This window comes from Chlorocebus sabaeus, chromosome 7 (genome assembly GCF_047675955.1).
Source record: "Chlorocebus sabaeus isolate Y175 chromosome 7, mChlSab1.0.hap1, whole genome shotgun sequence".
Lineage (NCBI taxonomy): Eukaryota > Metazoa > Chordata > Mammalia > Primates > Cercopithecidae > Chlorocebus > Chlorocebus sabaeus.
Genome location: NC_132910.1, coordinates 106581035 through 106725213, shown reverse-complemented (window position 1 = coordinate 106725213; position 144179 = coordinate 106581035). Strand labels below are relative to the sequence as shown.

Sequence of the window (144179 nt, the reverse complement as noted above, 5' to 3'; positions counted from 1 at the left end):
TTACCCTTTTTTTCCCCATCTACCCTTCACAGCTTAAAATTGCTACAGTATCTTCCTGTCTGCCAATGCAATTTTCCATTCTTTTTCTTACTCAACAGTGGTAGATTGTGGCAGACACAGAAACCCTGACTCAGAAGGGGAATTCTGAAAGAATTCTGCACCTTTCTTTAAATAGCCCAGAGCAATCCCCAGTTGCTCCTGGCATTGACCTCAATAATTTATTTATGGCTCTTTTCCTGTCTCAACTTCCTTAGTCCCTCACTACTTTCTGGAACATCTCCCAAATAAATCCCCTTCCCCCAAATCCTTATCTCAAGACTCAGGCTTTCTCATGCGGAAGCCAATCTAATACATAGAGCTCTTGTTCATCAGGAGCTATAATATATTTAAGAATTGAATAATTACTTTTTTTTTTTTTTAACAGATTTTTCCTTTCTAAGCCAAGAAGCATCTGTAAACCTAGCAGCCATTCAATAAACTTTAGTTGACAGGATAAATTGCCATTTGTTCTGTGAAGTCATTTTTTTTCTTGTCCTTGTTTTGTTGTTTTAACGTTTTCTTTGATTCCCATAGATGGGAGTCTGAACAGAGTTAAAATTCCTTAGCTAGGATTTAAATTTAGTCACACCCGTAGGAGGTTTTCAAAGTCTCTTTGATAAAACTCAGAAACAGCCATCAACAACTAACCTTTGCTCAGTTGTAATTATGGCAGACTTGAGAAAAAGCAGAAAACAAACTTAGGGCACCAATTTCAAGGGAAGAAATTATGGATCAATGAAGGGACTATTTCATTTATCTATGTGGATTTAGGATGACTAGTTTTCAAGGGAAAAATAAAGGACACTCTTGGAAGATGTATTTAAATAAGGTTACAATAAACACTCTTGTAGTTAAGGAAACTGGCCTCCCTCACACATGGAACACATCACAAAGAAACCAGGAACCAGGAGACTCTTTCTCATCCTGGGCTTTGGAGAAATGCTTACAGATAAATTTTATTTCTTTATTTATTAAAAAACATGAACATTTTAATAAAAATAATTCCATTGAGATTCTAAATAAGTTTCAACAATTTCAGACACGAGGTAATGAAAGCTGTTTTTTGTTCACTATTGATGGTATATAAACATGTTAACATTCATTTTTTCCTAGATCAACATGATATATTATCATTGATAATTTGAAAATAAATGCTTTTCATTATATAATTTAATAGTATTTTTGAAAACAAGTGTTATATTTGTAAATAAGAAGGGGTACCAATTATTTTAATAGTATAAATTATATTAAATAAACTTTATAATATAATCATAATGTATTATATAATTTTTAAAAAGTACTAAGTAGCATATTTTATTATCAATTACATAAAAAACATTAAAATGATTTAAAAAGTTTAGGTATTATTGTGATAACATACAGTTTGAACCATATGAAATTGATACTTTCGTAGATTGGAATCATTAAATAGCAATAATTTTATAGAATTCATATTATTACTATTAAAGTAAGTTCACAAGTCAGAAAAAATTGCAAAATACTCAAATAGAAATGTCTATTCTTTAAAAGGGAAGGGGGAAGCAAATTCTGATGCTAGCATGTTATATTGATTTCTTTAAATGTTCAACAAAATCTGCATACTACCCAAATTTATTAACAGAAAACTCAAGAGTTCACACACAACAGATTGTATAATTTTCAGATCTCATTTCCCATGACTTCCCACGCAAACACCTAGTGATAAATCTAGAGCATAGGAACTAAGTCCTGGAATCTTCTTTACATTTTCCATGCTTAGAGTGACCTCCCCACCTCTCCACCTCCAGAACTCTCACTCATTCTTTAAGAAACACTTCAAATAGTATTTCCTCTGGGATGCTTTCCATGATATCAAAAAGAGAAATTTCTTCCTCCGCAGTGCTTCAACAAGACTTTGTTCTTGTGTAAAATTCTTAGCTCTTAATACATTTAACTGTCTTCTTTTGGTTTTGTGCATGACATGCTTACTAGGCTATAATTTCTTATGGGTAATACTGAGTGTTTCTTCTCTTTAAATATTCTGCACCCAACATAGATAAGGTAAGTAAGAAAACGATAAACATTTCTCAACAAAATTAAATTTAATCTTTCCAACGCCCATTGTACAACCAGAGTCAAAGATGAATCCATGCAGAGTGCGGTGGCTCACGCCTGTCATCCCAGCACTTTGGGAGGCTGAAGTGGGTGGATCACCTGCGGTCGGGAGTTCGAGACCAACCTGACCATATGGAGAAACCCTATCTCTACTAAAAATACAAAATTAGCCGGGTGTGGTGGCACATGCCTGTAATCCCAGCTACTCGGGGAGGCTGAGACAGGAGAATCGCTTGAATCTGGGAGATGGAGGTTGTGATGAGCCGAGATCTCACCATCGCACTCTAGCCTGGGCAACAAGAGTGAAACTCCTTCTCAAAAAAAAAAAGTGAATCCAAATGCTTAGGTATCTAGCAGAGAAGTAGCATATTAGTGGTATTTTGAAATATGGGAAGGAATAAACATGGATAGCCAATGAAGAAAGTCAATGAGTTTTGTTTCAAAGTCATGAAGCATCAAATGTCATGAATTGTACTATATTTATATCCAAATATTTGCACACATGCATGTCAGTAAATCAAGAATTTTTGTTGAACACTCTCAAAAAACGTTCAAGTGCAGTAAATTATCTTGGACACATTTAGAATTTTCATGAATGCAAGATTAAATTGACCACTCCCAAGCAATTGACCAGTATTTATGAAATTACTTGCCCAAATGAAAAAAATAATTAATAAAGAAGAATAAAGGGCCAGGCACAGTGACTCATTCTTGTAATCCCAGCACTTTGGGAGACTAAGGTGGGCAAATCTTGAGGTCAGGAGTTCAAGACTAGCCTGGCCAACATGGTGAAACCCCATCTCTACTAAAAATACAAAAATTAGCTGGGCATGGTGGCTTGTGCCTGTAGTTTCAGCTACTCAGGAGGCTGAGGCAGGAGAATCGCTTGAACCAGGGAGGCAGAGCTTGCAGTGAGCCGAGGTTGCTCCACTCTAGCCTAGACGACAGAACAAGACTCTATCTCAAAAGAAGAAGAAGAAGAAGAAAGAACTATGTTTTCAAAATGCCTACCACATGTCACACATTTTGCTAGGGTGTTGCACATGGTCATGCATTTAGCTTTCTGAGAAAGGCTGGTAATTGACAGAGTGAGGGTACAAGCCAAGAACTCTTTCACTCTGAAGTCTTTACTGTTTCTCCTACACAGGCTGTCTTATAATTCCCAACTGTTAGACTTTAATAACATATCTTTCCTGATTATCTTCTTTATCAAAGATAAAACCCTATGTTTTACACTGCTGTAAATCTAGAAATACCTTTAATTATCCCTTGCATAATAAGGAAATTAAATTTTTACAGAAATTATGTGTTAATTTGACTTTGATTTCAAATTATATCTTGTTACACAGACAAAATTGCAATATTCAGAATCTGACCCATATGACAAATTTATTAGTGTCTATAGGAAGTAAGGTATTTGTAAAAGAATGAGTCTTGCTAGTTCCAAATTTGCTTTATGCCTGGGGCTTGTTTAAGCAGCCAAATTGGAAGAAATGCACCTGAAGTTAATAGGATAAAATCAATACGACAACTAAAGACTCATACAATAACAAGGAAGGACTTAGTGTTTCCTACATATCATTTACTCCTCAAGGATCTAGAACCAGAAATACCATTCGACCCAGCAATCCCATTACTGGATATATTCCTAAAGGATTATAAATCATTCTATTATAGACACACGCACACCTTTGTTTATTGCAGCAATGTTCACAATAGCAAAGACTTAGAACCAACCCAAATGTCCATCAATGATAGACCGGATAAAGAAAATGTGGCACATATACATCACAGAATACTATGCAGTCATAAAAAGAGATGAATTAGAATGGCGTGAACCCAGGAGGCGGAGCTTGCAGTGAGCAGAGATGGTGCCACTGCACTCCACCCTGGGCGACAGAGCGAGACTCCGCCTCAAAAAAAAAAAAAAAAGAGAGATGAATTCATGTCCTTTGCTGAAACATGGATGAAGCTGGAAAACATCATTCTCAGCAAACTAACACAGGAACAGAAAACCAAACACCGCATGTTCTCACTCATAAATGAGAGTTGAACAATGAGAACACATGGACACAGGGAGGGAAACATCACACATTGGGGCTTGTCAGTGGGTTGGGGACTAGAGGAAGGATAGCATTAGGAGAAATACCTAATGTAGATGATGGGTTGATGGATGCAGCAAACCACCATAGCGTGCATATACTTATGTAACAAATGTGCACGTTCTGCACATGTATCCCAGAACATAAAGTATAATAATTTAAAAAAATATATTTGAACAAAATTAGAAAATAAGATGATTTTTAGATCACAATTAGGGCTATGAAAAAAAAAAAAGCAGGCCGGGCGCGGTGGCTCAAGCCTGTAATCCCAGCACTTTGGGAGGCCGAGACGGGCGTATCACGAGGTCAGGAGATTGAGACCATCCTGGCTAACCCGGTGAAACCCCGTCTCTACTAAAAAAATACAAAAAACTAGCCGGGCGAGGTGGCGGGCGCCTGTAGTCCCAGCTACTCGGGAGGCTGAGGCAGGAGAATGGCGTGAACCCGGGAGGCGGAGCTTGCAGTGAGCAGAGATCCGGCCACTGCACTCCGGCCTGGGCGACAGAGCAAGACTCCGTCTCAAAAAAAAAAAAAAAAAAAAAAGAAAAAAAAAAGCAGGATTATGGAACAGGGAATAGTGAAGAAGGAAGGTGAAGGGAAAGCTCCTCTGAGAGGGAGACACCAATGGAATCCAAATGGTGAGGAATCAGCCAGGTACAGATCTGGGTGAATATAAGATCAAATATAAAGATGCTGTACCTTTTACAGAATTTTAATTCCAAAGCAAATTTATAAAAACATACAAATAAAATAATAAGTTCAATATGGTTAAATTTACAAATCTAATTTAATGTTCTATTGAAACTGAGCTATCAGCCACAGTGTGACTATTTACAACTGTTTTAACACAGGTTTTCTGAGTCTTTCTGGTCTACAATGACGGAGCCGTGTGGCCTCAATTTCTTGAACTCTTTTGTCTATTCATACAATCCTAAAACATCTGTTCCAATAGAACACAGTGATAACATCTAGCATTTGTTTGGTGTGAATAGTCATATACCTATGAAACTCACCTGTGTTTTTTTCTCATTTTCCTAGAACAGAAGTTAAAGAAGTACTGGGTGATGACAGGCATATAAACAAATGCATATCTTCTTGTATAACTGGTGAAATGTAATGGAGCTTTCTTTTGCCAACATAGAAGCATTCTCAAGGCTGGGAGGAGGGAGGAAAACTCCTCATTAGCTCTGACCTACTGCAGTAGAACATTCTGGTCATAAGCATGTGCAATGCAGTTGGCTAAAATTCTGAAACGAAATCATGCAAAAATATTTCCATTTAATGGGAACAAATTATTTTCAACATGTAGTTTTTCAACCCTTTTTTATGCTAGTTTCAGAAAAAAATGTTTAAAACAGAAGAATAATATAGATGCCATTTTTGAATTTTTTCTATCTATTCATTTCACTTCAGATATTTGGAATGAGTCTGTTTTTAAAAACAATTCTGATTAAATAAATTTTTTTTCTTCTTCTGCCAAACAAACAAATCTATAAGATAATATCTATTTAAATGACAACCAAATTGTTAGCTAACTCTAATTGCCCACATATCTTAGCCCAGCCCTGTTTCTTCCTTATGTCTGACTGAAGCTAGCCCCATCTTTTTCTACTCTTTCTATAGCTGGCAGAAGTTGCTTTATGTCTCCTGCCAAAACGACTTGGTCTGTAATCTTTAACCAAGGCTGTCTATTTCTAACTGACTCACTTCACAGATGGGAAACGGAAGTCCAGAGAATTTCAAAATATTGCCTAAGTGCATCAACTAATTAGAGGTGAAATTGGGACAAAGCCATTTAAAAGTCTCATGGTTCCAACAATGCAATGATCATTCCCTTATGTTTCAAAACTTCTTTAAAAGAAGAGTGGGCTCATTAAACAAAATGCATACAAGATAGTTTGTTAAAATATTATTATTTGTTTATAACCTTCCTGTTCCAAAAGAAAAAAAAATACTTAAAAAATTTAAAATATACCTTCAATGGACATGAAAAAATGCAGATAGAAATAGGAAGATAGGGAGAACAGGGCAAAAGAAAAATGCATGTAGTAAAATATTATTAAGCCAGGAATGAGATTATTACAACATGATCTGTAAGAATCAAGAGAGTTGTTAGACATGGGTCAAAATTTGGCCCCAAGTTTTCTAGCAGCCAACACAAAGAAGGAAATTACATAAGTACATAATCTACAGTCCCACTAAAATAAAAATAAACTAGTTTTCAGGAATATCACAAGCAGCCCTGGAAAAGAGAAAATCCCTTCATTCTAATATGAGACTACCTAGAATGTCAGTGAGTTGAGCACTAATCTCAATTGATATTTAGGCACATCAAAATTTTCAATTAATAGATTGTGCCTTAATACCTATTCTCATCAATAGATTGAGAATTTTGATGTGCCTAAATTGCCTATGAAGTTTTTTAAATACGCTTCAGTTTTAACTCAGCACTTTAGGAAGCGATCTAAAACAGAATTTCTGCCATTGATTTTATTAGAGGTAATAAAGGAAAGTTTCTGTAATCAAAGGCTGGCTGTACACAAGCCAATTTAGATCCTTCAAAGCTTCTTAAAACCTTTAAAGTTGCTAAAATGCATGGTGAATCTCAAATTTAGGTGGCATTTAAAAAATCAAAGAAATTTATCATTGAACTGGTATTATATAGAACACAACCTGAGAAGTCCTCTGCTAGATATCTGAAACACTGCCTAACTCACATTGGAATCTTGATGTCTCATCTGGAAATTACCTTTACTGTGCAAACTTGGTAAAATAAAAGAAAATACAAGAAGCATGATGATATGCAACAGATAGTGACTGGTGATTGGGTATTGTAATTTTCATGCAGGAGGCAGAAGGGAAAAGTGGGGCTAGAGTTTTCACCGGAGATGTCAGAGGTGTTTGAACCAGAGTGACCTCATCTTGAGTAGGGGCTAGGTAAAATAAGGCTGAGATCTGCTGGGCTGCATTGTCAATAGGTTAGGCATTCTTAGTAACAGGATGAGATAGGAGGCACAAGATACAGGTTATAAAGACCTCACTGATAAAACTGGTTGCAGTAAAGGAGCTGGCCCAAACCCTCCAAATCCAAGAAGGCGTTGAAAGTGACTTCTGGTGGTCCTCACTGCTCACTATAGGCTAACTATGATACATTAGCATGCTAAAAGACACTCCCATCAGCACCATGACAGTTTACAAATGCCGTGGCAACGTCAGGAAGTTACCCTAAATGGACTAAAAAGGAGAGGAACCCTTAGTTCTGGGAATTGTTCACCCTTTTCCCAGAAAATACATGAATAATCCGCTCCTTGTTTGGCATATAATCAAGAAATAACTGTAAGAATACTCAGTTGAGCAGCCCATGCCACTGCTCCGCCTATGGAGTAGCCTTTCTTTATTTCTTTATTTATTTTTATTTATTTATTTTTTTCTTTCTTTTGAGACAGAGTCTCGCTCTGTCGCCAGGCTCATGCCTGTAATCCTAGCACTTTGGGAGGCAGAGGCAGGTGGATCACCTGAAGTCAGGATTGTGAGATCGACCTGGCCAACATGGTGACACCCCATCTTTACTAAAAATACAAAAATTAGCCAGGCATGGTGGTGCACATCTGTAGTCCCAGCTACTCGGGAGGCCGAGGCAAGAGAATCTCTTGAACCCAGTAGGTGGAAGTTGCAGTGAGCCGAGATCGCACCACTGTACCCCAGCCTCCGCAACAGAGTAAAGACTCCGTCTCAAAAAAAAAAAAAATTATATTTTACTTATTTCTTCTACATTTTTACATCTACAGGAAAATCCAAAATTATATATGTGCCTCGAACTATATTTCTATTGGATGACTCTAGCCTGGAGTTTTCTACAAAAAATAACTGTCACTCTTTGTAATTTTAACTTCCTGCACACCATTTTCTGCCCACCACCTTTCTGTTTACAGCTTATTTGTTTTACCTTCCTGACCTCAGCAATCTTTCTGGGATCTCTGATGCACTGAACTAACTACCGTTTCTCTGTCCTTCACCCCTTGAGTGTGCTTGCCCCACTCTCACCTTGTTGCACTTGGTGATTAATGATTAGTGATTTCAGTCACTTCTTGCCATTTACTTTCAGTTCCCTTGTTCTGTCTCACTTGGTCACACATCTAGAGCCAAAATTCTACCCTGGCTAAATTGCATTCTCCAGTGACTCGGTGCCTGCTCTCTGGCAACTGAATGTGGCTGGAGAAAAAACAAATGAACAAAAACTCAAAACCAAACTTACTAGATTCACTTTAAAATCATAACCATGAATGTCAAGTGGACTCTCCACATTGCTAGGACATCACGTGTTACATTTCGAGACCATTCTTTTGTTTTTGTTTTTGTTTTTTGAGACAGCATCACGTCTCTCTCTGTCACACAGTCTGGAGTACAGTGGCACAATCACAGGTCACTCTAATCTCTGCTTCCCAAATTCAAGCGATTCTTGTGCCTCAGCATCCTGAGTAGCTGGAACTACAGGTGCACGCCACCACATGTGGATAATTTTTGCATTTTTATTAGAGGTGGGGTTTTGCCATGTTGGCCAGGCTGATCTCAAACTCCTGGCCTCAAGTGACCCGCCCGCCTTGGTCTCCCAAACTGTTGGGATTACAAGCGTGAACCGCTGTGCCTGACCTACCAGATCATTGATTTCATCAGTTTTCACACCCTAGCCTCTCTCTCAAAAACTGAAAGTATTTCTACTTTCAGTTGGTTACTTTGATATCTTTTTCACTAAGAAATTTCAAATAATCAGAGGAATATTACCATTTTGATATTGATAGCCTCCTAGTATGTATTCCCAAATAATCTGAGTTCCTATGTTCATATCACAAATGAAATATCTATGCCAAACTCTCTATTTGGGCATTAAATCATGATTCATTGAACTCCTCAAGAATTGTACTCTGATAAATAGGCCCTCTTCCTCCCACATATTTACTTTTTAGGGCATTTATACTTATGAATTTATAAATTTATAAATATGGTATTATGTCTCTAATTCATGAAAAAACTTTTATCGGTTACATTTTTCATGTCAGCACCATTTTATTGTTTTGCTTAGTAGTAAAACTCCTCAAGACAGTCGTCTGTTATTTGCTTCTACCACTTTTCTAAGGCAGAGCGCAGTTGTTCACGCCTGTAATCCTAGCACTTTGGGAGGCCAAGGCAGGTGGATCACGAGGTCAGGAGTTCGAGACCAGCCTGACCAACATGGTGAAACCCCATGTCTACTAAAAATACAAAAATTAGCCGGGCGTGGTGGCACATGCCTATAATCCCAGCTACTTAGGAGGCTGAGGCAGGAGAATCGTTCGAACCCGAGAGGCAGAGGTTGCAGTGAGCTGAGATGGTGCCACTGCACTCCAGCCTGGGCAACAGAATGAGACTCCATCTCAAAAAAAAAAAACAAAGTACAAATGATTAGGATATATCCATGACACATTTAATAAATGTTTCTTGATAATGATGTCACAGACATGTAATATTTTCCTATGTATATTACTCCTGTGCATATTATTTTTAAAAACAGTTGCTTCGTACATTTAAAGATCTAAGGATGAACATTTCATACTGCCACATTGCTAAAATCAATGGTCAATATTCAGGCCTCATTGTGCTTGACCCCTCAGCAGCATTTGACACAGCTGATCAATATGTTAATTACCCTTTCCAGCTTCTGGTAGCTTTTAGCCTTCCTGAGCATGTGGAAGCATTAACTTCACCTCTGCTTCACCTCCATCTTCATACAGCTTTCCTTTCTGTACGTTTCCGTGTCTAAATCTTCTTCTCTTTTTTGGTCTCTTATGAAGACACCAGTTATTTGGATTTAGGAACCACCTTAAGTCCAGGGTCTTGAGCTTCTTAAATACTTATATTTATAAAAATCTTGGCCGGGCACGGTGGCTCACGCCTGAATCCCAGCACTTTGGGAGGCCGAGGCAGGCGGATCACGAGGTCAAGAGATCAAGACCATCCTGGCCAACATGGTGAAACCCTGTCTCTCCTAAAAATACAAAAATTAGCTGGGTGTGGTGGCGTGCACCTGTAGTCCCAGCTACTCAGGAGGCTGAGGCAGGAGAATTGCTTGAATCCGGGAGGTGGAGGTTGCAATGAGCCAAGATCGTGTCGCTGTATTCCAGCCTGGCAGTAGAGTGAGACTGTCTCAAAACAAACCAAAACAAACAAACAAAAAATTATTTCCAAATAAAGTCACATTCTGAGATTCTAGATGGACATGGATTTTGGGAAATACTATTTTACTCTTTGCAGGACCTGGATATCCTTAAATAACTGTAACTATAAAGATCCTATTTCCAGATAAGTTCATAATTTAAAGTTCTGGATGGACATGAATCTTGGGAAACACTATTTTACTATAGTGTGTAAAATCTACATGAGAAAAAATTGTCAATCATTTATGTTATATTATCACCCAGGAACTGTGCCTTTTCAATGCTCTATTGTTTATTTTGCGATCTTTGAATTATTTTTCTTTTATTTTGTTCTGTTTTTTAGAAAAGGCATTTACCACACAACTAATAACCCTCTACTAGAATAGTGCCCAAAGTTATGGAAATGATGACAAATCAATATTTTTGTTCTAAATGATTGACAATCAGGTAAATGTCTCCCTGATGTTCTAGTACACAGAGATAAGAGAACAGAGTTGAGAAAACAGAAACATAAAACTGCAGGGAGAATACTTGGAGAGACCTGGTCTAAGTCACCTTGACCCATGATACAATGTACTGTGTGGACACATAATTTGGCAAGCTAATGGGTCTACAAGTTAAGCATTAATGGAGTCCTTTCCCCTCTCTTTACCAATAATAGGAATACTTTCAATATTTATGGCAAACCATGGAGTTGTTTTAAACTGAAGCTGTCTCACTAGTGGTGTGGCTGCAGCTGAGTGACAAACAGAAACCTCCCACAAACTGAACCAGTAACTGACCAAGAAACTGGAGAACTGGAATAAGAAACTCATCAACAGATTCCCAAAAGCCTTTCATTTTCAAAAGACTGAACATACCAGCTAGGTAGAGGCTTTTTAAAAAGTACAAATGAGGTCGAGCACAGTGGCTCATGCCTGTAATTCTAGCACTTTGGGAGGCCGAGGCAGGTGGATCACGAGGTCAGGAGTTCGAGATCAGCCTGACCAACATGGTGAAACCCCATGTCTACTGAAAATACAAAAATTAGCTGGGCGTGGTGGCACATGCCTATAATCCCAGCTACTTAGGAGGCTGAGGCAGGAGAATCGCTTGAACCCGGGAGGCAGAGGTTGCAGTGAGCTGAGATGGTGCTACTGCACTCCAGCCTGGGCAACAGAGTGAGATTCTATTTCAAAAAAAAAAAAAAGTACAAATGATTAGTATATATCCGTGACACATTTAATAAATGTTTCTTGATAATGATGTCACAGGCATGTAATATTTTCCTATGTATATTACTCCTGTGCATATTATTTTTAAAAACAGTTGCTTCCTACATTTAAAGATCTAAGGATGAACATTTCATGCAATCAGTACATGAAAGTAAAAATCAGAAGAATTGGACAAGTTCAACATCTTGCTAGCTACAGTCATGTACAAAAAATGGAATAATGAAATAGGAAGTATATGATTCACTTCTGTTTTGACTCAAGAAGTTTAGGGTTTTGATTTGTAGTATATATGATAGAAAAGTATAAAATAAATATAACATAAGTAAACTGTTATTTAAAAAGACCATCCAGAAATTAGTATTTCTATATGTTGCCTTAAGTTTCTCTTCAAAACCACTCAAATTATTGAGAGCTATAATGATCAGGAACTCTATCTCCTTTTCTACAGCTAAATATGCTGGTGCTTTAAATTGGGAAACCCAATTCTAAAGTATTACAAGTTTGAATTATTAAATTATCAATGTCTTTTCTTCCAAAACGTATTTTACATTACTTACTTTTAATAGATAATTGTGGAAAATGAGTGATATGGTTTTGCTTGGTCCCTACCCAAATTCCATCTTGAACTGTAGCTCCTGTGATTTCCACATGTTGTGGGAGGGACCTGGTAGCAGGTAACTGAATCATGGGAGCAGGTCTTTCCCGTGCTGTTCTCATGATAGTGAATAAATATCATGAGATCTGATGGTTTTATAAAGGGGAGTTCCCTTGCACACGTCCTCTTGCCTGCTGCCATGTAAGATGGGACTTTGTTCCTCATTCACCTTCTGCCATGATTGTAAGACCTCCCCAGCCATGTGGAACTGAGTCCATTAAATCTCTTTCCTTTATAAATGACCTAGACTCGGGTATGTCATTATTAGCAGCATGGGAACAGACTAATACAGTAAATTGGTACTGGTAGAGTGGGGTGCTGTGGTAAAGATACCCAAAAATGTGGAAGTGACTTTGGAACTAGGTAACAGGCAGAGCTTTTATTTGGAAGGCTCAGAAGAAGACAGGGAGATGTGGGAAAGTTTGGAACATTCTAGAGAATTGTTGAATAAAATGCTGATAGTGATATGAACAATAAAGTCCAAGCTGAGGTGGTCTCAGATGGGCGTGAGAAACTTGTTGGAAATTAGAGCAAAGGTGACTCTTGTTATGTTTTAGCAGAGACTGGTGGCATTTTGCCCCTGCCCTAGAGATCTGTGGAACTTTGAACCTGAGAGAATTGAATTAGGGCATCTGGTGGAAGAAAGATTTCTAAGGAGCAAAGTGTTCAAGAGGTGACTTGGGTACTGTTAAAAGTATTGAGTTTTATGTATTCACAACTATATGGTTTGGAATTGGAACTTATGTTTGAAAGGGAAGCAGAGCATAAAAGTTCAGAAAATTTGCAGCCTGATGATGCCATAGAAAAGAAAAACTCATTTTCTGAGGAGAAATTCAAGTGGGCTGTAGAAATTTGCATAAGTAATAAGGAGTCAAATTTTAATTGCCAAGACAATGGGAAAAATGTCTCCATGGCATGTCACAGATCTTCATGGCAGCCCTCCCATCACAAGCAGGGAGGCCTAGGAGGAATAAATGGTTTCATGGGCCAGGCCCAGGGCCTTGCTGCTTTGTGCTGTCTCGGGACTTGGTGCCCTGCATCCCAGCTGTAGTGAAAAGGGGATAACTTGGAGCTCAGGCTGTTACTTCTCAGGGTGCAATTCCCAAGCCTTGCCAGCTTACACATTGTGTCAAGTCGATGGGTGCAGAGAAATCAGGAATTGAGATTTGGGAACATCTGCCTAGATTTCAGATGATGTATGGAAATGCCTGGATATCCAGGAAGAGGTGTGCTGCAGGGGCAGAGCCCTCATGGAGAACCTCCGCTAGGGCAGGGCAGAAGAGAAATGAGGGGTTCCAGCTCCCACAGAGTCCCCACTGGAGCATTGCCTATTGGAGCTGTGAGAAGAGGGCCAACATTCTCCAGACCCCTGAATGGTAGATCCACTGACAGCTTGCACTGTGTACCTGAAAAAGCTGCAGACACTCAATGCCAGGCTGTAAAAGCAGCCAGGAAGGGGAATGTACCCTGCCAAGTCACAGGAGCAGAGGTGCCCCAAGACCATGGTAACCAACCTTTTGCATCAGTACAACCTGACTATGAGACATGAGTCAAAGGACAGCATTTTGGAGGTTTACAATTTGACTGCCCTGCTGGATTTTGAATTTGCATGGGGCCTGTAGCCCCTTCATTTTGACCAATTTCTCCCATTTGGAATAGTTGTATTAACCTAATGCCTGTGCCCCCATTGTATCTAGGAAGTAACTAGTTTGCTTTTGATCTACAGGCTCATAGGTGAAAGGGACTTGCCTTGTCTCAGACTGAGACTTTGGACTGTGGACTTTTGAGTTAATCCTGAAATGAGTTAAGACTTTGCGGGACTGTTGGGAAGGTGTGATTTATTTTGAAATGTGAGGACATGAGATTTAGGAGGGGCAAGGGGCAGAATAATATGGTTTGGCTGTGTCCCCACCCAAATCTCATCTTGAATTGTAGCTCCCAAATGTCATGGTGATAGAGACAGGAGGCAGCCAAGGGTCCCGCTACCCTTCGCAACCCACCCACACCCACACCCACCCGCTCCTCCCCTGTGAAACGCGACCTTCAGGCCTAAAACAGCCTAAAGGGTGAAAAACCAGACTGCCAATCTGAATGAAGCCCACCCTTTCCCAACTGACTCTGAATAATGCCCAGCTGTGCACTGGGAGGATGGGGTGTAGTCTCAGGAACTGCATGTCATTTGTTGGGGGGCAGAGCCTGGCTTCTCCTGTTCCTGGGTGTGGACCTGGGATTCAATTTGTAAGATGGGAAACCTGCTCACAGGACTCTTTACTGCTTTGCTTAGAGTTAGTTTTCCTTTTTGCTTAATAAAATAAATTTTGTTCCCCTTCCCCCTTTAAAGTGTCTATGTGCCTAACTTTTCCTGGTTGTGTGACAAGAATCCAGTTTTTTCTACAACATTTTTGGTGGCCAACATTGGTCTTGAGGAAGGAGGGTGTGTACCCTGCAAACCAACAAATCTTTTCTTTTTGCTTCTAAGCCTTTTTCTCCTTGGACCTCTTCTGAGGGGAGAGTAAATTGTGCACTACCCCACCCCGATGACTGCAGGCATGCACTGGATAGGCAAATAAATGGTGGGTTCCCCGCTCTCCTCCCTGCCAGGACTGGGCTGCATGGCTCAAGGGTACCCAACAGCAGGCTGGTCAGTGCTCCCTGCCATGCAACCATGGAGCCTTTCCCTCCCCTGGCCAAAGAATTGGACTCTGATTGACTGCAATTAAGTTTATCTCCCTTGTGGAGGAAACTATTTGCGTAAGAATAAGAGGTTCTTCCACAGGCATCTTTTCTTTTCTCCACCCTGTCAGCAGTTAACACAGCTCTGCATTTAAATAGTCTTTTCCTTTTCTCCACTGGGTCAGGAGCTGACTTAAGCAAGTTTTTTTTTTTGTTTGGTTTGGTTTTGTTTTCCTTTTGGAAGATGTTTTGCTAGACCAGGAGTGACGGGATCATTGTTTATATTTTCTGCAGAGTTTTAATTGTGACAAATTCTTTATGAGGTTGGCTTTAAGCTGTAGCCAATCTGGCATGCTTTGCATGACTTCCTTTTTTTTTTTTTTAAAGATGGAGTCTCACTCTGTCACCCAGGCTGGAGTGCAATGGCACAATCTCGGCTCATTGCAACTTCCACCTCCCTGTCTCAGGTGATCATCCTGCCTTAGCCTCTCAAATAGCTGTGATTACAGGCACGCATGCACCACCACACCCAGCTAATTTTTTTATTTTTAGTAGAGATGGGATTTCACCATGTTGGCCAGGCTGGTTGCTAACTCCTTACCTCAGGTGGTCCACCCGCCTGGGCCTCACAAAGTGCTGGGATTATAGGTGTGAGCCACCACTCCAGGCCTTTGCATGACTTTCTGTATGGTCAGCAGTGAACTTTGCTGCAGGCCTCCATCTTGGTTTATGGACTTGGGGGCATGACCTGTAACCCCACGGCAATGCTTTGTTTAGCCTTCGCACAGCCCGGGTTCAATCCTGGCTTAGCGACTGAGTCCTTTCAGGTTTGATATCTGCGTAACTTTGCTATCTGTTGATTCTCTTCTCCTCCATGAACCGCCTTGGATTTTTCTTTCTCTGAGGCTTTGGTAAAGTTTGAAAGGCGGAAATATTGGCTTCTTATTACGGCTAAAGTCGAGTAATAGGGGATTTAAAAGGATTTTCTTAAGGAGTGGTTAGCTTAATTAAAGATGAATATCTAAGTTATAGGTATATTTAAAAAGCCTTTATTTTTTTTTTTTTCTCTCTTCTGAGATCTTGCTTTGCTGGCAAACAGCTTTTTCTCAGTCGGCTGTATTATTTTTCTCCATTTTGCTTTACCAATTTTAATGCACACATGAGAGGGGAGAGACCTCTGTCTTCCTCATGGAACCCCAGGAATTAAAAGTGGATAGATCCCTCTCAAAATCTCTTTTTGCCTCCCAGTAATACCTGCCTATTAGGCTCTAAACGCTGCATGTTTTCCTAGCCCTGCCCCTTAAAGGGACCAATAATCCAAATAGGAGGTCGGCAAATGAAAAATTGTATGGCTACTGGATTTTCTTCTTCCTGTCTGTGTAGTTATATATGTGTTGTGTGTGTAATGTCTATTTAAAAAAAAAAAAAAAAAGGTCTAATTAATTGGCCTAAAAGAAGGTAAGTGCTTGGATCAAATATTTTTAAAAAGAGGAAATAAAAGCTGTGGTACCTTTCAGTTCACGTGACTTTAATCTGCAAAAAATTTAAACAGCCTAAAAGATTATTGGTAAAGTGCAGATGTCATCAAAATATAAATAGGTGAACTAAATTATGTAGGTCAAGTGCTGCTTTTTGGGTTTTGAGAACTATTTGTCTTGCCTGCTCCACAATTGGTAAGGCCTGGGGACATATAGAAGTAACCATGCCCTTAATTATGCTGGAAGGAGTCAAATCTTGTTTACACCTAGCACATAATCAAAACAACTTACCAAGTTTTAAAGTTAAAAATTGCTAGGAGTAAACATTATAACATGTAATAGAAACTACTGGAAATAGATTTACATGCAAGCTGTATAAGAACAGTAGGATGTGTTTTTAGTAAAAGAGTACAAGAAAGAGTGGAAATGTAAGTTTTTGCTTAGGTTTAAAAGATTGTTTTGAATTTGATAAGATAAAGCTAAAAGTCCAAACAAGTTGTAAAGGGATTGTACAAATTAATCTTGCAAAAATTCAATATTTGAACATATTGACTAAATTCAAAAGGATATTATATGGTTTTCTTGTGAATTGAACATTAAAATAAAAGCAAAACAAGGTTATTTTAAGGCACTAATCTGCTCTTAAGCAAAATTTGTGAGGGGTTATAAAAGGTTTTTTGTTTTTTAAATTTCTGATTCATCATTTTGGCAAAATAAATAACTTAAGGTAATCTGGAGTTCTATTTCATAATATCAAGTGTTTTAAAACTCTAACACATTTAACAGGCTTCTGAAAATCAAACTTCAGTTTCAAAACTGTCTTTCCTAATGCCTGGCTTTTGGATGCTTCAGAGAGCCACTGGAGTATCCAAAAGAGAGGAAAACAGGATTATTTGACATATTTACATATATGAGATTGCCAAAATGGTGTTCAATATTCTTTAGGTTATATTTTGGTAAATAATACTAATATATGTTTCAAATTTGTATGGGATTTTAAAAATTCTAATGTCTCAGTATATGCTATCATAATTAAGGTTTTTATGTTAAACAATTATAAATGACAGAGAAAACCATGCTTCTTTGTCAATTGTGTTTCTAACTGTAACTAACCTGGACATTTTGTTATTTACAGACAATTTTCTTATTTTAATCCTTTTCAAAAGATGGCTTATAAGAAGCTGTAGAACTCTGACAGGTGCTCTCAAATACAGGTTTCTGGTAACTTCGGAATAAAGGGAAAACGTACAGAACTCATGAAGAGCAAAAATATTCATGAATCCATAAAAACTGAGGCAATTTTTTTGACTTATGCTTGGAATATTGCTAATCCTTGTTTTTTTTTCAGATACAAGGAAACTTATTTTGAACTATTTATGACTTTTAATATTTGAGTAAGGTATACTCCTGTGAACAAAATACAGAGCATGTTTGTCTGTCTGCCTGGCTTCTCCAGAATTTGGAAACTAGTTGCCAATATTCTTAACTTATGGCAATATAGATGTTTGCATCAGTGCAATAAGAATACATTTTCTTTTGAAAGAAGGTGCAATTGGATAAACTGGTTGTTTTACTAAGGCATTGACTGGAAGGGTACGCTTCCTTTTAAGGAGTCAAGCTCATCTTGCAGATGAGCTTCTTGAAAAAACTGGCCTCATACCCTTGTCTACCCAGTCCCTCTACAGGGTTTCTGACCTGTGGTTAGTGAAGAATGTCACTTTCTTATAGACTCAGAAGCTCCAAGTTTATCTTGGGACCTTAAGAGGAGAGAATTACCCAACTCACAGCTATTTGAGCATACAAACTGATGGCTGGGCTTGGCTTTAAAAAGTCTTATCTGAGATTCCCTGTGGAACAGATTTCCATCAAAGACAATGTAAAAGGTCTATGTAGAAATAGTTATTCCTTCTGCACTTTATGCAAATAATCAGTCCAAGTGTAAGATTAAAGTCTATTTTACAAACAACTCAGTCCTATAATGATTTTTTTTAAACAAAATTGAGGATTGGAGAGAGAGAAATTATGTTTCAAAACTTATCATACACTTGTTATTAAATTCTAGACTCAGTTGTTTTTAAGTTTTTGCCTATATTTTAGAGTAACCCTGCTTCTTCCTGTGAACCAACCAGTAATCTCCGACTACAGCTCAAAAGAAATAAAAGGGATGGGTAATGTCAAAAATTTGGATCAACATTCTAGTTCTGAGCAATTAGCCTGCAAATCCTGCCAGGTGATGGGAATAAATAGGATGCCCATCACCTGTAGGTTTCCTTTTTGGGAAAGTAAGACGAAAAGGAGCTAACCAACGCCAAGCCCCATGCACCCAAATCTTAGCAAGGATAACTATAGCCACCAGTTATCTGGGCATGTCAAAGACGTCCTTTTCCTTGTTGGAGGAGGACTCAATTCCACAGCCTCACCTAAGCATTTGGCTTGTGATAAGAAATCCACACTAGCCCCTGAGACACATTTTTGTGCCAAACTCAATTCTAACCTTCAGATCAAAGCCCTAGGGGAAAACAACAACTAGATCTGAAGGACCTAGATGCAGATGATAATGGCAGTTAAAAGGCACAATGCCAAGCTTCCCATTTCATGAATAAAGGTCACACTAGTATCCATGGCAGAAATGAGGTCTGGAGAATCCAAAGGCTACTGACAGCAGGGGAGATAGGGTGTACAAGGGTAAAAGCGAATACTCCCACCCACATTACCCCCTGTTAACACAAGTGAAGACACTCACCCTGTCGCAGTCTCTGGGACTTGGGGATACAAGTAAGGAGGAATCTGCTCCCCTTTTTGTAAATGAGTAGCCATTCATCATCAGTCTGTATACCTTTCTTTTTTTCTTTTTCTGTCTTCTCCTTTTTTTTTTTTTTTTTTTTTTTGAGACAGAGTTTCACTCTTGTTGCCCAGGCTGGAGTTTAGTGGTGTGATCTTGGCTCACTACAAACTCCACCTCCTGGGTTCCAGCGATTCTCCTGCCTCAGCCTCTCAAGTAGCTGGGATTACAGGCGTGCGCCACCATGCCCAGCTAATGTTTGTATTTTTAGTAGAGATGGGGTTTCACCATGTTGGCCAGGCTGGTCTTGAACTCCTGACCTCCTGTGATCTGCTTGCCTCAACCTCCCAAAGTGCAAGATTACAGGCATAAGCCACTGCACCCAGCCGTCTGTACCACTTTCAAATGCATCCTGAGTCTCTAGGACCCCTCTGAAAAAAAAAATCCTTCTTTTTTCGTGTTTCTCTTCTATTCTGTCTTCACAGATACCTAACTGTGTTTCCATACTATGGGACACCTCCCCCAGATGCATTCTCCAAACTGGGGAGAGTTAATTTCTCAAACTTTAAACTGGTTGGCTTAGGATTGGGCTCAGGGGAAGGGAACCCAGAAGCCTGACATGCTGGCTAAAGGGTAAAAGATTTTTTTTTTACCAGTTGGGCTTTTGGCCTCCCTCTCCCTGTGCAAACTGGTAAAAGGCCTCAGAACTTTTTTAGCTGTGTTCACTCCCACCCCCATTTTGTTTTGATACATGTTTTCTATAATCCGGTTTGTTTCTCGCCTTTAGGCAATCAAACTCCAAACGTTCATGCAACCGGAGACTTGGATGAGGGCGCCTTTTGCCAGGGACCCTTTGATAGGCTTCTGAGGGAGCTCTGACTGCCGTTTTCCCCAAACAGCGCCCCCTGTCAGCAGAAAGCAGTTAAGATGAGTCTTTGTCCTTATCCTTATTCCAATGGCGGTTAGGTATACTACTTTAGAGGGGAAAATGATAGAGACAGGAGGCAGCCAAGGGTCCCCCGGTGAAACTCTACCTTCAAGCCTAAGATAGCCTGAAGGCTGAAGAACCACACTGCTGGTCCCAGATGAAGCCTACTCTTTCCTGACTGATTATTTCTAAATGACGTCCACCTGTGCACTGGGAGGATGGGATGGAGTCTTGGAAGTGCATGCTGTTTGCAGGGGAGAGGAGCCTGGCTTCTGTTCCTGGGTGGGGAGTTGAGATTCAATCTGTGAGGTGGGAAACCTGCTAACAGGACTCTATCTTGCTTTGGTGAGATTTATTTTTCCTTTTCATCCAATAAATTCCATTCCCCCTCACCACTCAAAGTGTCTGTGTGCTTAACTTTTTCTGGTCCTGTGACAAGAACGTGTTTTTGGTTTTTGTTTTTTGTTTTCTAAAACAGTGGGTGGAACCTGATGGGAGGTAATTGAATCATGGGCGTGGGTCTTTCTCACGCTGTTCTCATGATAGTGAATAAGTCTCACAAGACCTGATGATTTTATAAAGGAGAATTCCCCCGCACATGTCTTCTTGCCTGCTGTCATGTAAGATGGTACTTTGCTCCTCATTCACCTTCTGCCATGATTATGAGGCCTCCCTAGGCATGTGGAACTGTGCGTCAATTAAACCTCTTAAATTACCTAGTCTCAGGTATGTCTGTATTAGCAGTGTGAGAACAGACTAATACAATGAGTAAACTTATTTTAATTAGTCCTTCTAAAAAAGGTGCCAATTTGAAGAATTTCTTAAATGAGTAACCACAGAATAGGTTATAATGCATAAAATATTGAAATAATCCATGAGTCCACAAATACGTTTAAAAACGTTTAAAAATTAGGAACATCAGAAGATGAAGTTCTTTTGTACAGATGAGTGCCAACAAATAAATATAGAATGCTAGAATTTGAAAAATCATCATTTTGAAACACCATAAAAGTAATTATTTCAGACAGGATTCATTGATTTATGCTAATAACATTGTGTGAAAGATTGGGAACAAAATACTCTAACCTGAAATAATTGCCTCTGTAGATTACTTGTTAGTTACAAAAAGAAAAAGGTTCATTTACAAAGTAGAAATTTTGCAGACACCTCCATAATCAAGAGATCAAAGTTACTGTCACCAAATATAGGAGACCCTGAGATCACATGCTTCCTGATATGTATGTGCACTGTGAAAGATACAAAATCACCTATGTATTACTCCTACTGGAAGTATTTGACCTGAACTTAATCACGAAGAAGAAAACAACTCTTATCTGAGAGGCATTTTGCAAAGCCTCTGAGATGGATTCTTTGAAAATAGCAATGTAATGACAAGACAAAAAAATTAATTAATGTCTAGGGAACTTTTCTGGATTAAAGGAGCCTAAATAGACATGTAAACTAAATGTCAGCTATGATTCTTGATTGGGTTCTGGATTAGGAAAATTAAACATCATAAATTTAATTTGAGGAAGAATTTGGAAAATTTGAATATGAGTTGCACATTAAATAAAGTACTGTATAAAAGTTAAATTTTCTAAGTGAGATCACTGTATTGTATTTATGCAGTAGGATATCCTGCTGAAGAGATAGGAGGTTCATACATTTAATAATGAAGATACATCAAATGTGGGAAAACGTTAAAAATCATTGAATTAAAGTAAAGTATATGTGGGTATTCCTTGTATAGTTTTTGTAACTTTGCCGTAAGTTTGCACTTTTTTTTTTTGAGACGGAGTTTTGCTCTGTCACCCAGGATGGAATGCAGTGGCACAATCTTGGCTCACTGCAACCTCTGCCTCCTGGGTTCAAACAATTCTCCTGCCTCAGCCTCCTAAGTAGCTGGGATTACAGGTGTGCATCACCACGCCCGGCTAATTTTTGTATTTTTAGTAGAGATGGGGTTTCACCATGTTGGTCAGGCTGGTCTCGAACTCCTGACCTTGTGATCCAACCACCTCAGCCTCCCAAAGTGCTGGGATTACAGACGTGAGCCACCGCGCCAGGCTAAGTTTGCACTTTTTAAAATAAAATGTTTTTAAAATTACAATAATTTTCATCATAATGCATAATAAAAAAGGGCAAACTTCTTTTTTTGAATTTTTTTTTTTTTTTTTTTTTTTTTTTTTTTTTTTGAGGCAGAATCTTGCTCTGTCACTTAGACTGGAGTGCAGTGGTCTGATTCCAGCTCACTATAACCTCTGCCTCCTGGGTTCAAGTGATACTCATGCCTCAGCCTCTCGAATAGCTGGGATTACAGGTGCGCACCACAAGGCCCAGCTAATTTTTGTATTTTTGGTAGAGACAGGGTTTCCCCATGTTGGCCAGGCTGGTCTCAAACTCCTGACCTCACGTTATCTGCCCACTTTGGCCTCCCAAAGTGCTCGGATTACAAGTGTGAGCTACCACACCCAGTCCAGGGACAAACTTACTCATTCAATGAGCAGCATATTTCTTTGCAGTTGGATAGATAAACAAACAAAACAGGCAAAAAGCCCTTCCTCTGTAGAACTTACATTCTTTCTCCTTATTTCTGAGCTTCCTTTGTTAAATGGATGAGGGCGGGGAATGGTAAGAAGTATTGGATTTGATGTTCTGTAGTCTCTCTCTTCACTACATGGAATTATTTCAGATGCATGAATTTGTTTGCTTTGAATATATATACCTTGGCTAATTTCTTCCACCTAGAGCTCTATAAAAATATTGTAATAAAAACGCTAACCAACAACACTTGTGCATAGTCATAACAGAAAATGACCCTATTAGTTCTGTCTTTTGTATTATTATAGACCCAAAGCAAGACACCACTGAACCATTTATTACTCTAAAAACATTCTAAGCTGTGAGGTTGCTTTTGTTTTTCCTTCTGAGATTAAGAATAAAATATCTATTTCAGATGTTTAAAAAAGCATTCCTTAAATTGTCTTTGTTTACAGGCCTTGTAGGCTGTATCTTGTTTGTCTAAATCTAAAAAGATTAATTGTAGCATTATTAATGGTCATGTATCACCCCCAATAGAAAAAAAACTATAAAATTTTAATTTAAAGCTAAATTAAAAAATAGTAGTCAAAGTTTGTTTATACCTTTAGATACATGCCAATTTAACAGAATCAAAATTTATATTAAAACACATAAGAATTTTTTAAAAATAGAATTAACAGGAAATATTTGACTAACACACATTTATGTATCTATAAAACTGGTAATGGGTCAGAAAGAATATACTTCTCTAGACACTGCATATTGTTTTTAATGTTGCGTAGGCTCTAATTTCAATTTCAGGGTCAGATAAAAGGTTGGTTGCATTGTTTTTCTATACATGCTTTTTAATTTCATCCTTTGCATTTATTAACACTAATAGGTAGTTTTTGTTGTTGTTGTTGTTGTTGTTGTTGTTGATGCTACCTGTTCAGAGGTATTGGAAAACAGTTTTTCAGAACTCTCTAGATTTTCACTTGGTTTGGTTTTTTCATTTAATTACTTACCTTTATGTGTGTAAGTATTTGGGTGGTATGGGAGAGAGGAAGAAAATTTGAAATCTCTCTTTTTAAATTTTTTTTCTTATTACTTTTTTACAAGTCCCTCTCAATGAAAATCTACATCTGTCAAACACATTTGCTATTCAAAACAACTTTAGTGAGCAGATGAAATAGAAGGAAGGAAAGTGGGCACTTCCATATTTGTTTTCAATGAAATATCTTAGAAAGTTAAGAAACTTGAGATCACAAAGGAGAAGCAAGGCATAACTCTGAAGAGGACACTGGGTTTGATTTCAAATAAGGGAAATGAGGGAAAATGGCAGGAGATTTCTAACTCAACAGAGAATATGGAATTTAAATTCACCAAAATCAGTAATAAAGTAGAAGTGAGAATAAAGTATTTTCAAAGCTAAATAGAGAAGGAGAAAAGTGTTTAAATGCTCATTTTAAAGTAAAAGAGAGATGATGAGTTACTGGATTTGTGGGAGAAAGAGCAGATACATTTATTGTTTTTAATATCATAGAAGAGAGGAATAAATTTGAGCAAATAAGTTTAAGAAGAAGCTTTCTTTCCTTTTATTATTTGTTAATCACCAAGACAGTGGGGAAAATGTCTTTAGGACATGTCAGAGACCTTTATGGCAGCCCCTCCCATCACAGGCCCAGAGGCCTAGGAGAAAAAAATGGTTTTGTGGACCAGGACCAGGGTCCCCCTGCTATGTGCAGCCTAGGATCTTGGTGCCCTGTTTCCCAGCTGTTCCAGCCATGGCTAAAAGGGGCCAAGGTACAACTCAGACCATGGTTTCAGAGGGTGCAAGCCCAAAGCCTTGGCGGCTTCCATGTGGTGTTGAGCCTATAGGTGCACAGAAGTCAAGAATTGAGATTTGGGACGCTTCACCTAGATTTCAGATGATATATGGAAACATCTGGATGTTCAGGCAGAAGTTTGCTGCAGGGGCAGGGCCCATGGAGAACCTCTGCTAGGACAGTACAGGAGGGAAATGTGGAGTTGGAGCCCCCACATAGAGTCCTCATGGGGGCACTCACTAGTGGAGCTGTGAGAAGAGGGCCACTGTTCTCTAGACCCCAGAATGTTAGCTCCATTAACACCTTGCACCATGCACTTGGAAAAGCTGCAGACACTCAATGTCAGCCCATGAAAGCAGCCAAGAGGGGGCTATACCCTGCAAAACCACAGAGGTGGAGCTGCCAAAGGCCATGGGAGTCCACCTCTTGCATCAACATGACCTGGATGTGAGACATGGAGTCAAAAGAGATCATTTTGGAACTTTAAGGTTTAATGACTGCCCTGTTGGATTTTGGACTTGCATGGGCCTTGTAGCCCTTTGTTTTTGCTAATTTCTCTCGTTTGGAAATGGGTGTATTTACCTAATACATGTACCCCCTTGTATCTAGGAAGCAACTAACTTGCTTTTGATTTTACCCACTCATAGACAGAAGAGACTTGCTTTGTCTCAGGTAAGCCTTTGGACTGTGAAATTTTGAGTTAATGCTGAAATGAGTTAAGACGGGGCACTTTTGGGAAGGCATGATTTGTTTTGAACAATGTGGGGACATGAGTTTTGGCAGGCGCTAGGGGCAGAATGAAATGTTTTGGCTGTGTCCCCACCCAAATCCCATCTTTAGTTATAGCTTCCATAATTCCCATGTTCTGTGGGAGGGACCCTGTGGAAGTTAATTGAATCATGGGGGCAGGTCTTTCCTATGCTGTTCTCATGATAGTGAAAAAGTTTCACGAGATCTGATAGTTTTATGAAGGGAGGTTCCCCTACACAAGCTCTCTTGCCTGCCACCATGTTAGATGTAACTTTGCTCCTCTTTCACCTTCCACCATGACTGTGCAGTCTTCCCGGCTATGTGAAACTGTGAGTCAATTAAACCTCTCTCTAAATTACCCAGTTTTGAGTATGTCTTTATCAGCAGTGTGAGAACAGACTAACACATAATTTAACCCCAAAGAAGAGCTCTTTAATGGAGAAATTCATATATCATGAAATTGATCCTATTCCTGAAATCTTTACTGTGATGACTGAGGACCTCTAGCCAGGTTCCTTACTTACATCACTTGGAATTAGTTGGCCTCCATATAAGACTAGTTTGAACTGACAGTGCTGAGTTTACAAGTTTCAAATATATGCAAAATATACATAACCATATTAATGATTAATGGTGACATGCTTATAAAATGGTGACTCTAACAAGCTCTATTAGGTAGAGATACATGCAATCGCTGAGTTCTGTCAAGAGATGGTGCCATTTATGCACAATAATGCACATTTTTCAGTTTATTATTCAATATAATAAATTCTAACAATTTTCCAAAAGTGCTCATATAAAAAATAATTAGCCTTTACGTTTTAGTAAGTTGTTGTTTACAGTAATCATTTCTTCCTCAGAAGATATTTTTTGGTGTTTTATTTTGTCATATTTATTGGCTATTATTTCTGTTAGAAACAGCTTCTGATACTAAGAAAGAAACATCAACAAGAGAAGACACCTCTCCCACAAAAAAATTTATTCCAGCTGCATTTTGATTTGAAGTTGAATAAAGACAAAGGTAAAAAGAAAAGCTAAGAAGACGTTCCCAGGTGAGTCATTGGAGTTTCAACGAGCCCGGTCAGGGGCCACTGTTAAACTACAGATATTTGATAGGAATTGTCCCTTTAACTGTGAGAAAATGGTTTCCTAATGATACTTTTTGCTTTTTACTCTGGGTTAGCTTCTCTTCAGTTCATAAATGCCCATACCTGGTTCTGTCAACATTTTTGGTTCAGATTATGTGCTTTATGAGGCCAAACATAGCAACACAAACATTTAAATTGCTTCCATGTTTTACAACCTCAACTGCTGTATTTTATATAAAGGCCACAAAATGAATACTGTTATTGATGAAAATTGGGTTACCCTGAGGACTCTTGCTTAACTGAAATCACAAATGGAGAAGACAGAAAAATCAAAAGTGTATGCTGAGAATGGTGAGTAAAGAATGAACTCCTCAGAGCAGTAATAATTTTCATTTCTAGAGGCCAGAAGTAAGAAAAGAGGGATTTTTTTTTCTTATTGGGAAATTTTATTTCCAATGTTACTTGAACACAAATAATACAAATTTTAAAAAATGAATAGTTTTAGTTACTTAGAAAAAAAGTTATTTGTATGAGGGACTCAAAAATAGTTTTTAAATATTACTATATGCTAGAATCTGATTTTGTTTTTTTGTTTTGTTTTGTTTCTTTTGGTTTCTATTTATCGTAGGCCTGCAGGTTTTATTTTTAAAATGTAACAAAACTTATTTGATGTTCCTCAAAATGCTTTTATGTTGATCAGCACTCAATGCAAGGTCTACCTGTCATAATTACACTGTATATACTTCAGTCAGGAAAGTAAGAAGCTTCTGCTTTGAAAACTAGTGGACCATTTATTAAACCAATTTTAATCTTCCTGACAGTCATACATTCACCTAAAACAATAATAATAATAAAACTCTAAAACACTAGAAAATAGCTGGTATTTCTCCAGAGAAGCCAAACCAATTGTCAAGGATTAGATCTATATTAAATGGGCTGATTTTTGACAGGCAAACTTGAAAGTTAAATGTTTTTGGGTAATGCTTGCAACTAGTCATACTTTGCTTGTCAGTAGCTAGTTACTAGGTTAGTCTTCCCCTTCTAATAGCTTTGATCCCTATTGTAGGAAGGGTACAAATTATCCAGAGACTGTTGTTTTTTTATCAGAGTAAATTCTTCACATATGTTTGCAAGTCATGACTAAAGAATACACAAAAGAGCATATTTAAATATATTTTGCTAATTAGTAACGATAACTTTTTTCTTGTTTCTGATTTTTCTCTGGGATTGTGCCAGTTAGTTGATACATGTTCATTAATTTTATACTAAAAACAACATTAATGAGGGTGCTATTCTAAGATTTTAGTCCAACTTCAAGCTAATTATATTAATACAAGCTCTCCTGCTTAGTGAATAATAATCATAATATAATTTGTAAAATAATCATATAATTTGTAAGTGAATGAAATGAACTCCCTTAGAAAATGTTAATAGACACCTTTTTATAGCATATGTCCTATAACTGAATAAAAAGCTTAGCTAATTGATTGGTTGTTTATGTTGTATTAAATAATGATTTAATAATAAATGGAGCTTTAAACTTCTTGTAAGTAAATTAATGCTGGATAGTTGAATACCTATATTTCAAAAGTATTATTTTGGGCAAAGGATATAAAAGTTAATTCACATAACTATGAACATATATAAAGCCATTAAGAACTAATTTTTTTAAGACACTTTTAAAGTTTTTTAAAATTCCTGAATATTTTGCCATTTACTACATCACCACTAAATTAGCAGAATAATAAATATAGCTAATACCCTTGAGTACTTATTATGATCTAGATAATGTGCTTAGCTCTCTCCAGGTATTATCATATTTAATACAAGAAACTCATAAGGCAGATACCATTGCTGCCATTTGACAGAAAAGGTATAAGACTAAGAAACTTGGCCAAAGATGTGCAGGTTATAAGAGGCGAGGAATGGGCTGGAAGCCTGATCTTCCATTGCGAAGCCCATCTCGTGCTCTTACCTGTATTGCACCTTTCCCTCAACAGAGGGATTCTTTGCCTCTTCTCCTATGAAAAAATGGAAAGAAATTTAACCAAAAGAAAATTTTCAACATATCATATATTGCCAAAAAAATGTAGTGTTACCTTCCCTGGTTCTCACCAATGAATATCAATAAATATTATTGATTGATTCCTGATAGACTTGAAAGGATGAATTCCTTCCCTGAAGAGGTAGAAAATAGATTACTAAACTAACACTACAACTGAACACTGAACATTCTGACTAAACAACCAACAAAAAATAAAATAGTCGTACATTAAAGAATACAAGAATGAAAGCTACATTTATCATAAATTATACCATCGTAGGACAAACATTAGTTAAGAACAGATTACTTTTAGCCATACTTATGACTCTCAGAGGAATAAGCCTGATTTTGTTCATGACTTCTAAAGGACTTTCAAAGAGAAAGAACATTTAAAAAATAAGAATTAATATTTAAGTTTATGAGTTGTTGTAACCAACCTCTTGAAGGTGGATTGGTTTTAAAGCTGGAAGTCACCTATTAATTCCATACCACTAATACATTTGCATTAATAATAGCCATTCTATGAATGGCATTAGCATCTTCTCAATAAACCCATGTAGTCAACACTTATACTTCTTGTTTCCTGAATAAATCATGCAACAAAAGATGAATTTTTAGTTTCTATGAATTACACATAAAAGAGTCACCTCTTTAATTTATGTGAGTTGTGTTTTTTTACAGATAGCATTAAGGTTTCCTAACTAATTACTTTTTTTTGGTTTAATCTTTTTATGGGCAAAACCTTAAGGACTCTTAGAAAAGATAAAGCTTTGCCTTTCAAAGAAACCACTGCTATCTCCCACTGAACGAAAGAAGTTTGACCATGACTTTGCCATCTCCACTTCCTTTCATGGGATACACAATATTGTTCAGAACCGGAGCAAAATTCACAAGGTGCTGTGGTTGGTGGTGGTTCTGGGCTCAGTCTCACTCGTGACATGGCAGATCTACAGTCGCTTGCTCAACTACTTCACATGGCCAACCACAACGTCCATTGAGGTTCAGTATGTGGAAAAGATGGAGTTCCCAGCTGTGACATTTTGTAATTTGAACAGGTAAACTTAGTTTTTTAAAAATAATTAGTTCCTATAAACTTGCTAGTGTAATCTTTCTTGGATGAATGACAAAGAGTTTTCTCACGTGGAAATTATCATATGTTAAACCACTGAAGTTCTTAAATTGCACTTAAAAGTACAAATTTAAGGGAGCAAAGAATTCACTAATTTCTTCTTTCACTTATTTTCCTTCTTTTCTTCCTTCTCTCCACAATCATATTCTAGGTAACATCCCAAATCCTATCATTAAATAAATGTAAAAGAGATGGGGGTATCACTACATTGCCCAGACTATTCTCAAACTCCTAGGCTGAAGTGATCCACCTGCCTCAGCCTCCCAAAGTGCTGAACTTATAGATGTGAGCCACTGCGCCCAGCCCAATGTAAAAGTCTTGATCTCTGCATGTTAGAAGTTAATTAATTGGCAGAAAAGAGAAACATCAACAATCACAGTGCAATATGGTAATTGCACAATAAAATAAAACAATGTGCAAGGGCTCTGAAATCCCACAGAACAGATTAATAGTCTCCATCGTGGGTGTTATGGAAATCTGGGTATTAAAAGATGACTAGAGCTTTCTAAGTGGAGATGAAGAAGAACTGGAAGAGGGAACTACTTTGCAAACACATAAAGATATAAAATGTTCTGATGTACATATGATGAGCTATTTAATGTAGTAGAGGCAAGGCCAACTCCATGGGTCTGTGATCAGTGCAGCTGCAAAGAACCCTGAGCTTAGAAGAGGGTTACATTTGATTCAATGCTCTACTGCCACTGTCTTGAGTCCTTGACTGCAACTTATTCCAGAAAACTGCAGTCTGTTGACTGTACACCAAATCTGCTGAGAGGAGGGCAACTTTCCACCACTAGGCTTCCAGGCAATGTTTTGTAATTGCCTGTGGTGAAGCCTGAAATACACATAGGATTTTTGCCTGAGAAAGGAGGGCTTCTTAAGATCCACCACTTAGTTATTAGGGAAGTCACTCAGCCTTCTTAGTGTCAATTTTTATATTTATAAAATAAGATAATATCATCTACTTCACATATTTGTTGTTACATTAGATAAGGTAATAAGTATTCCATTGTGTTTCATTCCTGGGGGACTTCTAGAACTGGTACTCAATATACAGTAGATGTTACAGCTCGTTTGTATGATTGTCAATATTTCAAGAACTCAAGATACATGTCCAGGTCCTAACAAGTCAAAGCAAATCAATCCTTTCCCCCCAAAAAATGATTTTCAATACTATTGCCTCATACTATTTTAAGTAGCATGTGTTCTAACAAAAACAAAGATTGGTTGCTGTTATCCTTGACTGAATGAAAATGTAAATATTACTTCCAGAATGGCAAAGTGAGGAAGTTCATCAATTCTATCCCCTACAAAACCAACCATAACTGGTGAAAAAATATTTATCTTAAAAGGCAAACTTTTCTTTTAAAAAAGAAACATTTCAATAGTATCTCCTCAAATTCAAGTCTACTGGAACCTCAGAATGATCATATTTAAAAATTGGGTCATTACAAATATGATTAGATAAGTTGATGTTACACCACATTAGGGTGAGCTCTAAATCCAATGACTGAAGTTCTTACAGGGAGAGGAGAGAACACACAGAGATACAGCAGAGAAAAGTCATGTGAAATAGAAGCAGAGATTGTTATAGTTTTGCCACAAGTCAAGGTATATTTAGGAAAAAAGGCATAAGACAGAGAAAACAAAAAGTAAAATGGCAGATGCAAATCTAACTATATTACTAATGAAATTAAATTAGAATGGATTAGACAATCCAATAGAAAGGCAGAGGTTATCAGAATGGATTTTTTTTTAGAAAGATCCAGCTATATGCTGTGTACAGGAGAGACAATTTAGATTTGAAGATGCAAATGGGTTAAAAGTATAAGAATGGAAAAAGGTATGTCAACCATGAGAAAGCTAGAGTAGATATCCTTATCTCAGACAAAATAGACTTTAAAGTAATATATGTTACTTGATATAAAAAATTGTCATTTTATGTTGAATACATGATCAATCTATCAGGAGACATAAGTTAACCTATATAGTTAGATTTTTCAATACCCCACTTTTTGTAATCAATAGAACAACTTGACAGAGAATAAACAAGGAAACAGAAGACATAGAAGACTTGAACATCCTTATAAACCTACTAGACTTTGCAAACATCCTTAGAACAATCTACTTAACAATAGTAAAATATGCATTCTTTCCATGTGCACATGGCACATGCTCTTAGAATAGACCATATACAAGGCCATGTACAGGGTAAAGTAAGTTGAAAAGATTTTAAATTATTCAAATATGTTTATCAATCACAATATAATAAAATTAGAGGTCAATAATCAAAATAAATTTGGGATATTCACAAATATGTAAATATTAAAGAATACACACCTAAATAACAAAGAAATCAAAGAAGAAATCACAAAGAAAATTAGAAAATACTTTGAGATGAATGGGAATGAAGACACAAAATAGCAAACTAATGGGATGCAGCTAAAACAGTGCTGGCCGGGCGCAGTGGCTCAAGCCTGTAATCCCAGCACTTTGGGAGGCCGAGACGGGCGGATCACGAGGTCAGGAGATCGAGACCATCCTGGCGAACATGGTGAAACCCCGTCTCTACTAAAAATACAAAAAACTAGCCGGGCGAGGTGGCGGGCGCCTGTAGTCCCAGCTACTCCGGAGGCTGAGGCAGGAGAATGGCGTAAACCCGGGAGGCGGAGCTTGCAGTGAGCTGAGATCCGGCCACTGCACTCCAGCCTGGGCGACAGAGCCAGACTCTGTCTCAAAAAAAAAAAAAAAAAAAAACAAAAAACACAGTGCTTATAGGGAAATTTGTAACTGAAAACAGCTAAATTAAAAGAAAAAGATGTCTAAAAATATTTAATAGCCTATGATCTAAGTACTTTTATAATTTTTGGTATGAAAACCTAATCCATTTTGCATAGCTCAAATCTGAAATCAATGATTATAGCTTTTGTGTTAGACAACATTGAAAAAAATGATTGTATATCCTAGCTCAGTTAGATATAAGTATCCAGACCAACAAAAAAAGATTTAATATTTTAGAGGTTATAATGATAGAACAGGAAAATTCTTAATTATAAGAAAATTATTCTTCCTTAGGGAACAAGAAACTAAAACAACATCAGTTTACAGGCATTAAAGATATCTCCAACTCCCAAAGTACGATTTTACAGAAAGATAATTCAGATTCCCGCTTTAAACATTATACTCAGCATTGCTCAGCAATACTGAAATCTATAATTTCAGTTCTCAGAGGCAATGATCTTCCAACATTTTAGTTAATGTGCTATATAAAAAAATTTGAAAAACCGTGTATTTAACTTGCATATGCACTTGCATATGTCTACATTTTTAGCCATAACCCTAAATAACTTATTCATTATTTTTAGGAGATGAAAAATATTATATTTTATATCAAATTATATTATCACAAATGTAAGTATTATATATCATTATATTTATGAGATAAAATAGGATAAGGATTTACTGTAATAGGAATAAACATTTCATGTATTTTCATAAGATTCTAACTACTTTATTGACTAAAACACACCAGTAGAAATTATTTAAAATTTTTATCTGTGGATTATATTCAAATAACCCCAAATCTGGAAGTCTTAACAAATAGTCTAGTTGCATTAAAAATAACAACTTTCATTATTCTACTTAAGACTCTGTCAATTTAGTCTTAAGCAAGGGTCAAATACCCTGTGTCTAATGCAGAGCTTCACCCTGGCTGCAAATATGTGTATGACAAGCCAAGACAAGATTTTAGGAGCTTTGATTAATTCTTAAAGGAGTCTTTCCCTGAAGCAAAATACAATTTTCATGCCCGTATTAGGAGCCCTGAGGTTGTTATACACCAGTATGCATTCTATGTTAAGATTTCTGATGGGTGACAGGTTAACACTTTTTTATACATGGGAGATGAAACACTGTAAAAAGGGGATGGGAACTTTTATTTCCTTAAAATTCTCTGTGCAGGAGAACACTCAGACATATGCACATTCTAGTTTGAAGGCCATTGTTCTAAGTTGCATAGTCTCTAATTCTATTGAAAAAAAAGTAAAGCTTAACGCTATAATTTACTTAGAGTTTACCAAGTTAGAAGCTGGAAAAGTCTGCTGATAGATCCCAATTTCTATGCTTTTTTTGTTAAACCACCTTGTGACTAGAAAATGGACACCTGAGATGAGGAAACTTTGCCAAATGACTTTGGATTATCAGAAAGGATTTACTTTTCACAATGGGTACCAGGAGCCTGTATCAAGTGTATGTCAGAGATCACTTTATAATACTTCCCTCCTCTATGTGACAAAATCATTTTTGGTAATAGTCATGAAATCAAACAAATAATGAAAATGGCCTATGTATATTCAAGTCAATAAAAATATTTTTTAAAAAATACAAAAATAAGAAAAAGTAATTCATTAATACTTTTTGGACACTGACTTTTTTTTTTTTTTTTTTTTTTTTAAAGATTTTAAAATCTGTTCCAGTTGTGAAAGTAAAATAAAATCTCAGGACCCCCAACTCACTATGTCAAAGGGGAAAGTTAAGCTTGGGAACTGCGTCACACACAACCGCTTCCCATTTTGTTCCTAAACAGATAACCACAAAGATAGAAGGCATATACCTTCTCAGGGGCCCTCTATTACAATTTTCTCACAGGAAATATCCTGTGGGCCCCAAGATCCTTATCATAAAATGAAATTGTACTGAATTTCACCCTGAGAATGTAAATCAGCTTATCTTCACAGGTACAAGACAAAGATAGAACTAGAAGTCATCCCTCTACTCACCTGAGGCAAATGCATATTTGACTTGTTCCTCTACTCTATATTTATTTTATCCTATATAAAAATGAAGATTCACTGAGCACCAGACAAATACGTAGTTGACTATTCCACTACCCACTCCTTTCACAGGTAAAATGTAAATTCAGTGAAATTGATCAAAGCTTCAAAAGAATGCAACTGCTAGCCTCCATTATCTACCCTTCCCTTTTTGTTCTTACCTTTCTCCCCTACTGCCCACTCTTTCCGCTTTAAGTATTGTGTCCCCAAACCCTGTTTGGAAAAATCATGGATCACAGATATTTCTGTGATTTTGTTTCTTTTCCCCAGGCTCATCCTCAACCTTGCAAAATAAACCTCTAAAATGATTGGGGCTCCCCTCAGATATTTTCTTTAGTTTTACACAGAAATGAATAATAGCATTGTGTTTCCATTTTTTAGCCTTTCTTTATAAATATTTGTCAATGATTTCATCAAAATTAACTTTATCCATGTATTCATGTTCCATAGCACAGCCATATTAGTCTAGTTTTACCTGTAGTTGATTAAAGAATACTTATTAATTTTAATTTTGAAAAGTTTGTTTCACACAAAGCAATGGTTATACAGAAAGACAAACTCCTAAGAATACAATTGGCAGAAATTAATAAAAAGTCACATTTCACAAAAAATTCCAGAAATTTTAATAATATTTGTGACTTGGTTCTTTGCTATCAGTTCTAGTGCTTTTCAAATGTCCTTATGTCTGAAATTTTCACTAAAATATGTTTATCACAAAATTCATCAAAAATTTCTATTCATTTGGTAAAAACTTCAGAATTTTATTTTCTTCCACTAAAATCAGAAATAATAATTGGATGTAGTGACTACTGATGCTATTTGATCCATTGTTTATGAGAACTCATGTACTGGGTCTTCATGTTTATAATCACTGTGATTCTTTGTTTATTTCAAATTTGTTTGATGCAAGAAAAAATTGCTCAAGGATTTTTAACCAAAAGTAAAATCATTGCTTCTCATACAAATATAAAGACATATCAAAGGTTTCATTAGTTAATCAGAGAAAGGTAAGATGTTAAAATTTGCTCAAAGAAGAATACAAAAGGCAGACATTGTTCCTCATTTTCCTTCTCCATAAAATTAACTGCAAAATGTACAAGAAATGGGTCTGTTTTGGCAGGACTCAAATAAGACCTGAGTCAGGCATCAACTTGGATTTTAGATGAAAATTAATCATTTGGGTCACATAATTTGGGGAAGTACATTTAGAACCATCGATATACATAAGAAGGACAGGTTTAATAACTGGTTACCATATGTTAAATTGTTTAAACAAATTAATATATTTTTAGTGTTATTTTCTTCTACTAGGCTCTTTACCAGTTGTGTTAAATTAAAGAGTAAGGCAAATCCTAGATAAGCAAGGTTTTTGAAAGGAAAGCTTGGAAGAGTTTTGAAGTTCAAATTAAAATTGAAAATAAGCCAGATGCAGTGACTAATGCCTATAATCCCAGCACTTTGGGAGGCCAAGGTAGGCGGATTGCTTGAGCTCAGGAGTTCGAGACCAGGCTGGGCAACATGGTAAAACTCTGTCTCTAAAAAAAAAAATACAAAAATTAGCTGGGCATGGTGGTGCACACCTGTAGTCCCAACTACATGGGGGGCTAAAGTGGGAGGATTGTTTGAGCCCAGAAGGTCGAGGCTACAATGAACCATGTTCGTGCCTCTGCACTACAACCTGGGCAACCAAATTGAGACCTTGTCTCAAAAAATAAAATAAAATTGAAAATAAACTCAGTGCAAAACACTTTTGTTTTATGCAAAACAATATTTCTCACAAAAAAATTTTCTTCCTTGGCTTAATATGGTTAGGCTTTATTTATTAAATTTAATTAATCTATATAAATTACTCTCATGGTCTCAAATATTATTAGTATAATAAAAAAGCTTAAAAATATTTTAAGATGCCCTCCTATTTAACCTTTTTGTAGATTGTATTCATTCCTCCTATATGAATAGTAATTCCTTTACTTCTCTGCATAATGATTTTGAATATAATCCAATGAGTATGTATCAGGGAGTACTGGCTCTGACTGTGCAGGATTTCACAGTTGTAGGGCTTTGGAGCAGATTGCTGGGAACCTGTCCATCACTGGGAGTTGGAAACCTGTAGTAGCTTGGAGGTCCATCTCTCAATACAGGGTTTACACCATCCTTCTGCCAAATCTGTTGCTGATGTAAACTCTTAATTTCTTAATGATCCAAGAAATACTTTTGACCAAGAAAAGCAGGGTTATTAGATGTACTGTAGTTAGACAGAATACCACCATGACAGACGACCAATAGTGCCTTGGAACCAGGAAGTCTGAGGAGGATATTTACAGAGTTTTAGGACCTGGGCTAGCTTTGCAAGGATCAGAGCCAGTTTAGTAAGCTACAATATTAGATATTGACTATGAAAACAGTTTTTCATCACTTAAAGAGTATGTAATGTTGGCTTGAGGTTGTTTCTCCATTTTTGTGTTTTGTGTATGCCCTACCTTGACTGAGAAAGGATTTAATATAGCTTGAATTTGAAAGAAAAATTGTATGTATATATTGTGGGGGTCATGGGTGTTGGCCCCCTAAAGATATGCTGAAAAATCAGTGACATGAGGCAGATCGATTAATAAAAGAAAAGGCTTACAATGATATTTAATGTGTATATACATGAGCCGTCAGAATAAAGCCCAACATCCCAACCAGATACAGAGGCTTATTTATCATCATGAGATTACAGAAAGGATGTGGGCTCAGAACATTACTGAAAGCAGGTTTTAACAGCAAGACAGGTTATACAGGTTATAGTAGGGAGAAAGGAAGAGGCTTGTCTAGCAAACATGACCTTGTTATATAGATGATGACTTCTTCAGAGAGACAAGATGGCAAATGTTTCTTTTTAGACTTTTAAAGGTGTCAGAATCTCAATATTTCCTATACCTAGCAAATGCCTAGCAAGAGGAGGCCCGACTGCATTAATGGACGTTTTCTACAGATGCAAATTTTCCACATAAAAGACAGCTTTGCAACGTTACTTCCGTTAGCTGACCCTGCAGCAGCCATTTCAAAATATGTCAAAAAATATATTTTAGAGTAAATATTTTTATTTTCTTCTCTCTTTATATGTACATATATACACACATATAGATATATATATTTATATATTAAATAAGATACATAATATAAAGGAAAATAGAAATAAAATCAGGGATACAAAAGAGGTTCAGGTGTAACATACGAACCACATATCCCATATACTTACCAAGAGTGGAATATACATTCCGTTCTATGCTTTCAGCAGTCAATTTAAAGAGAGAACATTTGTTCAGTTTCAAAATTTATAATATCCAAAATATGAAAGTCCTGATCATGTTTGTAAAGGAATGGAAGGCATGCAAATAAAGAACCATATGGAATGAAAAACAAAATTGCCCCACAAGATAAGAGAATTAGAAAGTGATACAGTCGTTAAGTTAAATAGATTACTTCTGCTTTGGTGGCCAGAATGAATCATTTATTTAATAAGTGCTTACCTTACACTCACTATATTCCAGGCAGCTATCTAAAAATTTTAAGAAGAACAATTAATGTAATCATTAAAACAACACTTTGAGGTAGGTTATATTAATATATACAGATTTTACAAGAGAGGAAACTTAAGTCACAGGGAAATGAAAAAAGTTAGCTAAGTCATAGCATTAAACTACTGTAACAATTAGAACCTAGCTGGAGAAACAGGATCACCATGAATGACAGAATAAAGGGCTTTTTTCTAGGGATTAAGCCCCACTTTGTTGCAGGAGCTGGTTAAGCAGTCTTCGTACAGTCTTTCGCCTGTTCCTAGTTCTGGGGCTGAAGTAAGCAGGGCTAGCAGGAAGGGAAAATGGATATGAAGTTGGGGAAACAAATACAAGCTCAAAATGTAGGTCTCTTTTTCACTACCTCCAATCTTGATGGTGTGAATGACCTGCAGGATAGTTGTCATCTTTACCAGGTTGCACTCTTACCTAACCCAGTATTTGAAGAAGCTGAAGGAAGAGGTCACAAAGGAGCTGGAGGAGCTGTGGTCCCGGCTGCTGCCCAATACCAGCAAGTTGAGTCAGCAGATGGATTGCAGTGTGGGTGAGCTACCACAGCTCCTGCACGACAGTGAAATTCATATATATACAAGGATGGGAATGCTGGGAAATGCAGTTCTAATTTAGCTAAGCTGACACAGGACAAGGCCACACACAGGAAATCTGGCTCCTAAATGCATTTTTAACAACTATACATTCCCACCTCTTCCTTTAAATTGAATCTTGAAGATCCATTAGGTGTAATCCAGATCAAGGTCTGGGGTATATTCTAGGTAAACGAAACTACATGTGCAAATAAAAGATTAATTGCACAATGGGTCAAAGACTTCTTAGGAATCAAATTTTGCTTAAATGTCTTGCAAATGAGGGAGAGTGTAGGAGATAAGAAGAAGCTAATAGAATCCAGATGTTGGTATCTCTCTTCTAGATAATTATACGTTTTCATTATTCTAACTATGGCCTTCATTCCTGCTAATAGGTTCCAAACAGATGCTGTAGCCAAATTTGGTGTTATTTTTTTCTTATGGCACATTGTATCCAAAGTCCTCCATCTTCGAAAAATTACTGCCAATTCCACTGGCTCTACAGAGGCTACTGATTTTTCTGCAAGTCACCAAAACTTCAGCATTGCAGAGTTTATCAGGAACAAAGGTTTTTATCTTGACAACAGCACTTTGTTGGACTGTGATTTTTTTGGAAAGCCATGTAGCCCAAAGGTAACGATTTTCTATTCTTCAAATATAATCAAAGTGATAAGTTCCTTTACTACACTGTTTCACATTGAGCTCCCACGGCATTTACTCCCATGGTGAATCAATCCAAATTTCCTTACAGATTCTATTTCATTAGCTCAGCCTTATGATATTGGGGGTATGGAATACACATGAGACAAATGTCCTCTTTCAAGCAGTTAGATAAGGAAAGATAGAAAAGAGAAAACTTGATTGCCTTTCTTGTAGTATAGTCTTTCCAAAAGAAAAACAATTTAACACAAGAGGATATTTTAAGTTTTTCCATTCATCAACAAACAACCTATTCCAACATAGTATTTTTATAATCACCAAATATCCATCACTCTGCTTATATGCTTATGGTATTGCATTAGAGACTATAGAAAATAAGAGGATCCCAGCGTTTAACTATGAAAAATTTATGTATTATTATTATATATTATATATAATAATAACTATTATATATTATATAATATACACTCATAACAAATAGAAAACAAATACATAACAAATACAAAATCCTGTTATTGTTTGTAAATTTAATCTACATTTAAGATAAAGTACTAGATATATCTGCAATCTATTAATAAATAACTACATAGGCAATTTGATGCCATATTTCCTGTATCAGCAATTTCGTAGCCTGTGTTGTTAGAGGAGTCTAAGTAAACACAAATTCTTGGTTCTTGGATACAATTTCTTATGTTTTTGGTAGATCACCTTAGCACACAGTAAGCAGAAAAAAATGCCTGAGAGACATTTCACAGAGATGAGTTTCTGACCTAAACTCTTAACTTGGAAAGTAAGCTCTCTTATGCTGTTTTTATTCACCGACATGTTTAACTCACTACCAAGAAATTTCTTGTTAGAGAAATTTTTCAGTTGCATATTACAGAAACCCATTTCTGTTCTAGTAAACTGAAGACTAAAAGTAATGAGTTGGCTTAATTAAGCGGGAACTCCAACAGTAGGTCTGGCTTCAGAAAAATGCTGAACCAATAGTCTCCAAGACTATCTTTAAGATTCTGACTTTGTTTCCATCTCATAATTCTGATTGGCTTCTTTCTGTGTGAGTTCTCCCCATCTCACCAAAATGGCTGCTGACTGCCCCTAGACTTTCATTATCAGAGTTTAGCACTCCAGTATCCACTTAATAATCTCACCAAAGACTCTGATTAGCTCTACTTGGGACACATATCAATTCTTGAACCAATCACTGAGGCAAGAAGGTGAGGTTTAAGCCTGGCCCAGCTTGTGTCCCATGCACACCTCTGTAGTGGCTGGAAAAAGAGGGTCAAAGGAGCAGGGTCATATGATTGACTGCCACGCTGTGACCATACAGCTCACAGAAGGCGTAGCTCCTCCAAGAAAGGATGCTGTAGTAGTGCTCCACAGGTTAAAAACACATTTCCATACATCTTCAGGAAAATATAAAAAAAGTAATTTTTAAAAATGTTTTAAATACATGCTTAATTTTATATAAAAATATCTCCTTTAAATAATCACATGCAAGTTGACAAATGTATATTACCAAAAGAAAACTATCATTGAAAACACATATAAATCAGACTATTCTCTCTGATACTTCTGCAGTCTTGTTAGATATTTGTGCTTTTAAAAAAAAAAGTTATAGCAAACTTCAGAGGTGACAAAAATATCAAATTGATGATTTTTTTTGGTTCATTTACATATTGGAGGATTTTGGACATGTCTTCACTGAATATGGAAATTGTTTTACTTTTAATCATGGTGAAACTATCCAAGCAAAGAGAAAAGTGAGTGTCTCTGGAAGAGGCTTGAGCTTGCTCTTCAGTGTGAATCAGGTACTGAATTTTCTCCAGGTTCAAGACAAATAAGAATGGGTGGGGGTTCCAAAAATTTGATCAGACTATTGGTCCATATCAGATAGCTCCCACATATTGGATATTATTTCAGTTTTTGTTAATTTAGTCTAGACTCCTATGGATTTTATATAACTATTGGCTTAGAAATTAAACAGGCAAAATTTTGAGGCATAAACTGGAGATTTTTATTGACTTAAATTATTGACTCCAGGGAATGTTCATGCCACAAAATAATGAAACCCAGAGATTCTAAGTTGCAATGTATGTAGCTATTTTAAGAGAACTCTTTGCATTTAACAATAATTTTAGAAATATGTTATTGTAAATATGACAACATGTTTTAGAAAGAAACTTTACATACACATTTAACAAACTATATGATGTACATCTGGAAAAGTGATGGAAAACATCCTGGTTATATAAGGAATATTATGTAAATAGATTTTGTCCAAGCCCAGCTTTTGGAAAGTTGTAATTGACCTAATAAGTTCTAAGTGTTTAGCTCTGGGAGGCAGATGTTCAAACACCTAAGAAATGCAGTGGTGTTTTCTTCAAGGTTTCCTGGTATAGCTCCCACCCAAGATTAGTTAATTCTAACCTTTTGTCTTACATAACCACTTCTAGTATTACACATTTAAAGGCATTCTACTTCATTATGATGGTTTTAGAAAAGAGGATTCTAAAATGCTGATAGATTAAGTATCCAAAAATCATACAATTAATGACAAAGATGAAAAAAAACTTGGTGTTCCTGCATTCAGCTCCCAATCCAAGTGAATCATGCCATTGGCTACTTTTAAAGAATTTCCAGTAATGTACTCTTCATAGCTTCCTTTTGTATCCCATTCAAGATATTTTTCTTTATATCCAAATATAACACTGCAAACTTTAATGCATGTACCTACCTATACTTATAATGTATTTGATTAATACTTTTGAGTCATTCAAATATTAGCCATAAGGTCAGTTAGAACATTATATTATCAATTTTTACAAACTAGAATTTTCCAAGTATTTTTAGAATGCAATGAAAATCTACAAATTCAACGCAACGTTCCATAAGTAAATAACATTGAGATATTTCTCCAGACTAGATAGTTAAATGTTTCTTAGAGGGTTACAAAAGGGCCAGGAGAAATAGAGTTTTGAATTACAAATAGAATATTTAGTATGTTTATTATATGTAATTACATATGCAGTTGACTCATTCATAGACTATATTCTTTATACTCTTAAGCCTGTTCCTTCTCCTTATAACCTAAAATTACAACTAATGACAAAGTCACCAGAAGTTTAATCTTAAATTTCTTCATCTGACCTAAGATTTATTAAAAAGAACATTAGTGTTAAAGAAATAGTGTAAATCTTCACTTTTGATTTGAATTTTACATAAAGGCAGGGATTTTAATTGCAAAATGAAGAGGGCCAAATGATTTTCTAAGCAAATGAGTCAAAGAAAGCAGCCAAGAAGGAAGCAACTAAAAGGCAACTAGGTGAAGATAAGGCCAGAGGAAACAAGATCATTAACAGTAATTGTAAATACTTACCTGCACCTATCTAAGATGAAATGTGATCCGCGGAAACCTATAGAGGTCTTGAGCAATGATTATCAATCGAGAAAAACGATGAGACAAGTCTCAATCATTTTAGGAGGTTTATTTGCCAAAGCTAAGAACAGGCACCAGTGACATAGCCTCAGGAAGTTCTGAGGTAGTCCAAGGTAGTCAGGGCACAGCTTGATTTTATACATTTTAGGAAGACATGAGACATCAATTATATCTAAGATGTACATTGGTTCCATCCAGAGAGGTGGGGACAACTCGAAGCAGAGAAGAGGCTTCAAGATCATAGGTAGGTAAGAGACAAATGGTTGCATTTTTTTTTTTGAGTTTCTGATTGGCTTTTCCAAAGGAGGCAATCAGACTAAGCATCTGTCTCAGTGAGCAAAGGAATACCTTTGAATAGAATGGGAGGCAGCTCTCAGTTTCAAGGGTCCCAAGATAATCTCCTTTCCCATTCCCCCACTCCCTTTAAAAAAAATCTTCAGGAGAAAGCATTTTAGGAGAACATGAGTCACTGGTCTCAGTTTTCATCTGATTTTCTCATGGTTAGGATGGTTTATGACTAGATGGGTAGGTCTCAACAGTTTATTTTTAGAAGATTGCAAAGTCTCATGTTCTATGAAGAGAAAATAGGGGGAGGAAGGGAGAAAAACAACAACAAACAAAAGAACAATCCTGGAAAAATTCATATAGTCCACATTACTTTGAAGTCTGTACATCAGTAGATAGGTATGAAAAGTGGCTATGTATGTAAATAGATTGCTGTTACTTTCTTCTAAAGTTTAAGTTGACAGGCTTCAGTTTGCAGGATGTTAAGAAAGCACAGCTTAGTTTTCAGGGACTCCAAATTAGGAAAAATGGGGGAAAAAAAGAAAAAAATTGAAAATGCTATTTTGATGGCTTGTAGCCAAGAAAAATTATTTGGTCCAAACTGTAGAAAACAATAAAAACTGAAAAACACTGGGCAAGACTAGAATCTAACAACAGGTGTACTATAGTTTTGGAAACATAATTTTTCTCTCTTCTCTAATCCTAAAGGATTAATTAGGACATAAAGTTTCACATTTTTGCTAAAGACAAATCATGTTAGGACTAGTTTATTTTATTTTGCCAAATTATTTGTATACAGTTCAGCAAGAATAGTTATTTTTTACATAGGCTTTTAAATTGCCTTTGGTGGAAATTTGTTCCATAGAAGGAATCTCAGATAAGACTTTTCAAAAGCCGAGTCCAGCCATGGATTTTTGCCATCAAGTAACTATGAGTTGGGTGAATTTCCTCTCCACTTGAGGTTCCAAGATAAACCTGGAGCTTCTGGGCCTGTCAGAAAGTGACATTCTTTACTTACCACAGGTCAGAAACCCTGTACAGAGACTCTGTACACAAAATATGAGGTCAGTTTTTCCAAGGACATTATTGGTTTCATAAGCCAAGTTTGAGTCCTTAAAGGAAAGCACACCATTCTAGTAAAAGCCTTGGTAAAATAACCAGTTTCCCCAATTGTGTCCTGTTACAAATGAAAACAGATTCTTATTGCACTTATGCAAATAACTGTATCACCACAAGTTAAGAATACTCACAAATAGTTTCCAAATTCTGGAGAAATCAGGCAGAGAGAATTAACTATGCTCCACATTTTGTTCATAGGAGTATACTAAATTGTTAAAAGCTGTCAGTAGCTCAAAATAAAAGTTTTAAGACTCTGAAAAACAAAACAAGGGATCAGCAAACATTTTAAGTAAAAAGTCAAAAAGATTATTTGAGTCCATGCAGTTCATTCCTGTTCTGCTTAATACTCATGAACATTTTAGCTCTCCATGAGTACTGAAAGTTTTTCCTCTTTTCTAGTGTTACAACCTCCAAAGTTATCAGAAACCTGCATTTAAGGGCACCTGTTAGAGTTTTATAGCTGATTATAAAAACACCTTCTAACAAGGACCAAAACATGAGAACAATTGTCCTTGGATGAAAAAAGTTTCTAGAGCAGACATAGTCAAAGACACAATTGACAAGGAAATTTGTTACCTTGGTGGTACACAATAGTTTTAGCATAACGATTATGATTATTATTGATAATGTACACTAAGTCATATCAGAATTACAGGCCTTTCCATTAATTCTGGAACACATACCAATAACATTTGTATACAGCCCAATGAAAACTAAACACAATTTCATATTTGACAATGCTTCCTGTGTAATTTTTATACCAAGTAAGCCAAATTATGTCATTTTTGGACTTTAGGGAAACTAATATCTTAAAGGATTAATTAGGTCAGAAAAAGACATTTATTATTTGATTTTAGAAAGATCATCAAATATCAAAAGTTTAAAACACTTGATATTATGAAATAGGATTACAGGTCATTGTAAAGTCATTCATTTAACCAAAGTGGTAACTCAAGAATTTTTTTTAAAAAAAGAAAAAAGCTTCATTCTTTGAGAGAGGAGACTTAATTTTCCAAACAAGAAGCCTTAATAAAAACAACATGAAGCCATTAAATTTGTTTTTCAAAATTTTGTAAACAATCTATAAAATTTAATCTTGACCATAAAATATAACTTCCATAAGCCTTTTATAACTTTTATGATCTTTATTAAGTAGTTAGTTAATGCTTCAAGAAAACCTTGTTAATCTGACACAGGAGTCAATATGCTGATCTCGAATCATTGTGCCTTTGATGTTCATGATTAATTTATAGAGAAACTGAACTTATTTTGTCTCTTAATGTCACCCATTGCAATCTCACATGCCCACTTCTTTCTCAATAGGCACATGACCTTGAGGAGTTGAATGGCTTTAATTTCTGGCCCTATGTCTCAAAAATGCATTTTATTTATTTATTTATTTATTTATTTTTTATTGAGACAGAGTTTCACTCTGTCACCCAAACTGGAGTGCTGGAGTGCAGTGACATGATCTTGGCTCACTGCAGCTTCTGCTAAATGGGTTCAAGTGATTCTCGTGCCTCAGCCTCCCAAGTAGCTGGGACTACAGGCATGCACCACCATGCTCAGCTAATTTTTTGTGTTTTTGGTAGAGATGAGGCTTCACCATGTTGGCCAGGCTGGTCTGGAACTCCTGACCTCAGGTGAACCACCTGCTCAGCCTCCCAAGGTGCTGGAATTACAGGTGTAAGTTCCTGTGCTGGCCAGGAATGCATTTTATTTTGATTGGAGTCTGCTATGGGGCCTGAAGATGAGGCTTTAATTGCTGTTAGTGTTTAAGATTTAGTAGGGCTTGGTGTCCTTTTTAGACCCTGGAGTCAAAGCCCTGTAACTTAATGTCACAAGGACTATAAAAGCACATGCAGGAAGATACATGGATGTAATAACCTTAATTAAAAAAAAAAAATTATCTCAGTGCTTTTCCTAAGCAAACCAAAACTTAATAATAATGTGACAACTTGATCATATTAAAGTTTTTGGTTTTTTAAAAATTAAATCTTTATTGTGATTTCCACTGACTATTAATGACATGCTTGGACTTTCTGGCTTGTCCTGAACACCTCTCTTTTCTTAAACAACCGGTCATTTTATTTTAGGACTAAATTTACCATATTATTTCTCTTTAAGCTGTCTTACCACAAAAAAACCTCTTTATTTTTATAACATTTTTTACATCCCTTTTTGTTTCCTTGTTCTTTTTAAATTGTGTTATACATAACCTTTAGATAAGCTTTGAATTAGACAAGATTTGTTTATCTTTATTTAAAAAGGACACAATTTTTTTTAGCAAGACTTTTTCTATAATATATATTTATTGGAAAATACCTATGTAATGACATATCTATTATTAAATTAACATAACTTTATATTCTACACTATGATAACTTTTCTACAAGTATTTATCCCTTACCTATTTTATTTTAATTGTTCACCTAGATTATTTATGAAAACTGCAATAGTCATGATTTAAAGTTATGAAACTGCCATTGCAAAAATATAACTGAGGCAGTATAAAAGATATGACCTAACTTACTGCATCTTGCTTCTAACCTCCAAGCTGTCCTTGTTCATTCCTGGACTTTGGGAGGAACTTAGTTTATTGTTTAACTTTGAAACAAAGACAATAGCAGTTCTTTCCACAACAAACCTCCTTACTGCCTGTGGAATAGGCTGCCTAAAGTTACAAGATTGGAAGTTATGGTAATCTTAGAAAATTTAAGCTGCAGCTATTTTCATTAAACCAACATCAATATCTTATTTATTAAAAACTGCATAAGCAACAATCATTCTGTTTGGGGCTAAGTTTATAGTTTTGTAACCTCTCTGCCAAATTTTGACATTTTATAGTGTTTGGCAGGGATAAGTTGAAATTGCCTGATTAATAAATATAAACAAAAAAAGTATGCTGGCAATTCTTAAGACATTTCTGATATTACTTTACCAGTCATTTTAAAGCTAGTTTTTTTTTTAATTAAAGATTTTACTTAAGTTACATAAACTTGAAAAATAATTCGACTAGTCTTTTCTTTTTTCCTGATAAAATATTTGATTTAAACACTTTTATTTTTCTTTAAGCCAATTAATTAGAGCCGTTTTATATGTTTTCTGTAGTGAAACACTGTGTACATGACATACAAATACATAGACATGTTAGGTATGCCAATAAAGGTACATTTTATAGATTCATAAAGACCCTTTTATTATTTTTTTTCCTATCTTAGACTTTCAGATTCTTGATAACCTGTTTTGCAACCCTAGGCAGTTGTTAGCTAAATAGCCTTAAATTTGCTTATTAAATGAAACAACTCAGTTGAAAATAAAATAGCAAACTTTATATCATAAAGTACAGAAAGAAAAAGTCTGTTGGTGCTAGAGGGAGATGCTTTTAATTTTCTTTGAGCCAAATCTAACCTAAACTTATAGAACTCTACCATAGTATTGTATAAGGAGACCAGTTTTATTTAGATAGGGACTACCTATATTTTAACTGGATCTCTAAGCTCTGAGCAGAGCTCACATTGAATCCTGGGTCTCCAAAAAAAGGTAGAATTATTTTGAGGTTAGACCATGTGATGTTTTCACAGTGCACTTATTGTTTTTTAACAAAGACATTTCTGAGTGTCTAAATTACACTCTTCCTTAAAAACCCAAGAGTAGCCTCTGTTGCAATAACTATTTTAGTCAAAAGGTCAGATGAAAACAGAATTCAGTCAACTGAAGGAAAAAAAACAAAAACAAAAAAAAACTTTTGCTAAAAAAAATAGACAAAGTCTTAGGAGAGAAAAACAAAAAAACCCAAAAACCTGAAGGCCTTTTAAATACAAACATGCACCCATGCACACATACACACACACATCTTGGATGTTAACGTTTTAATTAAGTTGACTTTGAACCATTGAGTTCCTTTAAAAAAATTCTTTTTAGATCTCATTACCATATTTCAGCTAGAACAAAATGCTGCTATTTCAGAAGTACAGCCATTGCTCTTTCAGTTTGGTCTGGTTGATAAAAAGGTGACTTTGTTATGTAAATAAAGCCCCTTTAGTAGTCAAAATCAAAAATCTTTCCTTTTTTTTTTTTTTTTCCTTTTGATTACTATTTTCTTTCCACTTCAGAGGCCTTGTTCTGCATAATTTAGAGTTCCCCTTTGGATTTAACCAAGTTGGGACATGCATTGGACCCAAAATGAGGTGCTAACAGACCTAGCTTTTCAGGGCTGTTACCCCCTGAACCAGATTGGTCCTCTTGTGTTGCAGCTCCCTGGCACAGTGTGTCAGGGGCTCGAGATGCAGGAGGGGTCCGCTCCTACTATGCACCTGCCAGCTGAGATTAGACCCTAAATATATTCTTCTAAGGGGGATACTTATTTAGAGCCACTACATATTTTAGAGAGCATTCTTCCCAGACACCCCCATGTGATTCTCAGTCACCTGAGAATGCCCCAAAAGGCTTAGGGAAGCAAGGTGCTCTATTTCTTTGGAGTGGAAAATTCCATACTCATGAGTTAGGGAATTCTGAGTTGGTCAAATCCAATGAGAGAAAGAACCAAAACACATACACGAACCCAACAAGACAGAAACAAACAACAAAACAGTTAAGCAAAACTAACAATGATCACACAAATTATATGATTTCTGAGCGCTCTAAGTTTAAGCAGAAATTAATACCAGCTGGTTGTTAATGCTAACTTTAGTTCTTTAAAAAGAATTTGCAAGAAAGAATCCCAAACCAGTTTTCTCACCTAGTGATGGGGACCAAGCTGAAAACTGCTCTCTGCCGATGCAGAAGCAGACAGGTTCACCTTCCTTGATGGAAGCGAGTGGAAATTTCCACAACAAAAGGAGTTTTTTTTTTTTTTTTTTTTTTTTGAACAGCGAATGAACCTCAGACCCCCAAATGAAAAACAATGGATGATCAGGGATCCCTAGAGGAAAGAATTCCTGGACTTCAGCAATCATCCTATTGGTTTGGGCTATAAGGTGCCCAAGCTGGTATCAAGCACCCATAGGCTAGCTGCTGCGGGCCAGGTTGCCTTCACTCAGGATCCCTTTGTGGTTACCAGACGTCAATCAAGAAAAATAATGAGACAAGCCTCAATTATTTCAGGACTGCCCTGAGTAGACCCCAGCTTGAAGGGACCCAAGATATTTTCCTTTCACAGATTCAACTACTAAAGTATGTCTTAGATGTTTAATTTTCACACACTTTAGACAAAAAGAGGTTGAAATATAACATAAAATATTTAGGATTAGTCAAATGCTATCATGAGATGATAAAACGAAATCCTAAACTTGTATAGAACTGATATAGTCAATTTGCAATTTGGGCAAAAACATATTTTTGTTTCAGGAGGCATTCACTGATAACCCAGACCTTGGTTTCGTTGATGCTGGGATCATCTTTGCTATCCATTCACCAAAGACGGTGCCACAGTTTGATGGGTTAGGCTTGTTGTCACCTGTGGGAATGCACACAAGGGTAACCATCCGCCAAGTGAAGGTAAATACTGCAGAGAAGTCGAGTCTGAGGAAATTAGGTGGGGTAGTGAATGTATCAAACACATAAGTAATGCTTTTCACTAGAAATTCCTTTCTCCCATGCCTGTAAAGCACCATTAGAATTCCAAAATTTCATTTCAGATTCTTTTCCTTTATCTGAAGGTACATGATTAGTGGAAACAGAAACTATATAAGTGGGCTGGGCGTGGTGGCTCAAGCCTGTAATCCCAGCACTTTAGGAGGCCGAGACGGGCGGATCACGAGGTCAGGAGATGGAGACCATCCTGGCTAACACAGTGAAACCCCGTCTCTACTAAAAAATACAAAAAACTAACCTGGTGAGGTGGTGGGCGCCTGTAGTCCCAGCTACTTGGGAGGCTGAGGCAGGAGAATGGTGTAAACCCGGGAGGCGGAGCTTGCAGTGAGCTGAGATCCGGCCACTGCACTCCAGCCTGGGCAACAGAGCAAGATTCCGTCTCAAAAAAAAAAAAAAAAAAAAAAAAAAAAGAAAAGAAACTATATAAGTTAAAGCTGGAAAGCCTATCAAATCCAAAGTAACTTTACATTTCATTAGAAATGGAAAGGGTCGTTAAGTATAAAAAGGTACCTAAGTTGCTGAGCCATGATTCTTCAATGAGACTATCTGGGAAGGAGAAAATTAGTGGGAAAAGCAGGAATCTTGGAGTCAGGCTGGTCTGGTAGGTTTCTGTTTGCCAGCCACTTACTTGCTCAGTAACTTTCTTTAATTAGCTTCCTGAATTTGCATCTCCTTTCTGTACAAATGGGACAGGGGTAATATTTTCCTTTCATAGTAAGGAAGTTTAAGTGAAGTACTGCAAAGAAAGCACTTATCATTGATAGACACAAGAGACAGCCAACGGCCCCTGGTGAAATTCCACCTTCAAGTCTAAAACAGTCTGAAGGCTGAAAAACTAGACTGCTTGTCTCAGATGAAGTCTGCCCTTTCTCACCTGATTCTTTCTGAAAAATGCCCACCTGCACATTGGGAGGAAGGGGTGGAGCCTTGGGAAGTTTACATTGTTTGCAGTGGGGAGGAGTCTGGCCTCTCCTGTATCTGTGTGGTGACCTGAGATTCAATCTGTGAGGTGGGAAACCTACCAGCAAGACTCTCTCTCACTTAGCTGAGAGTCATTTTTTTTTTTTTTTCCTTTTTACCCAATAAATTCCATTTCCTTACCCTTCTATGTGTCTGCGAGCCTCATGTCTCCTGGTCATGTGACAAGAGCTCAGTTTTAGCTGAACTAAGGAGAAAGCTCTGCAACACCATGTTGCCTGGCACATAATAGTTGCTTCTTAAAGGATCTTTTTAAAGTGTGATTTTGGTTGCTGTTTTGTAGGTGAGCTGATTACTACACTAATATAACATTTACGTAACTGATCTTTTTTTCCTTATATGAGTTGATTTTTAGAATACTCAGTGTGTCTGACTTTATTAATTCACATTTGGGATATATGTTTAAGGATCACTATTATACTTAGCTTCAGGGAATTTCAGGTCAATAGAGTAGGCAAAATAGATAAATGTAACCAATTTTGGTTTTGGAAATCAAAGAGCTCTGAGAGTAAAGTAAAAATGTGTATCAGCTTCTTGATGGAAAATTGATGTAAATGAATCTCCTGAACCAAGTATTTATCTTATCTTAAGACAGTTCATCAAGAATACCCTTGGGGAGAATGCAATCCTAACATCAAGCTGCAGAATTTTAGCAACTACAGCACTTCCGGTTGCTTGAAGGAATGCAAAGCCCAGCACATAAAAAAGCAATGTGGATGTGTGCCTTTTCTTCTTCCTGGTAAATAAAGACTAACTGCCCCCTTACTTAACTAGACAGTTAAGTGTTTCTTACAGGGTTACAAAAGGTCTGGGAGGAATAGAGTATTGAAATACAAATGGAATATTAAGTATTATTAAATGTAATTACAGATGCTGCTAACCCATTCACAGAAAATTATTACATTCTTAAGCCTGTTCCTTCTCTTTGCAGCCTAAAATGACAACTAGTGACAAAGTCATCAGAAGTTCAGTCCTAAATTTCTTTGAATTTTATGTTTATATTTACTTAATTTGAAACATAGCAAATCAACATGTCACTAAATTGTTTTCCACTCTTATGAAATTCTACACTGGAAAATTATCCACTTGCCAAGTACAACTTCGACTGACAAGTTTTACATTATAAAATCATAGCAGAGATTTCTGGAAAAGAAAATTGTGTTATCAGGGTGGGGCCCCAATACTTACTCCCAAAGGCTAAAATTTGATGGTCTCAAATATCTAAAACAGCACACCAAGTTTTTCTAATTTTGAAAGAAAAATTAGATCATGGATATGTCTTACCAAGCCTGAAGATTTCACTGTTGCAAAGTTGTTTCCTTTGTGACTGTAAACTTACCTTCCGGGGCCTCCTTTTCATACAATTTGCAACTTTTCCAGAACCATGGGTGAGAGGCAAGCATTCAAGGAAGCAATCGAGCAGGGTGAATAAGAGCCAGATCTCAACCAGGCCGCTCATGCCAGCTCCACAATTTCTCCCCTAGGTGATCTTGAACAAGTGACCTAACCTCTCTACTCTGCTGTCAAATGGAGGAGAGGATAATAATTCCATCTTATAGGGTTGCTGTAAGAATGAAAGGGGTATGTAAGTGGTTCAAATAGTGCCTGGCACAGAATACAGTCTATATAAATGTCAGATATTTTTATTCAGGTCTCTTACATCCCCCTCCCACAGCATATCTAGAAAGATATATTGTAACACAATCTACCTGCCAAAATATTGTAACTGCCCAACAGCCTCACCTTGACTGCTGCCTAGACAGAACTGATTTATCAAGACAAAGGAATTGCAACAGAGAAAAACTAATTCATGCAGAGCTGCTGTGCGGGAGGCGTTTTATTATGACTCAAATCAGTCTCCCTGAGTATTCTGAGATCAGAGTTTTAAGGACAATTTGGTGGGAAGGGGACCAGTGAACCAGTGAATCAGGGATTCTGATTGGTCAGATCAGAGGTGAAATGATATGGAGTTGAAGCTGTCTTTTTGCGCTGAGTCAATTTCTGGGTAGGGGTCACAGAACCAGATGGGCCAGATTTTTTATCTGAGTGGTTCCAGCTGATCATTGGAGGCCGGGTCTGCAACATATCTCAAGCACTGATCTTAGCTTTTACAATAGTAATGCTATCACTAGAAGCAATTTGGGGAGGTTTAGAATCTTTCACCCTCCAGCTGCATGACCCCTAAACATAATTTCTAATCTTGTGACTAATTTGTTAGCACTACAAAGGCAGGCTAGTCCCCAGGCAGGAAGGGGGTTTGTTTTGGGAAAGCGCTGTTATTGTCTGTTTCAGAGCTAAACCATAAAAAATTAAGTTCCTCCCAAAGTTAGTTCAGCTAACGCCCAAGAATGAACAAGGGCAGGTTGGAGGTTAGAAACAAGATGGAGTCAGTTACGTCAAATCTCTTTCACTGTAATCATTGTTTGAGATATAAATTTTGCAAACGAGGTTTCATTATTTTTCAGAGGTTTCCAGAATCGTCACATCCTTCTTTCTAGTATCCAGATTATTGATCTCTGGCCCCTCCAAAAACTGCTGTTCTATGTAAAACTGCTAGCTCTGGCTTTGATTTCTCCTTCCTAATTTACTGGCAAAGTTACTGGAAAGAAGTCTGAATTGTTTCATGCAGAATAAGGTTTACAATTTTAAAATTTATTATTATTAAACAAAAGCCTACTGGCTAATGTGGACCAGAAACTAGGCAAGGTGCTATATAACACACAAAGAATGATATCTGCATGATCTTTAAGATATATATCAAATGCATTCAGGAATATGATCTTATTTGGTTAGATTCTCACACATACCTTTAAGTCTACTGATATATGAATAAATGGAAGATTCTAAACGTTAAATGAATTGACTGAGGTAATTCCACTAACAATTTGAGGAAGCAATCTCCAAAATAGCTTTTCAGATATTGGTTATTTCCAAAATTTCATTGCTCTTTTTTGTTTGTTTGTTTTTCTTTTCGTTTTCTTTTTTGTGTTCCATCTACCATCTTTTTTTTTTTTCTGAATTGTTCTTTATAATGGAAGAAATATTATTGCCAGAGCAAGAAATAATTCAGAAAAATGAGACTTTTTCCTAACTCAGTGTTGGAGGTAGATTTTTTTTACTTATTTTATTTTATTCATAAAGAGCACTTCCCTATAGTTAGTCAAACATTCCACAAATAGTCCACACATTGGGAGTGGACAATCTCGTTTGGTTATTTTCAAGATTATTGACTAAACATTGTGGCTAACTGTTGAGCCACATAGGCTATAGCAATAGACAAATATTGTGTTAAGGCTAAGTGACTAAGGCTTTAGAATCAGCCCTAGGAGTAAACCCAGCTCTGATACATAGTGATTTTACTACATATCTGACAATCTGACAATCTATAGTAGGTGCTTAACAAATGTTGGTACTTACCTGCCCCCCCATCCTACCTCTGGAATGGCAGTCTATCGGGAATGTGTGTGTGTGTGCGTGTGTGTGTGTGTGTAAATGGATAGAGGGAGCAGGATGGAAGATATACAGAATGTGCCAAGGTTCCCCTAACTGTGTGGTCTTGAGCAAGCCACTTTCTGAGGGTTAGTTTCTTTATCTGTAAAATGAAGATTCTCATATCGCAGGATTGTGAACAGCATCAAATGAGATGACAACTGTGAACATAATTTTAAATTTGGAAACTACTCACATTTTAAAATTATTATTCCCACTTGAAGATTTTAGAATGATGTAGACAGACGGAAAGATGTATGGAAAGAAACGAAAGCATTATTCTTCCTCCCAACAGATATTTTCACTGAATACTAACTTGATTCCATAGTTTTGCTTATGAAAGAATAAATGCTCATGTAGATGAATGGGTGAGTGGATGAATGGATGGACAGATGTAGGTGAGAAAGGTATTTTTGTCATTAGATCACTTATTTTACAAAATGTAAAGTCTCTATATGTTACACTTATTATTTTTAAGGAAATGGGATAGAATGTGACCTACAAAAGTACTTCAACTGTGTTTCTCCTGTACTTGGTAAGTGTTTAATTTACTTTTGTTTTCAGGATTTATATTAAAGTTGCTCAAAGTAATACAGGAGATTAAGTCAAACTATGGATAGCCCAGAAATTAAACAGAATATAGTACATACGAGAAGATCTTTTTGTAAGTGTTCTTAAATAGTAGCTAACAAACACAGGCAGTACACAAAAACAAACAAAAACCCTCTGATACTAAGACACATCTGAATTTTCAAATTTTGTTCTTTTTTATAATCAAAATATCCTAGTTGTTTTTTTATTGTTCCACAAATAAAACATGTTTATTGTGAATAGTTAAAATACTACAGAATAGAAAGGAAATCATGTAAAAATAAGTAGAAGTTTTATTACTGAGAATTCCTCTCACTGTTTGGGAGTAATCTTTCATTCGTTCATTTCATTGTATGTACATGGCATATAAAATTTTTTCATAAATGTAATTATAACTATACATGCCATATTTATTTGGGACAAGTTGTTATTAAAGAGCCCACTCTTTTTTTTTTGCTTTTACCTTAACCTGGAACAATCGCTAACACTTTAATATATCCTACCATCACTTTCTCCACATACACATCTCCATATTTATCACTTGAAGTCATGGGTTGTTTTATTAAAACAGAATCCCAGTATATACCCTTCTACACAACTTGCTTTTCTAACCCATTGTGGAAATATCTCCAGGATAGCAGGAATAGATTGAAAAGGTTCTTTTCAATGGTTGTAAAATATTTCAAGGTATGGCTATAGGTAGAAGGAATCTTTTTTTATGTAGACTACAGACTGAACATGCAAAAGCCATATTACTAACTGACAGACTTGAAATGATGTTGCTAGATTTCTTCTGATTCCTTATCGCTGTTGGAGGCTGGAGGGAGAGCTTGGAGAAAAAAACCATGCATGCAGTTCAGCAGGGACTGTTGTGGGATAAGGGGGTCAGAAGAGTGTGTGTGTTTGTGTGTGTGAGAGAGTATTATGTACATGAGAGTATATGTATGTAAGTATGTGTATGTGTGTATATGTGTGTGTGAGCTTATGTGTGTATGGGAGCGTGTGAATGCATGTGAGTGTAGGGGAAGAGTGGTGGTCTTTACCAGCAGTGCTAAAGAACTAGCAGATGCATGCAAAAGTTATCTCCCAGAGAAGTCAAAGTTAGAGTCTGATAAACAAACTCAAAGTTTGTCAGTTACCAGGAGGTCTTGGTAAACAACGGGTTCATGAGAACAAAGGGGTTCAGTATCAAAACCAAAGGAGAAACAAGAACCTGAGTATCTAGCTTGGATGAGGAGCCGTGAGAATGGGCACTGCGAGGTGGTCCAAAGGGAAGCTGGAGACAAACACTACCTGCTGCAGGGACTTTTTTCCAGTATGCGTTTGCATGGATAGCCTGGTTGCTCTGAAGGAGCCAAGAGAGAACACTGAATGGAGAACCTCGGGGGTTGATTTGGAAGTGACCGGGCCAACAGAAATAAGAGACTGCAAATACCCAGGAGCACATTTCATACCACTGTATGTTGAGAGAAATCTGAAGATGTTTAGTGTAAACCTGAGACATTGGTTTGCAGGGTTGTCTGACTGTCCCTCTCAAAGTGACATGGGGTCACACACTTTCCATCTTTCTTCTGTCCAAATATCTGATATTTTACAGAAATAGACCCAGATACTTCTTGAAAATAATTTCTTAAATCCAATAAAAATCCCAATCCAGTGACTCAATGAATTCAAAGATAAAAACTTCCAGGCCTTATATTGTATCTCTTCTGTTACATTCAGAGTAACATATAAACACCATTTGTTGTTGGTAACCACTTTTTTTTAACATTGAAAGTGAAATGATAAACTTTATAAAACTGTCCTACCCATGATGAAATATTTCTCTTCTCTGAATTCCCTGTCCTGATTTTCATTTCAGACCACATTGAACTTAAGGAGTTATGTACAGTGGGAACACATAACTCTAGCTGCCCTGTTTCTTGTGAAGAAACAGAATACCCTGCTACTATTTCTTATTCCTCTTTTCCAAGTCAAAAAGCTTTGAACTATCTTTCCAAGAAGTTGAATCAAAGCCGGAAATACATCAGGTAATCTTACTAGCCTTTAAAACTACTGATAATTAACATAGATTTTTTTTTCTTTATTGAAAACCCTCAAAGACTTAGTAAATGAAATTCTGATCAATCAAGGGAGGCAATAGCTTTTTTCACTGAACTAACAATGAACCCATAGAATTTTAAAAGTAGATAAGATCATATTGCTCAACTCCTTACTTTAATTGTGTGAAGAGGAAAATGATGCTTGTGTGAGTAATTTGCTCATGATCAAACCTTTATTGCCCACACTGGGGAAAATAATAATGTTGACTGATAACAATGGATGCCTTAAAATGTGAAAATTTCCTACTTGTACATTATACACTTTGAGTCTTCTAATAACTGTACAAGGTAGATGAAACAGAAATTAATATTCTATTTTTACAGAAGAGGAAACTGAAGGACATCGTATTTTAAGAAATGGTTCTGTGAAGGTAGTCAGGGGCCCAGAAAGAAGTTATGCCCAAGAACTTTGATGCTGGTCCCCATGTCTTTGCAACCTAGATACATGATTCCATGTTCCCTGATTAACTGAAAATTAAATTAGTCCTCTTTCTGCTATACCATACTGCCTCTTAAAAATTACAAATCAAACTTCATAAATAACTCTTTGTTTTTTAACAGGGAAGCAACTTTAGCATTTCTCTGTGTTTCTTCTTTGTATTTTTAGGACTAGGACATGAAGCAGCAATATATATAGTATAGTGGTGTTTGTAGTTATATCTATTAAAATAAAAATATGTTAACTAACTTAAGGTTGATGTACATTTTCACAGATGCGTACATAATTTGGAAAGCATGCTTTGATTACAATGTTAGCTTTGTACTTACTTTAATAAAATAAAAAAAGATATTCCTATGTAAATGCTGAGATAATAAAGTGGTCTTTACAGATCAGAAAGAAAAAGGATTTTCATCAAAACAGGGCTAATGGAGTGATTCCAAACAGCAGATAAAATGATAAACAGCTGTAAAATGTACAATTATGTTTGTTTACACTTCCAACTCCAGCACAGACATCTATTTATATATTTTGCTTTAATGTGGGAAACTGATTTGCTTTTAATATTGTTCCTGATATATTTAAATATGATTTAGAAGAACATTTCCTGTGTCTTTTGGTTGATGGAAATCTCCTGAGTTTCATAAATATTTAATATGCAGAGAAAGTAGGCATGATTTTGGAGACATACTGGTGAATCAGAAAAGAAAGCCATGTGTGAAACAAGAGGATCCTAGGGAATGCTGTTTTTTTCTTTTTTCCCCCCCAAAAACTCAGATTATTCTTGAAACAGGAGAGTTCTCTGATTTCCCCTTGCAGAATGTGCAGAAGGGGTGTGGCTTGCCTGTTCGGTGTCCTCGCAGCTCAAACTCCTATGGAGAGCATGCAGAGGGGCAGGTGCAGAGGCTGGGGGAGCGCTTTGGGCTCCTGACCCATGGTAGTGTCTAGGGGTGGGTGCCTGCAACCCTAGGGTTGCAAAGCTCTTTCAGTTTTGCTGTCTACAGATGGCTGGAGGTTTAATCAACTCAATGGACCCTCTGCCTTATCGTAAAGGCAAGGGCCAGTGTGACAGCCTTCTGTATCCCAAGTTCTTGCCCAGTGTCCCAGAAGAATCGGATTACACATGGGCTCGAAGGATGAGTGCAAGATTTTAATGTGTAGTGGAGGTGGCTCTCATTGAGATGGATCAGGAGCCAGAAGGAGGGATGGAGTGGGATTGCGATCTTTGCGTGGAAGCAGGCAGCCTATGGCTAGACTCTTCTCTGTACACCCCCGGCTGAATTCCCTTTGGTGTTCAGATGTGCCTCCTCTTCTCTCTTTCTCTGCAGCATCATTTTGCCATCACTGGTTTGTTGATCTGCTGGTCTGCTGGTATCTTCTGGAGCTTGGGGTTTGGGTTTTGTATGGAGGCAGGATAAGGGGTGTAGTAGGCCAAAAGGCAACTTTTTGGGTGCAAAAACAGAAATGCCTGTTCTCATTTAGAGCCACTTTATCCAGGCCTGAGGGTGGGCCTTTGCTAGGGAACTGCCCTCTTCTACTCAGTATTTTTCTGTTTCCTGTCCATATAATTATGAATAGTTCTCCAATTAATCCTATCACATAATGTACATGTAGGGACCTTACATGGTTTTAAATAGTGGAGGCCATTACCAGGAAGACTAAGGTGAGCAGCTGAACAAAGGTGGCTGGATTCAGGGATTGTTCAGCTCCTACATAGAGACAGTTAGAAGTCACACATATAATTAAATAACTGGTTTGTGCAAAGGTACTGGAAATCAGAGAGTGGTAAATCAGAAAACAGAAATGCAGTTTGTCAGGACGGCAAATGTGAAATGTTAGCAGCAGTCGTTTTAAAAGAAGCAACCCCTAACTTAATCATGAAGCTGCATGTGTGTCTTCCTGGGACAGAAATAAAGGCTACTTCATGGTCAATCCAGGGCCTCATGAGGCTGCTGCTGGACCTCAAAATGTTGAGAGACTTAGCTTGACCGTAGCAGGCAATGTGGAGTTTACCCTTGAAGATAAGGGTAAATTGTGTCTGAAGTTAGGCCAACCTCATCAGTAAAACAAGTGAATTTTTAAAATTGTTCTGTTTGAACTTAACAAATTTTGAAATAAAAATTGTATAAAATTGTTTCCTTTATGCCAAATTAATTAATTCCTCTAATGTAGCACTCCTGTTCAAGCATCTGGAAGCTCTTTAAAAACTATCTTGTGATAGAATTAAAAAATTTAGTTTTTATTTTATAATTGTGCCTCTCCTGACACAAATAAATATTTTTGGAGTTAAATCCTGTTAAATCCTGAACAATTTCACTATTGCCATGAGGCACAGATTCAGTGAGACACAAATGATTGGACAAAACAACTGCCTGAGAGAAGTTGAGCAAATATCACAATATTTTTGCAGGGGAATAATTTATCTTCTCTCAAAATCGCAGGTGGATAATGCTTGGAAATGATTATGAATGTTGTGCTTGGGAAATTAAACAATATTATCAGTGCACATGCAAATTAGGAGCACAATGGAGGCCAAAGAGACTGGAATATTACTAAAATTTCTGGACTTCCAAGACAACTTTATTATTTCCATTACTTTGGGAACTGGTTTATCATTTGTAAATATTACTGCAGTCCCTGATTATCTACTTAAACATAGTACATTCTCCTGTTACTCAGGGTTAAACCAGTGGAAATTAAGTAAACATATTAATGATATATTTTGAATTAAGTATATTTGTAATTATTGATTTCAAAAATTGTAAACATTAAGGAGAGTGATTTACAGCCATGTTCCTTAGGTGTGTTAAAGATCACCACATAATTTAAGAAATTCTGCTGATAGTATCCATTCTTAATGGATACTATTATTATTATTGCCATTTTAAAATCAGAAGGTGCTTGGTTTCAGATTCAGCTTATAACACTGAGAGGGTAATATTGATCCATTCATTTGTTGGTTTTCATCTTTAATTTGCTCCCTTATTTGTCCATTTTACATATAGCTAAGGAACAACCTATTATTTGTTAAGATTCAGGAGTAGTCTAAGCATTAGACTACACCTCAGTGTACAACAGACAAAAATCCTGCCTTGCTGCGCTTCTGTCCACTGGGATGGAAATGGGTGCTCACTGCATATAGTCTTGTCGGATGGTGTAAAGCACTGTGAGGCAGTGGCAGCAGAAAAGCAGCCTGGGGAAGCCAGGGTCAGGGAGGGTTGTTCTCAGGTCTGTGGATTATTGTCAGGAAAGTCCTTCCTGACAATACTTGTTGAAGTGGGGGTGCATTAAAGTTGGAAACAGAAAGACCAGTTAGCAAGCTATTGCAAAAATCCAGGTGAGAGGTCATGAAGACTTGGGCAAAGGTGGTAGCTTTGAAGGGGTGAGAGGTCGTAGGAGTCCAGATATATTTTGAAGGTAACACAAAAAATGGGATTTCCTGATGGACTGGCTACGGAGTGTGGAAATTTACACTATAAATAAGGGAAATGTGAAAGATTTGACTTGGAACTTGTTAAAGTTGGAACATCTATTGGACATCCAAGTAGAAATATAAGAATGAACTGAATATATTATTGAAGTTCAAGGTAGGGGTCTGGGCTAGAGATAGAGAAAGTGAGGGCTTCCAAGACCATGTAACGAGCTATTAATATCATTTTAAAAGATGTTTAGCCACTCCGGTCACGTATAAAGATTTCAAACAGACATTAAGAAAACAGAGTCTTTGCCTAAATATACTAATGACATATAGTTAATAATTAGTATTCATCGAACACCCAATATACTTCAGGCTCTGTGTCAATTTTGCATATACATAATTTAATTTCACCTCACTACCACTCTGAGCGCAACTCTAAAATCCTGACTACTCATGAGGAAACCATGACTCAGAAAATACAATGTGATTTCTTGAAGGTCATGTAAGTAACAAAAGACCAGAACCAAGATTTGAATGAAAATCAAACACACATTTAAATGTTTGTAAATACTTTATTCAGTAGATATCTACATTTAATGCCTTTTTCTAGTTTCTCAGGAATGAGGTACAGAAAAATTATTGGAGAAAATTATTTTTTCTTAAAAACCAACATGACAAAATGCCTTCTACATCCTGCTAATGGTGCTTAATATTAAAAACAATCCTGTGTCCAGTTTAACATTAAATAGCGTATAAAACAAAAATGAATATTACTTTTATTAGATGGGAATTAAAAGTAATGCTGACAATCTTAAGCTATTTTAACTCTATTTTTTATCCCTAGAGAGAATCTTGTAAAAATTGAAATTAACTATAGTGACCTAAACTATAAGATAACCCAGCAGCAAAAGGCAGTGAGTGTGCCTGAGTTACTTGGTAAGTGTTATTTAATTGCTCCTTATCATTATTATTATTATTATTTATTGATACAGAGTCTCGCTCTGTCACCCAGGCTGGAGTGTAGTGGCGCGATCTCGGCTCATTGCAAGCTCTGCCTCCCGGGTTCACACCAATCTCCTGCCTCAGCCTCCGGAGTAGCTGAGGCTACAGGTGCCCGCCACCAAGACCAGCTAATTTTTTGTATTTTTAGTGGAGATGGGTGTCACCATGTTAGCCAGGATGGTCTCGATCTCCTGACCTCGTGATCTGCCCACCTCGTGGTCCACCCGCCTCGGCTTCCCAAAGTGCTGGGATTACAGGCGTGAGCCACCGCGCCTGGCCTAATTACTCCTTATTTTTAAAAATTTTTATCAGTTTTTTTCTTTCATATTTAAGGTTTAGCTTATCAATGGAGGACAAGAATTCAATTAAACTTGTCATTCAGCTGCTATTTAAATCTGTCATATTTCCACTCCCTAGAAAACACTGTATAACCTCACATGGACTTTTATAAAGAAAAGGCTGGTGGTGTTTCGTCTCCACTCACACTCACATCAAACTTTACTATTAGATTCCTCATCAAGCGACTCTTGTAGAATGTTTCATCTATCCTACACCTGGGTAAATGTCAGCCACCGCATACCTCCACACAGGGCTCTATCCCAGAGTGGCTTAAAAAGAGGAACCTGAGAAAGCAAAATTAGGCATTTCCTTTACAACCACTGCCTGCTCACTTGCCTTCTCCGCACAGTCCCTAATAAATATAGTGGCTGATTTCCTAGATCTCATCGCATCTTAGAGGAAGCCATGTCGGAGACAGAAGAAGGCCTTAGACTCAGGCAAAAGTGATAGCAGTCAGACATTGCAGCTGAGCCCCTGAACATGGAGGAAATATGTCAATTCGCCAAAGCTCTTGGAGAAGCCTATATTTCATTATCGCACTTTACAAAAACAGAATGGTCCTAAGAATGGCCTAGGGCAATGAGATAATGGTTAATAATGTAATCTATTTATGAAAGCGGTGCTGGAGTAGTCAGATTCAGAGACAGAAAAGTAAAAGAGTTGTTGTCATGGGCCAATAAGAGGAAGACTGAGGAGTTAAAGTTTAATGCATACAGTTTCAGTTAGGGAAGATGAAAACATCCTGGAAATAGATAAAGATAATGGAATAGCTGCATAACAATGTGAACGTACTTAATGCCACAGTACTGTATACTGTGATTAACATGGTAGTTTTTATGTTATATATATTTAAGCACAATAAAAAAGCACAAACAGTAAATATAAGTATCAATTTAAAAATATCAAAAAAGGCAATGTTGTGTTAATATATTTTGGTTAAAACCAATATTATGAATGCATAAAAAGAAATACAGTTTTGACACTTGATGTCACAACTTGCTTAGAAATTAATTTTCTGGAAAACATCATCATCCAGTAGTGCCATCTGGATGGCACTTTTCTGCTCCTCGTTTAACACCTAGAAATGAGTTTGTAATTATCTAGAATCTCTAATGAATTTACCTAGATTTTATATCCTCCAAAGTCTTAGAGTTATATGTTTGGAATCAGATTTTATGTTTGCTTTTCTTCTCTGCTTTTTATGATGATTTGTATGAATATTGCTTTGATATTACCAATTGCTATTACCTTATTCATATCAAATGTTAAAATACAATTAACCAATCTTCATCTCAGTTATGATATTTTGCTTCAACTAATTTAACTTCTGATAATGTTTGTTTTTTTATGAAAAATAATGACATTCAATCTTTACTGTTTTTATTACAGCAGATCTTGGTGGTCAGTTGGGTCTATTTTGTGGGGCCAGTCTGATCACGATCATAGAAATTATTGAATATCTATTCACCAATTTCTACTGGATATGCATTTTCTTTTTGCTGAAGATATCTGAAATGACCCAGTGGACTCCTCCACCTCAGAATCATCTGGGAAATAAAAATAGGATAGAGGAGTGTTAATGGTAATTTAGAATAAAATAATTTGCTTTTCTCTTCATGATACCTTCAGATTTATCATGACTAATACATTGTTATGTCACTGTGCTATAATTTTAAGAATTCAATAAAAGCCATTAAAGATATGTATCTCTTTATAAATATTTCTATCCTTCTATTTGTCTTTGTCTGCATATATATGTGTGTGTGTGTGTGTGTATATATATATATATATATGAAATAAAGAAATAAGAACTATCTTTTTCACCTTTGTGTTCCCTGCACCTAGAACAGTAAAGATTATGTAAAAGACATCTCATAAATGTTTTTCAATGAAAGAATATTGGTGTAGTGAAAAAAAGACATTCTTTATGACTTAATATGTAAACTAGACCCAATAAACTATACATGAGGAAACAAAATATTTCTTTATTCAAGAAATGGTATGTATAATTTATGCTTTATAAAGTTTTAAAGAATTTTTATTTTCATTAAGATTCAACATACTTTTTTTTTTTTTCTATTTTATGTGGAGTGTTCTATTTTAAGTGACTTTTGGAGGGACAGAAATCTTTGTTTCCCATACAGGTGGTACTTAACATCAGTCTAATTGAAAATAAAGTTATATGTATACTATCTTGAAAGTACATGGCATTTTCTCATTTTTTTCTCAAGTACTTCTATTTACATACTTAGTCCAGAGAGGAAATTCAGGAGTTTCAGTGTTCTCTCTACCCCTCGGGTAACAGATCTACTTTCGGTCTCTCAGAATATTCAATTAAAGGTGACTTTTAGACGAATTCTCAAACATATTTAAGAAATGATAATCAAGTCAAAGAATCTATCCCCTAATTTATTCTCAGTGGTATTGCAATTTCTTCCAAATGTAAGAGAATAACTCCTGAAAGTCTTGATATTGTTTTCCAGCTTAATGATAAGCAAGTACTAGTTCCGTGAGAACGAGGCCAGTGCAATTTGATGGTACTAACATTAGGAATATGAATATCTCATAACTCAGAAATCCCAATCTTGGGTAAATACTCTGGAAAAATTCTCCCACCAATGTGGCATGCAGCTTCTGACCTTATTGCAAGTCTTCTACTTATCCTTTTTTTTTTTTTTTTTTTTTTTTTGAGATGGAGTCTTGCTCTTTCACCCGGGCTAGAGTGTAGTGGTGTGATCTCAGCCACTGCAACCTACGCTGTAACCTCTGCCTCCAGGGTTCAAGCGATTCTCCTACCTCAGCCTCCCAAGTAGCTGGGATTACAGGTACCTGCCACCATACCTGGTTAATTTTTGTATTTTTAGTAGAGATGGGGTTTCACCATGTTGGCTAGGCTGTTCTCGAACTCCTGACCTCAAGTAATTCACTCACCTCAGCCTCCCAGCATGTTGGGATTATAGGCATGAACCTCCAGACCCAGCCTACTTATCCAAATATTGATTCCAATTATAGCCATGTGCAACTCTTTGAATGCAATAACTTTTTTGCTTATCTGTAGTGGTAGATATCATGAAAATTATGCATGGATCTTTTTTTTCCAGCTCATCAGCTATCATTAGTGTTAGTGTATTTTATGTGTGGCCCAAGAAAATTCTATTTTCTTGAATATAGTGATGCCCAGGGAAGCCAAGAGGTTGGAGACCTCTTAATAAATTAAGCTAGAAGATACTATTCTTTCTCCTTTTTTTCAATATATTGAAAAATATTGAAACAATTTGTATTTTGAGTGATTCATAGAAGGACTCCACAAATTTTGTTGTGTCTAACATAAAATGGGTCAAGTAGCAGAATACAATTGAGAAAATGCTCCTATTTTTTGAACTTGAGGAAGTCTATGTTTTAAGAAGTGTTAAGTATCACATATGGCTCACTAATTTATCTTCCAATATTCCTGTGGTAAGAAAACGACAAATACATGTGCGGTTGACCCTTGAACAATACAAGGGTTGGGAGCACCAAGTCCCTGTGCAGTGAAAAGTCCACGTATCATTATGGACTCATCCAAAAGTTAACTACTAATAGCCTCCTGTTGACCAGAAGCCTTACCAATAACACCAACAGTCAATTAACATATATTTCATTTGCTATATGTATTATACACTGTATTCTTTTTTTTTTTTTTTTTTTTTTTTGAGACAGTGTCTCGCTCTGTCACCCAGGCTGGAGTGCAGTGGTGGGATCTTGGCTCACTGAAAGCTCCGCCTCCCGAGTTCACTCCATTCTCCTGCCTCAGCCTTCCAAGTAGTTGGGATTACAGGCGCCCGCCACAACATCCGGCTAATTTAGTCCAGACGGGATTTCACCGTGTTAGCCAGGATGGTCTCAATCTCCTGACCTGGTGATCCTCCAGCCTCGGCCTCCCAAAGTACTGGGATTACAGGTGTGAGCCACTGCACCCGGCCTATACACTGTATTCTTAAAATAAAGTGAACTAGAAAAAAGAAAATGTTATTAAGAAAATCATGAAGAAGAGAAAACACATTTACTATTCATTAAGTGGAAGTGGATCATTATGAAGCTCTCCATCCTGTCTTCTTCATGTTGAGTAGGCTGAGGAGGAGGAGACAGGACAACGGTTGGTCTTGCCATCTCAGGGGTGGCAGAGGTGGAAGAAAATCCATGTATAAGTGGACCAGTGGAGTTCAAACCCACGTTGTTCAAGGGGCAACTGTATTTTACTTGAAAGAGATAAAATGGGGTTGATGTCATGGAAGAGCTAACTAGCTGAGAACCGAGATTATTAAAATTTAAGCCTCCTTAAAGGTTTGGAAAAACAGATTGTTGATCAGTTTAGTTTCTACCAACTACATTTTATTTACAAGGTGACATGCCACTGCTATTAGTATGTACCGAAGCTTAACATTGTATCTTATTATATCCCCTACCACCCTCAAACTGGAATCAAAACACCTTACTAAAATGTGGGAAGGATGTGCAAGAGACATGAAGAGCTGAGCTGACTCCTGAGTAAATACCTTATCTGAATATGAGGGATAGTGGAGAGGAACACCTTTGAAATTGTTTCTGGGATATGGGGATGAGGATGAAGGTTCAAGGATACTCTCTGACTTTCTCACCTCAAAAACATTTTTCTTATTTTACTGCATCAAGTTGTACCAGATCTGGGATTACACTTGTGTGCCCTGCATCCTGGGAAGAATGACCATGCAAATATTATACCGATTCTTCAGAAAGTATAAATATTCCTAAGGGAACAGATAGATCGAGTGAGGACTCTACACCATGTGACTAACGGAGGGCTGACTGGAAATGCTGACCCACTGCCTCTGGTAGGGATAGTCCTATAATCTTTACCTTTCTAACAGTACTTCTTCTTGAAAATGGACAAAAGAGGATGTTCAAGGAAGGATGTTTCTGCTACTTGTCTGTAGATGGTAGAATGACTGAACGAGAAAAATCTCACCTGAAGAGGACAAGTATGAGATGAGACAGGTGAAAATGGAAAGGGAGAAACTGTGAGAGATGGGAAGAGAGCATGTCAATGACAAATGGGAAAGGATGCTATTATTCTTTTCCTGAGAGAGAGGCTCAGAGCGAGATAAGTAAGATTCTTGGTTCTCTCAAGGTGGGGTATGGGTCAGGATCTATGCTGAGACAACCCCTGGATTTGCTTTTCCCCGGAAGTGAAGAGGTGACCTGAAGGCAAACTCTGACATTAACCCAACAACTCTGTTTGAGTTATTTGAAAAAGCGTATCAGTCAGTATCCCTTCATGACCTACCTAAAAGAAGAGCAGGTTGGAATCATAATTTGGGGTTTTCTTTCCTCAAGTTATGTTGATCATATTCATACTTCTGTATATTCATTTATCACTGGTGATTCACCCACAGAATATTCATAAAGCACCTAGGGGACCTGGCATTACTGGAAGCTGCCGGAAAAGATAATGTAGAGATACAAGGGACAATAGATATTCCTACACTAATGGAGCATCCACTTCCCAAACATCCTGGGAAAGAGCACATATCCTTAGTCAGGAAGGATTTGATAAGATCTTGATTGCAATAATAGGGCAGCAACATAAAAATAAATGAGCTATCAATCCATGAAAATACATGAAAGAACATTAAAGGCATATTGCTAAGTGAAAGATACCAATCTGAAAAGGCTACATACCACAGGATTCCACTGATATAGCATGTCAGGGAAGATGAAACTATGGAAACCATAAAGAATTTTGAAATATCAGTGATTGACAGGAGCTTGAGGGAAGGAGGGAAAAATGAATAGATGGAGTACATGGGATATTTAGGGCAGTGAAACTAGTCTGTATGATACTGTAATGTTAGATACATGTCATTATGCATTTGTCAAAATCCATAGAATGTACAACACAAAGAGTGAATCCCAACGTAAACTATGGACTTCAATTAGTAATAAGGCATCGATATTGGCTCATCAATCGCAACAAAAGTACTACAATCATACAAGATGTTAATAATAGGGGAAACTGGGGGTGGTGGTTTGAGGGGGTATATGGGAGCTCTGTATTTTTCACTCAGTTGTGTGTGTGAGTGTGTGTGTGTGTGTATAAACCTAAAACTGCTTTTAGAAGTGTATTTAGGCCGGGCGCAGTGGCTCATGCCTGTAATCCCAGCACTTTGGGAGGCCAAGGTGGGTGGATCACTTGAGGTTGGGAGTTCGAGACCAGCCTCACCAATATTGTGAAACCCCATCTCTATTAAAAATAGAAAAAATTAGTTGGGTGTGGTAGCGGGCGCCTGTAATCCCAGCTACTTGGTAGGCTGAGGCAGTAGAATTGCTTGAACCTGGGAGGCGGAAGTTGCAGTGAGCCAAGATCACACCACTGCCTTCCAGCCTGGGCAACAGAGTGAGACTCCATCAAAAAAAAAAAGTGTATTTAAAAATGGGGAGGCAGTGGCTCAAGATGATAGAGATTCAGGCTACAGGAGTACATTTGTAGGAATATTATGTACAGACTAAGCCAATGTCAATGATTCTCTGGTAAGAACACTCGTGTAACACTGCCATTTCCTGGCCAGAGTGCTGTGAATGAACAAGGAATTTTCCCATTGTACATTCAATTGGTTGGGAGGTAGATGGTCAGTGCTTCATAATGACACCCGGTAATATGATTTGGCTCTGTGTCCCCACCCAAATCTCATCTTGAATTGTACTCCAATAATTTCCATGTGTTGTGGGAGGGGTCCAGTGGGAGATAATTTGAATCATGGGGGCCGTTTCCCCCATATTTTTCTCATGGTAGTGAATAAGTCTCACGAGATGTGATGGTTTTATCAGGGTTTTTTGCTTTTGCATCTCCCTCATTTTTTCTCTTGCTGACAGCATGTAAGAAGTGTCTTTTGCCTCCCGCCATGATTCTGAGCCCTCCACAGCCATGTGAAACTGTAAGCCCAATTAAATCTTTTTTTCTTCCCAGTCTTGGCTATGTCTTTATCAGCAGCGTGAAAACGGACTAATACACCTGGAATCTTAGGTTGTTGAAAAAATTTGATTCTTGAAGGTTGAGTTATGGTTATGCTCCCCCTATTGCAGATGGAACCTGAACAGATGGAACCTGAAGTTTCATGAGCCTCTGGTAAATACCATAGTAGCAGGAAATGCATCTTATATAGAAAATCTGTGCTGGAAGATTTGGGAAACAACATGATAACATCAACTGAGGTGTGGTATATAAAGCAAAAATTTAATCTCTCCACTGAAGTTATATGTTATAAGAAAAGACTTATGGTTTTACTTATAGACCTAAATATAAATGAAAGGAGTAGACAATAATCCTAGAATGGAGATGTGTTTGTGGAAGGAAGTACCTGAAAATTGTGTTGATGTCATAGACATGGAGATTGAATGCCAAGGAAAAAATAAATTTAAGTTTGGAAAAGTTGTATCTGCATTTAAATATCCCTAGCAAAACCTACTGAAAGGCAGGCAAATAACGGATAAAGGAAGGAAATATGTAGTTTAAGTGGTAAAGAATTACCAGAAAAAACCTGTGAAATTTTTGGACATAGTTAGCACTATTCAGATTTAACCAACATTATATTTTGGCATATTTCCATCCTATTTTATGTGTATGAAATCATGCTATGTACATTAGTCTGAAACATACTCTTCAATTTTACCTGTTTAAAGTGTGTTCATGTTAACAAATAAAGATCTGGTTTATTAAACTATTGCACAAAATTACATCCATATATTGTGGTTGATTGGTTGATCTTCCCCTATGAATGCATACTTACATAGTTCCAAATTTCCACTTATAACAAAGACACTGCAATGAAATTCTGTATACATTTCCTTTTGGTATGTACCTGGAAGTGAAATTGATAAAAATTTTTTGGTATATGCATCTTTACCTTGACTACATATTGTCAAATTGCTCCCTGACATAATTGTACCAATTTATACAACCAACAGTAGCACATAAAAATTCAGAAATCCACCATTATCTTGTGATAAAGATTTCTCCAAACTAATTTGTGAGCATTGATTTTTTGCTATAAGAGCTCAGTAGGCATTGAAGGGCAGATGGAATTTGAGATGTCCTAGAGAACAGGAAATCATGGACAAGTAGGAAGAAGCTGCAGCTGAAAGATGACTACGTATCTGTGTAATTTTGATTGGATTCAGAAGATAGTAAACCTGCTACAGAAATTGTGACACCAAAAGAGTCAACAGGGTGAATGAACAGTCACACTTAAATTTTATCACCTGTAACATGATGGAGGGTGTATTGCATGACTTTCAGGTAGGTATTGGCTAATCTATCTAATACAGATATTGAGCAGCTTCTTAGGTTGTTTGTTTTGTTGTGGTGTGAAAGGATAATCGCAGTAAATGTCATAGTTACTGGGGAAAGAGTGTTCTAAATACAAATAGATGAGGATTTTGAATTCTTATCCAAGATCTTCACCCTACCACAAATTTAGAAAGAGCTACTGCAGTTTCCTGAATGAGGTGGTCAGATGGTGGTTAGGGCCAGAAAGGAAAATAGGCAGTACAGTGCCAAATGTTGGCAAGGAATATAGGAATATGAGAATTCTCATGTACTGGTGATGGTAATGTCCACAGGTACAGTCATTCTGGAGATCACTGTGACAGTACTTAAGGCAAATTAAATATAAACATAATTAGGACCCAGCAATTTTACTCTTGGAGAATGTGTGCGTGTGGGTATGGGTGCACATGTGTGTGTATGTGTGTGTGTGTGTACCATGTATATATGTATATAACATTTCTCTAGCAGGAATTATCACATAAAAACATAAAGAGACACATACATCTCAAGATTGGGAGTTGGGCACATTCTGGGATCCATTAGTAAAAGGTGTTACTTTGTAGACTGTTACATTGATGACACCCACACCTCCCAGTATTCATACCCTTTGGTAATCTTCCACATTGGGCTTGGCATTGTGATTCATTTTGACCAAATGGGTCAAATGTAATGTAGAGGATCATTAAGAGCTTGCCTTTAGGGACTTGTCCCTTTGAAACTTGTCCCAGCTGCCATGTTTAGGTCACATACAGTTAAAAAGGTCCTATGGAGGAGTATTGAGATATGTAACAAATGGCTAAAGTCTCCTTGGACAGTTGCCAGCTAAATATAGCTGAATGAGTGACTCTAGCCAAGGCTATATGGAACAGAAGCAGCACTCAGATGAATATGTTATTTTAAGCCACAAAATTTATATTAAAATAACATGGAGATATGAAAATATATAGCAAACAAGGGAAAGATAACGATAAAAAAAAGAAAAAACAAGAGAAAGAGAGAGATACAAAGAGAGAGAAAGAGAGGAAGGAAGAAAACCAAGTAGCTGCCACTACACTGGAAATTGCATGATTGTTGTCTCATGAATGATTCTTTTAAAGGTGTCTATAAGCACTCATTATTAACATGATTTAGAGAAGGGAAAGATACACAGTTGCATGACGCATGGTCTTATAGGTATGATATGGACAAATGTAGGAAAAAAATCAAGCTTGGCGATCTGGGCATGCTGGGGACAAAGCATTACATGCACAAATACCTCTAATACACAGAATAGATGAGTCTGTTTGGTCAAAGGTGGTCAAAAAGTCTACAAGACAAAGAAGAAAAATCCCCTCAGGACACCATTTCATTAGTAAATGCTCAACCACAAGAAACATTACAAAAGAAATGGAAATAAAGGAATAAAAAAATACTGTGTACATTAACAGAATACTTACATATCTATTAAAAGTGTGTTTCATAGTGTTTATAAAAACAAACATCCCACCACCAGACACCAAAAAATACAAATATGCCATAAAAATCATAATATACAATGTGTTTACAATATTGTATATACAATGTGCTACCTATGAGTTTTTTCCATATGATTCAACATATAGATATATCATTAACAGTTTTTATAAGTTAAGTTTGTTTTCATTTTAAATCATTACAAATCATACTTCAATGAACATTCTTAATCACAAAATGTTTTGCCCATTTCATATTATTTTCAGAGAACAAATTTCAAGGATTTCTTGATAATGTTTTTTATGTATTTTATGTTTTTTATGTATTTTATTTATGTATTACCTGTTTTTTATGTATTTCCAAATTACTCTTCACACAGTTAAAGACAAATTTGTAGTTTAGGAGTATGTCCGTTTTCCTGTATTTTCAACTTGTCAACTGCAAAGAGAGTTTTTGGTTTTATTTAGAGATAGAGTCTCTTTCTGTCAGCCAGGCTAGAGTGCAGTGGTGTGATCATAGCTCACTGCAGCCTTGAACTTGCGGGCTCAAGCGACCCTCTGCCCCAGCCTTCCAAATTGCTAGGATTACAAGCATGAGTCATCACATCTGTCCAGTTATTATTTTTATATTCTTTAAAAATAATTTATATAAGCAAGGATATCACTGTAGCATTGCTTATAATAATTGAAAATTGGAATTAATCCAAATATCCAACAAAAGAAGAGTTATGAAAAAATTGTGGATACGCTGTATGATTAAATAATACATAGTCATCAAAAACCATTACCAGGAAGCAGGGAGCAGACAACTGCAAAAGGCATAGAAAGGTTTCATGAGTGAAAATAGCAATGCATGCAGGATATTTCAAATATCTCCCCATTCCATTGGATCGAGGGATAACTATGAACTGTCTCAGCTTCCCTGGGACATATATTTTCTTTCTCATAATTAAACTCGTAGGTACTAAAAGGCTTGGTTGCTCCTGGTACACTCTCCTTTTGGTTTCTGGAACACAAGCAACTTGAACCTGTCATGAGCCCAAATACTGGCAGTTTCTCCCTGAGCTTCTTTTCTGTCAAATAGTTGCAATACCTACCTCCCAGCATTGCAGTGTTTGCTCACTCATCACCACCCTTGCATTGAGGCCATTCCCAACTCCTAATTTCCAAATTGCAAGTAGCCTCACCGCATCCTTGCACTCCTGATCTCCCTTCCTCTGCGCTTAATTTTTTCCCCATAGAATACATCATCCTCTATCATTTAATTTACTGTTATATTATTAGGTTGGTGCAACTTACTTTTAATATCAAAAACACAATTACTTTTGACCCAACCTAATACATTTATGGTGTATTTTCTGTCCCCCTCTGCTGGAAGGTAAGCCCTCTAAGGGTAAGGAGCTTTTTTTACCATCAGTCTAACCCATGCTCTTAGACCAGAGTCTAGCACATTGTGGGAGCTCAATTAATATGTGCTGAATGAACTGGTAGGTCTTGCTCCAGTGTATTAGGGCTGTAGCATGTAGGCAACTGAAATGCACAAGAAAACTGGGCTGTGCCTCACTACCCAATCCATCCTCAACTTCTGAGTGTCGATGTCTGGCTATTCTAAAATGGTTGAGAAAATCATGGTCCAGCTACAGGATGAAATTTTATGTGAACATGATATACTCACTCTATGAAAACTCTTAAGATGTGGAAAAGTGCTTAACTATGATATTGAGTGAAAAAAGACTCAATACTGTGTAATCTTTACAAAAAATATATAAACGAGGGAAAATACTGTAACTATAAGCATGGGGTTATTTCCTAAGAATACGTTGATAGAAAAAAAAAACTTTTCTATTATATTAAGGTTGGTATAACAGAGAACCATTTTTAAGTACACAAACCAGTTTTTATGGTAAAGGGAATCTTACAAAGATATACAATAGTTTCGTTTTCGGTACCTGTTGATTAATTTCACTCCATGTTAGATCCATTACTCCAACTCTCCAAATTCTCTCCTTCCCTCACCCCAAGTACTGCTCTGTTCATAATATTTTTATTGAAATCATTCTGTAATGAAGAGTTGACCTTTTTCCCTCATTTATTTATTATTTCAGTCATTTACTTACATAATGATGAGTTCAGGAAGTATTCTTAATTATATGGGCTATAATCCAATACTGTCATTATTAATTTTACTGCTCAAATCAGATTCATATGAATCACTGAGCAAATCAGGTTCTTTCTTCTCTCATCATCTGATATAGAAAAATGGATGAACATTTTAAATTTTGGTGACATTTGATATTTGTTTTTAGCATAATTTGGCAGCATAAATAACTTATGCTTGGAAAAATGATAATTTTTGAAAACAGTATTATTCAGTGGTGTTAGTGATGGTAAAATATTGATACTTTTTTGTTGTTATTCAGCTTAATTCATGCTTTAGTTTTAAAAGGAGCAAAACTTTCTAAATGATTTTTTAATGATGTAATGATGTTTTAATGATTAACATAATATATTCATAGTAATTTAAAATCAATTTAAATCTAGTCATTAAAATGTAGACAAACACATACAATCCCATATAAATAATGTGTAATTCCTAAATTACTAAGTGAAAACCAGAGGGGCAAGGTGCTTTTTCTTTTCACTTAGAGTGGTTGTTGCTTTTGGCAAATATCTGCAAATCACGTTCTTTTTTACGGCACCATTTAGAAGAAAGTGCATACATTATGCTTGAATGCTGGGATGTCTTCACATATATCAACAATGCTTTATTATGTGATAGTAATGATAATTGCTAACAATTTAAAAATTATTCCATTAACTTCATAATAAATTGTGATAAGTTCTGGACATCAATAATGCAAGAAAGCTGACGATACCTCTAGGTAGGCCAAGAGAGATTTAGAGGCACTGGGACTTGGTGAAGAGTGAAGATAGAAAAGATTCCTCGCTGAGGCATCCTTTGGATGGCACTGGGATGCCATGGGATTGAATATAGCCAGGGGAATTTAGAAACTTGAGAAGGAAGAATAATTTTTTTTTTTTTTTTTTGAGACTGCTCTCTGTTCCCAGGCTGGAATGCAGTGGCACGATCTCAGCTCACTACAACCTCTGCCTCCCGGGTTCAAGTGATTCTCCTGCCTCAGCCTCTCAAGTAGCTGGGACTGCAGGCACCAGCCACCATGCCCAGCTAATTTTTGCATTTTTAGTAGAGATGGGGTTTCACCATGTTGGCCAGAATGGCCTCCATTTCTTGACCTTGTGATTTGCCCACCTCGGCCTCCCAAAGTGCTGGGATTACAGGCAGAAGAATTTTTAATCTTGAGTGTTTTATATTCTGAGCAACTATTCCCTTCTGATATTATCCTTCAAATGTTCAACAATGCTTTGTTAAAAACTACAACATGGTATCAGCCATGGATGTGTACTTGTATGTGATGGGAAGGCCATTCCGGTAAATAAATCTAGAGCCAATGTAAAAAACAGACCATCAAGTGGAAAACACAGATACTTTATAAATTGTACAAATGCCGTTCTTCCTCACCAGCTGTTCTCCAGTATTTGGAGGAAGGACTCCTGACAATTCTGAATCCCTACTGTGTGACAAGGCTCCGGAACTGACTCCTGGGGCTTATGAGGGGATATGCAGTCTCTGACCTGATTTCTCCCACAGTCTATTTGACAAGAAGACAGTAGTAAATCATTAAAATTGTAAGAGAGAAGAATAGCAACGGTCTTCTACTCAGATACTATGGAAGCACGGACCTAACTTAGATTGGGAAAGCTGAAAAATGTCTTCTATGTTTCTGGAAGAACCTGTTACAAGGCTTAGAAAGAGCCCTCTCCCTGTCCCAAATTTCCCTTGTCAGAAGCCCATACAAATAAGATTAAAGTGCTAGTCATGGTGGCAGAGTGAGGAAGACTAAGTCTGTCTACTTTCATGGAGGATTCCCTCCACATCCAGCAAGCCTGCTCTCTTAGCAGATGCCCTAATGGAAGGATACAGTCAATGACATTCTTTCCCTACTTTTACAGTTCATCAGGGTTTGCTGTTGGAGTTCATCAGTCCCCACATCTGTAAACTCTAGAACCGATCTGGGTTTCAGGCAGAAGAATGTAAACCTTTTATACGTAGAGGGGCAAATAAGTATCAAGATGACTTTCCTCCTGCACAGCATATGGATTCTCCTGGTCTAGCCTTTATCATTGCTGTCTTGTGATCCATCTTTAGTGGAACATGTTCGCCCTTCCTGCTTCAGTCCCCACTGCTTGTGCCCCAGCCTTCCATCTCCTGTTCTTCAGAGTTAGTCGTAAAGTTTAAGGCCAATACCACCTGCCATATCTTCTTCACACTCCTTGCCTGCTTGCCTGACTAGAACTTTGTTACCTGGCACACACTCACCTGGTGTTAAAACTCCCACCAGATGTACACCACTTGCCAGCTGCTTGTTTATTGTGTTGTGAGATGCATCAGAGCATCCTGGTTGGAAGCTTGGGTTCTGGAATCCATTTGTCTGGGTATGGATACGGGCTTTACCCACTCACTCTCTGTTTAACATTTGGGCAGTTCCCCAAACTTTATGTGCTCCTGTTTCCTCATGAGTAAAATGGAGTCGATAATAAGAGTATATACTTAATAAACTGCTACAAGGATTAAACACGTAAAACGTTCAAATCACCATTGAACTTGTAGTGACTGTGGGATTGCTCCCTGATTGCCATGATGGTAGTTGTGAGCCTGAGGGGCAGCAGGGATCTGTTCATCACTGAACTCTCGTGTCTGTTGTTTGATGGTCAGTTGTAATACAGCACAATATTTAAAGAAATATACTTTTAAAAAACAAATTTTAAAACTTTTATTATAGTATTAACACTATCTTTAAAAGAACTCTTTTTGAAAGTGCTTTACATGTCAAGAAATCCAACAAGCTGTATACAATGAGTTTTGAATTTCAAACATTCAGGAATCAGGAAGAACTTTTGGTAAATTCACAAAAGGACATATGGTCAGTGTGACAGGAACATTTGTTCCTCCTGAGGTCTGAAGGGTCCTGAACGTTCCGATACACTTCACTGAGCACGAATCAAGTAAAAATTGTTCATGTGTATTCAAGGGTACAAACTTTTTGTTAGTCACCTTTTGCATAATTCTTTTTAGTTAATACTTCGGTAATATTACTGTCAAGTGCAAAAAGAGTAAGTTGGGTTGATAGGGAAAGAACAACCTTTAACAGGAATACAAATGAAAAAAAGAAATATGATGTGGGTGGTAACTGACTGATGAACTAGATCTTTATAAAGAGCCTTAACTTTGTCAAAAGATAATAGGTACTTCTTAGTGCTTTATAATTGCTTCTTATTAAAAGACTGCAAAAGAATTGTCAGGTGAAAATGTAAGATCCTTAATCATCTTAAATCGTGAAGTTGCTAATGTTAGCAACTTATAAAATAGTACAACTTATAAAATAGTACACTTTCTTTTCTGTAAATGTTATTCGAGAAATACCTCATATAGAACTCATTTTCCTTTATTACTCTTTTTATCACCATTTATATTATGTTGTATTATATAGAATGTTAAAGTTCAAAAGAAACATCTATTCAAAACTACATCTTATAAATCAGAAGAAAAAGTATAAACCTGCCTATACTCTTTTTCCTGAATTTAATGACCACTTCAACTCCTTCGCTATTTGTTTTGTTTTTATAAATAACAAGGTTGATCCAATTTTCTGGTAAGAAGGAAACAAAACAATCAAGTATCTAAGATGATTGTTTTGGATGAAAGATCCAATCAATAACGTGCATATCTAGACCTGCACTGTCCAATATGATTGCCACTAGCTTCATGAGACCACTGGGCACTTGAAATGCGTCTGGTCTGTAAAATGTAAAATACACACTGATTTTAAAGTGTATAAATACACACTGATTTTAAAATACACACTGATTTTAAATATTAATTAATGATTTTAAATGTATTACATGTTGAAATGATAATATTTTGCTTATACTGGGTTAAATAAAACATATTATTAAAGTCAATTTCACTGGTTTCTTTCTACTTTTTGAAGTGTGGCGCCTAGAAATCTTTAAATTTAAAAATCCACATGTCATATGTGACTTATATTTGGGTCTCACATTGTATTGCCATTAGACCATGCTGTTAGACACAACCCTTGCAGTTTTTTTGTTTTTGTTTTTGTTTTTGTTTTTTGAGATGGAGTCTCGCTCTGTCGCCCAGGCTGGAATGCAGTGGCGCCATCTCACCTCACTGCAATCTCCACCTCCGGGGTTCACGTGATTCTCCTGCCTCAGTCTCCTGAGTAGCTTGGATTACAGGCGTGTGCCACCATGCTCGGCTAATTTTTGTATTTTTAGTATAGACGGGGTTTCGCTGTGTTGGTCAGGCTGGTCTCAAACTCCTGACCTTGTGATACGCCTGCCTTCGCCTCCCAAAGTGTTGGGATTACAGGCATGAGCCACCACACCTGGCAGTTTTCTTTCTTTCTTTTTCTTTTTCTTTTTTTTTTTTTTTGAGACGGAGTCTCGCTCTGTCGCCCAGGTTGGAGTGCAGTGGTGCGATCTCAGCTCACTGCAAGCTCCGCCTCCCGGGTTTACGCCATTCTCCTGCCTCAGCCTCCCGAGTACCTGGGACTACAGGCGCCCGCCACCTCGCCCGGCTAGTTTTTTGTATTTTTTAGTAGAGACGGGGTTTCACCGGGTTAGCCGGGATGGTCTCGATCTCCTGACCTCGTGCTCCGCCCGTCTCGGCCTCCCAAAGTGCTGGGATTACAGGCTTGAGCCACCGCGCCCGGCCAGTTTTCTAAACAGACTGAAAAACACCGTGCTTTAGAGGAAAAAATAGTTATACTAATATATTAAGGAACTGCAACTACGTATTATTCAATATCCTGTCCAATACTTACAATTGAGGATATACAATTATTAAATAGGTGCCAAAAGCATCACTGCACATACGAACTAGCACTGTGCAAAAGGCTTTCAATGGCAGACACAATTAACTTCAAAATGCTTCCTCCTGTAATCCTTCTTCTGGCTACTGGCTTCTTTGGATAGACCACTAGGGTTTCTTGTCAGATCAATTTGAAATCTACATATTTCCTGAGACTTGTATTTTCTTTAGGTCCTGCCTTCACCTTGTCTCGGATTCCAGGACACAAACTTCTCAGAGACTCCCCTGGCCCCTCCTCTTCAGAGCCCAGTTGTCCGGGAGCAGAGGACCCAGTGGCTGGTTTCACTCATGCCTGCCTTAGACTGTAATGATTTTTACATAAAAATAAACAAAATGTCTTTGATTTCGTTATTTGTACTAGTACATCCAAAACTATATGTAGTCACAGTGTCAGATTAAGTGCTGTTTTTGTCCAGAATGATATGATGGTATTATATTCATGGGTGTATAAAAATTGTTAATATATTGGAATTTATTCATGTGATGCAGAAAACCACAAAAGGGGCAGTATTTACAACAGTTTAAAAGCGCTTTCCAAGTTAATACTTTATTTTTATGTGACTCCTTTCCCCCAATGATCTAAAACTGTTTGGTAGGCAACTGTGGTCACTACTTTACATAATTGAGAAATATATTTCATAACAATAACATTTTAAAAACCCCAATCTGTATGTAATACTCACTGACACTTCCTATCTGTATTTTTTTTTTGGAGACAGATTCTTGCTCTGACGCCTAGGTGGGGTGCAGTGGTGATCTCGGCTCACTGCAGCTCCACCTCCCAGGGTCAACTGATTGTCCTGCCTCAGCCTCCCAAGTATCTGGGATTACAGGTGCCCACCACAACACCCAGCTAATTTTTGTATTTTCAGTAGAGACAGGTTTTCACCATGTTGGCTAGGCTGGTCTCAAACTCCCGACCTCAAGTGATTCACCTGCCTTGGCCTCCTAAAGTGCTGGTTTACAGACATGAACCACCATGGCCGGCTCCTATATTTAAGTCCTATTTGGGATAAACTGTATTACAGCAATTGTGTGAAGACATATAATTGAAATAGAGACATATATTCTCTCCTCGTTTTCAGGTCATCAAAAATGTGACTGTTTATTAAACACTTAAATTTAGCTAATATAATTAAATATTAAAGGGCACACTTTTAGAGAAATACATACATTAATACTCTCATACACTAATCAGGACCTTAGTCATTTTTATTTTAGCTTGGATTCAAAAGTCCTCACCAGGTGTTTACCTCAGATTTGTTTATTTCTTCGAAGTTAGCTTTCCAGTCTTTCAGTTGATCTACTCAACACTACTAGATCGTCAAAACTTTAGATTGTATTCCCAAAAGGTTCAGGCCAAAGTCCTAGCACGAGAGTTACTGGAAAAGGGTACTGATCCAGACCATAAGAGAGAGTTCTTGAATACTGTCCAAGAAAGAATCTGAGGCGAGTTCACAGAGTACATTGAAAACAAGTTTATTAAGAAAGTAAAGGAGTAAAAGAATGGCTACTCCATAGCAGTGGCATGACTGCTGGACTGAGTAAACTTATGGTTATTTCTTGATTAAATGCTAAACAAGGAGTGGAATAGTCATGAATTTTCCAGGAAAGGAGTGGAGAATTCCAAGGACTGAGAGTTACTCCCCCTTTCAGACAAGATAGAGTAACTTCTGATGATGCCATGGCATTTGTAAACTGCCATGGGGCTAGTGGGAGCGTCTTTTAAGCTGCTAATTTATTATAATTGGCATATAATGAGCAGTGAAGATGACCAGAGGTGGCTTTCACTGCCATCTTGGTTTTGGTGGGTTTCGGCCTGCTTCTTTACCGCATGGTGTTTTATCAGCTGAGTATTTGCTTAACTACTGTTCTACAAGAATCTGCATTATCTTTAAAGCAAAATATATTCTTAGATTAAGAATACATTTGTTCCTAAGATATTGGGACACCTGGACATTTCCTGGGTCTGTTAAGTCCTGGGTCTGTTCGGTAAACATTATTAACCTATTCCGTTCACTGTAGACATTCTGTGACTAAGAATGCCCAACGTTCTGGGAATGCAGCCCAGCAGGTCTCAGCCTCATTTTACCTACCCTGTGTAAAGATGGAGTCCCTTTGGTTAGAATGCTTCTGACACAAAAACCCTGGAATTCTTACCAACAAAATGATGGAATTTTGAGCAATAATATGCTTTGGATATCACCTTAACCAGCGCCTTTTTTTCAGATGAGGTAACTGAGTTGTAAAGTTAAGTGACTTGTAAAGGCCACAATATTTCCTTACCAGAATTGGACTCAGGCTCTTGATTCTCTGTACAGTGTTTTGTTTTTTTGTTAAATTTTGTTTTATTAATTTACACTATATTTCTCCTCTCTGATATGGTATAAGTAGCAAGGAAGAATCACAAAAGCATTTTTTATTAATGTAAAATAATTTTTTTTTCCAATTTTATCCTTGTAAGTAAATAGTATGCTATTTGTATTTAATAACTTTTAACATGAGCTACAAGCAACTTAGTTTGCTCCTAAAAATATTGTACAAAACTATTATTCCTATTATAAATTGCTTGTTTTAGCAAATGTTTTACCTTCCTGCAGAATTAGCAGGAAATACTTGGATGACATTTCAGAACAAGATATGTGTGGATAGATTTCATGCTATACGAATAGTCACAATGAGTAGAAATAATTACTTTTATTATATTCCTTTGAACTTGAGAAAGAGTAGAAGGAGTGAATTCAAGGTTGCACACAGGAAGTGACTGTTGGGAGACAAGATGAACTCTCTCCGGTGAGAGAATCTGTGTCCTTTCAATTCTTTTTCAGATTTCAATTACAAACAGCATTCTTTGCTGCCCTCTAGAGGTTCTATAAGCCATTAGTGAGGGTGGTACAAAAAAAACAAAAAACAAAAAAAAAGAAAGAAAGAAACCTATGAGGAAGGTAAGCAAATTATTTTTCCCTTCAATGACAAAGGAGATAGAACACATCATTTGGTGAATTAAATACAGATTTAAACCAAGTGAAATAGTGAATTAGTACTGAAATACATATAATATATATAATCTACAATATAATAAATATATGCTATATACATAAATATATAGTATATAACTTATATAATTAAAAATATATATGTTTAAATTGGTATTTAATTGTTAAAGTTTAAAACAGTTCAGTTCAGACTGATAAACTGTTATCGTTTCACAACATTTGGTTCTAATTTTTTCATGGTTTTCATTGGGTTTGTTTCAATAATTGGCAAAGATAAATGTGTTCATTGATTTTTCTTGTTGACCCTCCTGTTTTTTCATGACATGTGCTGTCCATGATTCAACTATAACAATATCTATTATCAATGATTTGTAAATTTGCATTTCTTAGATTACCTTTTAGTCTTCCTGAAATGGCAAGCCAAAGTTCCAACTCCTCTGATTTCTTTGTATTTCGGTTAGATCTGCCAACAACTCTAGTGAGTGGTTATTATAATCTCTGTTTTTACAATGACCTAACCAGGTTACACAAAGGTTAAATGACTTTACCAATATCATGGAGCTAGTAACAGGTTGTTTGGAAATTCAAAGCAGTTTGGCCCAACTTGAAAAAACGAAGTTCTATTCTCTCCACACATTAATGCTACTTGAAAATAATTGTTTTTTAAAAATGTGTTCGTCAGAGCGTCAAAGCCATGCCTAATATTAGACACCTTTCCTCTAAGCTCAGTTACCTTTCTATATCCTCCACCACATGTAATGGAAACATAAACTACCCACTAAGCAAGCCAGAAGCTTTCTACTTGGCCCTAACCTTCTTCTCATCCCCTTTGGCCTGTGCGTTATTATGCACTTTTAATGTGAATCTTGACTGCTCTTCAATTAGTCTCCTGTCCTGCCATCACCTTAAAGCAAGCCTATGTATGAAGTACAGTAGCCTCCTAATACCACCCTTAAACCAGGCTCTTTCCCTCTAAATCAACCCCTGCACCAACGTCAGCATGATTTTCTCTAAGCACAAATTTAGCAGTGCCATTTTTGTGCCTCCTCTTTTCTACAGTCTCGTTTATTATTCCTCATTCCCTTCAAATCTGGCTTCTAGCCCCACTGCTCAAAGAGGCTGCTCCCTCCATTCCTTTGTTCAACAAATATTTGTCAAGTGACTATTTTGTGGAAGGTTCAAGGAATATCTGGGGAAAGAGGAACTATTTTAGCCATAAGAAACTTAAAGCCTAATAAGGAATCTTATACATAAACAGATTATGTATGAACCATTGTAAAGATCCTGGGACAATAGGGGAAGCTAAACTTGCCTAACAGGGACATTTCCAATAAGAGGATATTGAGCTGAGTCTTAGCAAGAAATGAGTTTGCAGCAGGGTGTGGGTAGAGGGTATTCAGATAGAGTAAAGCATAGAATTACAAAGGTAATAATTAGCAGATAAGGCTGGTTCAATGACACATCTGAAACATCTTGAGCAGTGCTGACCAAAAATAGATGCTAAATAAATATATGTAGGATTCTGGAAAGATGTCAGTGTCATTGTAGTTTCTGAGTATTCCTAAATCTCCCCCCAAAATAGGCATAATAACTGTCCCCACTTCACCCCTTTTCTCTCAAGTTACTCTTTCTCTAAGTATTATTTCTGTATTTGAATATATTTCTTCATTATGTATATCGCATATTTTCATTACTTCTATACATGTCTATCATCCCTAAATGATTCAGAGCTCTTTAAGTAAGCTGATGACATTCCATATTTAACTGTTTCCCCTTCCATGTCCAGTCTTTACTTCCTGTCACTTTGTTGGTATTAAAAAGAAATACAGCATTTAAGAATATGCTGTCTATGAGGAGTCAGTGAAAATTTATAATGGTAGCAACTAGGCAAAATTATAAAATGTGTTTACAAAACAGTGGCATTAATAAAATGAAAAATGATGTTAATCTCATTTTTATTGAAATAAAAAGTGTATAGAGACAAGTGAAAAAAATAATTTATTACAGATTCTTTTACACATTAACATGGAACATTTATACATATATCGAGGTGCTGATATGAAATACTAAATTTAAAGGCAAACATTTTTACACAAAAGTAGTTGCACTCTATTTTATAAAGATAGATATTAATAAGTTATCAGAGACATTTAAGAACTAGAGGCCAATTATTCCAATAGTAATGCATTCTATGCTGAAATTAAACTAAAATTTTCTGAACATGATGTCCTGGATATAATCACATTCTTCTAAGCTAAGGAAAGGGAGCTCATTGCTGGGAATACAAAACCAAGAAGGGTTCTAACAGCAGTATCCCAGCAGTGTGTTTCCAGATTTATTCTTGCATGTGGTTGGAGCTCCCAACATTTAGCCTGAACTAATGTAACAGTTCAATGTGAAACAATGCAGCTTTCTGTAACAGCCGCCTGTGGTTAATGAGATTTAATACAGGGGATACAGTTACAAATGATAGCGTTTTAGAAGAATTATAATTGCCACATGATTTGAATTAGTAACCAAATACTTTAATAACAGAAACGGGTGTTCTATATTTCCAAAAGGAAAGTATACTTCAAAATAGTCACTATTTTCTTAGCATGATATATTAATTCTTACTTTGGGAGTCTGAAAATAAATTGCATTTTTCCCCTAAAACTTAGAATTCACTCCTTTAGAAAATGATTTCTATAATGATATACACCAACATGATATAAACTTTATTACATATTATAGTCATTAAAATATACATATACATATATATGGAGCACTAAACAGATTTGGTAAACCATGATATAAATATACACATGGTCAAATACTGTTCAGTTTCATTTAACTAAATTCAACAAATATTCATTGGGTGCCCACTACTTGCAGATCACCATGCTAGGTAATGCTTGTAGTAGATTTTAAGACACATGAAGCTCACATCATCCACATCAAAAGTCAAACTTTAGATAATATATTAAAGCCTAAAAAAAAAATAAAAAGCAGAGCTAAAGTTGAAGAACGGATAGTGAGAGATATACCTAGAAGAAAGGCTTGGGGTAATTGACAAGGACAAAAGAAAATCTTTATCCGTAAGGAAGAACTGCTCCTGGGCTTGGCATGTGTTAGGAGAAAACTAGAACCTAGTCTGCGCTCCTCTTCACCCCGTAATCCAAGATTCAGTCATCATCCTGCTTTGTTTCCTTAAAAAGGCAGAAGAAAAGAGGGATTGATTTACAGTGATAATGAAGTTTATAAAATCAATTAAATATATTTTTCTCTTTACGAGAGTGTGATCCACGTTCACATCTACTGTTTCTGTAAATCATTTCCCACCATAATTCTGGGGAAAACAGGACCACATGACTAAGATGACCAATGTTTGAGGTAGTTATGGTTTAGTTTATCAGAAGAACATCAATAAGCATTTCCACCTCATAGGAAAATGATTTAATGTTAAACCAGGTGAAAGAAGATAAATATTTCCAACCCTGGCATTCTATTCCCTTTAGAAGTTGCTATGCTCTAAAAGCATTTTTAGAGAATGTGTACGTACCAAAAGAGAAATATGAGCATGTAGTCTTTTTTTTTTATTTTTTATTTTTTTGAGACAGAGTCTCGCTGTGTCACCCAGGCTGGAGTGCAGTGGCGCGATCTCGGCTCACTGCAAGCTCCGCCTCCCGGGTTTTACGCCATTCTCCTGCCTCAGCCTCCGAGTAGCTGGGACTACAGGCGCCCGCCACCACGCCCGGCTAGTTTTTTGTATTTTTAGTAGAGACGGGGTTTCACGGTGTTAGCCAGGATGGTCTCGATCTCCTGACCTCGTGATCCACCCGCCTCGGCCTCCCAAAGTGCTGGGATTACAGGCTTGAGCCACCGCGCCCGGCCGAGCATGTAGTCTTATCCCCCATGAAGAAACAACACATCAACAGGGTAACAAAGTATCAAACCTCCTTCTGATGCCACACTTTACAAAAGGCTAGGAAGAGGCCAGCCATGATCTTAGTGTGCGCAAGGCCTCTATGAGAGGTGTGATTCCACTTTGGATGTGCCACTGTTCTGAAGTCCATTCCAGCACATGGGCTCTGTCTGGAGTATAACCACAGTACTAGAAAGAACTTAAATCTTCCATAAGGAAGTAACCGGATTCTAGCAAGTTAAAAATCACTCGTCCATCTAGGAGAAACACACATGAGGGACTAAGATTTCCAAAATTCCCCAATCACTCCATAGAAAGATAGCCTGGCCCTTAAAAGGATCTTAAGCTTCATGGTTAGGAAACCTCCCATGAACTACTGCCTTTATTTAATGACGCTGGTGATCTCAGAGCCAACTTAGAGAGTTGAGGAAAAGAAGGGTCAGGGGAGCCCCTCACAGCCCACTTATCTTTGAACCAGACTACAGAGGAAGAACAAAACAACCACAACAGCGAGAAAAAAGCGGCCTTCTCAATCCAGTCCGTTGGGTTCATTTCATTAGAGGACAAAAGTCACTAAAGTATCCCCTAAAAAGTACTTATCATTGTAACTGGCTCATTAATGTTCAGTTATTTCCCCTGCTTTACTTAAAAGTGAATTTCTGTTAGCAAGAATTCTTTTCAAATGAAATACATTTTCAGCGATTACACTTTAGTTTTCCATACTTACACTGTGTCTTAAGTACACAAATTACACTTTGATTATTCATACCTCTGTTCCTGTATTTTTTCTGGATAGAAACCAAACTTGCATTGGTTCTTTTTTGCCCTTCATGGACACTGGGCCTCTGTGCTCCAAATGGAATTGTGGATCTGAATTTTCTGGAGACATAAGACATCTAAAAGACAAGGGAAGGGGAGTAGAGAGAGAAGCATACAAAAGTTTTATGGAGAAGGTGACATGTACCATATTATAAACTGAGATGGCAAGAACAAATGCTGAAGTTGTACTGAAAGGTAGCTCGAAGTTTTAGAAACAATGATCATATCAGGATTTCCTAAGATGATGTGAAATCATATAAAATGGAAATAATGCACAATCTTCTCAAATAAAAAAATAAACAATTCTATAAGCGGTAGGGAAGAGTGGTGGTGATAACTCTGTTAAAGCAATGAAATCTCTTAGAGAATTAAACCACATGCAAAGACACAATTTCTTTGCAAATCAGTAAATACCAAGACATTTTCTCTCACCTGTATGTATATTCAGACACATTTATTTTTCCCTTTTCTCCTGTGGTTTCTGTTCGGCTTGTGAGGTTGACGGTATTTCCAAAAAGACAGTATCGAGGCATCCGCTGTCCTATGACACCTGTAACTACCTCTCCAGTGTGTATCCCTATTGTTATCTGTAAAAAAAGCAAGCTTTGCTTCAATCACTTTGATCACTAACACATGAATTTTTAAAAAAATTTTACTTTAAGTTCTGGCATACATGTACATAATGTGCAGGTTTGTTACACAGGTATATACGTGCCATGGTGGTTTGTCGTACCTATCAACCCATTATCTAGGTTTTAAGCCCCGCATGCATTAGGTATTTGTCCTAATGCTCTCCCTCCCCTTGCCCCCAACCCCCCAACAGGCCCCGGTGTGTGATGTTCCCCTCCCTGTGTCCATGTGTTCTCATTGTTCAGCTCCAACTTATGAGTGAGAACATGCGGTGTTTGGTTTTCTGTTCCTGTAACACATGAAGTTTTGCTTACTTTATATTACAGAATAATGTAGAGTCATCATATAACATCATAAGAGATCTCTATAAGAATTTCAAGCATATTACCGACAACTTCAAAAGTCCTCCACGAAATCTGTCTCCCCAGAGAAATATCCTGTCTCAAGAGAAACATTTGAAATCTGAAGATTTCAAAGATGCGAATCTAGTAACTTATATGAGACATGAAAGAGATTTTTTAAAAACAAACTAGAAGGTACAAGAGATTTTTTTCTCATCCCCATGATTTTCAGTACATGAAACGGACTAGACAATTTCAAACAGGTAGACAAATCTCTATGTCTATGAAATAATGTAGTACAGTGGGCTGAATGAAATACTATAGCTTTTGTTGTCAAGACACCCTTCTTTATACACATAAATGATTTTCTGGTCAGCAATATGAATCAATTGTCCGAAAAGGTTTATACACCATTATTACGATATCTACTTCATTTACTCACCTGAACAGATTCCCCATCTACTTGAACCTGGCCAGCAATTTCCATCATGTCCAAGGCCAGGTGGCAGATGGATCGTGCATGGTGAATGCATGGCTCTGGCAAACCACTCACTGTCATATACTTGTCACCAACAGTCTCCACCTAACAGTACATATATTTAGATGTTCACTCGTTAGCATAAAAAAGACTGTTTCATGTGTTACCCTAATAAAAACCATATTTTTTCAAGGCTACCAACAACTTTAAGCTTCCCTCCCTCTTTAAGTCTCTTAGAATTTCTAATACATTCAACTCCAGCAAAATGAAATCTTGAATTACTTATAATTTACACACATGACAGACACTTGGGGTCTTTGATGATGGGCAGGTACAGACATAGAATTATTTTTGCTTTAGTAAGCAATTAATTTCTCACCTCAGATCACCTTATAATTCAGAAGAATAATTTTTTACATTTCTCCCTAAAACAGCGATGGCTTGATGGCATGGAGAGCCACCATTTGAAGTTCAGTGATTTATCATGGTCATTAATCATTTATTTTTATTTTGTTTTATTTTTTTATTATTTTTTTTTTGAGACGGAGTCTCGCTCTGTCAATCATTTATTTTTATGATGTGCTCACCACATGCTACAGTGTACCTCAGAAAATGACTATAAAATAAATAGTCTTTGTGTAGTTATATTACCCCAGATACCTAGGGATGGTTTACTTAACATTCTTGCCTTTATGCAGCAATATTCCACTGACTTCTTTTTTCCAATATTATATTTATTTCTAAATGAAACAAAGGGTAAAAACGCTTTATAAATGTTTATCTTCTTCAAGTTGATGTTATCTAAACGCAAATCTAAGTCCCTCTCACGCTCCATGACTTATATATCTCAGTAAAAATGTCTCTTGCAGAGCACTAAACTGAATGCTATGTTTATACTAAATGCGATAAACAGCCTGTCCAGATTTGTTAGCCTAAGTGCAAATAAGATGGTGAACATTTCATTTTAACCAGGCAATCACCCACTCCATGAAACATTCATTGTGGTTACAAGGAAGAGACAGTTTTATAACAAAAGTCAATTATTTAAGAAAATGGTAAAGAGTGAATACACGGAGGCTCACTGTACTCAAGGCTGCAGTGCTGGAGTCAGAGAACTGTGATGGCATGGCCTCTGGAGGGGAGGCTCAGCACGCCAGCCTCCGGATAGCTCTGCAGTCAGCGATAATGAAGACTTGCCTTATAAACAAATGGGTTTTTCCGGGAATCAGTCAGTGTGTCAAATCTGGTGTAGAGGTCGTTGAGAAGGTTTACGATCTTCATGGCCCCTTCTCCAGATGCATGTTTGCTACAGAAAGCATTGAAGCCCACAATGCCACTGAAGAGGATGGTCACATTGTCATATCTTTTGGCAGGCACTGGACGCTTGTGCCGCAGCTCATTGGCAACAGATGGAGGAAGGACAGAATACAGCAATCTGTTCAGTGGAATCAGGAGAAAGCCACTGTAAGAAATGCTGGGAAAGCCCTTAGTGCTTCTGCTGTCCCTTTCACATAGCATCAATGTCATTTGTACTTTAAAGGCCTGGATTCTAGCAGGACATCCTCTAAAATTAGCATCAAATATTAGCCGTATTTATAAGCAAGGACTTACAGAAAAAAAAAATTATTTGTTCATTCTAATCACATAAAACATCCGCAAGCCCAAACTAGTTCAAACCAAATCAAAATAAGCCAAGCAAACAGACAAAACAAAAAGACTGGTAATAGAAAATCAAAGTTTTCATTTGTAGTCCTGTATTCTGACCCTGCTATTGTGATAGTCACAGTATGAAGATTGTCATTACCAGCACCTAAAACATGGTATGAATAGCACAGTGATAGAAACAGGATTGCCTCTTAGAATAAGAAATATCTCTCTATTTTTGGTAAGTAATATTAAAAGAAGCAGAATTTCTCTCCAGTCTCATTCATGCCTCACTCCTCCATAGAAGAAACTGATCAAACCAGCGGAAGTTGGTCTAGAATATAAAATATTTTATTTCTTTAGGCACAACTGAGACTACTATGGTAGCATAGTATACTACTACTACTATGCTAAGGGACAAATGTGAGCACACAGGAGGAGGATGACAGCTGATGAATTTAGAGGGAAAGAAGCAGAAACTAGACCTATGGGCTCTGGATTGGAAGACTCGAGAGGAAGAAATGAGGCCTTCCTGCCCTTTTCTTCCTGCCTTTTGCTCTAGAGCAAAAGGGCCTATGTGGGAAGTTTAAATATGCAAAATGGAGCTGAGCTCTCAATATTTTTCCTAGTCATAGTAAAATTTCTCCAGTCTTTCATTTTCAACTTTTAAACACTGAATGTTTTATAAAATATTAAAGCTATATTTGAATAGTAAGTAAGAACAGTGGAACTACTTAGCTTTAAAGAAAATCAATAGTAAATGGTTTCTAATGACATCACCTTGAAGCCCAAGTATCTACAAAAACCAAATTCTAAATCTAATAATCTAAAAAATAATATAAGGATTTTTGAAGCACAGTAACTAGAAATGGTGCAAATAGTTCCTGAATGTGAAACCCACCTTGGGGAATCCAAACAAAGAAGTAATTCTATGATAAGTTCTTATCAGCTACTCTTATTAAAGACAAGGCCACTGTTTAACTCTCAGCAACTCCCAGGTTTCGACTCCTGGTCTGGGAAGAGAAGCTAATACTCTGCTTAAGCTGACAATTTAGGAAAAACAGTGAATTAAGAGTTTTTTCAGTACAGAATATCTTGGATATGCCATAATTTAAAAGATATATTTTTATATATATATCTCTTTTTATAATCTTTATACATAGTTATATATATATAATCTATATTTATAATCTATATATGTTTATAATCTTTATAGTGACGGTTATTATCTATTTATCATGAATATAGATATTAGCAAATTGGGTCACAATACAAAAAAATGAAACCTAGATGATTTTCTAATACAAACAGCCAAAAGAGAATACTGAGTAACTCAAACCTACAAACCAATGAAACTTTGAACGTTCGTCCTAAGGTCTTAGAAGCGCCACAAAATGTTTATATAAACATTAAAAAATGAACACATAAGAACCTGGGTAAAATAGCTTATAAATGTCAGTTTAATTAGCGTATGAAAGCAAGGCCAAATAGTATGCATGCTAGGTACTTACTTAAATACATTTCTTGAAAATGAAGTATTATCTTTCATGTCCTTGCCCAATATTTCATAATTCAATCCACCACTCATAGAAATGTTTTATATTTTGATATTTTTGCGAATGTGTGTCACTATAGATGTAATTATTGTCATTACATATGATATTACAATTTGTCAGATTCATTTCTTTCTAACCCTAAATTCAAGGTCCCAGAAAAGAAATTTTTAAAAATTTAAAATTTTCAACATTTTTAAATTAATTAAAAAAAATTTTTAAATTAATTTTAAAGTTAATTTTAAAAAATTAACATGGCCAATGAAAAGTTCATTGTGCAGAGCAGCTCTCTGCATGCGGCAGCCCCCAGCATACTGAAGATGGTCAATATGTAACTCTTGTATGAAAGAATGCGTGAATAAATAATAGACTTTAATTTTTGAACTAAATTTGAATTTGAGTTATTCTCATCATTTTCCAAAAGATATTTTGGCATATATTATTTCAACTTGGCTTCTAAAAATAGAAGACATATTTCCACTACCATTAAGACTGGTTTATTTCCTTAAGCATAATTTCTTTTTAAAAGCAATGTGAAAGATTTTATTCACTACACCAGAGCTATTACAGGTCACATGGCTTTTCAGTCTGGTTCCCAATCGTAAATATAGTAGAGTCACCATATGTTATGAATAACAGTAGTGCCCTAAGCGTTACATTCTTACGTGTCTGTCTTTTTCTTTTCATCTTCCAGGGCTCTTAATGTGAGCTGTAGCCTGTCAGTGAGGATTTCCAGTTCTTGGGTGAGTTTGTATTCTTCTCTAAATTGTTCTCCCAAAAGAACGAGATCGCGCGTGGCATCATGCAGAGGGATGTCACTTAGATACAGCCCTCTCCTTGTCAAATCGTCCAGGTTCATGACACTGTCATAGGAAGAAATGAGGCAAGATCATTCTCAACATATACACACGACAATGCAACCCTGATTTCTGTCAAGGACTCTGATCCTGCCACCTCCTACCATTCAAAACATCAGGCTGAAGACAATCAAATTATGGAGAATCGAACGAAGTATGTGAGTGTATTCTCTTAGATATTTAAACATCTACCAAAAAACTGTGAACTTGAGATGCATTTTTGCCAGGCTGTACTTTTTGGTGCCATCAGTCTAAATTGAAACGATCCTGGAGAAAACATCTCTGTGATAAATGTTGAGGTATTTAATACAGTGTGTAATTTATTATTCTCAAAATTTTTCTCATTATAAGGAGAGGAAAAAAATCTATCTTTATGCACTTTCTCAAGAATAATAGTGCTTCTTTTGATTAAGTATTTCATTTTGCTTTCTGTATTCTATGAATCTTGTAACTGGTTATTTTTTCCTTCTGGAAACAATGAGTAAAAATTCCCAACCACGTTTATGACCCATCCTCAGCATGTAATTTATGTATCTAAGACTATGTGTCGTTCTTACTTCTGGCTCTCATGTCTTCTTTTCCTTTGACAAATTTTTCTCATTTATTTGAAATATTATTCAATCTTGCTGAATTGTATGCATCATCATTGTAACTTGTGTCATTTTTCCAACAATATAATAATGTTTATTATTTCAGTGATGATCTGACAAGTAAAAAGTTAACTGCTTTTTAAAAATGTACTCTTTGAGGCTGGGCACAGTGGCTCACACCTGTAATCCCAGGACTTTGGGAGGTTGAGTTGGGCAGATCACTTGAGGCCAGGAGTTCAAGATCAGCCTGGCTAACATGAGGAAACACGTCTCTACCAAAAGTACAAAAATGAGCTGGCTGTGGTGGCTCATGCCTGTAGTCCCAGCTACTCGGGAGGCTGAGGCAGGAGAATTGCTTGAACCCAGGAGCAGGAGGCTGCAGTGAGCCGAGATCATGCCACTGCATTCTAGACACAGCAACAGAGCGAGACTCCATCTCAAACAACAACAACAACAACAACAACAACAACAGCAACAACAACAACAGCAACAACAACAACAACAAAACTAATTGGTTAAAATGACATGAGGTTATATCTTTGGCTTGAAGTTTCTTAATGCAATGGCATTACTTCTGGCCACTGAGAATAATAATTACTCTAAAATGAAAAAATCTAGTTACGACTTTGGAGAATCTGGGATTAATAATTTGAAGAATTTTGAATTAATCTTATCCAAAATTCTTCAAAAGGGGTGACTTTGCAGAATTTTGGATTAATGCAATACATTCTCAGCAGCAATGTTCAAAAAGCAAAGGAAAAATTAGCATACTTATAAAGAAAATAAAAGAATGAAAGATTTTACTAATGAAATACACGATATCTTTTAATTTTGTTAAAATGGATATGTAAGTCCACTAGCAGAAAAAGATACATCTAGACAGAGGCCAGATCATCGGCCAAAGCTATACCAGACCTGCCTAGGAGCAGAGAAAAAACATGACTGTAAGTTCAAAAATGAATGGTTAAGAATGTTCATACTGAGATACAAAACTTCCATCATAAAGGTCTCATGGTTCTCAAAATGTCCTGTATCATTATGTTAATGAACCATTAAGATTTTTCTAAATTTAAACGAATCATCTTAGAATTATTTTACAAGTAAAACTACTTTTAATTGATCTTTCATTTATGTAGTGTGAGTACAAATCTTCCTACACACCTAAGCATATCTCATAGGACAATCTGCAATTTTCTCACTGGGTGATGTCTGCATATGGGAATTAACAAATAAACTCCAAATTTTCTGCTTTTATTTCTGAGGAAACCTTTCTTTGCATAAATAGAAATTACCCCTAATGAAAAGCTGACATTTTCCTAAGCTCAACCTGCAAAGCGGCAGAAGAAGAAAACACTTACTGATAGCAGATGGGACATCTTTAGATCAATGTAGTTTATTATTTTTTTAAAAAAAGGGTTTATGTTTCTTAGTTTTGTTTCTTTTATTTGCATGATATTTATTTCTCAGGGAAAGACATCCATATCCTTATATTATCTGATATATTATTCTTATATGTTATAGTTAAACAATATTTAATTAACCTTAAATATATTTGTCAATTAACTGTATATTATTCTTTTTTCTTTTCTTTTTTTTGAGACAGAGTCTTGCTCTGTTGCCCAGGAGTGCAGTGGCATGATCTCGGCTCACTGCAACCTCTGCCTCCCGGGTTCAAGCGACTCTCCTGCCTCAGTCTCCCTAGTAGCTAGAATTACAGGCGCCCACCACCACACCTGGCTAATTTTTGTATTTTTAGTAGAGACGGGATTTCACCGTGTTTGCCAGGCTGATCTCAAACTCCTGACCTTGTGATACACCCGCTTTGGCCTCCCAAAGTGCTGGGATTACAGGCGTGAGCCACTGCGCCAACGATATATTATTCTTATTTGGCCTTATATATTGTTGTTATGTAATGTGCAATACAATAGTAATAATATAAAAGGAGATTGTTACAAAGTTTATTATATTTTTCAGAAAATTTAAGACCACATTTTTAAGTGAAAAGTGATCATGGTGGAATTCAAATTAAATTTTTAACCAATAGCTCACCAAAACATGCCTTCTTGATTGTGTTATTACATAATGCACATACACTTTGTTTATACAAAATTATGAATACACAGAATATCATCTTATGATAATCCCCACAATGATCTTTTCTATTGTTCTGAAGCAAATTTAGACATAATTTTTATATTCTGAATTCCCATGTATCTCCTAGGAAAATGCTTTCCCAAACTGGAAAACAATCTATAGTTTTATTTTTCTCTGATGTTTATTTAAAATCACATTTTACATACATTTTAATTGAATATACTTGGAACAGTGTATTTGGATTAGAGTAGGTAAATATTTTAAATTTAAAATAGTTCAAACCCAGAAAGAGATCCTTTAGATTTTTTTGCTAACATACTATAGAAAAGATAATTTTTTGGTGTCAAATATACCAATGTATTTATTATGCCATCCTATTAGCTGCTTTAAAAAATCGCTTTTCTACATAATGTCTATTTTGAAGGTCCAAAAGTATAGAACAAGCTTACTGCAGATTATTTGTTCCATGGTGTAATGGCATAAACACTCCACAAATGTAGTAAGACGTGGCAAATAACATAAGAGTATGTGATTTCTTCTGAGTTTATTAGCAAATATTAAAAAAGATTATCATTGTTACAAAGTAATACATAACAAGGGTTGTAAAATCCAATTACACCTCAGAGAATATGTAAACGTCATGGAATAAAATATTGTGGCATTCCTTTGTTAGCTAAAGATAGGTACTGATAGTCATTATAATTAATCTAAAAATTATTACCTTGGTGAACACAGAAAAAGTATGCTATCTGCTTCAGGTAAGTAGATCATTTGACCCTTGAGACGTAAGCAGCTGATCTCAGTCCCAGTCAGTTCATCCTCACATTCTAATTTCTCCACATCCAATAATCCTTCCTTGAAAAGGCAAGATATAACCATTAACGAATGCCTTTCTCCCGACCTAAGAATTCAACAACAAGGACACACATATCTCATTTCCCACCAAACCATAAAGCAGAATATGTACGTCATTAGAACAGAAGAGGGTCTTTCGTCAGAGTTCTGCCTGTAAATAAGCCTAGTGGCTACCTTGCAACACTGCAGAAAAGTAACTATCTCCTTTGAATTCAGGATAGTAACTGTGCTACTCTTCGCATAATTATTTCAAGCTTTTGTGAATCTTTTTTATCCCCCTGATTTTCCGGTATGGTTACAGCATACATTACCAGACACTACCAAACAATAAGCCAAGCCTCCCCATTCCCCCACCCTGTATTCATAGAGCAGCTGGAAACAGTCAGTTCTGAATACAGAAAGGATTAAATGGGTACTCTAGGAAACTGACTTTTGCTGTATCTATCCCAAGAAAAGAAACTATGAGATCCCAGCACTATCTAAATTACCAACTGTGTGAATATTTTATCACTTTTATTCACCCACAAAAATGCTGCTAAGAACAACAGACAATTTAAGAAAGAATAAATAAGTGGTTTTGAGTGAAGTTCCAAAAACAGCAAAAAAAACTTTTTAGTTCTAATTTCTGAACTAAGGCATTGTACCTGTACAGGGAGTAAAAGATGTTGGTTTTATGATGTGAAACAAGGCCATCTCAGAAAGACAGTTTCTAAAATTTACTTCTGTTAATTTTAATCAGCTGATAGAGTTCCACGGCTTCTCAGGCAAACCAAAAACCAACAGCATTGCCTTTTAAATAGAACTTCCTTTGAGGTCTGCGTTTTATCTCTCTATATGTTCTCAGAGAATGTAATAATTTCCCCCCTCCCCCGAATACTTCTAATTTGTAACATACCTTTCTCACATTTAATGAAATAATATCTTGATTACCTTGCTTCTCAATACAAAAACCGTATTGATGTGAGAAAGGATCCCATGGAAACTAATATCAATATGAGGCCGAACCAGCGAGAAGACAGAGAGAAGGCTGCAATTCCCAGGCTGGAGCTAAAATGTAGATAGACAGCAAAGAGTATCTAATCGGTTAAAATAGTTTTTATACTTTGATATTAGTCACTTGATTAAATCAGCTCAGTTATATTTAAAAATAGAAAACTATAATTATTATAATTCACGGGAAACTTAGCTGAACTATGAACTCAAATCTCAATCTCTACAACTCGGTGATTAAATGGACATTAAATAGTTGCAAGAACATGAAATCTGATATGGATTCAGATGACTAATATTCAAATGTAAGCTAGCACAAATTTACAATGCATTTTCAGAAGAAGAAAACATGAAAATTTATCTTTTAAAATGTACAGTAATATGTTAAATATGTATGGTTTGAAATGAAATTAAAATACCAAAAACACGAGCAAACACTCTCTTAATATTTATCTAGAGGACTAAAAGCGAAAACAATAGGTAACACTGATTGATTGCTTGCAATAAACTAAGTGTTTTTCATATGCTTTCTATCCTCATGCCAGAACAAAGAGAAACAGGCTGAGAGAGGTGAAATACCAAGTTCAAGGTCATACAGTGAGGGACAGGCGGAGTCAATGCTAGAGCCAGGGCAGCACACTACTCCTCTTCCATTTCACCTGATCCAATTGGGCTAATCCTGAATTTTCAAGTCTCTTTAATTACAAGCAAAAAGTATCTCGAAACACATGCCATATACAACTCCAAAAGTTAGTATATAAGAAACAAAGAGTAAGCATAAAGGATTTTACCAATGGATCTGTCATAGAAGTTAACAGTAAGTTCTCATCATCATCCCAACTGCTTCCTTTGATACTTTTTCTACTCAATCCATGATCATCTCTATCGTTTTGTGTTTTAGTGCCTTTTAAAATCCCCCCTTTTCCCTAAACACCATCAATAGTTGATTTTTAAAGCTATTTACTGATGGTAGATATCCAATGAATATTTATTCAGTGAATAAACAAACATATGAAAGGTGACTGTTACTAAAAAGTTACCTATTTTTTTTATTGAAATAAGTATACTGTTCTTACATAACATTCCTACTGTTTCTGTATGTGATTATTATAAAAAAAAAATAGTTGTCCTAGGGAAAGCTGTGGTATGCTCAAATACATTTAGTTCACAATTAAATAATTTGTGTAACTTACAATAAACTGCATATTACCTAATACATAGTCAGAGGGTTAAATGAATGGATGACTGCCTGTAACAATAGTATTTCTATGGGCTTTAGTCTCAGGCCCCAAAGAAGTGTGCTGTTATTTTACCTGGGGGAGAACTCTGTATATAGCATTGCCACACTGAGTGACCACTAGGTCCCGGTCAAATATTATATGAAAAGGAAAAGCTTTGCAGAATGTATATGGGCTGATGCGTGATTCCTGGGTACCATTTTCTTCAAATCTGTCAAGATCTTCATAAAAATCCTCTTCTTTTGACTCTTTTTCTTCAATTAAAAATTGAGTATGATCACATTCTTCATTTCTTTGCTGAATAACCTGGATATCAAAGGGGGAAATGGCATGAATTGTCTTCATTTCAGTTTAATTAAAATACCTAAATATAAAAAATGAGTTATGAATACTGCAGTTAGAAGATTAATTACAAAAATTCAATACATGTATGCAAATACTACATATGTCTAAACTAGGAAAATATTTTTGGACTTTGATCTATAAAATTGGAAGACTGAATAATCATTGTAAAATTACAAATCTGGTATCAGTTCCCCAGTATCCTATATGGTCTCTTTGGTAGAATTAGGGGAAAAAAAGCACTGGTGGACTCTGCCTTCTCAGCCAAGCACACTTGTATAGTGAACAACCTGAAAGCCATAGAAGCTGGCACTATCAAAAAAAGATTACAATGCTGTTTTAAAACAATGGGAAACAAAATGATAGAGATTCATATTCAAAAATAAATGCAATGTCATTTTACTATCAATTGGCAAATATATAAAGTTACAATACAAGGCTAGGTGCAGTGGTTCACGCCTGTAATCCCAGCACTTTGGGAGGGTGAGGCGGGCAGGTCACCTAAGGTCAGGAGTTTGAAACCAGCCTGGCCAACATGGCGAAACCCCATAAATTAGCCAGGCGCTGTGGTGAGCGCCTATAATCCCAGCTACTCAGGAGGCTGAGGCAATAGAATTGCTTGAACCTGGGAGGCAGAGATTGTAGTGAACCGAGATCATGCCATTGCATTCCAGCCTGGGCAACAGAGCGAGACTCTGTCTCAAAAAAAGAAAAAAAAGTTACAATACCAAAATAGGTAAGGTACAGAAAAAGAGGCATCTCAAATACCACTGATGAGAGGGTATTTTGATTAATCTTTCTGAAGGATAAGTTGACAATAGGCATAAAAATTCCTTAAAATTTTGTGGATTCTTTGATTTAATTGCAAATCTAGAAATTCATTCTAAGGAAGTAATTGTAATTGTGAACTAATATCTATAATGTAAAAAAATCCTACATTTCTAAAGTATTATTCAAAGGCAAATACATTATTAAAGTATAGAATTTTCCTTTTCTTTTTAGGTTAAGAAATTGCAAGCAATGAGTCCTCTTACAAAGGGAAAACTCGATCTCAACAGCGACCACACCCAAAAGGGAAAAAATTTGGGACAACATTTCTTCAGTTACAGGTAAATAAAAACAAAATGTTGCTCATTTTTCTTTTTTTGTTTTGTTTTGTTTTCAGGAGTACACTGTCGCATTCTCTGAGATTTTAAAAAACATATCACAATAACCATAGATAGTATTGTATATATTCTTTCAGATACATTTTATAGCAAAACTAGGATGTTACTACTCTCACTGTCAGAATAACTTACTATATTGGTTAAATATTAGTATCCTTATTTATAATTTGAAAATTTTACCACATTAAGGTTGATTTCCCTAACTCATAGACAAAGCAAGAGGGTCAACCTTAAATGTCAGGCCTAATTTTGATGTTCTGCTCTGTTTCTATTTAACTAGAGAAACTGAATTTTATGTATCCTAAACTTATGAATTAATTATTCAATTCTAATTTTTTGCTTCGATCAAACTGGCAAAACAAATAGCTTTTCTAATCATATTTTTAACTTCTCATTGGTATATCACTTTATGACATGATCTAGTATTATGTGGTTCAACTTGTCTGGTATCTCTGGACCTGATAAACTCAATGTGGGAATGCCTCAAGAAGTCAAAACAGTGCCTTTGAAAAAATTAAATACACAAAATATACTTATAAAATGCAAATATTTCAGAAGTTCATATTGAAGCACTTGAATAAATGGTCAGAAGAGAATTTAAATATTTTATAAAGTGAACCATATAATTAAGTAAATACTTGAGTTTCATACAGTTTGCTAAAGCCATCAATCTCCCATGCCAAAGATTCTAATACCACAGTAATAGTAGTTTCCAAGTGTGTCCTAATTTGTGTTTATCTCTGAAGTTTCTATGAACCAACCTCTTTCTCAGTCCGGTTAAATAAAAACAAAACCAACAATGCATACAATATGCATATAGGTTCACTAAGTATAGATGCTGTGGTTTTTTTGGTTTTGTTTTGTTTTGTTTGTATTATTTTGAGAACAGAGTCTCGCTCTGTCACCCAGGCTGTAGTGCAGTAGCAGGATCTTGGCTCACTGTAACCTCCGTCTCCCGGGTTCAAGCGATTCTTCTGCCTTGGCCTCCAAGTAGCTGGGATTACAGGTGCTCACCACCATGCCTAGCTATTTTTTTTTTTTGTATTTTTAGTAGAGACAGGGTTTCACCATGTTAGACAGGATGGTCTCAATCTCCTGACCTCGTGATCCCCCTGCCTTGGCCTCCTAAAGTGCTGGGATTATAGGCATGAGCCACTGCACCCGGGCGATACTGTGTTAGTTTAATGTCAAGAACAAAAGATTGGAAATGTGAGGTATATACTTTTTTGATTGAATACCAGTGAGATTCCCAATCATGGATGAATTGTGATACTTTACCCAAGGTTTTAATTTTTAAATGTCTGCATTTGATAATGCCATGTTATATGCAGTCCTACTTTCTATTAGGTTGCTGCAAAAGTAATTGTGGTTTTTACCATTACTAATGGTTGTAGAAAAATTAATGATGCACTTGGGAATCACCAACAAGTGCCGTGTAAGAACTAACACCAACTTCTGAAAGAAAGAAACCCATGAACTCTAACATAACCTTACTAGATTAAATATGGGGAATATATTTCTAATTTAATTAAATGCTACTATTTTAATTTTGCATAGTACTCCACTTAAGGGTTTTAGACTTCCCAAGTGTGTTACAACCTATCTATGATCTATAAGAAAGAATTGTCTATTAGGTTTTCTATGAATAAAGAAAGGTTGGAAAAAGGTATCTATCTCCCCACTTTGGTCTCAAGTTTAAGGCTACTGAGAATTGATTCTTGGGAATGAATATGCTGAACACATAAAAAGCAGCCTGACTAGGAAAGACTATAAGGGCCAGAGATAAAGAGAAATAGTGATTCTCTTTGTGATACGGTTGCCCTATCAGTACCTTGAAATTAGCACTTAAAACTAAGAGTGTGTATTATCAATAACAGCACAATTTTTAAAGTACTTAGGCTTCTTTCACTAAGTAACTTGATTAAAAACAAAAACAAAAACAAACACTTTCTTTCACAAAATCAGACATTCCAACTATATTTCAGGGCAGACAAAGATCAACAAGGAGATAATGTTCTATAAAATAATACTTAATTTTAGATTGCCTTAGAATTTGACTATCCATATTATGGATATTTTACATGCTGAAACCCACAGCTCAGTCAGTCACATATCCTTCTGCTTCCCAGCTGGTGTGTGTTCACAGGGAATGCAAAGTAAATTTCTTGTAGCCTTGAACAATATATAATTAGAAAGAAAAATCTGCTGTCAGAAGGAAAAAATATCCTGTATAATGCACTCCCAGGACAAATATAGAAGACCGCTGGTCTTTCCACTGTTTTGGCTTATATATACTTCCAGGGAAGAGCACTAACAGTGATAACTGCAGGTAAATTTAAAGAGTGTCATTTAAAATACTTTTAGATGTCATCTGTGGTCAGAAGTCTCCACTGCTGTTTATTACCTTCATGTCTATTTCAGTGCCATGGATTTGTTGAGCCACTGTTTTGATGATTCCAATGACAATATCCTGAAGTCCTTCTCTCTCTGAGTAGTAGTGCAGAATGAGTCCTTTGCCCTTTTCTGCATCAGTGCACCTAAAGGAAGGTGCACGCATTCCTGGGTAGATAGTAGCAAGGTGGTCGTGCAGAGCATCAAGATTCTGCAGCAAAGAAGAAAGGGAGACTGATAAACAATGCTTCCGCAGTGACAGCAGACTCTGGGAAAGCAAGTTATGAAAATGAGTCAAATCGGAGTCTAGTGGGCAGATCAGCAAAGCAGCACATGTAGCACATCCTTCACTTCACCGAGATATCTGTAAAGCAAGTGCCACAGAGAAAATGAAACTAACATAGTAGAATTAAGAAAAATATCTGTGCTATGAATGGTTAGTACATTTTAAGAAAAGATAAACAAATGGGATTAAAAAGAATGGCCGAAACAGAAAAAACATAGTTAATGGCTAAGGCAAAGATACTCATATTTACAAGAGCTTGGGGCAGTTGTTTAGAGGTGTTGTGATCAACAACAGGAAATGCCCAAAGGACTCATACATTTCCCTTCTGTTTATACTACAATTCTAAAACTTAATTTTCAACTCAAAAAAACCAAACTATGCCCAAATTATAAGCATATAAAACATAGGCATATTCTTTGGTGATTTCTATTTAACGATTCTAATATGTTAGAAATTAAAAATCTATTTCAGAAACTAAAGCAAGGTAATTTCTTCACGTTCTTTAATATGCTATCACGAAGGTGGAGTTTCATAGCTAATCTGTGAAATAACTACATTTTGAAATGGAAGTCTTGGAAAACTAATAAATTGGCCAATAAATATTTTCTGTTCTTGTAGCCTTGCCATTAATTTGGAAGATGCCACATTTCCCTGAGTCTCAGATTACTAATATACAAAACTAATTGGTGTAAAGAGTACTAGAAGATATGGTGTAAGCTATACATTTTATTTGGCTCAAGATGATTTTTCAAATAACACTCAGTTCATAACATGTTGGGGGGTGTGTGTGTGTGTGTGCTGCACATATATAGTAGGATATACACACAGCACAGCATGGTGTAGGAATTAAAAGCAATATGACTTAGGATCAATTAAACTTAGACATGGGTTTAAATAGTGACTGTCACTTCGTAGGAAGGTAGCCAATTCACCCAATTTTTCTGAGACTTTATTTCTTCTGGCAAAATGGAGATAACCTTAAAAATGTATATAAAGCACTTAGCACATTTCAGATGAGTTGGCAAAACAACTGTCTCTGAAAGATTCCCTTGCCTTAATCCCTGCGAATGTGTTGTATCGCATGGTGAAAGGGATTTTGCAGATGTGATGAGGGTTATGGACCTTAGTTGGGAAGATTATCCTGAATTATCCCGGTGAGCCCAACCTAGTCACATGAGTGACTGTGCACTTAAAAGTCAAGAAGTTTTCCCTGCTACATCGTGAGAGAGAGAGGTGCAATGACAGAAGGTCGAAGAGATGGGAGTATAAGAAGGATTCAACACCATGCTAGCGATTCTGAGATGTAGGAGACTGTTGAAGAACTGGAGAGAGGTCTCCAGGACTTTAGGGCAGCTGCCTGCTGACAGTCAAGGAAACTGGGTCCTCAGCCCTATAACTGCATGGAACTGAATTCTGTCAATACTTGGATGAGGAAAAAAACGATTATCCTCAAAGGCCAACATAAAGAAACACAGTCCCGCCAGCACAGCATGCTGAATATAGTCCAGTAAGACCTGCAATGGACTTCCAACTTACAAAACCATAGGGTAATAAATTTGTGTTGTGTTAAGCACTTAAGTTTGTGGTCATTTGTTATGGTAGCAATAACAAACAAATACACCAAGCAAGTAGGAATCTATTCACAACTGGTGATTATTTTTAAAGAGAAGAAAAAAAGCAACAATAAAACAGTTTCAAAATGTCATGGGCATAAAAGAACATATCGAAAATGAAAGTACTGGAGGTACGCCAAAATTAAACTATGGCTCTCATTCCAAATGTCTCAAAGAGGTCAATTTAGAAAAACAGAAAAATCCAGTGAGATTACTGGGAAAAAACTAGAGTGAGGATGAGATGATTCCATGGGTGACCACATTTGAGCAATACTCTACCAGGGCGCCTACAGCATTAATTTTCGGCCCCTTCCACACATCCATTCAATCATGCACCCACTCTATAAAGTTATTGTATGTGCATTATATATCATACACTGTGCCATGTGGGCCGGGGGGGCAGGGTAGATGTCTGGATGCGGATCCACATGATGTGGATTAAGCAGCTCATGGTTTATATCACAAATGGATGTGTAAAGAGGATTTTGATGAGCAAATGAGGAAGCCAACAACTCAGACTGAAAGAATGGAGTGAAAATCCTACAAAATGAAGATGAGATTTGAGCTAGGTCATGAATTTTGACACTCTAACCCAGATAAATGATTCAATGATCTCCTCAACTTGATAAATCTGGTGACGTTTTGAACTATCTGCATCTACCGTCTCCTTCCCCACAATTATACCTGTCCAAGTCAAAATAATTCTTAGCAAAAACATCAATTCATCCGGATTGCCTCTAGAGGCTGCTATTGTCATATAAAAGTAATCCAATATGGCAGACACTAAGTATTGAAGAGTTGTATATAACCTACAAACCCCTGAGTCCTAAAACTGTTTTACTTGGTAGTATGAGAGGTTCTTCCAATGACGAATTATTCTCATTAGAACTCTTCCCTTAGAAGGGACGACCTGAGAACTGCTTCATAGCCCTCCGAGACTCCTTATACTTGTACTTATGTGGTGAAACATTTTGTGAAAGAAAATCGGGTGAAAAAAAAAAAATCACCAAGAGAGTTTTATTTTTATCTGCATTTCTCACAAAGTCAAAATTAAGCTTGTGGCTGCATTTAGAAAACGTTTTTAATAGAGTCAGGCCCAGGTACTGTGTTGTAGCTCACTTAAAAAAGAAACTGAGGTCGGGCACGCTGTCTCACACCTGTAATCCCAGCACTTTGGGAGGACAAGGCAGGTAGATCACTTGAGGTCAGGAGTTTGAGACCAGCCTGGTCAACATGGTGAAACCCCATCTCTACTGAATCACGTCTGTAATCCCAGCACTTTGGGAGGCCAAGGCGGGTGGGTCACGAGGTCAGGAGATCGAGACCAGCCTGGCCACCATGGTGAAACCTCATCTGTACTGAAAATACAAAAATTGGCCTGGTGTGGTGGCTCACGCCTGTAATCCCAGCACTCTGGGAGGCCGAGGAGGGCAGATCATGAGGTCAGGAGATCGAGACCGTCCTGGCTAACATGGTGAAACCCTGTCTCTACTAAAAATAAAAATAAAAAAAAAATTAGCTGGGTGTGGTGGCAGGTGCCTGTAGTCCCAGCTACTCGGGAGGCTTAGGCAAGGGAATGGCATGAACCGGGGAGGCTGAGCTTGCAGTGAGCCAAGATCTCACCACTGCACTCCAGCCTGGGCAACAGAGCGAGACTCCATCTCAAAAAAAAAAAAAGAAAATACAAAAATTAGCCAGGCGTGGTGGGGTACGCCTGTGGTCCCAGCTACTTGGGAGGCTGAAGCATGAGAATTGCTTGAACCCAGGAGGTGGAGATTGCAGTGAATCGAGATCTCACCACTGCACTCCAGCCTGGGAGACAGAGCGAGATTCTGTCCCAAAAAAAAAAAAAAAAAAAAAAAAAATTTGAACCAAACAATAACTTGAAATAGGCATTTTAATATTTTTTTCTATACAGAATGCTTACATATTTCATAAATCAGTGTATCAATGTGCTTATATCATTTTCATACTCTTTTTTATTATTAAAACATTTCTACATTCACTTAAGCAGATGGCATAAGGCAATAACACTTGCACCACTTACGTTACTGGCACCACTTATGCTAAGGTAAGTCAGAGAGTGGACACAATCATCCAAGTCAGTACTTCCTGAGTCACTAAAGATAAGCACTGCACGCTCACCGTAGGATACCAAAAACACCAAATGAGAATGTTCACCTTTTCAGTCTTTTTGCGATAACCAACTCTCCAGAGATTTACTGTGTTTTTGAATTTACTATTAATTAATTGAGCAAGTAAAGTGCTTTCCTGAATCATTGAACACCACTTAATGTAATATTGATTTTCTTTAGATAGTATCTAATATAAAAAATACTCTTGGGATTGCTTGAGTTACAACCTTCCTTACTTGGCTTTATTCTTTCAAAATTTAAAGTAATTACCACAGCCAGACTATTACAAGAAATGGGATTAATGATTAAAAGTTAAGTTATTTTCATTTAAGTACACCTATATTGCTAATAAATGTGTCATCCTCACATACAGGTTACAGTTTTTATTGCTACAATAAGATTCTTAAAATAGCCAACAGAAAACCCTTTCTACATTTGATAATGCTATCTAAACAAAGATGACAGTTCATCCACATTGCTCTATCAATGTATTCTGGAGAAAAAGAGTATCATATCAAAACTGATATTCCGTGTTATTTCTAAATATACCCACAGAAGCACTTACAGAAAGTAAAGAGCTGTGTGGTCCATTGCAAATAAGTATGTCTATATGTATGAAAGTAAAAAAGACACTGAAGAAAATGTAAACTCTTATATTGCAGCACAAGTAGACTCCCAGGAAACAATGATGTAAACCTCAAATATGCTTTGATTCACTCTTCTAGGCTTCATAAAATCAAAAAACAGGAAAAATATAGAGAGCAGGACCATTCATCTATTTTGATATCTTGAGATACCTAAAGGTTTCAATTTCATAATTTCATTTCTTAATATACTAATATCATTTTATTGTTTTTCTACAGGCAAATGAATGTGGTTTTTCTACTCAGGAATTCTGCTCCCTGTCAGTCTGGTTTATTTTATCATCTGGCATTTATCATTTGTAAAAGAAAAATTAGTTATGATATTCTGGGGTACTGTAGTGGAGTTTCAGATATAGTACACTTCATAGATTTAGAAAACAAAAGACAATTTATCATTCCTTTGAGTAATACTTTAAAGTGTCACATTTTTAAAGACCTTGGAATGTTTCAAAATAAATGCATATTTTCTTTTTGTAATATGCATGCCAAAAATAAGTTCTTACATAATTACAGAGGCCAAGTCCCCAGAAGTCAACTACCTGATTTTCCTGTTTCAAGGACATCTAATTAAAAATTTTAAAGGATCCACAGAAATGGGTAAGACCTTGCCTTGAACGTTTTAAAGAAAAACATTTTTCAGTCTCCAAGAATCCTTGTTTTGGTGAATGGGGAGAAGGGATTTGTCTGTTTTGAGAATATTGCTGCAGTTTAGATCTGCAAGAAATCTTTAAAATCAGTCATTGCAAACCTCTTTTTGTTTTTCATTGAAGGAGGATGAGGCACAGGATTTCCTTTCTATCCCTCACACCTCTGAAAAATAGGACCAACACCAATATTCTTTAATGAGAGTCATATAATTTAAAAAACATTTTGTTAAGTTTTATAAGAAAAAAGTCATTTTGGCATTTGAAGATAAAACATTTAAACAAACTAGACCTAAGTAAAATGGAACACCAAACCCTAGATAATGAGAAACACCAAAGTAAATAGCATGAGATCAGAGTGAGTAAGAAGTGAATGCTTTCATAATACTTTTCCTGCCTTTTCTTCTTGGAGCTGCTCCTTGAGAATTAAATAGCTTTCCAACTGAAAAGATATAGAGATTCTTTTCTAAAAGAAATACTGAAAATCTCTATTTAAAAAGAAACTGTACCAGAGTCACTAAAATTATTTAAATGGATATACCTTTAAAGCTATATCAATTTATCATTTCCATCCTCTCCAGGGAAATATTTTAATTAAAGAAAAAAAGTTAAAATATTTCACTTATTCTACTGCTTGCTTTTAAACTCATGTTAAAAAAGAGCCAGCCTATATAATACTACATGTAACAATCAATATTTTGAAAAATTATGAAAATATATATCAGTTATTCAAACTGAAAAGCCTTACAATTCTATAATATTTCTTATCTTCCTTCACAAGTTTTTTAAAAATAAAACTACATCCCTACTTGTCGATTTTTAAGTTGTGGATTATAGAAATTGGCATTGTGGATGCTGAGAAAACAGTTCTTTTTGAAATTCCAAAGATAAAAATAAAGTGAATGGTGCACTTTCTTCTTAAGAAATATAAATAATTTGGGGAAGTATTAGAATTTTACAGCTGTTCAGGAAAAAATCTTCATATTTCCTAAAATAACTCTTTGCACAAACATTTAAGAATTAGATCAGTCATCAATCTCAGATGGTTCCTGGTGGCCAAATCACAATGTTGTATTTAATAAGCCAAAACCTGGAGCCAACAGGAATTGAAGAAAATCCCACTGCAGGCTGAACAGAGGCGCAGGTTGATAAACTCAAATATATCTGAGTTGAGTGAATGACTGAAACTGTCACCATATCAAGGTTAGCTGAAGAAGCCAGTGTCTCCAGCAAATAATGAAAGAACATTGATCTAACCATTCACCTGAGTTCTATATGCATACTTAGGTCATAATTTAAATCCTAACTGTTCTCTAAAATTGCATTTGCCCATGTATATTTTCATAGTCAACCTGGCAGCCTTTGCTGCTCATTTTAATTGTATTTTAGCTCTGTAAATTTGTAGGGGAGGTAAAGACAATATAATGTAATACCATTGAAATTAAATTGGTAGCTCTGTTTGGGACTGACGTGGCTCCTATTCCCAGGGATAATAGATTATCTTATCAAACACAGCTTTCTCAAAGCTCTTGACTCATTGTACAAGCATATACACACATATTAACACAGACATAAAATATAAAGGGAAAAATAATGCACATAGTGGTCTAGTTATCCATAGCTGTATATCAAACAACTTTAATAATTTATTTGCTATGTTTCATGGTTCTGTAATTTGTCCGGCTAAATTAGAAAGTTCTACCCTTGGGACAGAATCAGATGGAAACTGGGCTGAAATTATCAGAATGCCAGAGTAGGCTGGTTTTCCAAGATGGATCAATCAAATGGTTGGTAGTTATTTCTAGCTCTTTGCTGGGAGCCCAGCTAGAACTGCTATCTGCCAGTCTACACTCGGCCTCTCCGTGTGGCTTGTGCTTCTCATTTCACGTGTCTGGGTTTCTAGAGGTACCATCCCAACAGCAACTGTTCCACGACACCCAGGAAGAAACCAAGACTTCTTGTACTTTAGCCTAGGAAATTTAAATATCTCACTTCTGCCCCATTTGATTGGTTAAATAGTCACTAAAATCAACCCAGATTCAAGGAAAAAAGAATTTTACCTCCCACAAAGAGGCAAAATCATACCACAGAAATGCATGTGAGATGGGAGAGGCTGTTGCAGTGATTTAGGGAAAATATAATCTGCCATAATGCAATAGGACATTAGAGTGTAGAGGTGAGCATGGATTAAGGTGGAAATAACATTAAATTGAACATTCTTTATCAGCTATTTTCTTATGAAGCTTGCAAGTCCCATGTATTCTTTGCAGTCTTTTCATGAGTACACTAGAAACTTCCATTAGAAATTGACTATAGCGACTGGGCGCGGTGGCTCGCGCCTGTAATCCCAGCACTTTGGGAGTCCAAGGTGGGCGGATCACGAGGACAGGAGATTGAGACCATCCTGGCTAACAAAAAAAAAAAAAAAAAAAAAATTAGCTGAGCATGGTGGCAAGCGCCTGTACTCCCAGCTAGTAGGGAGGCTGAGGCAGGGGAACGGCATGAACCCGAGAGGTGGAGCTTGCAGTGAGCTGAGATCGCACCTCTGCACTCTAGCCTGAGCGACAGAGCAAGACTCCGTCTCCAAATAATAATAATAATAATAATAAAAACATTAAAAAAACGCAAAAAAAAATTGACTATAGCAATAGCCCGGAACCACATATTTTATTCTGAATTTACAAATAAAAAAGTGGAAAAACTAGAGAAAATTCTTAAGATCCAAAAATCAAATTTAAAAAATGTCTTATTTCTTTTTCTCTTTTCGATAAATTATATTTTCAATTATTAAATCAACCAAAGAATAAATGCCAAAGATTATTACTTTTTTCATCAGTCCACAAGTTGATGGCTTCACTGGCAATTTAAGAAAAAATCAATTCTAAACTGTGAAATGCTTTCCAGCTATTTTTTGTTAAAGTTTCAGGGTGGCTTAAAATAAGCATAATGCAAATTTTTTAAACTTGAATTTGGAAGCACAGGAGAGACTGCATAAGCAGGGTCATGAATTGGATATTGGCACCAAAGCCTTTCAAGGGGGTAGATATGTTAGTATTCGTTAAGTCAACTATGAATGGATATGATAACGTCCATGTGAAAAAAGAAATATGTTTCTGGAGCTAAGCTACAGACATTATCTCTACAGCATGTCCTTGAGTACAAAATTTAAGCAAAAGAGGTATTATCCTGATAAAACAGGCTGGACCAAATAATTATAAAAACACATATACTTCAGAATTAATTAATTCTATTATTCAAAGACTGTTTCATTAATTGCCTATTATATGCTGTGTCTAGTACTCAGAAATTTGTTTTTAAACCGTGTCAAAAAAAGGAAAAACAATGGTATGGTATGTATATACATATACAAGACAGACCTATTCTTAATAATGTATCCAACTGAGAGGCTGTGGACAGACTACTTCCAAGGAAATTCTGCTTGCTATGATGAGTGAGTCAGAGTTGCTCAGCTAATGCATAATCAAATAGTCTCCCATGTTATGATTTCAGTAGCTATTTTAGTGTTCCCTAAAAGCTTAAAATGGAAATATTAGAATGACTATTTTAAAAGTGTCAACAGACACATGCAATGTACCCTGTAAATTAAAGAATAGACAGTAATTTAGTATGTTCACCTGAAAAGGAAATTGATCTAGTGTATGTCTCTTCTTTTATATTTCAATCTATGATTCATCTGTAAATAAAATTACAGGCTCTCCCTCAAAATGGGTTACCCTGAGTCAAATAATTCAGCTTGATCTATTGGTGTGTTTGCTTCCTATTGTGTGTTTTCTGCTTTTGCACAAACAACAAATATTCATTTTTTTTTTAAAAAAAGATATATTCATTTATTCTCAGATATACAGATTGCACCTGTGAAGGTACAAACATTAAGAGATTATACATGATCTCTGGCTTCCTGAAGTTTACATTCCAGTCCATCAAATGGGAATGATAATGCAGTATGAAAACTACTGTGGCTTGGGAAATGCAGTGTCCTATGAAAATAAGAGAGAGGTTAGTTACCATGACTAGGATAAGACAGAGTTTGGAGAGAGGAGTGGCGCCTTCCCAGAAAAGTAATTTTACCTGCAAGATTAATAGCATTTATCTGTGGGGAAAGTGCTGGAACTATATTCCAGGCAAACAGAAGAGCAGTAGAAAATCTGAGAGGATAGCGGGAACAAGATAAATACAAGTTTCTGAAAGTGGTTAAGTTTGGCTAGACTGGGGGAGAGGGAGAGGGAAGATGGAGAAAGAATGAAGGTTTCTATTGTTTTAAATATTTTGACAGTTTCCAATGAGTAATAAAAAATTACTCCATAGTTTAAGCAAGAAAACGATACGTTGAGATACATTTGCATTACAGAAAAAACACCAGAGTTATAGGATGGAGAAGAGATTGGAGGAGTCATGAAGAGAAGCAGGGAATCCATCCAACCTCTAGATAACAGTAGACTCTCCCAAAGAAGTGTGGGGGAAATAGAGAAAAGTGGCAGAATTCCCAAAGCTCAGTATTTGGGAAATAGAATCTAAAGATGTGGTGACTGATTAAAACCAGGGCTGAAACAGAAAGAAAGTCTTTAAATTTTTAGCAAAGAGTTGAAGTCACCATAAAGAATATTTTATTAATTTATGTAATAAAAATATCAATCTTTATATGTGTGCTGGTATGTTAAAACAATGTATGAAAGTTAATGATTTTGTTTTATAGTCACACAGAAAAAGTCCACTTAATTTCTGTGTAATCAGCCTAATGATAACATAAATATCTACTTTTTAGAAAAGCAGTACTTTAACACATTCAATTTGCCCTTAAAATGTATAATTTCAAAACCAGGAGAAAATAAAAGAACTGAATCATAATGTAAAATACTGATGAAAACTTTACAGTATTCTAAATTTCCAGTTTCTTCATTTTTCACTCTCATATTGAAAGAGAAATAAAATAAAATTGTGTATAATTTAAAGCTATGTTAACTGAATTTTATACAACCCAATATATCCAAAATATTCTCATTTTAACGTGAAATCAATATAAAATTGTGAATGAGCCATCTTCTATTCTTTTTCCATTGTCTTTGACATCTGGTGTATATTCTACACTTGCAGCACATTGCGCTTTGTTGTATGTATGCATGTATGTAAAGATAGGGTCTCACTTTGTCACCCAGGCTGGAGCGCGGCAGTGTGATCATAGCTCACTCACTGCAGTCTCCATCTCCCAGGCTCATCTCCCTGCCTCAGCTTCCAAGTAACTGGGACTACAGGCGTGAGCCACTCCCCAGCTTGCACATCTCATTTTAAATGCTGAGTAGCCTCTTGCAACCAGTGACTGTCCCATTGATAAAGCAGCTCAACACACCTAAAAAGTTGCTTGCTCTCTTACTGTGCTGTAACAAGCTTAGCAGATGGTCACCATGAGCACAGGTTAAAAAAAAAAAAAAGGGGGAATTAATAAAACCATTTGAATCTTTGTTTTGTTATGTAAACATGGCCATTGAGAGAGAGAGTTAAAAGCCAGAACAACTGAAAGTTGAAACTTTGCTGATAAGTTGATAGTGGTCAACAAAAGTACTAAAAAGTGAAATATGTATTCAAAAACCCCATATCTCCCAAAACTTTAATCCATTTAAAATAATCCCATTAAATGCTGCCTGTTCAATTTTATTTAAATATCTCTTGGCAGCTACTTCATTTGGAAGTGGCAGCTTTTTTTGACACCAGTAGTTTAGTAAATCCATGGCAGGAGATTGCAAACCAGTTTCCAACTTGATTTAATGCTGTTTTAAGTTTATAAGAAAAATGTCACTATGTAAACAACAGACATTTTGATTAAACACGAAAGTTCTTATTTTGGCTGTTAAATCAATAATGCAGCTGGATTGAAAGTGTTTACATTCCCTCAAAACTGGGCTTCGATTCAGCTAGTATTGCACTGACATCATTTTCCAGCAAGATCTGGCAGCTTTCAGCAGCCAGTTTAGAAATATCCTTTGCAAACAACCACATAATTTTCAATGTTAACACATTTCAAGAAGAGGGTCTCACAAATGCCAATGCTTAAAATAGTATGGTCAATCCAGAAATAGTCTCTCATCTAATGTGTAATTTACTTGTAAAATCTTTTAAGGTAATTTTAACAAGAATATAAGACAAAGGCCTTTGATTGCATTATTTATCTTTTTCACCTGAAACTGACTTTGAACTGTTTCCTATTTTCCCTTGTACAGTAGATTAATTAATATGTAACTCATCATAATGTGTGTTAAGTATGTTTTGGTGACAGAACACCTGAAAATCCTGCTACTTTTTCCTAAACATTGAGCTCCAGGTAGAACTTCATAAACACTGATACATTGCTTGATTATATCTACAAACTAGGAATGTTTTGTAAATAGAAAATAAGGCCATATTAAATGTCTGAAACCACAATCACTAGGATATATAGCCATTACCCCCAAAAAAGGGCAGTTGAACAGATCACAAAAGACCACCTGGAGCTTTTCAGGGAACATTAATTTACAACTTGCATATTCAGTATCGGCAACCAGAAGTTAAAGAAAAAATAAAATGCTAAAATGTATTCAAGACTCTCCAATAACTATGATTTTATGTGAACTAGAAAAAGGTCACGATGATTCCATTTCAGAAGCAAGACACTCTCGTCCAGCTGAGTGAACAAAAGGATTCTAGAGTCTATATTTGAAAGTTACAAACACAGAACTTTTAACTATAGGACCTCAAATTGCTTACCTGTAGAAATTCTCTGACATTAGAGCCCAGGACGCGCAAGATTGTATCATAACCAGATTCTTGGCAAAAGACGAAAAACATCTTCCCAAACATTTGGAGGATTTCTCCAGCATTGAGATCTATTTTACAAGTTCAAGAGGGGAAAAAAAGCATATAATAGGTGAAATATTCTTAATAGAAAGAATGAAGGTAAGTGTTTATTAAAATAATTTAAAATGTCTTCAATTTTTGTGCATGGCAAACATAGATCATATAAAAAAATCCCTTCAGGACAATACAATGAAATCAGAGAAGACAATGTATAAACATATTAATGGTGTACATTTGCATTTACAAGCAAAGCAACCAGTTTTTCAGCTTCTATTACAAATTACAAGTGGAGCATACCTAATCTGAAAATCTGAAATTCGAAATGCTCAAGAATCTGAAACCTTTTGGTCACCAACATGACACTACACATGGAAAATTCTACACCTGTACTCGTGATGGACTGCAGTCAAAACGTTGTTTCTTGCGGAAAATCATTTAAAATATTGTACAAAATTGCCTTCAGCCTACGTCTATAAGGTGTACATGAAACATAAGTGAATTTTATGTTTTGACTTGAATCCCATCCCCAAGATATCTTCTTATGGATATGCAAATATTCTAAAATCCAAAAAAAAAAAAAAAAAATCTGAAAGCCTAAATGTTTCTGGTCCCAAGAGTTGTAGACAAGCGATACTCACCCTGTACTTAATTTTGACCTTTTTAAAGCATATATTTGATATACTACTTCTTTTTTCCAAAAAACACAAATTTTTAAAATCATCAAGAATGCACATGACAATATTTTGATACAAAATAGTCTTTATATAAATATGTGTATTTAATAACTTGATTACATATAATATGTACCCTGGTGTTCTGCTTTTGTCTTAATAAACAATCATTAATATTTCCTAAAACTTAAATTTTCCGTATTAATTTTTTTTTTCTTTTTTGAGACAGAGTCTCACTTTGTCGTCCAGGCTGTAGTGCACTGGTACAATCTCGGCTCGCTGCAAACTCCACCTCCCGGGCTCAGGCCATACTCCTGCCTCAGCCTCCCGAGTAGCTGGGACTACAGGCACCCGCCACCACACCTGGGTAATTTTTGTATTTTTAACAGAGAGGGGCTTTCACCACATTGACCAGGATGATCTTGAACTCTTGGCCTCAAGTGATCCACTCACTTCGGCCTCCCAAAGTGCTGTGTATCAATTTTAATTGCTATCTTATTCAACATATGAATGCAATAATTTATTTAACCAATCCCTTCTTATTGAAAATGTAGGCTTTTTTCAGTTTTTGACAATATATGGATCTCCGACATGAAAACACATACATGCATCTTGATGAAAACAGATCTAATAATTTCTTTAGGAAAAATTCCTGAAGAGTTTTAATATTTTTAAAAGGCTTTCATGATGCAAAATTATTCTCCAAAAAAGTTGTCATAATTATCATCACATTAAAAATATGTATGATTTCCCATTAACTCTACTCCATCATTACACTAGATATTTCCATTTTTGAGACTGCCAAATTGATAAGAAAAAAGTTATTTCATGTTTGTTTCAATTTTGATTGCTAGAGGCTAGATATTTTTCTTGTTAATATTAAACATTTACCAATCTTTAAAAATTTTTTTTACTCTACTATAGATAGCATTTAGTTTCCTAGTTATATGTAGCAAAACTAAAATCCTCATTCTATTGTATCCAAACTATAGCCCAGTTAAAAATTAAGCACTATGGGAATAAAAGATACCACTTTAAGAACAACTTTTTCTCCATGAAATTTTTAAAACTTTGCCTTCTTCAGGAAGGTGTTTGTCTGTGGTAGATCTCAGTTTCACGTTTCTTTTACGAATAGCTAATTTAACTTGTGACTGCAAAAGAGATTTGGAGAAAACACATACTATACTTGAATAACTGCCATATTGTTGACACCACAACTGATGTTGTTACATTAAGTACCAATAATTTTCTTTCCTTCCTGAATACATGGCTTTCTTTTGCAGGAGACAAAGAACTGGGCCTGGCATGGTGGCTCACACCTGCAGTTCCAGCACTTTGGGAGGCAGAGCCAGGTAGATAACTTGAGCTGAGGAGTTCAAGATCAGCCTGGGCAACATGATGAAACCTTGTCTTTACCAAAGATTCAAAACATTAGCTGGGCATGGTGGTGCATGCCTGTAGTCCCAGTTACTCAGGAGGCTGAGATGGGAGGATCACTTGAGCCTGGCAGGCAGAAGATGCAGTGAGCAGGAGTTAGGCCACCACTGCAGTGCAGCTTGGGTGACAGACCCAGACCCTGTCTCAAAAAAACAAGAAGAAGAACACATTTACTCTTTTCTATTCTCTAAAGAACTTGTAAAAGGAAGAATAAGACTTGGCATAGCCTGAACCTAACATGATATGTGGATTTCCACCACACAACTGTGCAGGTTGTACAAATGCTCTGTACCACTCGCATAATCCTGCGTTGTGATCTTGAACCACGCATTCTTTGAGCTTCTATGTGGAACTTAGCCAAAGAAGGAGAGTTGCATTCAACTTACTGAGGACTTTGCTTGCAGCAGCAACCAAATCATAAGTTTTGGAGTCATCATATATTATTCTGACAAGAAACTGTCCTTCTTCATCTAACTGTGCCTCTTTTCTGGAAAACAAAAACAAGAGAGAGAGAGAGAGAGAGAGACAGAAAAGTTGAAGTTAAAAAAAAAAAAAGCTACTATAGGTATAATAATTGTATAAACAATGGTTTTATCTCTGAAATAGAATTTTTTTTGAGCAAATTTGTTTAAACAGCATCATGTACCTAAAATTCTAGTGAGAGAGCAGAAATGATGTCATATCCCCCTCCCTAAATTAAAATGATATATTTAAGTATATTTTAGCAAGATTAACAATACATAGTACTCTACTGCTAAATACAATACCTGCCATTAAATATAATCAATTAAATAACTTTTGGGTTAATAAATGTTTAGCAAGTTTTTGTTGAGTCCCTATTATGTGCCAGACATTGTCCTGGGTACTAGGGGTACAATATTTAGTAAAACAGACAAAAATCTCTGACTTCTTGCAATACATATATTAAGGGAAGACAGACACAACATAAAATTAATAACTAACATATAATGGTAAGTATTATACTTTGGAGAAAAATAAAGCAGAGCAGAGCAGTGGAGAGCTCATGTACAATAGCCAGGAAGGCCTCACTGAGAAGCCGGCATTTGAGTAAAGTCTGAAGGAGCTCCGAGAGTGAGCCACGGGCAATTTAGAGAGATTGTGTTCTGGGCAGAGGGAAAAACAAGTGCAAAGGGCCAGGCAGGAGCGTGCCTGGGGTGTCGTAGGACAGCAGAGGCCAATGTGGCTGGAACAGAGGAGGGGGAAAAGTAGCTATCAGGGAATGGGTGGGAGAGGTAACATGAGGCTACAGGGCTTGGCCTGGTTGGACATTGGGATAATTGCCATTTACCTCAAAGAGGTGAAGGGCTTGAGCGCTTATGACATGAGTGGTGATATAAGCTGATCTAGGTTAAAGGGGTTCACCTGACTGCTGCATTGAGAATAGACTAAAGGGGTACAAGACAGAGGAGGGAGACCATTTAGGAGGCTGCTGCCAATATTCAGGTAAGAAGTGTTGGTGGGCTGGGCGCAGTGGCTCTCGCCTGTAATCCCAGCACTTTGGGAGGCCAAGGCAGGTGGATCACTAGGTCAGGAGATCGAGACCATCCTGACTAACGTGGTGAAACCCCCCCATCTTTACTAAAACTACAAAACATTAGCCAGGCATGGTGGCGGGTGCCTGTAGTCCCAGCTACTCGGGAGGCTGAGGCAGGAGAAAGACATGAACCCATGGAGCCGGAAAGAAGTGCCTCAAACTCATATATATTCTAAAGGTAAATCCAGCATGATTTGCTATGGATTGGACGCAGGGTGTGAAAGGAGAGGACTCAAGGAGGACACTGAGGTTTTTGGTCTAAGCAACTAAAAGTGTGTTGTCACCAGTAGCAGAATTGGGAAAGACTGGTTGGAGGCAGATAGGGGGTCAAGGTCAAGAGCTATGTTTTCAACATACTAAGTTTGAGATGCCAAGTGGACTGATAAAATCTTCAAATACATCCTTAGCTTATTAAACACAGTAGCTCAAAACATACACAGTACTAGTGAAAGAAAATTATAATTGTTTTTAATAGTTGTCATGATTATATAAATGTATTTATTTAGGTAGGATTTGAATTACTTTTCTCAAATAAGCATTCAAAGAAGAGGTGAAATCCATTGTTCAAAACATTGCAGCCTACTATGCATGTAACAAAATTGCACATGTACCTCATAAATGTATGTAAATTTAAAAAACCCACATGGTCAACTGTAGAAAAGAACTAAGTTCCAGACATCATTGCCAATGTTAACTTCACAAAAATACATGGAGCTTGGATGTGAACCTCTTACTCTCAATCTAATTCATCGGAATCCTTGTACGTTGCCAGGAGAATACAAAGGAAACTAGCCACTCTAATTAGGCGAGCTTGCAACACAACAGCTCAAATAACTCTTTAAATATTGTCAAGGAAGTCGTTAGTCGCTTTCTCTCCTTCAGAAGCTGTGCTATCACAGCTGCCACTCATGACTATATCTGTGTATGCTCAAAGGGAAAATTCCAAATGGTGGTATGTCTTATATCCATACCTTAGTATGCAGATAGTCTTAAAAACATCCTCTGTTCTTCAGAGCACATAATTTATTTGCCTGCATTTATTCATATTTTTTTAAACATGTTTTCAGTAAGGACAGAGATCTGCATTTCAGAGACCAGGATTTACCAGCTAAATGAACCTGAGCAAATCACATGAAGCACATAAGCATTAAAATCTCTCTTTTCTGGCCGGGCAGGTTGGCTCAGGCCTATTATCCCAGCACTTTGGGAAGCCCAGGTGGAGGATCCATTGAGCTGAGGAATTTGAGAACAGCCTGGCTGACATACCGAGACCTCTTCTCTTCTAGAAATAAAAAAAAAAAAAATTAGGCAAGCATGGTGGTGCAAGTCTGTAGTCCCAGTTACTTGGGAGGTTGATGTGGGAGAATCTTGCTTTAGCCTTGGGAGTTGAGGCCTCATTGAGGCGTGATCTTGCCACTGCATTTCAGCCTGGACAACAGAGCCAGATCCTGACTCAGGAAACAAACAAACAAACAAAACCTCTCTTTTCTGAAGTGGGAGCAACAGATAATTCACCTTTCACAACAGTAAAGAGATAAAGTGTACAAAAATATATTCTAAGCAGTTAAAGCACTATACATATTCCCAGTGAGTATAGTGCTCCCCATGTCTACTCAAACGATTATAGCACTGTACATAAAATATGAAATTCTTCTCCCTTTTTCCAAACATAAACAGCTGTTAAACAAGAGCGACACAACTCTTCAAAGACCTCAAGTCTTTTTAATACCAAAAGTCAGTGAGATATCAAAAAATATGAAAACGTAATATACAAACTTTTTTTATCCTCTGATAAATGCTACTATATATTTTCTGCATTCTAATTTTTAATTGTAAAAATAAATATAAAGTACAGGAAAGGAAAAACTAAAAAGAGAAAATAGGCCTCCACTATCCTGAGATAATCACTGCTAGTATAATTTTCAAGTTGTTCATGCTTTAATGTATTTATATATAGAACATACTGCTTTATACTCCTCATTTGAGTGCATATTTGATGGATGTCTTTTCATATCATATACTTCTATACCATGGCTGCATAAAATTGCATTGTAGACATATTGAAGTCTTGGTAGGTACTTAGATACTTTTATTTTTTCCACAAGTATAAAAAAAGTGACGACTATCTTTGTAGCTTATTATACTTCTACATACAAATAGAACAAATTCCTAGGAACAGGATTAATGGTTTAAAGGATATGGATATCCTATGTTTTGTCATTTTGCTATTAACATTTTATTATGAAACAACACTGATCTATAGATTAAAATTTTGGAGACTCTGACGGAACATTCTAATCAAAGATACAATAAAGTAGAAATTTATTCATGTTTTCACCATTCTGTTTCTTCCAATTGGAATAAGTCAAATCACCTATATTTCTGTAATAAATGCAGTTTATTTGAAAAACTCACCAATCTCTAGTAACATAAATAAACAAGGTACAAGCAGAATCCATAGTCCCTCTGTGTAAAATAGGGGAACAGCCATTTCCTCAGAAATCCCCTAACCATGGGTCAATGCATTCCTCCTTTCCTTTCTCTCTCTTTATTAAAATAAGCTCCCTTATTGTCGAAGCTTTACTTCCTGAAATGACCAGTGTCAATGCTCCCTGGTGGGGACTGAAATAGAAATTAAACAGTAGTACACGGAAGGAAATAATAATCTTCTTTTAAAAATTTAAGTCTGAATTCCTTTGAATTATTCAAAATACTTAGGACTCTATTTACATCTTTGGGAATGTGGGGCTACCCTTTTTCTTTTTCGATTTTTCTGGTGGAAGAGCTTTACCACAAATTTTTGGATGCCTATTATGTCCCAGCACTTTTCTAAGCACTTTCAATATATCAACAAACAAAAGAGATAAAGATCCCTGCCCTCATAAAGCTTATATTTTAGCTGGCAGATACAAGTAATAAGCAATAAACACGATGTATAACAAAATGACATAATACGTTATGAAGCAATAGATGCTATAGGAAGAGGTAGCTCAGGATAAAGACATGAAAGTGGAAATGTAAGTGGAAGGGGCTGGATGCAATATACATAGAAGGATAATATACATGCATGCTCATGGTAGACTTCATGGGGACAGCGACATCTGAGCAAGGACTTGAACAGGAAACCTCCGTCCTTACCACCTTACACCTAACCTTTCTGGGGCCACTTCCTTTCCTTCTCTAGCCTATTCTTCATCTTCTTTCCTTTCAGGGGAAAAGTTAATTGGAAATATTGCAAAAGTTAATTGGCGGTATCGCAAACTCTTTAATTTGAAGTGGTTTAATACACTAAACTGAGATGGAGAACTTACAGTGGAAAAGGAGTAATAACTAAGAGAATTAATTTCAGACAATATGGCCGTTGAAGCTAGTAGAAATTTTGAATCAACAAAGTCTTCTCTGTTGTCTCTCAATTCTCAACACAACTTTTCTTCTAACTTTTAGGTAAATTTGTATATAATCAGACTTCATGCTGTCAAATGTTTTAGCCTCTAGAAAGCACAGAGATATGATAATAATCATTTCCCAGAACTCCGCAAAATATAGCTGTCACTGTTCTTTGAGGAAAGGTTTAATGGCTTCCCTTCCCACATTGCGCACTTCTTTCTCTCCTTAGTTTTAGAGCTGTTTTTTCATCTGCTACCTGAAGTCACAGAGGGCAACCAGTAAAAGTAAGAAAAGTCAGGAAGTAAGCTAATATGTAGATTACATAAACAATTTACATAATTCAAGTAATATTACCTCATAATTCTCCATCCCCCACTTTGCTATCCCCTAACTTTTAAGTTCTTTCCTCAAAAGCAAAGGCAAGAATAACACTTCTAATAATTTAAAATTTATTTTTGTGATAAGTAGAATTTATATGGACTTAAATTATCCAAATTCAGCCAAGTACATTAACCAAATTTTCTAGACTCAATCATTCTTTCAGAATTATTTTTGAGCTCCAATTTTGTTTAAATTGTTGCATTATATATACATTGCTACATTATTATTGTGTAATTATATAATTACATCACAGGTCAATTATGCAATTTCCTTATTATTTAAATTATACTTATTTTACATGTGAGAAAACCCACAGGTTTCCCTGAGAACCACAGTTTAAGATTTTCCTGAAAATTTTGGACACACTGTCATTTTTTTCAATGCTTCTTAGATAAAAAATATCATATAAACTATAAGTAAATTGGATTAAACTGTGTTCAAGAGTGCTCATCTATCAAATAATAACCAATAGCACTACAATCCTCATGCATCCTAGTTTGTGTGACATTCTGTTGTTGCTTACTATTATTATTTTTATTTTTAAAAGCCCTACCGAATCCCAAGTGAACATAGTCTTTCACTATTTTCAAATACTATGACTTGCCGTATTTACATACCCAATGACTCTGCTTGGTTTTAGCATTAAAATTTTCTATTCAGTGGATTACTCAATGAAAGAGATCAGCAGACAATAATAAATATTTAGAGAGGTTGAAGTTTAAAAAGCACTTTCACTGGCTAACAAGCAAACCTAGATAAAGAGAAACTCCCTTCATTTCATCTATGTCATAAGTCATAGTCTTTCCTCACACAGTATGGAAAATAAACAAGCCAATCCCATGTGCAGTTTGGGCAGATTCACCTCTTCATTTCCTCATCTGTAAAACAGGCTAACAGCAGCAGTTACCTCCGGTCATTGTGTTGGTTAGCGGAATTAATCCATGCAAAAACCTCAGGATAGTACTTCTCGCACACTTAATGCCTGATACTTCCTCTAACTGGTACGTTGGAGAAGATGAAGGAAGGGAAAAAGGAGAAAGAGGAAATGGCAAGTGGAAGAAGAGAAGGGAGGAATGACAACAAAATCTTAGTCATTTTTATTCAGAATCAAATGATTAAACTAAATATGTGCACTTAGTATGCAGATTCGTTGATAGAATTTACAAACTAAAATAGCCAAGAAACAAACAAGCTCTGTCTCCCCTAAGAGCTTTAAAAATAAAGATCAAATTCTCACCTGGGAGCAAAATCAGAAATAATCACATTCTTTGTATTTGTAGCCACAATAACTGTTTAGAAGTTGAATGCGTATAAGTGAAATAGTTTCCCAATAGCAATCAACTTCCTACTTACTCTTATTTGCTGGAATTTAAGCAGATCCTTTATTTATACTAATTACCTTTCCACAAAAAGGTAGTTGGTATTTTTATAGTGGGGATGTTCGGTAAGTTGGGATTTTTTTTTTTTTTTTAAATGTAATTACTGGTGCCTAACCCAGGTGCCTAGAACTGCGCATGTGCTTAATAAAGGTATACATCTTTAAAAATTAGTGAATGAATGAATTAAATCGATTTCCCCATATGTTTCTAAGCTCCCTACAAAAAAACAAAAAACAAAACAAAACAAAAAAACAAGCAATCAAACATTACTGACAAAAGTCCATCATTTGCTTTCAAAATTAAGAATCTTTTTTAATTTATTTTTTAAAACTAGGTATACAATTCATCCAAAATGTCCAGGTAACATTTTTTATAACTTCACATACAAGGAGATATTCTTTAACTACAATATGTGAACATAGAAACACTGAATTCATATTCTGGTCCTGAGCTTCTGCTACTGTACATTTTTAGAGTAAGTTAAGAATATGATAAGACTGCTATATTTCAGTTAAAGAAGTTTTCCGTGGAGTATTTTGAAATGCGAGAGCCTGAACATAGGCATGTTGAAAACATAATCTCAACATAAGGTCTGCTCCTGGGCAGAAAAGGTCAATCAGGATCAAACAATCAAACTGACCAATGACAGCTCCAAGACACTATTGATCCCGTAAACAACATTATCAGAACACATGCTGCATCAAAAAGCAGTATGTAGATGTTGTCTTGATAATAAATCCTAGAACGGTCCATTGATGTGAGCTGAAATGGTACCATAATGTTGCATTGTCCCCAGCCATTATTAAAACTAAAATCCCCCACTATAAACTGTGGATAGGAACTATATATAACATCTAAAAAAGTAAAACTTTATATTCCTTTTTTCTAAGTGGCTGTGAAGCATGAATAGCCTCTGAGTTTTCAATAGCCTAATCTAATGATTCTCAGTAAGCCTGAACCCCAAAGGAGAGACTCTAGTTTGAGGGAGCTGCCAAGTGGAGCGACAGGCCCTTTAAATCCAGTAACGGCTTCCTGCCTGAACCCCCTTTTAGTTGGTGAAGGCCAGTCCTTTCATGTCAATGTGTTCACTCATCCAAGCACTGTAAACAGTAACAATCAATGCTCTCATGAGTGACACCCATACCTCAGTTTTAGGGGAAGCAACAATAGTCTTGATACATAATTGCATGTTTCTTTCTGTGACCAGCCTGACACAAGAGACCCTTAATGGTAATTTCTCCAATTTTGAAAACATATCCACAAAACTTACCAACCTTCCTTTGAGCTGCTGAGCCATTGTCAGCAGCTTTAACAGACAAATGAATTTACTTAGACACTTGTGTGTATGCTTTACGTCAATTCACCTTTAAAAATATTATTGTCAAAAATCACCTGTACGCATGCTTGAACATTCCAAGAAAAAAGAAAAAGCAGCAGGTAGCACTAATACACAGAAACACTGCCCATGTCCTTGCTAAATTGGTTGTCTATAGGTCTTTCTCTTTGGAAGAAAACATATAACATGATAATTATGACTTTATCTGTGTTCAAATCCCAGCTCTAATAATTAATAGCTGAGTGTTTGAGGCAAGCTTTTTTTAAGCCTCTATTCTCTTATTTGCAAAATGAGGATAATGAAGGAATCTATTTTCTGTGATGGTAATGAGGATTAACTGAGATAATGAGTATCAAGCATGTAGGACTCTGACTGCAGAACCATATGGTATGTGTTTAATATACGTGACATATTACATTCAAAATAGCATGACGTGGTGAGAGCCCATCTGGTTTTCAAATTTAATTTCATTATTCTAAACATTGAGCTATGGTCTATGACACTGACTTTAAACAGCACCACACATCCCTGCCTTTTAGGCACTTGCTAAAGGATTTAGTCATGTCCTGAATTCAATCTAGCAATTGTCTTTTGACGTATGAAATCGTCATTCTAACAATAGAGTTCTTAGTCCTTCCAATATATCCACATATGACATGAGAAAACATAAAAGAACTCTGATGGTTCCTAAAGGAAGTGCTGTTATGTATTGCTACATTGCTGTACCTTCTGCCTTTGCTGATATAAGAAATGTTTATTTTGCACAGCAATGTCACTATTAACAATTACAATGAACAATTACAGTTAGCAACACTATAATGAATATTTGAAATGTGTTAAGAGGGGAGGCCTTAAGTGCTCTCACTACAAAAAAAGAGGGTACCTATGTGAGGTGATGAATATGGCAATTGGCTTGATTACAGTGATTATTTCACAATGTATATGTACATCAAAACATGAAGTGGACCTTATATATATACAACTTTTATTTGTCAGTTATATCTCAATAAATCTGGGAGAAAAAGAAATGTCTATTTGAAAACAGCTTTTATTTAAATAGTAGTTGAAGATGTCACCATGCTGACATAAATTCTGGTTGCAGAAAAAAATCTTTGATAAAAATATGTATGTGCTCTATTCTTTGGAAATGAAAAATGTGAAAGATACATCATTCACATATAAACATCCATATTTTTATTACAGAAAGAAAGCCTGATATTTTATTGAATATACAGAGAGAGGGAGAGAGAGAGCACTCTAGAAAGAGTTATGGAGGCTAGAGTCATGGAGGATAGACATTAATCAGCAGTACAAATACTTAAGTACAAACTCTTGGATTATATCACTATGAAGGAAAGGGAAAAGTTTGGATGTGAGAGAAGGTTCCCTTAAGAAGTGACATTTGTTTTGACATCTCAAAGCTGAGAGGTGTTTACATTTACAGGAGGGTTGGGGAGGGTGAAGAAAAGGAGACCATACCAAGCACAGGTGTTAAACGGACACATTTAAGGCTCAGTGTGGCTGAGAAACTAAAAACAGGCCCGTGGGGCTGGAACGCTAAGGGTATGTAGGACAAGTTGAGTGAAAGGTTTGCATGTGTGGGTTATCTGAAGATTGACCACAAAGAATTTCAATAAAGTTAACAATTTCATAATTCGTGATTCAACAATGAAGGGGAAGTAGACCAGAATAAGCAACAGAACCAAAGCCACGGTGACAAGGAGGTCCAATAAATACTTCAGAATGTCTACTTTTACCTGGAATAAAAACAACTTTAACTTCACTATTTTTTTGATATAGTTTGACACAGAAAAAGATGCTTCATTTTGCTAGACACAAACAATAAAGATTTTTTTCCTCCCATCATTTCCTCTTTAATGAACAAGGAGGCAAAGGAGAGAATGAAAAACCTGCAAGTACTCACGTCTGCTGAGCTGTTACCCTTGGATCTAGCCAGTTAGATTTCTTTATAGCATTCATTTCCTTAAGTGTGTTTTCCTGTTGATGTCTGCACAGCATCAACCCATAACTATAGTTTTCCAACACATTAAAGAGAAACATTTGCTAGAGGCCCTTATTCTGGAGAAAGGCAAGAAAGTAGAAAGGACATTGTTCTTGCAAATCATAACAATGCTTAGTAAATGTTTGCCAAAACTACATCGGGGTATATTAAGAGTGAGAATACAGATTTTCTGATTTCTGATGTTCACTGTAATGTGCAAAGATCCTTCTGACACACCAAATTAAATGATGTGCTCCTCTGATTTTTTTTAAATTCTCTAAAATTGCAGAATGCAAGGAAAATAAAGACTCTAAGACCGAGTTTGACTTCTGGGGAATACCTCAGATCATCAGAATCAAAATAAAACTCAAAAGAAACACCCACAAACCCCCTGAGATCATGTGATGACCCGCCTTATCACCTAGGTGCCTGCCATGCTGCTCACAGACATGGTCCAGGTTCTGGAAGAGTCTTATGCAAAGAGCTCACCAGCAGGTATGTGATGGAGTATACACATGGGCATCCAGTTCCAGCCACAAAAGACAACTTCAAACATTCCTGAGCTTGTCAGCCAACATACAATACAATGCAATGCTTTCCTCTGTATTTCAGGTTAACTAGCAGATCTTTCTACAGAAAAGGATCCTGATCCTAAACAATGATCTGGTTTACTTCTTTGCTTAGTCTATATATTAATGTGTTTATTTGTACTGAGGAAGTTTCTGGGTAAGAAAATAAATGTGGTTTCATTTCTGTATGTATACTACATTAGTTCCTATTTCACAATTATATCTTAAAAGAAGCATTAAACCTGGCACCAGAAGAACAAGGGTTGAAGTTCTGAATTTTCAGCTTCCTATATATAATTCTCTGGGACAGGTAGTAATTACATATGGGAATTAACCTCTTGGAAAATCAACTTTGTTATTTAAAAAAATTGAGCTGTGAAGTCCTTTCCTCTTTCAAATGGATATTGTAGCAGTCAACCAAAATTACAAAGAGAACAAAACTTTGGAAATTTGAAATTGCTTTATAATATAAAGTACGCTTACTACTTTAAAACATACATAGGCTTATTCCTACCTAAGCAGGTCTACAGAAAGGTATAGAAGTTTAATTCACACCTTCATAAATATGAAAATCTGAATAAACATGGCAAAACATGGTGATGTGCTCTTTTGTTTGTTTTAATTTGCTTTGATACAATGGATATTAAGAGCATATGTTGCATTTCAAAACAACATAATGAAAAATGATGATGATGATGATTACTTATCCTAGAGTGCTAAAAAAGTTTAGACTGATAGAATATAGACTGCAATAATATTTTTTAAAGGAGGGCTTAATATCTTTCAAGTAAATTGGGGAAGTAGCAAGTTTAAAAACTCTGGTTCTAGAGTAAAATAAAAAATAATCGTCATTTATTAAGCTATTGTCAAGAACTATGTTAAGCATTTTGCAGACATTATTCAATGCGTTACATCAACTCCATAAAGTATTTTTTTTTCCTTTATGCAGTGGAGGCTTGGAAAGTTTAGGCAACTTGGAAAGTCCCATAACTAGTTTATAGCAAAGTGTTTCCTTATTTGAACCATAATGACTAATTTGTGATTAGCAAATTTAAAAAGACACATTAATTTCAAAACTGGAAGCATATGCTATCCAACAGACAAAAGGTTCCTATATTTGAGTTACAGGCAGGAAAATAAAAACAAATAATAAGACTAAAATGTCATGAAATCTCTAGAATTTTTTTTGAAGGTAGGGATTACATCATTGCTTTTCTATCCTCAGTGCCTAAAATGCTGACTATGCTCATTAAAGATAAATGTTGTATCTGATTAAGCCAGGACAGCATAATTTTTTTTACAGACTTTTAATCATTTGGGATTTTTCAATGTTTTGGATCTATCTTCATAATTTATATGTTTCAGTGAGGTTAGAAAATCTAAAATTGGGCTGGGCGAGGTGGTGCATATAATCCAATACTTTGGGAGGCCGAGTCCAGGGGATCACTTGATAACAGGAGTTTGAGACCAGCTTGGGCACGCAGCAAGACCTATCTCTAACTGCTCTCCTCTGCTGCCACCCAGAAAAAAAGAAGGAAAGAAAGAAGAAAAAAAATCTAAAATTAAACCCAGTAATTTGACACAATGATGAGTTTAGTCAGGGCTGATGGAAGGATAACAGAGATGGGAAATCAAGTATTCAGGTGTTTTTCTAGGGTATATCACTCCTAACTTTATTTATTTTCTACCCTGATAATTTATTTTTGTCATTACTTAGAAACCATTGCCTCTTAAAAGGACTATCTGGATATTGAAAGGAAATCAACAAAACAAACTTTGAAATAGATTCAGAGGTCTCTTGCTTTTTCACATTTCTTATGGTCTAAATCAGAGGTCTGCAAACTATGGCCTATGGATCACATGTAGCCCACTTTGTCTGGTTTGGTTGGTTGTTTGTGTTTTCCTGCTCCAAGAGCTCACAATGGTTTTAATATTTTTAAGTGGTTACATTTTAATAGTTATATTGATTCCTACATAATATCCTCAATTTTACCTTGGCCTGCAACACCTAAAACATTTACTATCTGGCCCTTTAAGAGAAAGTTTGCTGGCCCTTAGTCTAGACAATTTTTCTTCTTCTTAAGAGGAATTTAAAACTTTTGTGAAATGGTTATATTGTTGGTAAGAGTGTAAGTGGATACTGAGTTTACAATGAAGCATTTTTGGCCCTTATTCACTTAGAATTTTCTGTCTGCTGTCTGGAATCTGTTACTTAGGGTTTTATTTGTCATTAAATGTTTGGCATCTTTTTCCTTCCTTTCTCATGAAGGATGGATGGCCATTTCCTAGTGAAGCAAAAAAGTATTATGTAAATTTGTATAAACATCATTTTAGATAGCTTCTCAAAGACCAAAAGAAAAAATAAGAGTTTGGTACTTACTGAGACAAAAACATTTTTTTTTCCTCCTATATTCAATTGCTTATAAAAAGTTAAAACTGAAAGCATCTTGGACCAATGACTGCTGTAATATTATTCCCTGAAGCAGAGGGTAGGGAGGGGAGGAGGAACCAGAATCACCCAAGGAGAATATTTCAATTACTCCTCCAGGTTCTCCTCCCCTCTCCCCAGGCAGCAAGATTCTTTTCTGTGGAAAGCAAATGCTCTTCCAGGAAGCATTTAGTAATTACTCAGGGGTATTGGATTGGAAACCAAGAGGCAGCTTTAATCCCCTCAGTGCAGAGAGTTCAACCATGTTCTCTAGCCCAGACACTAAACCACATCCAAGACCAGCTGGGGTCCACCCAAAGATGCTTAGACAAATAAAAAATCAACACTAACACCTGGATTACCAACTCCAGTGTGACTAATAGTTTTTCCCTTGCAGGGGCATAACCTTGAGGCAATTTTATTTAAGAAGAGACCAATATAACTTGTTTCATTTTTACCAGAAAAATTATGTTGTGGATGATTGGAATTTTTATTATTTAGACAAATTATGAATACTGTTGGAAGCTACTTAAAGATAAATTAGTAAGTTAATAAATAATTTTTTTAAGTAGAATGGAACAATATTCTCAGCTTGATTTTGCAGAGCTAAATTCTCATCAATTGAATCTTTACATATTTGGACTTTCTCTGGGAAAATATGAGCAATATAAACAAATCTCTTGATAATTTTCACTTTTTAAAATGTCTGATACATTTCCCTATAAAGTATTATTTTTCATCTCTGTATTTAACAGTGATCTAAACTGATAATGGCTAGGATATACAATCTAAATCTGGTTAAATTACATAAAGACTGTTTAATCATAATAGCCATCTTTTATTCTGCTCTAAAAATTCTAAGCATATTCATTGTCATAGCATATCCACCAGCACATTTGGGAATTTCTATCTTACAGATGCAAAAGCATCATATGGAGGAGATATATATATATATATATAGCATTTATAAATTTACAAAGGAAGTGGCTTAAAAATAATTCGGTAGTTAAGTTATACTGTTAATCTTTTTTTGATGTCTGCCTTCTCAATATCTGTCTACTAAGCAAAATAAAAATTATAATGGTATTAAGATGGCCAGAAAATTCAAATCCCAAAGTAACTTTTGGTGCCTATGTTCTCATTGGATTCGACCACATAATTGCCAAATCTCTGCTTATAATATGTTGATAATATGCCCTGTGGATAATATAAATGGTTTCTGAAACATGAAAGAAATGCTCAGTGATACAGATCCTGGGGAAAGAAAAGTTACATTTTAGTGCTTAATATATAACCCTGGTCATTTCTATGGAAACAGATAGTTAGGAGAAATCACCATCATGTAACTGCATAATAAGGCCTATTAGAATTGATTGCTAATAATTGTAATATGCTTTAGGGAAAAAGAGCATGGAAGCCTCACCTACCTGAGACAACAAAATGAAATCAGTAAGTACAGGAAATCAGAGTCAATAATAACAGTGTATTCCCATCTGCCCACCCAGGTAACCCTTCCTTCTAACTTTGTTACAAAGATAGTCTGACTGTTGTGCTAATATGAAAACCCATAAATATGGTTTTGGAGTAGCTAGTTGGTGGTGGTTGGCTATTCCGTAAGTTACATGCAAATTTTATGAGAGTGAGAAGGAAAAGGAGAGAGAACTTTATTATAGTGAAATAGTCAACCTGCCTGCAGACATGCTGACCCGTGAGTCATTCCAACAGGTTTAAACTCTCAGGTGGGTGTGGTATTTCCATTCATACCCCCAGTACTGGGCTCAAAGCTCCAGGACTAAAATTAGAATGCCTCCTAGAACTGTAAGTCTTCAACACAGTAGAAAAAAAAAGGCGGGCGGGGGCGGGGGAGGGGGCGGGCAGTGGGATTTGGGAAAAATGAAAAACTTTCAATTTTCACTTAATTTAAAAATGAATAAATGCGCTTAATTCACTGTTGCCCAAGAAATAATCTCCTGCGTGTTTTAGCATACCAAAAAGGCCTAACTTATGCCAGGTGTGTAAATCATAAAGAAGCCGAAGTCCTCCGTTTGTTTCTAAGGCCTCCGGGCGCAGGAACCTCTCGGAGGCCCGTGTGTTCCCCCGGGGCTCTGTCCGCGTGGGAGCTGCCCGGCCCGCTGAGTCTGGGAGCGCCGGCAGCGCGTTCCCACGCTCAGGCCGGGTTGGGAAGCCGTGGTGACCCCTAGGGGCTCCTTTCCGCGGTTCTCGCCCTCGCAGCCCCGCCCCAGCCGCCCCTCCCCTCCTGGTTCCAGTCCCAGAGCGTGGGAGCGCAGCTGCAGCGCGGAGCGACGCCGGGAGGCACCTCCAAGGATGCGCGCCCGCGACCCGGCCAGCCGGCTGAGGACCAGGCGAAGGGCGGGGGGCCTCCCACACTGGGCGCCGACCTGGGCCACAGCCAGGGGAGCCGGCCACTTACTTGATGTCTTCCCACACCTCGGGGCCGTAATTGCGGATCACCAGCAGCTCCAGGGCGTGATTCACAAATCCGTACTGCGGGGACAGGGAGAGACTTGAGCGTCAGGGACCCAATGTAGCTGAGAAGCGGCTTGGGGGCGAGGCTGCTGCCTCTGCTCCCAAGGCGTTGGCTTAACCTTTCACCCCGCCCCTGACTCCTCTCCCTTAGGGGTACTATGTACCGAAGGGGTTGGATTGTGGGGGTGCAACCCCCAAATCCCTGGTGGATTCTCCCCGTCACCATCCGCCCTACCCCCACGCTATCTTCCCACCCTCCTCACCTGTCACCGCTCCGGGAGAGGCTGGGCATCGGGGGCAGCGCGGGGACGCGAACCCGGAGCCTTCCCTGCCGCCTGCGCTCAGCCTCCCACAGTGGTGGGGCCGGCCAGAGCCGGGAAGACCCCACGCCTCCGTCGCACCTCCCCTTCCCGAGCTCAGGAAGCTGCGGTGTGGAGCAGCGAACCCGCCTGGGAAGCAAAGGCACCGATCGCCCCCGCCACGACTCGCGGCGTTCCCACCTCCCCTGCCTGGGCGCGGGCAAGGAGTGAGGCTGCTCCCGCTGCCGGCGGTGAGCTCCCAGGGCCCACGGGCCAAGCTCCGGCTGCGCGGCCAGTTCCCTCGCTGCCAGGCCGGACGAGGAGGGGTGAGGTTCCGGCCGCACCCGGCTGAGAGCACTTACCATGGTGTCTGCACCGGGAGCCGGGGAGGCAGCCCCCAAGCAGAGGCACGGCCGAAGGGACCCAGGCAGCGGCGGCAGCGGCTACAGCGCAACCGGGCCGGGGAGGCAGCATCGAGCTGGAGCAAGCACAGCCGCGTCGGCCCGCCCTGATTGCCACCTCTTCCCGGCCAATGGCGAGTCGAGCCGCAGGGGGCTGGTCGGTGCCCCCCCGTTCTTCAACCAATAAGGGACAGAGGAGGGAATTCGGATGTTCTCAATGCTGCTGCGCTACAGTGCCTTCCCGCCCCCGCCTGGTGACAAGGCCTTCATTTGAGGCCGTAACAATGACAGTGGAGAAGCCCCAGCAGTGCTCCTTGCATGAATTCTGGAGCGGAGGAAATGCAGCTCTTGTGGACCTACTAAACGTATTATTATTCAGAGATCTGCCCTCAGTGGTTAACACAAGCAAAAGGGGGCTGGGCGTGTTTATTGTGTGAGCGTGTATGCGTGTACTTTGCAACGGACAGACCTTAAAAGGAATATCCTCCGTTGTTGATATCCTCATGCTTATCTTTGTCTTGCGGATAAACATTTCCTCTGTGGCTTGGTCCCACAACAGTTTATAGCAAGTTTAAAGCTAGTAATATTGAGAAAAACACATTTTTACTTCTAGTCAGTGAGACTAGTTGAGTGAACCACCAAAAATTTTCAGTAGTGTAGTTTGGTGGGCATCATTTTAAATCTAGTCCTGCCCTTTACTAAACTGTACAAGATCCAGCGATGTTCTAGGCTTCATCCCAATGGCACACCTTTCCCTATACCATGTCCGGGACCCCTAATTCCGGGGAGTTTGTAATACTCTAGAGCGGGCCTCTGTTGCTGTTCCTCAGCAACAGAGGAACTGGAAAGGGACCAGTACAAAATGCACAGACTTTAACTACTCTACCTGCAGCTTACGTTCTACCAGGCCCTTAGGTTAGTTAACGCTCTGAGTCCTGCCATAGAGAGAAGATTAGAGGAACAGTAAGAGGCAGCTTATTAAAGCTATTTGTACGTGAGGTATATAGACTCCAGTTGACTTTTAGGGCAAGGTCAGAAGTGAGGTCATCAGTCTAAAGTGGACCTGAGAAGTCAGATGGTATTCTAAGATGAGAATAGTTTGTTGTGAGAACAGTCTCAATATAGTTAGAGAAAAATGTCAGAACAATAAGATTGTGCTGACATCAGAACCCAGAGAGCGATGATGAAGGAAACTGATGAAGAAATAGCAGTATATAGCAAACAAGCAAAACAACAAATTACTTTAAAAATTTCCATCAATGGTGGAATGAGTAAATAGATTACAGCCTTTTGTACAATCTAACACCTTGTTTTAAACAACTATTAAAATATTAAACATTATTTAACAACCACTAACCACTAATTTTGAACCATTAAAATGGCACATTAAACAACCATGAAAAAGCAGGAGGGTGACTAGAAAAGTATGATGATGCAGAAAAGTATTGTCAGGTTTACAAAAAAACACATGAATGTAATAATTTTCCATTTTTTAGAGGTAGTGCACAGTAAGGTGCTATGTGTGTAATAACACAGGCACATACATGTTGCTGTAAGAATAACTGTCTGGGAGGAAACACAGGAAGTGTTGATATGGCTACCGTCTGTAATTAGAACCAGTGACTGACTGGAATGGCCAAGACTCTTACTTTTTATAACTTTCTGTATCTTTTGATTGTTTTTCTACATAGATTAATTTTGTTTAGTGTTACATAACTGATTTTTTTTTAACTTTATTTTAGTTTCAGGGGTACATATGCAGGTTTGTTACATAGGTAAATTACATGTCTTGGCGGTTTGGTGTGCAGATTACTTTGTCATCCAAGCACTAAGCATGGTACCCAATAAATAGTTTTTTGATCCTCACCCTCTTCCCACCTTCCATCCTCAAGTAGGCCCCAGTGGCTGTTGTTCCCTTCTTTGTGTTCATGTGTACTCCATGTTTAGCTCCCACTTGCAAGTGAGAACATGTGGTAGTTGGTTTTCTGTTTCTGTTAGTTCACATAGGATAATGGTCTGCAGCTCCATCCATGTTGCTGCAAAGGACATGATCTCACTCTTTTGAATGTCTGCATAGTATTCCATGGTGTATATGTACCACATTTATCCAGTCTACCATTGATGGGCATCTAGGTTGAGTCCATGTCTTTGCATATAGTGAATTCACATATGAATTCACATATATTCACAACTATTCACTTTGTGAATTGTTTATTTCATTCTATGTGACTAGTGCTGCAATGAATGTATATGCATGAATGTGCCTTTATGGTTGAATGATTTATACTCCTTTGGGTGTATGCTCAGTAATGAGATTGCGGGGTCAAATGGTATTTCTGTTTTAAGTTCTTTGTGAAATCACCAAACTGCTTTCCACAATGGCTGAACTAATTTACATTCTCACCAGCACTATATAAGAGTTCCCTTTTCTCTATAACCTTGCCAGAATCTGTTGTTATTTGACTTTTTAATAATATAGATAAAATCATTTTTAACTTGTTAAAAAAATTAAAAAAAAAAAAAAACTATGTCTCTTATCTGTTCACCTTTGAGCAACAAGCAATGAACCCATGCTCTCTCGTTTAGGGTATGTTGTGGTGTCCTCCACCTTAAACTTTACATAGGCAAAAGATAAGGAGATTGAATTGTTCTCTGGGAATGAAAAATGAGGAAAGCTCACTTACAGAAAGATATGAGAGGAAATGAATAATTAGCATTTCTGCTGATGTTCCTTTCTCTCTCTTTCTGTTCTTCTACCCTCACTTTTCCTTTTGTCCAATGACTTTTTGCACTTATTGTCGTTTTTGTCCAACACATTTTTACATTTGTAAATGTTTATACTGTTTTATTTCCAATTGTCTTACATTCATTCTGAATCTAAAAGAAGTTCTAGACACTAAACATTTGCTGACTTTTGCTTGGCCCACAAGATATTACACACGCTGTGATGTTCAGGGACAGAAGGATGCCTGCCAGCTATAGAGGATCTCAAAAGGGGGTCACCATGCTTCTATAAAAGCTCCCTACCTATTGTCACCACTGCTGGCCAAGTAGCATAGGAATCATATCAGGTAGTAAATTATGCTGTATTCTCTGAACAATGCATTGCATTCTTGTATGTATGTACCAAGCTGAGGAGAAGTAGTTAAAGATGAAAAGGAAGAGTTTAGGGAATGGCTTAGCCAGCTCTAAAATCAACATGAAGATCAGTCTAATGAAAGAACAATAAGTAAAAAGGCAATATGTGGTTTTCAGAAATGTCAGCTGAAGTGACTCACATTTTCAGCTAATAAAAATAAATTACTTTGGTAAGTTAAGTATTGTAATCATTGTTCTCAAGGCTTTGCCAGTTAATGTGAAAATTAGAAACCTTTGATTAAGGACAAAGGAAGCACATATTTGGGGGTGTTCCCAGGTCTGTGCGTGTGTTTCTCAGAGCTTTGGTGTTTTGACAGTTTTTTCTATCATGGAACCATGGCTTCCATTTTTGGATCATTTTATGGAGTAGCATGTTATTTAATTTCAACTATTTCTTATACAATGATTTGCTTTATATTCATGTGCCTCTTTAATCTCTGTGTCTAAGAGTCCAATATTGATTCTTTGTGAAGCTTCTGCTGCTGGTCTTGCTTAGTCACACAATAATCACATCTGTTGTCCTGATTTTTGCTAATATAGTCACTCAATGCTTAAAGCAAGGAATTCAGAATACTTACAAGCAAAGAGAAAAGCACATTCTAAATGACACATTCTGTGATGTGATTCTAGACCAATAGAACAAAGAGAGATCTAAGAACTCAGATTCCTAAAGAAGTGACATTCAGATTTATTGTTCACTTGCCAATGAACTGTAAGTTTTGTCATATGAAAAAGGTAGTATTGAATATTAAAAGAAGTACTTTTCAAAATTACTTTTTTCTACATCAAATTCTTTTAATATTTACCTTGCCATCAGAACTTACAAGCAAAAAACATTAGTCATGCATACATATATATACATATATATGTATATCCATTTCTTTATAGGGTTTAAGTAATTATGTATGAAAACTAAAAGAAATTAAAAGAGAATTAAAGATGATGCTCAGTATCGATGTCATAGTAATTAAAAGAATTAAGTTAAATAAACACATCACTATATCATACTGGGAGTATATGAAATTAAATAAAAATGTTTTATTTTCAGGGAAAGATTTTGAATACCAGATTGAGCTCTAAAGTTATACTTCTGAAGTCAACTTGATTAAAATAAAAACTAACTTATTCTTATCTTGTTTATAGCCTAAGCTTGTACATGGCTGGGAGAGATTATCTTAGCCTTTTTATTAGTTTAGTAAGGATAGATCTATCATGATTATGTCAAAGATTGATCAACTTTGAGCACTGAAAGGTATTTGGGAGGTCATTTAGTCAAACTTTATTTTCCTATATCTAGAAACCTCTTTATGAACTTGTTGGGGAACAGTGAAAACTTAAAAGCTTAGCCAAGAAGTATAATTAGTAATGAACTGATGTCCTCAGAAAGTTTGGAGGATATTAAGATGCCCATCGAACTAGAGCTAAATACACTTTCTTTCCCATAGTCTCACCCAATGGAAGTTGGAATCTAGATTTCAAAAGCTGTCCATACTCTCAAAAGCCTCTAGATACTATATTAAAATATTGTTCTTCTCTAGTCTATGTTCAAACTACTTATTATAGATATAAATAGAAAATAGCATGGAATAAGAGCCACTAATTCAAGTATTTGGTTGCTTCTCTTTGTAATTTTATTTGATTTAAAAAACAAAAATTAGCTATGGGGAGAGTTTAGTGTAGGAGTTAATTGTATAGATTCTTTAGTCAGATTGCCTGTTTTTCACCATTGGACAAATTACTTAACATATTTGAACTACAGTTTCCTCACTTGTAAAATAGGAAAAATAACAGGTCAATATACTCCAGTGCTGAGAAGGTTAAAAATATTACCTACCCCACAGGTTTGCAAGTTTCATGCTTAAAGCAATGATTGGCAAGGACTTAACATTCCTCACAAACTGTTAGTTAATATTGTTTCTGAGGTGGTGGTTGTTATTGCTGTGTTGAAGTCAATGATTAATGAAACTAAACCCCTTTTGTCCATCTTATATAAATGTAATACGTCTGCTGACAGTGAATGCATAGTGAAAAGAGCTGAAACATGTCAAATTAAAAGATGTAGATCACCCTTGTCAGTTACTTGCTTGGCAAGTCAACCTGTCTGAGCCTGGAACTTCCTATTTTATAATGGTGATAGCATTGCCTGGCCCACCTTGCTCAACTAAGGTACTAAGAGGGTCAAATGAGACATCTTTGAAAGCTTCTTATAAAATTTAAAGGACTATATAACTCTGTTACTGATCATTTGGAGTTAGTAACAATAAGTCAAAGACTCATGTATGAAACATGGAGGGACAACTGACAATCTGCAAGAAAATCTCTTGCCTACATTGACTTTTCATGTTCAGATTACTGGTTTTGTTGTTGTTGTTTTTGTTGAAAATAAAATCCAAATCTAACTAGATTCATAACATACAAGTATATTATCAGTTTTCTAACAAATATAGCATGAGTAAAACTAATGAAAAGGAGGTAAATTGTCCATTAATATGTTTATATAAAGTATGAACTTTTTTTTTCCGAATGGGTGTTTCATCGGCAACATAAAAAGTTAAAATCAGTTTGTGCCAATGTATTAAAATCTTACTGAGTTTTATTGACATTTGAAGAAAAATAATTGCATTGAGTGTATTTATTGGTACGCTTATAAAACATACATCTGTAATAAAATGCCATTTAGAATATATTTTGAAGGATCTTTATGACTTACAGTGTCTCCACATGATAGTTCCCCCATGTGACAAAGAACAACAAAATATCAACCTGAAATGCAGAAACAAGAAGACTTAAACTGGGTTGGCCACATTTAAGGAACTATTAATGATGCTTCACTTGAGAAGCATCAATACCCTATTGAAAAAATTGGAAAGTAAAGCAATATTTGTTCCAGTGGAATGATTCTAATGCTTTGTAGTCAAAACAAAAATAAAAAAACAGGAGACCTTACCTCTAAATAACCTTTGCAGTTTACAAAGTACATTCACAGGAGTAATCCCCTATGGTTTTCTATCAGGAAGATAGTGTTTTGCTGTTTTTGCACGTGAGGACCTGCAGCCCAGAGCAGTGAGGGGCTCACAGATTAATCGGGGTCTTCATTTGCCTCATTGACCCATTGCAGACCACCTAACCCAAACCCATAACTCTTTCCTGAAGATATCATTTTTTTTTCCTTTACATGTCAGGAGAATCAACTGTTGGTGTTTTTTGTTATAACACCTAGTAGAGTGGAAAGAAATTAGAAGAGAAATATCTGCAACATTATAGATATGTAAATTGGGAGAATTCACATCGTTTCCCTAAACTTTACTTTTCTTGTCTGTGAAAATGAGGTAATACAAATAGCAACTTATATAGGGTTTTGTAGGGTTTTTGGTAAGGATCAAAGGAATTAACACATATGAAAGCATTTTATATATACTAATATATAATGCACATTTAATTTTTATTATAAGGTTCTCTATTTGAATTACATGAATTTTAAACATTCTTAATATGAGAAAATACCACAAAGGAGATAAGAGCATGAGTGGTATTCATAATGGTATTCTAGCCTTTGGCCCTGTTGTGGACAAATTGCTGAACCTCTCTAAACCTTAGTTTTCTCTCCTGAAAATAAAGCAATTACAGAGATTAAATGTGATGATATCTATAAAGGACATATTACAGTGATTGATACATGGTGATATGGTTTTGCTGTGTCTCCACCTAAATCTCATCTTGAATTGTAGCTCCCATAATTCCCACGTATTGTGGGAGGGACCCTGTGGCAGAAAATTGAATCACGGGGGGCAGTTTCCCCCATACTATTCTCATGGTAGTGAGTAATTTTCACAAGATCTGATGGTTTTATAAGGGGAAACCCCTTTGGCTTGGTTCTCATTCTTTCTTTTGTCTGCTGCCATGTCAGATGTGCCTTTTGCCTTTTGCCATGATTGTGAGGCTCCCCCAGCCATGTGGAACTGTGAGTTCATTAAGCCTTCTCTCTCTTTATAAATTACCCCGTCTTGAGTATGTCTTTATCAGCAGTGTAAAAACGGACGAATATATACCGTAAATGTAAATGTGACTTTCATCATTCATTTAAGCATCCTGTTTATAAAAATGTAAATAATCTATTTTCACATATGCTGTGTTTGCGATAAAATAACTTTGCTTAAATCCCATCCTGGCATTATAGAGAATTTAAGCCATGGTTTTCTGATCCCATCCTCTTTTATTACTCCAGTCCCACAGACAGGAACCAAAGTCAGCAGAACAAAGCAGCCCTAGATGTGTTCGGTTCTATTATCTGAAGTGAATGAAAATCAGCCCTGAGGTATGTTTTTATATTCTGTCTACCAAAATAATGTGCATTCTGTTTATTGAACTGCTCTTATTTCTTCTTTGCAATCTGTTACTTTCATTTTCATTCCTGCCAAGAGACAAATAAAGAAGTTGCTCATAATTTCTAGGGCGATTTAGACCTTCTTTTTTTGGCCTGTAATGGAAATCTGTGGTTTCTTCAGTCTGATCCTAGGTAAAGCTGATTTTAGTGAAACCAGGAGTTTTTACACTTTAAAAAAAAAAAAGTGGAATGGTGGAATAAACTGAGTTAGGGAGTACTGAGGTTTATGTGGATTTTCTTACCTATGTAACCATTAGGTATGCTGTGGTAGATAGAATAATTCCCACCCCCACATCCCTGCCCTGACAAGATGCCCATATCCTAATCTTCAGAGCCTGTGACTATATCACCTTACAAAGCAAAAGTACTTTGCATATGTGATTAAGTCAAGGACATTGATATGCAAAGATTATCCTGATTCTGAGTGGGCCCAATTTAATCACAACAGTTCTTATAAGGGAGAGTCAGGAGTGACAAAGTGAGAGAAGCAGGTGTGATGATGGAAGCTGAGGTCACAATGATGCCAGGAAGAGGCCATGAGCCAAGGAAGGCAGAGGACCTCTGGATGTTGCAAAAGGAAAGGAAATAGATTACCTCTTGGAACTTCTAGAAGGAAAGCAACTTTGTTGACACTTTGGTATTTGGACTTCTGATTTCTAGATCTATAAGCTAAAAAAATTCTGTTTTTTTTTTTTAAGTCACTAAGATTATAACAATTTGTCACAGCAGCAGTAGGATGCTAATACAGTATGTCAAGTATCTTTCCTGACCCAAATTCTGAGATATCTCAGAGACCTGGGTATGAACTGAATGTTTGTGTCTTTCTATTCATGTGTTGAAGCTCTAACCTCCACTGTGATGGTGTTTAGGGCCTTCGGGAGGTAATTCTATTTAGATAAAGACATGAGATGGGCCCTCCAAGGTGGGATTAGTATCCTTATAAGAAGAGAAAGAGACCAGAGCTTCCTCTCTACCATGTGAGGATACATCAAAAAGATAACCATCTGCAAGTCAGGAAGAGGGACTTCACCAAGAACTAGATCTTCTCAGTTTCCAGAAGTGTAAGAAATTGATTTGTGTTGTTTAAGCCAACCAGTCTATGGTATTTTGTTATAGCAATCTGAGTTGACAAAGCAGACCTAGAAGTTACCTTTCTATATTAATCTTTCAGAAATGTCAATAATAGTAGAAAGTCTCCCACTCTACTTCTACATATATCCTAGATGTGTCAATCTCATCTTCTCCTGTTGGCCATGCTGTGTTTCACTGAGAAAATGGCAATACTGGTGCTGTTTATATATAAGGTAGGATTCCCCTCTCACAGATAGCCACAGCTTTCTTTAAAAGAAGGTACGTTTCCCGAGGATTAGTTGTTAGGGAAATTGTTGGTTTCTCCATCCGCCAAAGTTGTGCATCGCCAGCAACAGAAACCAGCTATAGCTAACTTAAGGAAAAGAAATATATAAATATTGGGTAGCTCACAATATCATAAGGAAGACTGAAAAGATGGTGAGAGAAATATAAACTATGTATAAATTCTACTCATTTCCTTCATAAAAGGGAAAGCAAAACATCATTGATTTGGGTTAGTTGTGCTTCATATGAAGATTTGGGGTGACTTTTTACAAGGAGATAGCATTATTTAATTGTTTTTGATTTGGGGAGTTAAAAAAGTTTCTTTGCTTTTTTGCTGGTAGGTACATTATAGGGTCTAAAGTTTTTTTCCTACCTTCCTTCTCACAGCTAGAAAACCTCCTTCTACTACGATCAATGTCCTTGATCTGTTTCCCAACATGAATTAACCTTTCCATGTTTTCATTACATTCGAATATCAGGAATGTGTAGATGGAAGTAGTTCATCCTGAGAGGTAAGAATGAGCGTTGAAAGAGCCATCAGTGAAGCCGTAAGGCTGGGAAAGAGAAGTGAAGGGGCACATGGAAGTGTCCATCTCTGGGGCAGGGAAAAACAATCCAGAGAAGATGAGTCACACCTCATTTATAACCCATGAATGAAAATCAATACTGTTACTTACCATAAATTTTACTGAACATACTACTTACACTTGAGTATAAATGCTGTAAAACCACTATGAGCCAACTGATTGACTTTTCTAGATCCCAATTTTATCATTCATCTTCTGGTATTCATCTTCTGGCTTAGCTACTATTTCCTGGCACAGATTCTTAGTAAAGATCCTTTCTCCTTGGTCCCAGATGTAACCCTATGGTGTATGGTCTGGCATTTTAGGGGATATCTATCTCTTCTGTTCTTACCTCAGTGTCCTGAACCATACATATCATCACTCTAACCTATTGAGGCTAGGAAAGACAGGAACAAACAAAATAGAAGGGGTTCTAGGAAGCTTGGTGTTTCTCTGTCTCCCTAAATATGTCCATGGTCCAGGAAGTAGGGAAACTATGGATTAGCATGCTTATCTAACAATCCACAGAGTTATGGAAATATTAGCTGTTAGTAGAGCTTGCCATCCGGTGGGCAAATACTAACAGAGTTACCTCAACCCTTAGGGAAGGACTGCAATAGGCTCCTGGAATTGAAAATGCTGATAAATATCTCTTGGGGTATTTCTTTAAAATGCAGATCTCTGGAACCCAACCCTGCTGTTTTAATTGGTAAATAAGTTGTTGTTTCTTGGAGTCTGCACTTTAACAAGCGCTCCCTCCCTCCAATGACTCTCAAGCAGGTGGGCCACATTTACAGGCCCACTGTCTGGTTTCCAGGTGAAGTCTTATTCATAGTACTCTGATTTTCTCTCACCTGATCTCAAAGTTGAAAAGTAAATGGCACCCAATGTGCAAGAAACTCCCTGTAAAAAACTATAAGAGATTCCTAAGCAGGTTGCATCAAATATAAGGAAATTACCTACAGATTATTTCCAGCTGTGACAGTAATGAGCTTCTTTTAGCAACTGCATGGCCAAACTCCTGCTCTTAGTGCAAAAATCCTCCTGGGAAGAAGCTACCCTTGGTATGGAATTGGCTGGATGGGAGGCAACCAGACTGCAAGAACTGATAGTCCAGAACTTGGTTTCTTCTCCCTTTAACTAAAGATGGGAGACAGGAGGGAACTCTGAAGCCTCTTCTCATCCCACACTGCAGCCAAAGAGAAGTGGCACCCTGTATCCACATTTTTTTTTTTTTACCTGTCAGTAAGAGATACATCCCCGCCTTTGCCAGGTGATAAAAGTCCTCTTTATTTTGGTATGTCCTTTCGGTGGCGGGGGGGTGGGGTGGGGGTGGGGTGTGTGCCCTACCTCTCCCATCTGAAACCACTCAGGTTTATAATAGGTAGGCCATGTATTGCTCTCAACTCAGGTGTATTTCATCTTTACCTGTAGCTAAAGGATTCTGGCTCTGATTCACCCGGCTCCGTAATTGATGAGCACAATCCGTGGAGCACTGTCAGAGTTTTCTTGATTTGGGAGCAGGAAGAGGGGACTTCAGACTCACTTCATGCAGGATCAGATGGCTTGCCACATTGATTCTTCATTTATTGTCACTTACACTCAGGATTACATTGCTCCCAGGATTCAAGATGGGCCTGGTCTAGACAAAAACTTTCAGTCTCATTATTACGTGAAACTCTCAAATAATGTGTACCATGAAGTGTAGAACATTGCCTGACACTGAGTTAGCCCTCAGTAAATCACTTGTAGCAGGAATTGTACTGATAATGCAAACCATTCCAGTCTTCTTTTAGCCTTTCTTGCAGTGAGGTTGGCCGTGTCACTTGTTCAAGGAAACAGAATGTGAACAGAAGGGATATGTGTCTCCTCCAGGACTGAACTTAACAATTTGCCACACATACTCCCCGAGATTCCTTCTCCAACTGCCCAGTAGATATCTATACTCAAGGTGACATTGAAGATAAGAGCAATCTGTTGGTCCAGATCATGAGTGGCTGGTGAAACTTCAGCCCTCATCACCCCCATCCTTAGACAATATGTGAGAAAGGAACTGCTCCTGTGAGTCGCTCAAATTTTGGGTTTGTTTATTGCAAGATTAGGCTACTTTCAAAGACACAGTACCAGCTGAGGACCTTGCAGCCTGAAGATTGCTTACTGTGATGATAACTCTGCTCCCTGTACCATGAACATATCCTTCTTAGGGCAAGAAGCTGAGTAAATTATTTATCCCACACTCTATCCATCCAAACAGGTGAGGGGCTGTGCCTTGCCCTTGTGTGAAGAAACCAGGTTCCATTCAAAGGTGTTACTCTTTCTGTGAACAGGAGGCAAAGGTGTGAGCTGAGACTCTACCTGCTCTCAAAGTCATCAGAAAGAGGGCTCAGAAGGAGTCACAATTACCAAACTGTTGACTGAAAGACCCTCTGGGGACTCAACCCATGGCTATTAATGTCAGTGTCACTGGGCCAGCTCAGATGCAAACCCACCGCTACTATGTCATCCACAAAATACATACAGCTATCTCATATCAGCATTGTGGGAGAACCGTATTAAAGTGAACTTCACTTTATAGAAACTATATTCCTGACAGCCACATACAGTTCTTATGACCATGAATCAAATCACATTTATATGAAC

The 144179-nt window shown here is 36.8% G+C and overlaps 2 protein-coding genes across 2 annotated transcripts; one reads left to right on the top strand and one right to left on the bottom strand.

Moving 5' to 3' along the window:
* Positions 1-26600: 26600 nt before the first annotated feature.
* Positions 26601-63654, top strand: ASIC5 (acid sensing ion channel subunit family member 5). The gene is made up of 10 exons (XM_008000085.3): positions 26601-26691; positions 29133-29439; positions 38882-39119; positions 40832-40957; positions 49339-49488; positions 51154-51301; positions 54530-54586; positions 56504-56672; positions 61446-61537; positions 63332-63654. The coding sequence occupies exons 1-10, from the start codon at positions 26652-26654 to the stop codon at positions 63520-63522; spliced, it is 1518 nt and encodes a 505-aa protein (XP_007998276.3). The 5' UTR covers positions 26601-26651; the 3' UTR covers positions 63523-63654.
* A 20030-nt stretch (positions 63655-83684) lies between these two features.
* GUCY1B1 (guanylate cyclase 1 soluble subunit beta 1) lies at positions 83685-132202 on the bottom strand. The gene is made up of 14 exons (XM_008000082.3): positions 132057-132202; positions 131340-131413; positions 116258-116358; positions 113674-113792; positions 101609-101806; positions 97772-98002; positions 96399-96515; positions 95335-95468; positions 91738-91935; positions 89073-89310; positions 87840-87980; positions 86859-87013; positions 86377-86503; positions 83685-84891 (listed from the first exon to the last, which is right to left on the bottom strand). Exons 1-14 carry the CDS (start codon positions 132057-132059, stop codon positions 84868-84870), a joined length of 1860 nt encoding a protein of 619 aa, XP_007998273.1. The 5' UTR covers positions 132060-132202; the 3' UTR covers positions 83685-84867.
* Positions 132203-144179: the final 11977 nt, after the last annotated feature.

Excerpts from the sequence above, each read along its gene's own strand:
- ASIC5 (XM_008000085.3), top strand. The coding sequence starts at position 26,652 with ATGGAGAAGACAGAAAAATCAAAAGTGTATGCTGAGAATG. Across the intron at positions 26,692-29,132 it reads AAAAGTGTATGCTGAGAATG|GACTCTTAGAAAAGATAAAG; the intron begins GTGAGTAAAGAA and ends CAAAACCTTAAG. Across the intron at positions 56,673-61,445 it reads CAAAGCCGGAAATACATCAG|AGAGAATCTTGTAAAAATTG; the intron begins GTAATCTTACTA and ends TTTTATCCCTAG.
- GUCY1B1 (XM_008000082.3), bottom strand. Across the intron at positions 95,469-96,398 it reads TTTTTGTATTGAGAAGCAAG|GAAGGATTATTGGATGTGGA; the intron begins GTAATCAAGATA and ends TGCCTTTTCAAG. Across the intron at positions 84,892-86,376 it reads GAAAAAATACAGGAACAGAG|GAAACAAAGCAGGATGATGA; the intron begins GTATGAATAATC and ends TGCCTTTTTAAG.